Genomic DNA, 144,179 nt, shown 5'->3' on the forward strand with positions numbered 1-144,179 from the left:
AAGAAGATTATATTTATAAAATATGTTGCAATAACGGTTAACTAAATACAGGAAAAATTATCTGAAACTATAATATTTCTTATGACTAAAAAGAAATTACGATTAGTAATTCCAAAAACCAACGGGACAATAAAAATAGAGGTAAGAATAGTTTATTTACCACGTCCAATTTTAAAAAAATGCTCGTAAATATCACGGGCGATGTTTTTGAAACGAGCTATTTCGTACACCCAACTAGCACAATAGGAGCAACCTATATTATAGAGAAGAATATGCCACTTCATCTATTAAGTGAAGTATAAGCTTTATGACAACTTATTCGTGTGTCCTCTAGCCCCGGTCTTCCCTACTCGGTTTTGCCTTAATACGAGAAGAATAATAAACACGGCGGTTGTACATTTCGCCGTACAAAGTAAAGATCAAAATTAGTGCGATATACTCTCTAACACGTACAGAATGCAATGCTGCACTTACCGAATTTTTCTATACAGATGCTCTGTGTAGAAAGAGTCTACGACGGCTCGTTTTATTATTGCCCCGATATCGATTATCTGGTTCGAAAACTTTACACGTTTCCTTAAAAAAAATATCGTGTGCACGTGGGCATTAACACAATTAATAACACGATTTAACCAAGGATAGCAGCACCTGTCACGAAGAAATAGAAGTACCGGTCGACCAATAGGCTGCGTTCCTAGGTTGGCCTATGTATACTCTTTCTTTGATTTAATGAAAAATAAAAATAAGAAAAATGTGGTACCCGATTATATACTATACTTTTCCTTACAATTCTATCAAAAATTATATTGATCATTTTGGACCACAGCCTTCAACTAAAAAAAGATATCGTTATATTTTTGTAGTCGCAGATGCATTTTCAAAATTTGTGTGGCTATTCGGAATACGATCAACCAGATTAACAGAGGTTTTATATAAATTAAATACATTGGTTGTAAATTGGTATGTACATACAAAGTCTTGACATGTACAAACCTTTCGTCACCCTTAGGGAAAGTAAAGAAATAACAATTTGAGTTTTTGCTCGTAGTTTGACAGTCTCGAACACTGCGAATTTTATAACTTTTCTTTTATTCATTTTGGCGACACACTGATTTGCACTGATTAACGAATTTTTAATTTTTACGATACTAGTCGGTTGATATGATTGTGATTAATCCGATTGCTAAACGTAAATACCCACTATATTTCACCGAAAATTTGAGCGCTGTGGCGTCACACCAACTTTGCATTACCACATATACATAAATTCTCTGATTGGCACCATCGAAAATGGCGATACGCAAACCACAAAAAAGGGTTAAGTGACAGTACTAGTTATACTATGCCCTAACTATCGGCCAAATATGGACATGTGACCAATAGAGCAGCTAGCGCGCGCGATAACGTCGTGCACGACGCGCGATATCCAATAAGCGTGCAGCGATGAATAGAAAAGCTGTACGTTCTGCCGGAGCCCAACATAGAGGCAACTAGAAATCACTAAAATTCCCCATGCGGATGCATGTCATTGGTTAATCAATTTCCTTTGTAACTTAGTCGATAGCCAATAAAGAGAACATATAAATGTAATATATCGTTTTTTCGCTTTTTCTTTTTATTTAACACAACGATTAATGATAATAATTATACGCTATAAACCTTGCTTGATCAATAAGAAACTTATATACGGAAGCACATATCAAAGTATGTTGTAGTTATCGAGAACTAAGGTAACAAAGGTTCGGCCCGGTGAAACGCATACTCCCTCGTCTTCGCCAACCGAAGGTTGTGAGGGAGCAGTCGGGAGAAAAAGTCTTTATTATTAAAACAAAACGTTTTTATAATAAGAGGTTTTTAAACTATATATTTAACTATATTTAAGCTATATATTTTCCAATAAATTTTATTGGAAAAGAAACGTTCCATCGAACGCTTTTCGAATGGACATATTTATTCATGAGAAACGTTTCTAGAAATCGGTTATAAAACGTTTCGAAAAAACGCTTATAAAACATTTCTGAAACGTGTATGTGCTACCTGGGTAGCGATAAAATTGCCGACAAAGCTACGCCATTGATGCATGGCTTCCGATAGGTTGAAAATTTTGTCGCTATCGCTATCGCTATTGCCTCGCAAAAACTTGTACCTGTGTAAAAAACTTAATGTGGACACAGATTATATCATTATATTCATTATAATATACCAGATCTGTTGCTCTGTTGCGATATCAGATTGTTATACAAACTCATGAAGAGTCACACACTTTAGTTTAATTATCGGCCGCTTGGTGCCTTTCACCTTGTATCTTTGCGATTATTTAAGTTGTTTGCAAAATTTATGTTATACATTTATATTAGAATTTATAATATTTTAGTCGAAAATCTTGCAAATAATTGGATAACTTTATATCTTTAATATTAACTAAGTTTTATTATTTAGTTTAATTTTACTATTAGCTCCATTTCGGAAAAATAAAATTTACAAAAAGTTTCCTTAATTCTCGATAGCAGTTGTTTTGTAATGATTCTTATATAAGGATGGGGCATAGATGGATACTTTGGATCCTATAAGGTAGAACTCATGGTCCGATCTTGTACTCAAGATCGTTCTCGTCATACACTCGAAATGTTGTATGGTCATTTTACTTGCTGGGGATGGTAGTCTTAAGACTGTCCAGACATTCGGACGGTCTTGAGTATACGCTCGGACTGTGAATATTGTTTCTAAGGATCTGGTAATCTGATACTAGTCAGAAAAGTGTCATCTTTACCTTTACCTTTACCTGTATCTTATAAGACTAATAAAATCATATAATTCATCATTATATAATTAGGAAATTGTTTCTTCATTCGGTTTTTACTGCAATATGCATTATGTGAAACAAATAAAAACCGGTGATAATATTCAAAAGAAATCAAATATAGCATTGCGATTGAGGACAACCGTTGTTGAATCGATTACGTATCGATCACAATTGGATATAGATATTGGTAACAATTCTGTGTCGGTCCGACCATATTGTGTATTGATCATAATTGTATTTAATCTCGATCATCCTCAATTGCAATACTATACTCTGTACATATTACAGTAAAAATCGAGTGAAAAAGCAGTTTCCTTGTTCCATTTCCACTAGTTATATTCACCATTATTGTGTTCAATTAATATTATTATAGTAGTAATAGTTCTTAAATTCGGCTTTCCACGATCTCAGTTTCAATGGTAAGTCGGTGGTTTTACCCGACGTAAATTCAGCTTTCCACGATCTCAGTTTTAATAGTAAGTCGGTGATTTTACCCGACGGTTCACATACTAACTAATATACTCGATCACGTAATAATTTAAAAAGTCAGGTAATGGTTTAGGTTTAGGTGCTTGCAGCACCAGGGCTGGCTGAACTGGTAACGTTGACTACCATTTTTTTTTTACAAAAATTGTATTTTTTTATTTTTGCAATATATGACTACAGGATGATAGCAGATATTTGTTCTGATATCGCAACGGTTCCGGTATCCGGTATCCTGTGTCCGCATTAAACTCGTGTTTTGCCGATAGAGCCTCCCGATATAATCTGACAGCAGATTGTTGGCAAAAACCGAGTAAAATCTGTTCATTCTTTAAACATTTAAATGAAATACAGCATTAAAATTTTTAATGGTAGATTTTGTTCACTTTCTACGATCAAACTGCCATTACATTCTTTTAGCAAAATTTGAGTTGTTATATTTCTGCTGGCATTCTATCGGCAACATTTGCGGCAGATATTTTCAAAGTCTATTCTTGACATATTTGGGCCGGGCTATGTAGGAATAATGTTTATGAAATGAAAAATTCTGTTGAATTTTTGACGACAATCTGCTGTCAGATTATGACGGGCACACTCTTCCAGCACAATAAGGCATGAGTTTAATGCAGACAGAGATGATACCGGATCCGTTGCGATATCTGAACAAATATCTGCTATCAGCCTGTAGTCATATATTGCAGGCAGTTTGTTTATTACTGGGATAATATCGTTTGTTATAAGTTTTAAGTTTTAATCGCTGATTAAGAAGAAGGGTGCAATTGCGAAATTATTTTACAAAACTGCTCATATTTCTTTTTTCTTTTTCATTATTAAATTAACATATTTGAACCATTGAATCTTTTCTCATTATTGTTCTCGTCATTAAGTCAATGTATTCAAATAATTAAACAAATTTTTTTCTTTATATGATTGACTACAATTTCGATTTACGTGAAAAAAATTCTACGATCATATTTAAAAGAATGATAATACGCGCGGTTGTATATATCTTGCAGATACATCGGCATGCATCTATTATATTGAGCCTATATAACTTTACATTATGTTATTATTTCATTTAATAGTTTATCTATATAATTAATAGAATGCTAACAAGCTACATCAACATAATTCTATTAATAATTTCTTACCATAATTATAATACAAACTCAAACATTAAGTCACGTTACATTTATTGCCGTGATATCTTGATAGTTCTCAGTGTTCTCAGTACTACTTTCATTCTCTTATGATTTTATAAAACTATTTGTGGGGCTACTTAAAAATAATATTTCGGAATTGTTACATTATAGTTAATAGCCAGAACTATTTTCTTTCTCGCAATCAGTGCAAACTGTAAAGTAAGAGTCGCCCGAAAAGTTTTGCGTTTCGTTCGAAAGGCCGTCCCGTTCTAAAAATTCTACGCCAAGGCGTAGCGCGCGACCATGCGAAACATCGTCAGGGGTCGGCCTCGATGGACGATCGATATGATGGATCACCGTGGCCCTCGCAGACTCCCAGCGCGAGGAGAAGAGCTCGATCTCGGTTCTCCATTCTCGCGCATAAATCGAGCGCCGGGCCGCGGCCGATGGGGCTTTATTTCCGGTACTTAAGCCGAGCCGTCGGAAAGCCGTCGGATACAAAGCCAAAGCGCCATAACCACTTAAGGGAGCTTTTCGCCCACCGTGGGTGGTTCATAGCGGAATCGCGGAGTAAGCGGATTTGGCCGCTGTTATATCTTTATAAATGGAACTACTCGGGGGCTCCCGTCCGCGCGCGCGCCAGCGCGGACGTTCCATATCGCTCAGAGGATTTGCAAAATTACGCCTTTGTTGCCGGTCGCGCCGATCCCGACTGGAAAATCTCAAGAAAAATTGTCGTTGGTCTCTGAGCCGTCAGATTGACGCGGATCGCCTGGCGAGTAATGACACTCCGGTAATTGACACTTTACCGCAGAGTTGTGTGGTAAATTTCAAGATTACACCTATAATATAAATTATGTTTACACGAATCTTTTTCATAGATGATCAATGTGAATTAATATAAATTGATGATTGATTTTGGTAAATTGATTAATTTCTTTAAACTGTATATATTTTTGCAAATAATTCTACAAAAATAAAAAATAGTTTTAAACTAGATTAGATTAGATCCATTTTAGTTATATTTATTTGTTAACTATACAATGTGACATATATAAAAAATATAATTACTGTAATTATTTGGCTAGTGATTAATTACTTATTTTCAGTATTAAAAGAACTGTTTTTAATGCTTTTAATGCTGAAAATAAGTAATTATAATCACTAGCCAAATAATCGCACTATTAAACTTCTGTAAGGGATGATATTAATATAGAAACATTATTTTACAGGATATATTCTTATAGATGGCGATTAATAAACGATCATTTTTTTCTGTTATTTTATTTATGTAGAGAAAAGAATGTAATGATTTCTTGGCCGTGTTACGCAATGGCGATATCCCAGAATACTGATTTTCCGACTACGGAAATCTTCCTGGGAATATAACGTGTGCCTGCCGAGTGGCATTATCATGCACCGAGAATGTTTTCACAAGTTACGCACGTAATTTAGCTGTAGAGCTAACAATTTCGAACATAACTAATCTTCAATCCTTGTCAGTATTGATAAAATGACAAACAATTCTTTAATAAGGACACTAAACATGTATTTTTTTTAAAGAAGATTTAAGAATTAACAACAGTAGGTACGCTCGCTCGGCATTCGTAATCAAGCGTTCGCTGATAAATCATTTAGTGCCATCTACGAATTATTTGTTATATTTACGTATAAAATGTATGTATACACGCAGTTGACGCAGTGACACGCACTCACAGCACGCAGAGAATAACAGAGAACGCGAAAAAACACAGCTGTCTGTGTCATATGCCAGCTGTATGCACATTGCACGTCAAAGATACAATACATATTGCATTATGTTGGAAAAATCAGTATCGTCCAGTACGGACAATCAGTTATCCAAAGAAGATTATTTAATAATGAGAGCTAAGCAGGCACTACCGAGCGATATTTATGCCGCTAAATCTTGGCTAATTACCGCAAAATCATTATTTCCGCATAGCGCGAAAGTTCAGGTTAGTACCGGCTCGTCATTGTACATATACTTGATCTCTTTGCTTCTTTATTTTATATATTTACTTTATATTTTTTTCCTCTACTTTTTTTTATACGAAGTAATTTCCGAAGAGTATTGTCATAATTTTCAATAACTGGATTTGAATCAAGGTTTGTCTCTGTAATGATCATATAGGTACTGATTTCAATCTTTTCTGCTTTCAGTTTGAGGCATATCGTATCGAGAAATTGTCAAAAAATGTGAAAGAGGCAGCGAAATGCTTTAGCGAGATGTGAGTATCGATCACTATTGAAATTTATGTACATATAAGACTTTCTTTTAATCTTTTCTTAAACGTAAGCACAGATTCCAAAATTTTCCGGACGATCGCGATATATGGAAAGAGATAGAAACGATAACGACGTGTCTTCGCTTAGAACAGTGCGACAGCGAGGCTGAATTTTTGTGCCAGATGTTTCAACATATCCCGCAGGATCTACAACATAGGCTGCTCGTAATGACAGCGGATCATAGCGAAGACACGATGGAACATTGCAAATTATTGCTATTGCTACTGCGCAAGTTTCCTCAAACCATAGCGACTCATGGAGTATGTATCTTGAATTATGAATGAGAGGATGCTTTGATTTTTAGGCGATACTTATTTGCGTTATTGTTTTAGCCACGTTTGGTGGAAACTCTGTTAACTGCGGAGAAACACAGTCATCCAGGCCGAGCTGTGAATGGTTTCAGAAGATTATTGGCATGCGACGCATTGCCACTGCTTGGTGGTGCTGTAGTAGAATTGAATGCTCGTCTCAGCTTACGATTGTTATGTAAGGCTGTAGAATTTTATTTAGCGTACATACAGCAGCCACAAGACACGCAAATTCAAAATCCATGGGACAGACTTTTCCAAATCGTGGAGCTAATAGGCAAGAAATTAGGATGGGAATTGAGCAGTTTATTTGCTATGCCTTGGAATCGCGAAACATACAGCGATAGACTGCAACAGTATGCGATTGCACATAGCACTGGTCTGTGCGACGAGCCTATTGTCAGGCAATTATTGATGTGTACAATTGTAGTATTATTAAGAATACTGAACGAGCATAACGGTCTTATTTCTAATGAAGAGACAACGTATTGTCTTGTAGAAGCATTTGGGGAAGGAGTATATTCCTCGGCAGGTAAAATATTATGTTTATGATTATTTGGATAATTAAATTTTATACTTATATATCTTAAATTTCATGAACCAGAATCCAAATTGAAAAAGCGAAAGCGAGATGATAATGCTGGCGTAATAATAACCAGTGACAGCGATTACAATGGCAGTGGCCTAGCAGTGGCAGTAAAATTATGGGACTTGTTACACAGTAGTGACTATCTTCAAAGAGAGATAACCAAATTGAATCAACAATTACGGCTAGATAATTGGCTGAATCTTTTCTTAACGGATTTAGCAGTGTATAAAGGTTTACATCATGAAGTGTTGGCCAGATTAACAGAAGGGGGTAATTTAGCCTCTAATCTTCGGTCAGCCAGTACATGTTTCTTCTTGAAAGATTATAAGGTGCGCTGTGATTATATTTTCATTGAACCTTAATCAATTATATAGGGTGTCCCCTAGTATTTTCAATCTTTCTTTTTTGAAGCTATTAAATAATCTTTCTTCTAGAGTATGTTGGAATATATTATTCTGGTAGTAAACTCGTTACCCACTGCATCAGGCAAAGTATCTCACAATCTGACAGTTCCAAGCATGAGACATTTACATTATTTGACTCTCGCCCGTTTCCCTATTCTACAATATTGTTGCAGATTGCTTCTTTTAGCTATAAAGGTAATCATTCTTTTTTTTGGTCATAATATCCTATAATATTGGTAAATATATGATTGATTTGACTTCAGGAAAATTTTTCTTTGCCCGGAAACATTGGGGACTTGGCTATTGGACATGCATTGGTCCTTATGCAGATAGATTGGCCACAAGAAGCTAGTACTTTAACTACAGTGATAGAACGAATTCTCAATCGTGGAAATTTTTCTTATCCATTGTTCCAAGGGTATATAATATGTGTAGATATTTTAGAAGAATTAACGTATTTATGGACTGAACATGGCGGAGGGGTATCGCTGGACATAACATCAGGAACGGGGATTATTCAAAGTATATATAACTTTCTTTAATATAATACTTTACTTATAGAAATAAAAGAGATTACTACGTTTACGCAAGCGTTACTTCTGTAGTAACTTACGATATATCACACGTTTACGCGGAGTAAATTATCACAAGTTACTACAAAATCCCGTTTACGCGAAGGAATTATCGTAAGTTACTACGAAAGTAACGCTCGCGTAAACGTAGTATATGAGAATTATTCTAGATCGTCGCATTACAACCCGCGGTGCAGATAAAGGAGTACGCGAGGAATTGAAACAAGCCATGCGTCGACAAGCCGCACGGGATGGTATCGACCCTTTAGATGAATTGTTACAAAAATTTATCATTAACGAGCAAGGCGCCATTCTACATAGCTTGATCATCCAATAAATTTTAAGTCTCACTATACACAACAATATTTTTACATCAAATTTTTTGAAACAGTTTCCAACGCCCGTAACATAGTTTGTTCCTGAGTTTGATTTAACTCAATATAATCACGTGATACTTTATAAATTATTTATACAGATTTTATAAAGTATAATATACAATTTTATACAATTAAAGAACGTTTATTTTTATTTATTGCAAAATCCCATTTTACAGGTTAAATATATATATTGAACACAAAGACCACAATTTTTAAGATTTATAAAAAACAAATATTCAATTTTCTCATATAATAGATTTTAATATTATAATTATATATACATATGATTAAAACAAGATTTTTCTTAAGGCTCCCGGGTACTCGTCATTTCTGACGTCATCAAACAAAAAACAGAAGCGGCGAGTATCCAAAAGTCTTAACATTTTGCCTTTAAATCTTTTTATATGGACGTCTTCTGTAAATATCTTAATTTCTTACAAATATATATCTTTAATAATAGGATTAATAACTAAAAAAAGAATAATAAAATTACTCTTATAATTGATAATTAATAAAATATAATTTTCAAAGCAAAGTTTATGAAATTTGATTAACAAATAATGCGTAATTGATTATGGGTATAATTATATGCTACATTATTAATTACTCACTATCGAGATTATTATACAAAGTTAATATAACAAATAATTCTCTTGTTAAGGCTGTTTAGAATTATAAAAATTCATAATGAATATATAAACAATTTAGATTTTTGGGCATTCTATCTAATGTAAACGCTCAATTGAAGGGCACTTAGAAGTAATACTTTAATTCCAGGCATAAAGGAAGCTATTTGACTAAAATCTGGTCCTGACACTAATTGCGTATGTAAGTCTAATCCGCCTGTATAATTGCCATTTTGAATCATCTGTGATATCTGATGTAAGCCTTGCAAGGTATTCTGAGATAACTGAAAAAAGATAATTTGTTTCAGATGCACACAATGTACAATAACGTTACAACTGACTTACCTTATTCTCTCTAAGGCAATCGTATAACATTTCCAATTTCTTTGACACATCTTCTATCTTCCTTTTGATTTGCTAGAAAGAAAATACGAATACAAATGTCTTAAACAGTAAAAAAAAAACAAATTATATATATAAAATAATGTATTATGTAGATATTGTTACATATATAATATTTTTAAAATCAAGTATTTACCGGATTCTTCGCAGTTTCATAGCATTGATTTTTTAATTCATCTAATATTGTTTTTAAATGAATATGTTGCTCGGGTATAGGTGCTTTAGGTTTCTCAGGTTCCGCCACCCTCGCGGGCATTGCAGGTTGTAACGGTTCAATTGGTTTGTTAAATGGTACCGTATTCGACACACCTTGCCTGAATTGCGAATTATAAAGGGGAGGTTCTTGATAGAAATTGTCTTGAGGTAATGGCTAAAAAAAATATGTCAAAGTATAAATCATAAATGCATCCATACGAATGCGTATACAGAAATTAGATGTAAAGCTTACACTCGGTTCTGGTTGATTAGTTTGCAATGGATGCATTATTGGATTTTGTGGTTGATAATCTGTCTTCGGCTGGAAAAATATGAATAATTCATTTTTAGTAATGCATTCTTACTATAAACTTTTCAGCCACTTTGCAGTGGTGATTGATGACGCATTTATGGCACTATGGAAATAAATAAAAGCTTCCAGACAATAAAGCTCCACAAATTCACTTTGATATTTAAAGTGATGATAACATCAATCAAATGTATGAAAAGTTCTTTACGTTTATAAAATTTATGTCGTGTAAGATATATATAAATAATAATAATCTGCGTGATACCAGTTTCAAAATGTAAAGCAGTTTTTCTTTCGTATAACACGCATTATTAGTTCATATCACACAAATAAAAGATTACATCATAATCAGTTATATTAATTCTATTAAATATGGGAATGCAGAGGTAAACACTAATGATAATATATTATACAATTACACGAAACATTGTAGATATAGCATTCTCGACATATGAAACCGACTACCTTAACGTCTACACCCTTTGAATGTTTTGCCTTCCACTTCTTAGTACCAGAATGTTCCGCAGACATTTCGTTGTATAGTGCTAGTACTGGCTATATGATTTTATAACGAATATATACATATATCAGTATCTAAACGTAAGAGATTTATTCGATCGAAAGACAAGGAAATAACACGAATAGGAGCTATTAATAGGAACTAAACGTTGTAAACTCAAGATTATAATTTACCTGTGGTCTGGAACTTTTCGCAATGGGCGGATCGTTCCATCCAGACGATTGCGGCGGCATTTGATACGCATTTTCACTCCCGTATGTTTGCGTTTGAGAAGTAGGCTGCGATCTAATAGAATCGTACATTTGGGTCTGTGGCACATTTTGCAACGGCGACATTATGTTCGGCTGAAGCGGCTTGTACGGTTCCGGTTCTTTAGGAGTATTCATAAAACTTGGCGGTTGATTGGGATAGACGTTACCCGGCACAGGAACCTGAGGTTGATACGAATTTTGCTGAGGGTAGCCAGGAACAGGTGGGATTTGCTGAGAATTGTACGATGGATTTGACGATGGAAAATTGCTCTGACCATATGGCGGAGTGGATTGCACAGAAGGATCTATCAAATATTTCGTTCTCGATTGCGGTCCAACGCTGGATGGTCTTGAGCCACTCAAGTTAGAACTGGATGTCGGTGGAGGCGGAGGAAGAGGCTGAGCTGGGATTTGATTGTACGGGTGTGATGTAGAATATTGATCGTAAATTGTAGATTGCGCTTGAGGAAGGGGAGGAGGGGGCATTCCATACGGCTGAGATGGCTGAGACGGCTGAGATAACTGATTTGTAGGAGCTCCATAAGTTTGCTTTAGTGGAGTCGTGTTCCAATTCTGGACTGAAGGTGCTGTTTGCTGTAATGGCTGCTGCAGCAGACCTTGCGACACTCTTCGTGGCTGTTCATAATAGTAATTCTGAGCTGCAGGTTTTGTAACATGCCTCTGTTCTTGCATGTAACTTAAAGCTTTGCACAAACGATCTCGCAGCATCGAAATTCTTTGCTCTTGACTGTTCCCAAGATAATTCAAGGCAGCTTCTAGATCCCCTTCTGCCGCCAGCATCTCAGCGTACTGAGACAGCACAGTGGCAATTTTATCCTCTATCGGAACTTCTCTGATACCTTGATGGAGTTCCAAAGCTTTTTGCATTATTACGATCAGTTCTACCACTTCTTGAATATCAGCATCAGACACTTCAATTAATTTATTCAAATTGCCAGAGCAAATGTAACAAATTTGTGCTTGCTTTTTAAGAACGGGATTTTCACATAGCACCAAGCGATCACCAAGCATATCTGTTATACACAATTCATATTGTAAACGTGAAGACAGTAAATGATAATAACAAATTATTGTTGTAACAGTTTATTGTATTCTTACCACACAAGGCAGATCGCTCTTCTTGAGTAGTGGAATGTGTAAATATACCAACTAGTGCTTCCTTCCAACACTTTATATCGCTGTTCTTAATAACTTCAGCCCAATTTTCACTAACTAATGAATTGATGAGAGAATTTAATGCACTAGAGTGCTCCAAAAAGTATTTGTATTGGGTACGTGCTAGTAGATCAGGACCAGCAGCCATCGAAAGAATTATAGCGTCGGCGTACCTTTTGCTAGCAAAACACAAAGATACAGCGGCCTCAATATTTCCTAAGAGAATGGCTTGAGTGATAAGACCATCTTCATCTAAAAAAAAAAAAAAAAAAAAAAAATACAAACGTAAATCGTTTATAAATTTGTTTTGCCACAGTATTGATGTCATCAATATATGTGTTAATTACCATCAGAAGTATTTATGATGTAAGTACTATCTGCAGGCTTATTTGCCGGTACTTGTTTACTTTGCTCTTGTGCAATAGGATCAAAGACAGTACTACCGACCATAACATTACCATTTAATACCTGTCAAATAAAAAACACAATTAAAACTAAAATAGTTTGACAGCCAAAATATATTATAGCAAAAGTAGACGACATAAGCAAAAGCGCGATGTAAATCAGTCAAAACCTTACATTATTAAGATTAGAGACACCCTCTACAATATTATTTATATCATCCTGAGGCACAAACTGATTCAGCTTATTATTCATTGTCTCGGTATTGTAACCCAACAACTCCAATATACTCTTTGTCACATTTTCATCAAAGTAAGCACGTACACATCTCCAGATTTTCTTGGTATGTTCATCTGGAGACTTATCCATCTTTTCCGTACAAAAGTCACTGAATTGCTTAGTCTCCAGCGTTGCTTTTAGTTTGTTGGAACGTTGAATAAGACTGGGTTGTATAATTACTTGTGATATAATAACCTTTCTACTCGCTTTCTTGTTTGCTATATTCGGATCAGCAGGCTGATTTTCGAAAATCACTAATTTACCACCAAACTGAAAACGGTATTATTTTTATAAAATAATTTGTATTTTATTACAAAAGAGTATTTTCTGTTTAACAAATAGTTAATATAATATAAAGCAAAATTAAAAACTTACTCCAAATGATGCTCCAAATGGCCTTTTCAACCACTTAGGAGCTTTCGTTAATACTGCCGTCGTTCCTGTTTGTACTGTAGATTGGGTGAAAGGATCCACTCCTGGGAATGAATCCGCAATTTTGTTGGCTGTCTCTTGCTGTTGTCCACCTAATAAAGAATAGACAACAGCATGACCATCAAAACTACTGCCAACAATTAATCCTGGATTTCTTGGACACCAAGACACATCAAAGTTCCATTGAGCTGTTTGGGCTAACTCACAAATCACCTCACCATTCTGTCATTAAAAAATAATACTTAAAATTTCACTAATTTGTTGAAATGCGTAGTAGGAAACATTATGTACCAATGCATTTGAGTTGGGATTCCAACACAAGATTCTGTTATCTTTAGCACAACTCAAGAGTAAGTCAGCATCCTGTGGATTCCATGCGATTGAAAGAACGCCACGCTGATGACCTTGTAGAGTTTTTAAAGGCGATGTTGGAACTCTTACATCCCATAATTCAATGATAGGTGTTTGATCATCTTCAGATGCTAAACACAATTGCGTTCCAATATCTGGGTGCCACTGGGCAATTTTCCAGCGTACCTACATATAATTGAAACATACCAATTGAGATCTTTTCTAAACAGAGAAGTATTTTACCGCGTATTCTATCGCAGTATCAAAATGGAAAAAGTTGTACCCTTGTATTTGCATCTGTCAGTTTAAATATCGGCTTTTTTTCTTTCACATTCCATATAACGCAGCATTGGGAAAATGTGGAAGCAAGAATGTCTTTTAAATGTGCTGTAAAATGAAATAAGAATTATATTGATTATCAATAGATCAGATTTGTATAAATAATTAGTTTCGGCATGCAATTTCCTTGAGCATAATTTGATATAAAAACCTTGTTTGTTCCATGCAATATGCTGAACGTCTTCTGACTGCTGGCTTCGAGAAAGGGTTGTTGGCGTGTTTGTATTAATATCCCAAATAAAGATCTCGCTTTCCGTCGCGCCTGTAGCCAGCTGATTTTCTTCTCGAAAGGGATTAAAATCCAATGCCCTGACAGGACCGGCATGTCTGTGAGGACTGTTTATCAGGCAATTACTCTCCCTGGCCAATAACTTTGTAGCAGAATAGATCTTTATGGTCCCATCCTCACAACCACCGACAATTATGCCTGCTGGATTATTCCCATAGGATTCCCAGATGATTTTGTGAAATCTAGATTGACAAATGTCACTTGATTAGTCAGCCTGAGATATTAAATTTAATTTTACGCAAGTCACTGACCTATGATCGCTAGGCACACTGGCCTGAAGCTCCATCTCGTATCCTGGCTGCTGTAGATTCAGCGAGTACAAATCCAAACTGGCAGAAGTGCTGAAACTGGCGTCCAACTGCTGCGCCGCTGTCCCAGCAGCCAGCATGATGGGATGCTGAGCTGACGGGGACCATGCTACGTTCACTGTCTTCAGCAGTTCCTTGACTTTCATCTGTATACAAATGTCAGAAAGAAACTTGATGAAGCTCTTAATGTTCCATACATTTTGTGGGACGTCTTAACAAGTTATAAAGGAGAAGTTCATTCGTGAGTGACACAGTGGCACTGAAGCAGGAAGAGCCGAGCGACAGCAATTAATTGCACGTAAATGCAGTGTCAAAAAATACGGGCGACGTTACGGTGATCGCATCAGGGACTTGCGTCCGTCGTCGTTCGCGCGATACACGATCGTCGGGACGTTCGTCGAGATCGAACGAACGGCGTTCTCACCTTGGCTCGTAATTCGGGCGAGCGTAAACAGGGAAGTTCCTCGGGCAAAACGACAGACGGGGAGGTCCGGTGAACTCCGGCGAGATGCGACGACCCGTCAAGCTTCCAACGTGGCGTGCTGCACGCGAGCCCGTCGGCGGTGCCGCCCTCCGTCGGCACCGTCGGCGCATTACGTCCGCGTGCCCGTGTTTCCGCGCGTCGGCTGCTGCGAGCGGCGAATGGCGAATGGCGACATCCCTCGGCGTCGAACGTCGGGCGTCAGAGCACTCGTCTCCGCTAGTCCGCTACTGACACTACTGACGGGAGCTAGAGCATTCTTCGGGACACTGCGAGGTAATATTAGCAAGGTAATATTAGTATTGTTAGTTATTCGCTTTTCATGACGTTGCTGGCTAATAGAGCGTCCGTTTAAGTCCGCTTGTCTACCGTTTTTCAGCGTAAATTGCACTCGGTACGGGCGTTCTTTCTCTCGTTCCGAAGCTCTACGTTTATGGTATTGCATGATGCACTGACATTGCATCACCGGTTTCCACACTGCGTTGCGATAAATTGTTGATTGTCTCAAGATCGTCTCAACATCTACTTTCACTTAAAAGTGAGTTACAACTTAATTGACTATAAAGGGTTCAAGACAGTTGTACTTAATGCTGTTCTGCATGATATTGTGAGCAATTATTGTGGTATATTCTGCAATTTTTCTTTTGTTTGTTGTATAAATTTTCAAATTATTTGCTTTTGCATTTGTTTACACGCTGCAGAATTGATTTGACTCAAAAGCAATTATTGTATAAATGTATATCGCATTATATTATCTATTCTCAATGTTATAACATTAGCTCTTTGCTTTGTTTTTCCTTCTATACTAAATTTATCTAATAAATGTTCAGATAATAGATGTTCTTTGCAACTTGACTGTTTTACAGTAATATAATTATATTAATATAAAAAACTTATTATTTTTATTATATTAGTATAATAAAATAAAATAAATATATATTCAGTAATAAGTGAAACAGGACACGGTGTAATATACAATCAATTAGAGAAATCGCTATTTAAAGTCCGGGCTGGATCTTTTTTGGTAGCCTAATAATAATATTCTGTGAATTTTGTATATTTTTTCCAAACTCACTCAGTAAACTGCACGCTGATTTTTTGTTATTTTAAATATATATATATATATCCTTTGTTGTGCACACGGGGTCGAATAGACCCCAGCGTTTTTTCTAACGCGTTTTTCTAATACGTACAATACGTACAGATATTAAAAATTGAATTTTTTATACATTTTTTAGTGAAAAAAGTCCATTTTTCGGTTTCTTTAGTTAACATATCATTTATCATTCTTTTATGTTGCAAGATATTAATGAAACCTATTAGACCTAATTTGGAAGCTTTGAACAATAGCCAGCAATTCTGTTTGAGTCAAAATAACGAATTGTACGTCTGTAATAAGCAATTAAGTGACTGGGGTCTAATAGACCCCCTGTGCACAATACGTAATTTTGAAGAGGTGTTCACAACAAAGGATATATATATATATATATATATATATATATATATATATATATATATATATACTAATACAATGCAAACTTCAATTTGCTATGTAAATTTAATTGATATAAATATTATCGATATGAAAAATATATTGAATGAATGAAAATGTTGTTAGTTCTGAAAAGCAAAACAATAACAAACAATCTTTCTTCCAGAGTCCAGTTCAGAAATTCTTGGAATCTTCTTTTTTTGTCGCAATGACCCGACCTATACCGATCACGAAGAACTCGAGATAACAGAGGCCGGATCTGAGTGATAATTTCAGGCAGCTTGGTAAAATAAAATGAAGTGGAACGTCCCGAAACTGATCAGTGCTTGAACTGATCCTCTGCCAGTACGCGTCGAGGATATGACCAAGATTGATATTATGGATTAACGAGCAGCAGAATGTGGCCTAGATTAAGACGATCACGACGTCTTTCGACGATCGTTTTCTTGATCGTTGTATTTATAGGCACGTTTCTGATTTGGTCTAGGAGCAGGGAGAAAAGCGTCAATCTGCAAAATAACTTGGGGTATGAATTAACATAATTAATTCTTATTTAAACTGATTTAAGTACTGATTTAATTTAGAATACTTCTAACTGTTATAGATCACATGGAAACCAGAAAGATTACATTGATCATCGAGGAATTCATGTAGTAGTTGGTCATTACATAGGAGACTCAGTAGATTCCTTGAAAATGCCAAACATCACGAAAGGTAATAAATATAATTATATTCAAATCTGTTGAAATGTTAAAATCTGAATAGAAACAAATTTTTCTTTTAGATGTTATTAATCAAAATTTATTTAACCCCCTGCCGTTTGAAGGCAAAAATGGAGAACCTGTAGTAATACATCCAAAAGATTTTTACAAGATGCAGCAGTTGTACCAAATTAACCGATTTAATTTAATGGCTAGCGATAAAATACCACTAAATCGATCTCTACCCGATGTTAGGAAGAAAAAGTAAGAGTGCTTATCGTCTAATTTCTTTGTCAGATAAAGTTTTAATATAATTTAATTGTCTTAAAATGTCTTAAACAATTCTATTAAAAATATTTTACAGGTGTATTTCACGGTATGCAAACTTAGGTAATTTGCCAAAAACATCAATCATTATAGTATTTCACAATGAAGCTTGGAGTACACTATTACGGACAGTACATAGCGTCATCAATAGATCTCCGAGAGAACTGTTAGAAGAGATTATTCTTGTTGATGATAATAGTGAAAGAGGTAAGTGAATATAAAATTAATTACAAGATAATTTCAATTTTATCATATTTGTAACAAATTTATCTTCTCTCTACAATCTTGTCATTTATTGCTAGAATTCCTGAAAAATCCTTTGGATGATTACGTCAAAAACTTGAACGTCCCCACCAGAGTTTTGCGATCTAACGAACGGATAGGATTGATAAAAGCGAGAATTTTGGGTGCGGACGATGCTAAAGGTGAAGTTCTCACTTTTCTCGATGCTCACTGCGAATGTACGGTTGGTAGGTAAGCTCCATTATTTTACAATAACCTCTGGAACAGTCTTTTTGATGTTATACACAATGTTATTATTGGATATAATATTTGCAGGGTGGTTGGAGCCATTACTTGAAGTGGTTAGTAAAAATGCAACAAGAATAGTCGCTCCAGTAATTGATATAATAAACGATAATACCTTCAGTTATACAAGGTAATTATTCATTCTTATATTTACCATTGTGATAGTACATCTTGATAGAGAGTTTTTACGATTAAGACTTTGTTTTTGTTATTCACTTTCTAGTTAGTATTCTAAGAATTAGTAATTTCGTAGATCGTTTGAGCTTCACTGGGGTGCATTCAACTGGGACTTACACTTTCGCTGGCTAACTTTGAACGGTCGTCTATTGAAGGAAAGACGCGATAACATTGTTGAACCGTTCCGAACGCCCGCAATGGCAGGTGGGCTGTTTTCAATAAACAAAGATTACTTCTTTAAATTGGGCAGTTACGATGATCAGATGCGAATCTGGGGTGGCGAGAATTTGGAACTGTCGTTCCGAGCTTGGCAATGCGGAGGCAGTATCGAGATTGCCCCATGTTCCCATGTCGGGCATCTCTTTCGGAAATCTTCTCCTTACACTTTTCCGGGCGGCGTCGGAGATATCTTGTATGGCAATCTCGCCAGAGTCGCTTTGGTATGGATGGATCAATGGGCGGAGTTCTATTTCAAGTTCAATCCTGGTGAGATTATTATTAATTAAGGATGATACATTTTATCATCATTATGAATTTATTTTTCCATTCAGTTAGATCTTTAATTTCATGGACGAATAGATTCTTATACCTTGAATTTTATTAGAGGCGGCTAGATTAAGATATAAGCAGCAAATTCGTTCGAGACTAGCTTTACGCGAGAAACTGCAGTGTAAAAGTTTCGAGTGGTATTTGGAGAATGTGTGGCCGGAGCATTTCTTTCCTACGGATGATCGATTCTTCGGCAGGGTATTGTTGATTTTATTGTATAATGTAATAATATTTTTAATAGCATTCAATTAAAATGAGATTAGTCGGTTATAATTTTATTCATGTCAGATAGTGCATGCTGCAACAAAGAAATGCATTATGCGACCGACTGCGAAAGGTTCTTATGCACAACCTTCAGGAAACGCAGTTCTACACTCATGCATACCGCGGCCGATGCTCAGTCAGATGTTCGTGATGACCAAAAACGGAGTGATAATGACTGATGAAAGTGTATGTTTGGACGCACCGGAACGAGATATGCAGCAAAAGACGCCAAAAGTGAAAATAATGGCATGTAGCGGTCGTGAAAGGCAGAAATGGCAATATAATGAACAAGTACCGTATCTCTGATGAAGTATCAGCTGCGATAATGCTTCTTTTAACGACTTTTACAGTACCAATAATTATTTCTAGACGAAAGTATTTTTGCACGTGCCTTCCGAGATGTGTCTTCAGGCAACAACGGACGATGACACGCCTACAATAGCGGCTTGTACTAAGAATCTCGATCAACAATGGATCTTAGAACCAGTTCCTTGGAAATGATATTCACGATGTTATTAGCAACGAAGAAAAGAAAAGGCAATGCCTTCTGAGTAATCAGTCTATCAGTAACTAATGTATGTTTTTACTGCTATACCAACTTCACGGCAATTCTCATTGTCGCGGTATCATTTCAATGGAAAATTAATATTTTTTACTTTTATACTGACGAAATTAAATAGGACGTATATCTTTGTTCTATGACAAGACTTGAATTATTATGTAATAAAACATAATAGATACTATTTATCATCTGTATTACTTTTTCTCCATATCCTTCAATTATTATAATTATAATTTCCTGTAAACTTTCTCATTCTTTTAAATTTGCAACTTAATTTTGTTTATTATTCATTTTGATCTTGCTTCCCTTTTCTTTATTGCAATCTGTACTTTTATAAAATTGTATTCAGTATTTTACAACAGATAGTCCATATATTTAAAAAAGAGCACAAAAACATATTTTTTTTGCTTTGTGCGGTCTTTTCATCTTGGTAAATGGATCTCGTTTTGCAATCTAATGGATGAGATGACTGTGCTTGATCACGGTTAATAATCTGAACATGAATGGTCGTTTCGAGAATAAGAGTGCGTCGATGCCATAATTATCGTATATACATGTACGTGAGCATCGTTTTGCTATACGACTTCCTATCGACATTACCCTTCAAAGTAACGTCGTATCAACGCCAAGTTGGATAACTAGTTTTGAAGTGCCTTAAATAAATGCACGGGGACACGTTCCTTCGACCTATTTGGTATTGTCTTAAATAGGTAATCCTCCGCTGTCGCAATTCCGAAGAAGATACGTATTGTTAGTGATTCATTGCTAGTTAAGGCCCCGCCGACGAGTCATCTTTATTGTCATCGTTGTCAAGGCTGAATCGAAAATACTTCAGTTTTATGTCGTTCTATAATCTTGGAACATTAACGATAAACGTCATTTACAAGCTCCTTTTTGTTTTCCGTGAAATAGTTATTCTATGATATATTCCTCCTAGTATTATTCAAATATTTTTGACTTATATTCATACAAATTTTATTTTTAGATTTGCAAAAAAATTATTAAGACTGCAGGAATAATATATTTTAAAGTTTAAAGCATGATGCTTTCGACGAGAAAATTTCATACGTCATATATTTATCATGTACAAAAGAAATACGGATAAATACAGCAGATTTTCAAAAATATTCAACTTGTTAAACTCAACGATTATGCATGAATTCTACGTTAAATTTATCTACATATTTGACGTATTCACCGTCTTTATTTTAAACGTCCAATTTAATTAAAATACGTCGTTACAGTACAACATTCCTAATTAAAAGTAACGTTTCAAGGATCTCGGTTTCTTTCAACCCTGATCAGCTACAGTAGGCAAATACGTTTGCCGAAGGTTAACACATAATAATGTACAAAGTTTTCTCGGCAACATTTATTTTTTAAGATATTATTTCTGCATTTTTGATGACTTTTTTCGAGAATCTGCATTGCATAATAAAAACTTGGATTAATATGTATGCACGTTTTTAACAGAAATATTTTATACAATATTATTTCTGCTATCATAAAATTATATTCAAATGTAATTTTTCTGCTAAATTTTTTTAAATACTGATGTACCAATATATAAAACTACATTAAAAGACAAATATTGCAGCGTGTTATAGTCATTTGCACCGCATTACTTTGCCATATTATATAATTGCAATTATCTTAAAACATTTGTATATGAATATCACAAACGTGCATTGTCCATAACAATTGTGGATAAATTACCTGCCGAAATCTGAACTCTCAAGGTCGGTTGGCGAATTGATTGGAAAGGAAGAATGTTCGTTAAATCATGACGCGCGGTAGGAGATCTATCTCTGTCATATCATTTCGGCGTGATTTCGATCCAGACGATACGAGTTGCATCCGCGGGCTACTTGGCACAATTTACCGATATCTGGGTCAAAGTCACGTCCTCGGTGAGGCTGAGAAAGCACTTAGTCCGAAGCGCACTATTCCGTCCATGCCTTCGGATCTGATCACCTCCAGGCCAAGTTTGGTCGAGATGAGTGAGACTTTATTTATGGACTCGCGTTGTCTCCGAAACGAACAATTTTTTTTCCCGTCGACGAAGGTAATTGAAACACTACATACCATGCATCTTGCAATGTGCAAAACTCTAATTAAATCTACTTTTTAATTAGAAATAAATTTTGTACGTATATGTCTAATATTATTTACATGTTCTCCGGTAAAAATGCTCATAATATTTTATTAGGAATTATTTATATTTTATTATATTTTAAATTTATGAAAAATTCTGGAAAAAATCTTAATTTTCTTTAAATTTTGTAAATTTTTAAAAAAATTATAGAATAACAAATTTCAAAATATTTCAGAATTTATATATGTATATAAAAAATTCTAGAAAAGATGTAGACGAAAAGATGTTTTCAGCATTTTCGAAAAATGTTCCAATTCGTATAAAAAATCTAAAAAGTTATAAAATTTATGTGAAAGTTGTGAAAAATTGTAATAAATTTTTTCAGGGATATTATTTACTTAAGGTCAGTTGTTCAAATGTGCGCTTGTATTTTACTTCCTCTTATTATAACCGGGACTGTACGTGATTTTATAGAAGAAATCATGATTTTTTGTACTTGATGAAGGCTATTAATGCCGCGATTAACTCCAGATATATTCTCCAGATTTCTCTAAATATTCCTCTTATAATATATCGCGGACTCTGATTTTAATTTAAGTTGTAAATACTGTAGCACATGAATAAATGGATGTAGTTTAGGATTGTCAAAGATGTCTCATAATTTTCAAAATTCATCTTCAAGTCACGTCGTCAACTCGTCCACCGGCAGTGCAAGTGTTCCGGTTCTCACACACCTATGACCCTGGTCAAGTTTTTGTTTCTCACATTAATTTGCGGTTCTTCTTTTCAATGTGGGGAAAAGAGAACATAATTTTCTGAAAACGGGATCATTTTCGGTTGAACTCGCCATTAACCTCCTCGACGTATAGCTGTAAAAGAAGCTATAAAAAAAGAAGAAAGAGATGATTTTAAAAAGCATTTAAACGCGAGAGAAAGCGTCGCACCAGTTTACGCCGAAGCCTGGTCTCTAGTTTACAATGTTGTTTTGCGAAACGACCGTGTACATTAATGATATGTAGCAGTTAACAAAAATTCCAAGAGTAAATATCGTTGAAGAAAATTGAAGATTTATGATAGAAGGATTGATGCACATTGTCAATTTTTAGAATAGATAAACATATATATATATATATATATATATATATATATATATAAAGTATACACATAGTATACATAGTATAAAAATATAGAAAATAAATTATTTATACAATTTATTAATATATAATGTATAGTTGTACATTGTGTAAGAACAATTACAATAAATCATTTTCGTATACATTAATTGTTCTTTTAATAATGAAGTTACCTTGTTTCTCTGTTGAAAGCTTCGCAGAAAGGATTTGGTGGAGTAAATCTAAACACAAAGAAGTCTTCCTTATATATATATATTGAATCATTATATATATATTTTTTGCATCAAATATTACATATTGACATATATACAGTCATCATCGTGCTGCACACACAAAGGCGTGACTACGTAACTATGTCATATGGAAAATAGGAGTGACGAACAATTATAGGATTGTTCACGGACGTCATCTTTACTTGATCATCCCGTTCGATGAGCCAACACCATTGGAAAGGATTGAACACTTCAATGGTCATTCCGGAAAGCAATTTCAATTAGCAATTCAAACAAGAGTGCGAATTATGAACATAATTTGCTTCTTGATAGAGATCTTGATTTATATATAATTATTAAATAAATATATATTATAATATAAATAATTTCTTTTTAATATATATAAGATCATTATGTTGAGTTCTTAAGAACATTGATTAAAATGAGAATAATCGAAATGTTTATAATTAAAGCTGTTTGAAAAAACTTCAAGTTCAGAACAAATTTTCTTTTTTACATAAAAAACAACTTTTAGCTACAAGAACGAACCATTGAAATGTGAAGGCGTCGTTCATCTTTCACGCAACATACAGTTTGTTAAAAGAAAACATGTCTTCTTTGCAACAATAAAACAATACTACGATCGCTCATCTGATTGAAGCGCTTCGCGCCTTTTCCATGCTTTTCAATTTGACTATAGACATAAGGAGAATCTGTGGGATTGAACTGAGCTTGAAAACTTGTGTGTGTTGAGTATGTGTACGTGTATAATTTGTGTGTCCTTAAATACTACTTGTTCTAAAGGTAACGAGCGCTTTACAGCTTCCTCGGCACACGGCGCCGTTTCCGTGGCTAATAGTAAAAGTACGTATAACACGGTAACCTCGGTCAAATCACAATCGTGGTACGATTTATATTTATATTTGTATGTATATATATTATCTATATTCACATATATATATCTGTGTGTATATATATATATATATTTTTTGTGTCTATATACCTCATATAAAAATTAGAGATAATTCTTTACAGTTCTCTTAATACATACCGCGCGCGGTTGACTATATATAATTACAGGATGGTGGTACGAACACTCGTGCGAATCGGATCAACAATTCCATTAGAATTCAACGTAGCGACGATCAAGATCGCGGTAGGGCCCAAAGGTGTCTACAGACCAGACTTAAGTCGTAACTAAAATAAGGATCTAAGCCGGACTTAAATTAATCGAAGATGTTACGTCGTGATGGCATACGCTGCGAGATTAATTAACTTTAGTCCACGTGTCGCGAAATTTGCTCTCTTATATTTGTATTTAAACGTCCGTTTAAAGATGTCGTTTCTCGAATAGCGTTTACCGTCGAGATAACATCTAGACGCGTTGTCGAAGTGAGCGATCTTTCATGAAATGTGTAATAGCAGCGTAATATCAGCGACATGGGACGCGATCGTGGCGAAAATACCTAATTCTGTTGCAAAAAAGATTTCGGAGATAAGATACTCGAAAGTCCGATGCTCATTGCACTGATTGCACATCGCAGCGTTACTCTCACGGCTTTGTCTAACTAATTTTAAGATTGAGCCTCGAATACGAATTCTAACAGCTAGGTATATGTGTACATCGCTCTTATACGTGAAAAAAACGTTTGCATAGGCACAGTGCCGTACACATGCTACATATCCTTATCATTAATGTCGTTGTTACGATACGCACTTATACGTGTAGTCGTCGGAATTTATGATTCGCGACTGAAAGGTAACATAAGGCTCGCGTGCTGAGGAGCACCGCAGCTCACGCACGCTCGAACAAACGTTACAGTTTCCTAACGGCGACCAAGCGCGCTCTCCTCTACTCTCCTTCACTATTCTCTTTCTTTTTCTATGTGTGTGTGTGTTTTTTTCTTTATCTCTGCTTGCCGACTGTCGCAATTCGGTAGAGATCAGATGGCCGAGAGTGTCGCAAGTGGACATGAGTGACCGGTGAAATCACGCACGCGAACTGGAACGCGAAGCCCTCCGAGATGAGATCGAAAAGTGCGAGGCGTGTCTCGTCCCGTGAGTACCTGACGCAATTTAGTCGAGTAGACGCGGCGACGATAACGATGCGGGAGATGAAAGAGCTCGGGAATCGCTCGAGAATAAGTCCCCCGGTTAGATGGTGAACAAGGGAAGGATCTCCTGTGCAATCTTCACGCAAGCCGCGTCGCCTTTGACGAAACGTTCGAACGCTTCGTCAGAAGTTTTCTGGGGCTTGTTATTAAAATACTTGCTCCGAGATGTTAGGATACGTTTAAAATCCGAGATATAAGCTCTTGTACTACAGTTAAAAAATAACGATAAACGTAGTTAATCGTTGAAAGACTCTTAAGAAGCTTCATCAGCACCTTCTTATCACAAATTCTTTTTTCATGAAATGTGAATGACCGTAGTGTAGGATGCATGATTTATAGCTAAATTATTGTATTTATGTTAAATTATTATTGTTGTTAAATTACTATATTCGCCAGATGTGCGTAATTTAAAAGAAAATTTAAGATTACAAGAGAGTATCTCTTTGCGCGCCGATGACTACGGGATGCTGCGAGAAAACCGATTTCCAGGCCTCGAGGTTCTGATCGATAGGATCTCACATCTCTCTTTTTCTCTCTTTCTCTCCTTCACCCTGTCTCTCTTTCTCTCTCCCGTCAAGTCCCCTTTTCCTTCTCTCTTCCGCCTTCACGCGGAACGCGGACTGTTGAGACTCTCGCTCGGCGTGGCTCCTTTATTGCGTTTCACTTTCGCGATGAGCTTACCCGTTCGATCGGGGCGTGGCAAAAGTGTAACGCAAGAGAGGTCCGAGGCCATCGGCTGCGATCGTACGCGTGTGAAGGAGAGAAACAGGGCCCGTGTGCGCGCCAGGGCTTCACCCGAGATCTGCATTGTGCGAGCTTAGTCACCGCGCGTTCGCAAGGCCGCGTTACGAAACGCCAATAATAAGAGTAAAATGAGGAATTCGACGGTGGGATGGTGGTACGAGGGACGATACAAATATGATGAGAGTAGAAACTTGAGGGAGCGTAGAATTATCGGAAACTGGGTATGTGTAATATTGATCTTCTTCGGGAAAAAAGTGAAGATGTTAATCCTTAAATGCCACACCTCTCAAGAATCTCGTAAATGACATATGAGGGGTCTAAAAGACTCCAGCAGGAAAAATGTCTCCTTACTCATTGATTTTTTTATCTTTAGTTATGGAAATTTTTTTCAATGTTGTTCAAGGCTTAGAAAAGAGAATATAATGCTTATATTGTTAAAATTTCAATTTCAACATAGTATAAAAAATTAAGTAAACTGAGTACTGCTAAGTGTACAAACGGGTAGGTCAATCACTCAACTATCATCAATGGGAGCATGAGCTCCATTTTTGGCAAGAACATTTGAAAATATATCATTGTAAAGGGTCTGGGGTCCGTTGGACCCCGGGTGGCATTTAAAGGTTAAATATGTGCGTCCCTTTGATACCATTGTTAACAAATATACGTCAGAAAACAGATTGAGAATTCTTAAATCAGGTACAGGTACCAAAATCTGGAAATCGGAAAATAAAAGTAGGAAAATTAAATATAGAGAAAATAAATATTAAAAAGAAAAATTTTAAAAATATCGATTATTGAAGAATTTGAATTAAATTAATTGTGCTACGAAGCAGGCGAAGAAAGCATTAAATTATATTAGAAAACTTATTGGCAAGTATTCATAAATGGAATTTCAATTTTCCCCGTACAGCGTTCAATATATTTTCTGGTGTAAAAAATATTTATCTGCGAAATAACCATAATTTAAAATTGAAATTGCACCAAAATCTAATTTCAACGTCATCAGTGATTCCTCGACCTTTACCGTTCAGTGCGAGACGAGACTCACCCGCAAGATTGCTCCTATCTCGAAAGCACCCGCGTTGCGTAGATAATATCGTTTAGAAAGCGCAATAATTTTGATCCGGCGATATTAAATTTCCGTCGTCGGGGAGGACGGCGGCACTTTCCGCCGCGGCGATTCGAATAATAATCCGGTAAGATATCTATTAGATCCTTCCCCCTGCGAGCCGCGATGCAAAAGTAGATCGCTTCGGGGAAGCGCACCGTTAAAATGTTGCGGTTTACGAGTCATTGTCGGCCCTATCGCACGCCGGGATCTTTCCGCGCGTTTGCATCCGCACGTCGTATAGAAAGTGCGGGACCGTTTTTCGCCGAGCTCGCGCGATCAAGTGGGAAGGGCGTGGAAAAAATTCGCATCCAACAGATGCGAGATGCGCCGCGGGAGCACCTTGAGCTACTCCGTAGCTCACGTCATCCCCCCCCGCGCCAGAGAGCCCACGGGCTCTCATTACGATGTTACGAATCACTGATCGGGTTAATCAAGGTCGGATTTACGCGCACCACCTCCGCGCCACGCGCTTAGAAAGCGCTGATAAATTTGCACCCAATATCGTACCGGAAGCAACGATTAAAATCGCTTTACGGCGAGCGAACCCACGCGACGACTTACTCGCCGAGATTATCGCTGTAATCGGACGAGGTTTGCGATATAACGTCCTTAATTGATCTAAAGCAATTTATAAGGCAACCATTGAATTGCAATAAAAGATAAGCAAGAACTCCGAATAGAAGTAATGCGTCTAATATATTAATGCATTTCTCGCGCGCGTTGGTTGTTATATTTTCATTATTATTTACAAACATATACTTATTACAGATTTTTTTTGTATGATCTAGAGATTAAAATCAGTACGATAAATTAAAAATTTGGGATCGAAACGTTTCGATATTTGCACATTTTTGCGTTGATTTTTGCGTCATCGTGACTTCATAATAACGATCGATTGATTCTTGGGACGAATGGGGATCGGTGAAACAGCTCGGATAAACGATATATTATATCGGCATCACAGCTGCGCGTAGATGTGAGTCTCGCAATTAATCGGAGTCGCTCGAGATAACACTTTCAGTCACGAAACTGACGTGGTGTTTGTTTTCTGCTTCGATGGTGTCGGCACGATCTAGAAAGCGCAGTAAACTCGCGCCCGAGGAGTCGGGAAGCGATTAATTCGTTTTTAAGGCTCACCGGTCGGGATTTTCAACTGCGTTCCATAGAACTCGAGAAAACCGATGGCGCGCTTATAATAGTGGTATCGCGTGTCGCGGAATTATTTCAATGACGAGAGCAATTCGTAATTATAAATATTTCTCGGTTAATTCCACTCTACGACTTTAATAATCGGAATACTAGAAATAACATTTAAATGCGCATGATTCACACCAAAAATTTTCATAGAGCCAGTGAAACTGTGAAGCTTTAATACTAGAATTATCGATGATAAATGTATATGATTATTTCTACTACTTAATTATACTAAAGGATAAAGAGTGAAAACAAATTGATTAATTTAATCATTTATATATTGCAAAAAAAATTATGGAAAATGTAGGTACTGTTATAAATTTGAAAAGAAATTTATACAAATTAATTATTTTGACTTTAATATTTCTAGTATTAAATCTGCTCGCAGACTTACGTTTGGTATTCAGTAAGACTTGATTTTTAATAATTTAGCATACCAAAGAAATATCTCTTATTTAAGATATTCTATAGGATATATATTTTTAATTTTAGATTTGATGTGTAAGAGAAGAAGAAAGTAATAAAGCTAGAAAGTTAATCATAATGAAGTAGACAGCCTTTTTTCGTTAGAAAGATCTCGCAAAGATAATAGAATAGGAATAGGCAATTTTGATAAAGGAGCGCCACGTACTTAATGATGACTCTAAGACAGAATATATATCTATCTGTCACTCAAGCCGCAAGCCTTCTAATTTAGCAATATGATTTCGCGGAGGTTGCACGTTTAATCTTCCACAATCGTCCACACGCGGAGATCTTTGCGCGCACGATGATAATACACACGTAAGGTCCTGGTATTCACGCGAGGCATTCACGCACACAAGATCTCGTATTTTCTCTACGTGAAAGATACTGGACACGTGAGGTCCTTAAGATCTGCCCTCACACGAAGCTCTCGCGCATAAATCTACCTTGTGCACACGCAAGACGGATAGACGGTCATACCGTTCCCCTTACGCTTTAGCTTCCATTATGCCTTTGACCTCCCGCGTTACGCTCCTGCTACCAGGAATTGATTGGGTTAATCCCGAGGATCAACGGATCCGCACCTGCGGATACTACGGCGTTTGCGTATCGAGCGAATGCATTCGCTAGAAAGTGCCGATAAATTTGCACCTGACTCAAGGAGCGGAAGACGATTACATCGTTTTACCCAAGGTACGGTCTTCAGCGACCGTCCGCAGGAAACGAGGGGATATATCATCATCCCGTGTGGGATTGCCCGCGGTGGGATTTACCAGGCACTCCGCTCGTTTACTCGCTTCTTCTTGCCCGATCATCGCCGGCAGGAAGCACGCGGCTTTTCCACGCCGCAGAGATTCCGCGTATGCCACGCCGCGTCGGTTTCAGATCGGGTCCTCTTTCTTCACCGTAGACGTTTCCGCGGTTCGATGAGAACCTCGAGAGATATTTCGCACCGTTCGCCGTTCGTTGCCAAGAAGTGCCGGCCGGAATGATACCAGTTTACCGCCGTAAGTTTTTGCTCGGCCCCGCGAAACACGTTGCATATCGGCGCGGATATCGTTTCTCGACGTTAATCGCAAACAAAGCATCACGGTCGAACAAGCGGAGCAGAAATGCCTCGCTACATCCCGCTGTCATTTGCCCAACCGCGAGTAAAAAAAAACCGCCTAACGAGATGTGTCAGCAGCTATCCGCGTTAGTGCGATCTATCAGAGATGCGAGATCAGATATTATACGACGGTACTTCCCGTTAATTTCTTCCAGAGCTTTTAGATACTTAATGCGTAATAAACAAAACGATATCGCGGAAATTAATATCAATAAGTTGTCACTTGTCTTCTTATTTAATTTCCGAGCAACAAGATTAGGTAATTCAAAAAACCGCATAATACAGTATACCGATTACGATCTCAAACCGTGTATACGAGTACCGTGGAGTTCGTTAAGTTCGCGATGGAGAGGATCGCGTCGCTATTACGTTTTTCTGCCGACCTGATAATTATATATTAATGACTGCTGGTACGGATTTCTTTCCGCGGCGCGAATTGGTTTCAGAGACGAAGAAGTGTAGAGTCGTTCTCTTCCGCTTCTTCGGAGAAGCGACGTGTCGCGATCAGTCTTCATTCAGGTGTTTCGCGGAATTTCGATTGAAAAGTAAACGTAATTATCTCTTTGACAATTCTTGAAATAAACTTTAATTATATTCTTATTGGATCAATGACGATCATTATATGCGTTTCTGAATGTTCGAGTGATTTGTGTATCAAAGTGTATTCCAGCGAAGTGTATTTGTATTCCATTGAAAGAAGATTGAGAAACGTTGCGCTAGGTATTCGCGTTTCATTTCGCGGCGATAATTTCTGGCATATCTCCGCGACACGTCACCGGCTTCCCCGATTGAAAACTTAATGATCCGAGGTGCGCGCGGAGTGCGACGAACTTTCCGAGCTCTTCCGATTTCCCAACGCAGCAAGACCGATCGGCGCACGGAGATCCGCCCATCGATTTCTAAACACTATTTTATTATCCGGCTTCCTCAGCGGATCATTGGTCCCGACAATTCCGCGATCCGCAGATTACGCTCGAAGGCGCCCGAGTTGCCCGAGCGCTGAAATTCACTTTCTAGGTCGTAAAATCGAGTGATCACCCATCAGCGTTTTCTGCCGCAACAAATCGTCCCTTGTTCTTGAACTTTTTCTTCCATTAATTTTCTTCGTCTGCCCGGGGTTACGAATTCTTTCGACAAGCGTTCGATATTTGCGAATCTTGTGACACGTGACGTGATAATTTTTCAAAATTTAAGCTGAGATGTGCTCATCGGATTATGCAAATTTAGCAACGTATTTGGAAATTACGCCCAACGACACTACGCGAGAAACGAATATTTAACTGGACATTCTAGTATGCACATATTACTTAACTTTTCCTCTCACGTTTCTTGTAGCTACGTGACTTGTTCTTGATTTTTAATTTTACATTAGCAATAAAGATATTATTAAAAAGGCTTATCAGCCTATAGCGAAATTATTATTGCCATTGCAATTTTTGATATTTATCATATACATATAAATTTGTTGGTATTTGGAAGAACCGATACACACGTCGTTTATTCTATGATTAAATGGCCCGCAATTTCTTCGGATGATACTTCGCGTTGATCTCGAAATCGGACATCTGCAACTTCGAGCTGAACCCGTCGCGCGAAAGGAATGCGTCGTGAAAGGTAGAAAAGTGTAGGGACGATCGAAAGGATTGCAACGGCCTTAATTACAGTGCCAGCGCTTTTTTCCGTGCTATCCTTTCTTCTTTGCAAATTAGTCATGCATTATGCCGTTATAATTTGCGACGCGGCTTAACGTAATTTAAGAACAATGTCGTTTTTTTCACAGGAATTTTTTACCATTTGCGAGTAATATTGGCCGGCTGATGTAATTTATATTTTTTTCCCCAGTATTAATTAAAAACTTTGTATTATAGCGATTCAAACTTACGGTGATTAAAAGTGGCGATTAAATTCATCTATGACAATTCTCGTTAAGTAAGAATAAAAATATTGCGACAGCCTGTAAGCATAAATTAATTATGTCTTGTACACATCATTCTGTTGATGATTCTACAATTGTGCCTACGAAGAGAGTAGAATGAACAAAATGCTCCTTATCATTAATATTGAGCTTGTATGTGAGAAATATGAAAGAGAAGACACAAATATATTTAAGGTAAAATTTATGAAAGATCTAAATTTATTAAGTGTAATACCAAGTGCAACTTTCATCTCGTTTCACAAAAAAACATGAAAATTTAACATGTATAGTAATCTCTATACTTTAGGTTATATCACTTAGAATTGCAATTCTCCAATCAAATTAAAAAGATGGATGTAATAAAAATGAATAAAATTAAATATTAAATTTTTTACAGACCAAAAAACCCAAGAGATATATTTACATCTTCTCTTATAAAGTAAAAGTCTATATTAAATATAGACTTCATCTTTTCCATCTTCACAAATCGGTCCTATAGATTACGATCAACTCCGGCTATTTTTCTATGACTTTCCGGCTCACTCAAGCACGCGTTTAAGTCTAATATTCTAATATTGTACGATATTTAGTGTAGGTTAATTGTTTATCTAACTTTATTATTAAGGCTTTTTATATTGATTCGGTTGGATCGTATTCTTCAGGATTGAAGGACGATACATCCTAGTTAGGCACATGTTTCTTCAAGGCACCACGTTTTAATTTTTCTCTCACAGTGAATTGAATCTACGTATTAATCCTTCAGGTTAACATTCTGCGAATTCGTTTTAAAGTCCGTAATTATTAAAACCTAGAATAAAAAAACTGATTCGACTGTTGCTCGCTAGTTCGAGCAAGGAATTCGTCGCCGATCTTTAGGATTTATCTTTATCAATATCTATAGATCACTTTCTTTTTCTTCACAGATTCCGCCGGTTTACCTTTACGTTTCGGCTTATAGGAATTTCTACGAGGAAATGAAATAATTTATCTCATAATGTAGTTTCGAATTAATCTAAGATCACTGTAAATAATATAGTTCTTCGTAGCAATATCTTATGGAATTTTGTTAAAAGTTTAATTTTTTCAAGTCTTTCGCTCTTAGTCAATTCCGACGGTTCGAAATATCGAATTTTCTCTTATTCTCGAACTCTATCGCGCTTTGATGAACCGACGAAAACCTTTCTTAACTGGATTATCATGCTGATAATCGCGCCCCAGGACTCAGGTATTATTGCCGGGAGAGAGTGGCGGCGAGTTCACTTCCCTTTGTTCCTCCTGGACGCTCTCCGGCCTGCTGGCCGTACTGCTCGACCTCGAACTGAGATTGTCCCGGTCGCTGAAGTACGACGAGTCGCCTCGCTTTTCCTCCAGCTGCAGTTGCTGCTTGTCGTTTCTGAAGTCATCAGTTGCGTGACCTAGTAGACCAGGGAAGTACGGTATGCTCTGTCGTTGCGAGGTGATCTTTCCCATGAAGCTGCGGATCTCCTCGAAGTAGGAATCGTCGGCTCGCGGAAGTTGACCGTGATACCTCGATCTGACCTCATCCAGTATCGTCGGCCCATCCGCGTCGTGCTTCTTCAGATGACGATCCAGATTGGTTTGTTGGCCGAAGCATCTCTCGCAAAGCGGACACTTAAACGGCTTTTCCTTGTTGTGGATGTTTCTGACGTGACGCTGAAGGTTGCTGGAGATGCTGAAGCTCCTCTCGCAGTATTTGCACTTATACGGTTGCTCGCCGGTATGCGTCCTCAGGTGTCTCGTCAGGTTCGCCGATCTAGGGAAGACCTTACCGCAGAATTTGCAGGAGTATCTGTCCTTAGGCTTGAGACCCGCTTGCATGCTGATCGAATAGGGCGGCAAACTCGAGCTCTGTTGTTGCGGCTGTTGTTGCTGCTGCTGTTGCTGCTGTTGCGAGGGATGATTCTGTTGATGTTGGGATTGTTGACCAACGGCCGGACTGACAGCTCTCGCGGTCGGCTGCGACGAGGACGAGGAGGACGTGGATGACGAGGTCGAGGAGAATCTGTTAGGCGGCAGGGGTACCATTGTCGGTAGCGCTCTGACTTGGATCTTTGGCAGATCGGGCACTGGCGAGCTGTGATGATGTGACCTGTACATTGCTTCCAGAACGAGCGGGTGCATCGCGTGATGCTGTGGAAAGAGCACCGTGTGGTAGGGCAGACTACCACCGCCCAGGCTGTTCTGATTCAGCACCTCGATCTCGTTCTGATTCTCATCCCTGAGCCGCTCCTTCTTGTGATCGACACGAAGATCAAGCGGCTCGCAGTCGAGCTCGTCCTGATTATGCGGCTGGGGCGGTCGGGCCGCGGGACTCATGTGCGGCTGCTGCTGTTGCTGATTCGTCGGGCTCGACATGCCGCGGCCGTGACCGTGGCTGAGATCGTATGGCAGCTCCTCTACGTCCGGCACGCGGACGCTCAGAGGATAAATGCTAGCTTGCTTTGGGCTTATGTGGCCCGGCATCTTTCTCGGACTCGAGTCTTTCTCCCGCATGGCTGGAGGGTACTTCGGGTCGTGCAGCAACGTCGGGGGCAGGGTGATGCTACCGAGGTATCCGCTCATCACACTGCCTCTATCACTCGGCCTTGCTCCTGCTCTCCGCTTGCGGTAATCTGAAACGTGGAATGTATGGCACGTTTAATTAGCTAATAAATAATAAACTAAAAGGAATTAAATAAAAATAGTATAAAGACCCTCAAAATTAAAAATATAAATTGGAAGAGGCTGTAAAAGGGTCACACGCGGTTCTTAGTGCGTAGTATCAATATCACTGATTTATTGTTTAATTGTAGCATTGTTTAAATAAACCCTATTGTAACATCTTAATTACTTTTACAGATATGGATCTTTTAGTCTTATTATGTTTCTGTGAAATTTCCAATCAGTAAACTCACCATGTTGTAAAGGAGAATAGTTTTATTATTTTATACTTTTTAATATTATACCGCTGAAGATGGCTCAAATTGGAGCCGAAACGTACGGATAGATGTAATTGAACAAAATAAATCAGTGATATTGATACTACGCACTAAGAACCGCGTGTGACCCTTACAGCTTCTTCCAATTTATATTTTTAAAGAGAATTATATCTTTTACTTTTGGCTATTAAATTGAAAATATCTAGCCATATGGAGGAAGGTAATAATAGAAAATTGTTAAACATGTGAATCATAAAGCAATTTACACGTTAGAAATTACAAAACTTATTAACTTATTAACATTAAATATATTTTTTTGTAAGCGAAATTTTTAGAAATATTGAGAAACGTCCCATATCAATTTAGGTATTTGTATTTTTCATGGAAACCGAGGAGACAACGGCTTCTAATATGTTAATAGGGCGGCTACGTAAAAATTTAGAATAAGATTGCTTTATTGTACCAGCAGCTAGATAAACCGAAGACAATTCCGAAAAGGTAATTGTTCTCGCGCGCGTAAGTATTCGCGGAGTCATGCCTACTATGACTAATTAATAAAGAGCTTTAGCAAAGATAAATTATTTTCTTTTGTCTAGGCTTACACTTTATATATATTTGGAATATTATGTTAAAATATTAATCTCTTAAGTAATAGCAAAATTTGAAGTTGACAAGACAATAGCGAAAATGAAAAATATGTTGTTGAGCAACGCAGACGTGTGGTGTTAGATAAATTTTAAGGTCACGTCCGATTACAACACTCGAAACGTCAATCAAAAGTAATTGAATATACCAATCTGTGGCATCTCTAGATAGACACAACCGATTATTAGATATACGTATCGCGTAACATCGGCCGGTTGACAAGCGAGCCTCACCGCTTGTGTTTCATAAATCAAAAACTCATCGTGCCAGACTTTCTTTCTATCGCTCGTAATAGAACCAGATTACGTCGAGTCGAGAAGAATGGATAAGCGTTATAGGATCGCTAGGAAACGACGCTATTTGGAAACATTAGTGAAAGGATCTCCTTCTCTCTCTCCTTTCTCGACATCATCGTGAATCGTAGCGCGAAACAGGCAGGGAGAGACAGGGTAGAGAAAGAGAGAGTGAAAAAAGAGAGAAAGGCAAAGAGAGGGAACGCAACGGGACTCGATAAATCAAGGCATCAATCGCGTTGTGATAAATGTGTCTTCGGCCCGAGGCTACGTCGAAGATTTTAGAAGCCAAAGAAATCGATCTCCCGGGCAAATCGACCTGCTCGCATTTTTACCGTTCGACGTCAGACGTCGGGGATAGAAAAAGAAAATATAGATGAAGTAGGAACACCTGCCAGATATGTAAGATGTGTCTATCAGATTTTTACGATCCCGTATTATGGATCATTCAGTCGAGCCTTTCTCTCTGTCTCTCTCTTCCTCTCGTTTTATGCCCTGTTTCTAAATGCTTCACCGTTTCACTCTGGCACGTGCTTCGGACTCCGTAGCGCCCGCTAATTGACAGAATTTTATTAATGGATCGCGATCATACGCGCAGTTAATTTTGCTTGAATTTTTTCCGTCTCGCTCGTCAGCGAATAGGATACCGTAAGTTCTTCCGCGATGTAATGAAGTAACGATATCTGTAACAATTCGAAAGGTCTGTTTGAACAACTTGTCGGTTAAATATAAACATGCTGTCAATTAGTTCACGTCTTAAAGAAACATAAGGTAAATAAACCGAAGACAATTCCAAAAACGTAATTTTCGCACGCGTATCCGCGAAGCTATGCTTATGACCAATTAATAAGTTAATAACCAATTAATAACCAATTAATAACCAATTTAATAACGATAAATTCTTTTCTTTTGTCTCGGCCTACGCAAAAGAGAAACGATACAATAGGAAAGAAGAAATAGAAAATGTTTTGAATGTGTATAATCATGAATATTGATTGTTACATTTAAATTGCTAGAATACAGATATGAAATTTAAAATGTAAACATGATGGAGGAATTAATTCAACACATGTAATTTCATAAGTCATGAACGCAAGGAATATTTCACATTTTTTATCTTCCGTTTTACCATTCTGTCATGTTTATTTGCCAGCTGCAATAATTATCGACACGTTCCCGGCGTTCCCGCACGGAATATTCAGTTTCTGAAGAAAGAAAAATAATGTTTTTTGTTTGTCATATACTGCGGAGAGATCGCCGTGATAAGTCGATTCGTCGGCTGAAAGTGACGCAGCTATGTCGAGATCACTGCTTTCCGCGTGTTCTTGCAAGCATTGATGTCTCTATCCGCGCATGGCGAGAAGGCGAGTATATTTTATCTATAATCGCCACGTGCTACCGAGCTAAACGTAGAAACGCGAGAAGCTTTTATTAAGTATATCGCAAACATATCTCACCTTGACTATATACATATTTGTTGATTTTTCCAACAGTACAACAGAGAAATATAAAATATATAATTAAATCAAAGTTAAAAACAATTAAAAATCAAATTTAAGGAAATGTAAATCTAAAGAAGAAACTTTTTTCTCTGTGTATATGTAATGCATTATACGTACACAGAGTAAGTTTATGGGACAAATCAAATATATTTCTTAATAGTAGAAAATAGATAAACGCAAGTTATTATATTTCATTGTGTGAATATTTTTATACAATGTTGGATGAAGCATAATTAATCGGGTATTAAATGTGATATCGGATAACAATTTCAGCTCACTGACATAATCGGATAACTTTTCATCAGATGTCACTCGATTTCATCGGTTATTATATTTTGTCGAAATATTTTTTGATTGAATATAACGTATTGCATTGGATGTTAAGCTTGGTCAGATAAAATAGTTTTAAAGTTGCTGGCCATTTTTCTCAGTGCATGTTAAATTTACTCATGAGCTTTAAATATGCAAACACGATCTGGAAAATCTCTCACCGTCGCAGATATAAGCAATTAATATGCAATGATTTAATGGGCTCCATCACCGAGTCGTAAACATATCTATATATGTATCTCGATGGAGATCGCGATCGTTTAGCGATCGATGGCTCTGTCTGTGTACCGTTGCGCTTGGACTGATCCAGTTACAAACCAGAAACTCTAATCCGCTCTTCGGTTGTCCACTTCGGCGAAAGAGAAATCTGCTCGTTGTGCCATCAGCGCGGCCGAGAGGGCGAGGCGGAAAAAGAGCGGACAAGCGCAAAAATATCGCTCGTCCGACGATAATAGTGAAAAGCGTTAATTATGGGCGTTAAGAAGGATTCCTTGAGACTTGGGTTTCGAAGTCGAAAGTACGCGCGGCGCGACACCGATCGCGGCGGTCGATTTTTCTGTATTGTCGCTTGCTGTCGCCGTCGCTGCCTCGCGCGCAAGAAAGTGATAGTAGTAGAACGTGTGTGTTGTCCGGCGAGAGATGCGGTCGATTAAGCTCGATTTACATGTACTTTCCCTTGTTCCCCGTAATAATACTCCGCGAGGAGAAACTTTCGCGCGACTCGAGTGCGGACGCATCCTCGGGCGACGCCCTGTCGAATTTAAGAAGATGAGAACCTGGCGATCTGTGCTTGGATCGGGTTGTTTAAACTTTTTGGTAACATGTTATAGCGAAGGAATCGATATCATTTTTAAGCGATATCATTTTTAAGTGCATTGCTATATAATACTATATCAAAATATAGTACACTAGCTTGATACTAGTGTTTCACTACGGTATGAACTACTTTAAATGAAAAACCAAGTCGATATCTCATCAGATATTAAGGAATCCATGAAAATAATCCCTTAATTCTTAGTGGGTGCTTACGTCATGGAAGGAATATACTCCCCGAATTTCATGTTTCTAGGTTTAGAGGTTTGGGTTGAGCGTTGATGAGTCAGTCAGTCAGTCAGTCAGTCAATCAGGACATTTGTTTTTATGTACATAGAATATAAATAAATAAAGATAGATAGGTTAATTCGAAAATTCAAAGCTTGTAAATTGTTTTTATTTTAAAAAATTTTGTACATTTAGTTATTTGATATAAAAATCGAAGATTTATAATCTAAATATCAAATTTGACTTTTATTAAAAAATAGTACGCAATGGAATAATCCAGAAATAAAATATATTAAGTATCGATTCTAATACAACGAATTCTCCAATCGGCTTGATTAAATTTGTTTTAAAAATCTCGGATTTTTTTCTGCGCCGAGCGGAGTTTCTCCGAGCGGCCGAGAGTGAGTAATGTCCGCACGGGAAATGGTAGCCGGTTACGCGGAACGGGAGGAGAAATAAGAAGAGCGAAAGAAAGAGGAGCGCGGTTGGCGAGGACTGACGTCTGTTACGTGAATCAACCGGGACTGACGTTTCTCGAGATCTCCCGAGATGTTGGTAGCCGCGATCCAGTTTTCGGTTTCTAGAAAGTCGGGATGAGCCCGGGCGTGGTTTGTATCTCTTTCCCGCTCAGTCCGCTCACCCTGTCCTGCTCTTTCTCTCGCTACGTCGTCCTTGCTGGTATGATTTCTCTGCCGACATTCACCTACGTGTACGATAAGTGCTTCTCCAGGGCCGCATGCATCTTGATATTGCGCGATACTCTATTGAATACATCTCTCGATACGAATGCTCTTTATCATTTTATTATATGTATATAATACGGTTTTTCTATCTATCAGAATAAATGAGATTCGGGTAGAAATAATTTAAAAAAAGTTATATACAAATGTCATATTTTGTCTATAAATATTTAAATCTCTTCGGTTTTTTACATATGTTTTATATATAAGAATCTACACATACGCATATACAAACATAATCTTTAGCATAATTTATTGTAATATTCCCCGAGCCACGCTTATTTTTTTTATCAATTTATGATAAGTAGGTGCCGTCTCACAGTACCAATATAAGATCGGGCTTTTGCGAATCGCAGGCAGGTGACGATTATTTTCACTTTAATTAATTCCCGCGTGTGTAACATACCATAAACGATGGTCATGTAACGCATATTTATTCACTACTTGTTATCCAAAAGAGACATCCCTGGTCGCTTGTCGAGCACGAAGACGATTTTAATCGGCCGTTTTTTCTCGCGTGACGTAATTCCTCTTTCTTCGTTCGCAAAGAAAAAAAGAGAGCCGAGCGGGACCAAAAGAAGGAAGCGCCAATTTTCTTCGCGTGCATAATAGGCGGATCTTAATACACTTCGCGGCAGCGAAATCTTCATTGAATCACTCCCCTCCAACATCCTTAGATTACTGAAGTATTGTGCGATCTTAATTTCCGCGTTGCGATTTGTCGCTGGTTTTTTTCTTCTTTTCACAAATGCAATGTCCGCTTCAGTCACAACATTGTTAAATTACTTATAATTTGCAGGAACTTTAAATAATATTTAAATAATATTTTTATACTATTCAAATAACACTCACAAGTAATATTCCTCAGAATAATAAATAAATTTAATGAATGAGCGTGCCTTTCATGCTTTTCAAGATGTCTTTGAGAAAGATTCATATTTCGCACAAGCGCGCGATTTATTCACGCGCATGTGCTCGTAAGTACTTGCTTCGAAATTTACAGTGCGTTCAACGAATTCGTCACTCGTTATTCTACCGACATGAGTTGCTTGGTCGCGTTGTCGGATCCGCGCGCGAGATTTCAATCGGCCGTTTTTTTTCGGCTGACACAATTTCTCTCTGCAGTCTCTCTTCCGTCTACGCTCTAAGGATGTCGCAGAGGGGGAAGGGGGTGGAGTTAAGGAAGGGAAAAAAATAAGAGTATCATCGATCCACGCGGCCGCGTGTCCTTCCTCGCTCTCCACGCGTGGGACCCGCGTATGGGGCCCGCGATCGCTTCTACCGATAAGCCAACCAAGAAGTGCCGGTATTTAATTACGACGCGCGCCGCTTTAAACACAACCTTGTCGGAGATAAAGTGCGCCATACGTCGCTAAATTGATACATTGCGCGACGCGAAAATATTACTCGCCGTGTGCGACACAGTCACGAAATTTCTTGTGATAGTTTTGGGCGCATTTGAATATTCTCGTGACTCACCTGCCCCCCAAAAAATAAATATAATTTTTAAAACACTCTATAAATCATCTCGGATTCTAACTGCAACTAAGATGAATATGATGTATTGTGTATCATCGATCCTTCTCGGGGACGAGAGGGCAATCGGTATCACATCTCGTGACTTGGCCCTCGGCCCGCACGAGAAAAGGAATCGAAAACTTGTCTGAGAAGCAGTGAGATCACACCCCGCTCCGTCGCGCGGGGACTTACGCCCCCTTTTCTAAGTCGCGATATGATACCGGTTGCTTCGATCCCGAGATATGATTCACAAATATCAGAATTATACGATTTCCATCGGCGCAGTATTGAAATACAGTAAATATGAGTATCACAATTGAATTGTGACATTAGAGGATCCTATATATAGTGGCAGTAGTTACCAACATTTTTTTATTTCAAGAAATCTTTAAATTGGCTTTACAGAATGGCAAAATCCTTTTACAGAATTAAAGTACGTACAAAAAATCTACATCGCGACACACAATTTCATATCGAGAACAAAAAAAAAATTAAAAATTTTACTAATTTGGGCACATACAGCTGTCATCTGACGATAATAAAAAAAATACTGCAGTTTACGATGGCGCAGCAATCGAACAAAGACAGATGCCTCTCGTTAGACAAGGATAGATATAGACTCATATAGATATATAACCATCGATAGTATGGACTGCGCACAGTATAGAAAAATATGACCGGCGATTCACACCGATGGAAGAAAAGAGATAGCGACTGGTAGAGGTCAAGCTGTCTTTTTCTATCCAGTGCGTACAGACAAAGAGGGAACGAGGTAGAGGCAAGTCTACCGGACACTTTCTGAAGGCTTTCATATAGGGATCGCGTAGTCCATACCATACGTCGATGTATATAACATAGAAAACAAGATTAGAAATGTTGACATTACCGACGTCGAGGATATTCGGCTTTCGCTATAGGATCCCCTTAAATTTACCAAAACTCCCAAGCTCCCCAAGCTTGACGACCATCACAGGAAAGAGACTGAACATCTGAAGAAAAATGTTCACTGTTTGAAAAAGTAAGTTTTTTTCATAGTATTTATAAGTTTTAAATAGGGGCGGCAGTGTGGTCTAGTGGTAGAGCGCCAGACTCGTAATCTGAGGAACCAGGCTCGAGTCCACTAGAGCCATGGAATGTTTTTCCGAAAGCTGCACCCCTCCGTGCAAGATTGAGGCCCTTGTGCGGAGAAAACTGAGCTCCGTCTTTCGGAAAGAGACGTTAAGCCGTTGGTCCAAAGGGTTTTAGTGAGAGGAGAAGGATAGTATTGGTAGTAGATTGCGAACCCTACGGGGATATGCAATAAATTACGAAAAAAAATATAAGTTTTAAATATGTATACGTATGTTCGCGATCGAACCTAACCGTCAGAAAAACAAAGCTGTTTTTGCCTATCCCGACTCGCTCCTTTGTCTCAGAAAACTGTCGGTAATGAGAAAACTCATGGCAGTGGTATAAGTTGATGGCTTCGGAGGACATTCATTATTGACTCCAAACTCCCAAGCTCCCCAAGCTTGACGACCAATTTCAAATTTAATGTCTCCTCCGAAAGATAGCCCAGTTTCTCCGCACGAGCCCCACTCGTGCGGGGGGTGCAGTTTGGAATATAAAAATTCCTGTGATCAGGTGGACTCGAACCCGGTTCCTCGGAGTTACGAGTCTGGCGCTTTACCACAAGACCACACTGCCACCCAAGGAAGATACATAATTATTTTGATATTACAGTATTCTTGCAAACAAATGTTTTTCTGAATATGAACGCGGGCGCAGATTTTTTTAAAAAGTGCATAAATATCGGCATACATTTTTCAAAAACTTCAAGAATTCTATTCCAATTATATTTTTATTTATTTAAGTTTTTAAAAATATTAAAGCAAATGTATTGATATTTTTAATATTTTTCTGAAGATTTAAAAAAATGCTTCTGATTTTAATTAAATTAAATTAATTAAATTAATTAAATTTTTTCGAATTTTTATAAGGTTCTCTGAGTGATAGAAATTATATGTCTCTTATACGAGATAACACTGACATAAAAGAATATTCAATAACGATATATCGTAAAAAATATTTTAAATCGATAAATTAAAATATCACAATTTTTTTGATTTGAGTATTTTAATTGATAGACGAGGAAAGAGAGAGTTTTTTTATTTCATAAAACGTGTACTCAGAAGAAGAGTACACTTTAACCGCATGTTCCTCTTCTCATGAGAAGTCACAGAAGGGTGCAAGCGCGTTTCTTTCGCACTCGCTACTGGCGTTCATGTTACCGAGATTCTCTTGTCCAATTACCTTATTACTATATTACTAGAAATGCGTATATCGACTCTTTATAAGCTTGGGAAATACAGCGTGTAACGACGCGCGTAATGCGAAAAACTGTTCGGCTCCAAAGAAATGTATTCATTACGCTGAAAGAGAGCGAGGTACAAGCAAATAGTTTTCCTCCGCTCCATCCCGCGTCTGTCTCATTATCGTGTTAGTGGCGACGAGCGTTGCCCCTCTGGCTACATTATAAAGACCGGAGATATGACGTGGCGCGCGATCACGTAACGCGCAGAACGTCTTCTTCGTCGTAAAGAAAAATTGTTACTACGCGAAGTTTATCGGGCTCATTAGCCGCTATGATTCATCGGAACGTGTGCGCGACGCATCATTCAGCGTCTCTCGGTGAAAGGATGTAAACAAAGGATACAAAGGAGATACGCACGCGAATCGCGAACCATTTTACCGCTATTAAAGCCGAGAACAAATTGAGAATATCTTCCAGCGAATAATCGCAAAAACCACTCAGTAATTTTACGTAACCAATTTTAATTCTTAGAATATTTGTGGCGCTAACGTAAGAATCGTAAAATAAATCTATTATACATTACAACATAGAGTTTCAAAAATTGACTGAAATTTTTAGTATAAATTTGATATACAAATTTGAAGATATTTTTTATGATGTGTTTTAAACAGAAGAAAATGTTACCGACTCAGAAATATATACACGAAAGGACTATATTGTTAAAGGACTGTAGATGACTGTGACGACTTTAAAGAAGAATGTATCACTCTTTACGAAGATCAACCTGAATACTTTCAAAGGGAAGGCCACCGCTTCCGATGTCTTCGTTTTGAGTCCGCGGCCTGATTAATGCGTCCAACGAGTAACAGGTAGTAAATAATCCGCGAAGAGGGAACGGATGGTGAAAGGTCGCGATGTGCTTTCAAAGACGCCACGCATCGAAGTCGGTGCGTAGTGTTTCAGCTTTTAAACGTCGCTTTCTCAGTTCGGTTGGCAGTCGTCGGTCATTATTTATGGATCTCGCGCGCATGCTATAAAGCGCAGCGCGGCGCAGCGTGGCGCAGCACCGTGCCGCGCCGCGAGAATTAATTCGCCGACAACATTACGTCGAGAGGTACGCGCGCGTGCATCCGCCGATAATCCGACGATTATTATTTATGATTCCGCTTGGCATCGCGACGTAAAAGGCTGAATGCTGTCCCGGGTTGTACGCGGGAGCCGACATGTGCGGCGCCCACGCGCGTCCCCTCCTCTGGTTCGTTCCTTCATAGACATTATCGTAGCCGGTAGTCTTGCCAATAACGCGTGCAAACGTCGGCATTGTCATTCGGTATATGTCTGCCCATAAATACGCTCCTCCTTCGGTGACGATTTATCTCTCTCGGAGGATCCCGCATCACTCGCACCGCAGATCGAGACTCAACTTTTTGCACGCAATCGATCTTCCTTCGTATGGCGATCGTTTTTCTCGATCGAATCACTCAGAGGCGACTGTTTCGTCGAAAAGATATTTCTCTATACGATTTGCATGATATAACGCGATTTAAAAAATTTTTTTACGATTTGGACACAACTTGTTAAAAAACGCGCAATGGACAAAATATTCATAATTAACAGATTTATGATTTTACAATTATAACGATTTTGGTTTTATAACGGTTATAAACAGTCTGAAGATCTGCAGATTTATGGACTCAACAAATTGTACATGTGTCTATAGATCTGTGTAGTTATCATTTTTAATAAATTTTTACAAAATATATTAATAGATATTTTAATACAATGATTTTTTCAATATAGCTAGAAATTAAAGCAATAAATAATAAGATATAAGTGCACCTTTATCGCAATGACAAACACATTATTAATTTTAGTAATTGATCATTTACGATTGCACGTATACCCTCAAGCGTATTCTCCGATACAGTTAATAGAGTGCCATTTAATAGGCAGTTAAAAGTCTTGTATCTTTTTTATGTGTTCCGGTCTTGGCGAGATTTGTAGATGTTCCATCGTGTTAGAATGAATTATTTACGCGTTGTATTGCGGAGGATTCTTTTTCCTATGAAAGTAAATTAATGGCTCTTTAATTCACTAGCTGACGTTACGCGTAAACCGACAGTTGAGAGACAGCGCGAGATCGCAGTCAATCCGTGTAAATCGGTTCTAATCGCGCGGCCACTTCTTGGAAGTGGAAACCGGCAGGCTCGGGTCAGACACGTTTGGAAGTAACTTGCCTACTTTTACGCGAGGCATTTCACAGTATATATCCTCCAAACATTTCCATGTAACGCGAGTATTTTTCTTTTCCCACTCCACTTTTTGTCTCTCCGATGTTATCTCAATAGGAAATTAAAACCCACCTTTCCGAATCGATTAACGCGAAAACAATCTTCCTTAATTGAGGAGTCAAATGGCAGCTAAGCAATAAGATGATATTGTGACTTGTTGAAAAACATTTCGAATTTCATGGTTCATCACGTCTCCGCGGAGACTTCGCAACCGATCGCGATCATTAATCTTCGGGATCTGTCGTCTCATTTACTCGGAAGCGCGCTCGTGAAACGCATCAACGGTCTTATCGACTAAATAAGGCTATCTCTCTCGCTTCTTTGAGCTGAGACGGAAGAATTAAGATTCACTATAGATTGGTTATACTTTTATATACAGTCGGTGACTCTAATAGGATCAAAAATTGGTAAAATCAATCAAGTGATTATTATTGACACTGTCATTAAGAGTGTTACACATATCCTTCCTCGCGCTATTTTCGAGAAACGCCAAGACGTTCACGTTCGCGACGAATTGCGAGGTACATCGAAAGTTAGCCGGCAATTTATTATCATCTCGCAAAAACTGTCGGGAAATGTTGCGTAATCGGTATACAATTCCGTCACTGTTACATCGAGATCGGTTGTTTCAGAATTGAGCAACGTGACGGTGTTCGGATCTGCCCAAGCGAAACTAACTTCCACCTCGTAGTTTTTTTACTTGCTTTTCCGGCCCGGCGAACCCGACAATTGGCCGATAACGTTCGCGGGGGTAATGGGGGAAGCAAGAAAATCGATCGGCATTTCGGATTTGCCAACGATTTTAATGCGGAGATCGCGATCGCGCGGAAAGCAACTCTTCACCGGGGATTTTCTTTTTTATGGCGTATCCGCGGAATTTTAAATCGTTCAGATGCACGGACATATCTTGGCAAGACGCGCGGTTATACTGTTCGATAGTTTTCTCTATATGCGAGCACGCTGTGATTTAGTTAAATAGCGACTCGCACCGGACGTTTCCTTATGAAACCGAGGTGTAAAGCGAGCCGCTGCATGGAATCCCGATCCGCGCTCTCACCGTAAAACTAACAACCCCGTCGAATTCCGCGTAACTCATAAGTGAAGCCGATTATATAAAAAGAACGATCACGATGTTAATCCCTCCAATATTGCGCGAATCTTCAATAATTTTTACATGGTTATAGATTTTAAAGAGATTTAATTTGTTACTTTTATGGACCAGTTTCGAGATTAAAATTTGAAGTGGATATTTGTATATTGTATAAATAGAGAAAAATGTTTATGTGTTATGGCGAACGGAGGAAATAACTCGGCGTATCGTATTACGATTTTAAATCGCCTCCTCGAGATTTCAATAAACTCGTGCGCGCGTCTCGCTTTTGCTCATTTAATTTGTTGCTCTCGTTTCGTGTCTCGTCTTGATTTTATTGAGATTTCACTTCTCTCTCGACGCAGATGTCGATCCGGCAATCGGACGGAATTTGCAGGACACTAAAATTGAAAGTTCTTACACTCTTAACGTATTTATTTTCAATAATATTAATTATAACAGTTTCTATTATTTGGAGCAACTTTTCGTGAAATTTTTTGTGAGGAATAGAGACAATAATATTTATTTTTTTAATAAATGCAGTAATTTAACTGCTTTTATAAACCGCGAAATAGAAAGAAGAGTGAGAAATTTTAACAAGTAGTTACCATATTATCTTATATATAGAACTGTATTAAATGCAGCTACATCATAAAATATATTTTCTAGTATAAGTATTTTATTGTGTTCGTATATATTTGTACAAATTCTTATAAAGACGGATATGTAAATATTCAGGTGCTATGGATATCTGCCTCGTTTCGCTTATAACATAGTTTCACATTTGATAAAAAGCTGCACACGATAAAAGTCGACTGTGAAAGTATTAGTACAACCCGCGGCTACATATAAGAGCCAGGTGCAACATCAAGATTCGTCGCGAATAGTACACGAGCCTTTCTCATGAATTCCGCAGCGTCTTTCCACCGTGTTTGGCCTTTCGTCAGGAAATCGCGGATTAGGGTGAAGAAGTATGGAGGAAGGATGGCAAGGGGGGAGGGGCGAGGTCGGGGAGAAGAGGACGATGAAGGGTTCTGGCGTAACAGAGATATTAGACAATTGGTTCCGCCATTAAACACGATCATCATCAGGCATAATAATTTTCTCAGTTCTGTTAGCCACGCTGAAAATGGTTTCTACCCGCTGGCGGATATCCGAGTTTGCGAAACTGGCCGTTAGTGCAGCCGATGGAAAGCGAACGCAATGAGTACACAAAATCACTCGCTATTTCGTCCGCGACGACTCTCGTCGAGCATTTGCTGATTGGAGCTATTAACAGTTTCAGCAGCATTGGGTTTCTGTTATCAGAATAATACTCTTAGGAATTTATAGTTAATTTGACTCAGGTTTATTAAATCTTTATTTTGATATCCAGCTAGATTATTTCATAAAATCTCTCTCTCTCTCTCTCGCTCTCAAATTATAATCAGAATGTTTATTTAGAAAGACGCGATTAAATAAATTTTTGTACATTAAAGCGGAAAATTTATTTTTATAAAATCTTAGTAGTTCTTCTTGGATATTTAACTTTTTTGAGAAAATGTCAGATTTAAATTGCTAATGTTTATATCAACAAGTTTATATCGCATAATTGCAATATAATTCAAAGGTAAATTGTTCTGGAATTTTAACATATTGTATAATAATTTGTTGAAATTAAATTATTATTTTAGAAAAACATTTAAAGTTCTTTTTATTACGTTATTTTTCTACTACGTCCTTATAAAATTAATAATGTTTATCTTCTTATGTAACGTAAATATGCCAAATTGATGATAACAATTTTCGAAAACATATATAATTCACATCGATAGAGTGTTATACTGTTATTATACGGTAACGTAATATTAGCTTGCGCAAGGTTCGAATTTTGTTTTAAGCGTTTCACGAACCATCGATCCGGTTTGCAATTGAGAAAATAAAGTTTCATCTTTAACGAGCGATTGTGATTTAAAAGGAGTGAAATCGACCGCGAATAAGAAAACGAGAAGCACGACAGTATAGAAAATAAACGGGGAACGCCCGTGAGTGATGGCACATGGGGACCGAATGGACTGAACGTAATTTAATTGGACGCTCTAGAAAGTGTCTTCCTAATTAATCGATTAGCACATTATTAGTTCTTGTATCGGACGAGTGCGAATCAGGAAGCGGTCGCGTAATTAAACATTTAATTTAATATTGCTTCAGTACTGCCTTCCATAATGATTACTAATGAGAAAAGATCTTCTTAATTAACATAAACTCCCTTCGATGGTTTATGTATAGATTCATTAATATGTTCTCTCAGTTCGAGAAGCATATATATAGGATCATCCAAGTTTCATCAAAACATTGTGTTAATTTTTGAAGTTGTAATAAGACACAATAAATTAATAAAATAATAATAATAAATATAAAATAAATATATAATAATATAAATTTCTGTTATTCTCGCATCAAGAAATGTTATTTACAACGATTACTAAAAATTATTTTAACATTTATCAAATCCGAACACTTAACGTTTAAAATATACATTTTCTTACTACCTCGGTCGAAAGTACGTACTTTCGGCCCCGGTTCCACGGCAGAAAGTCTCATTTTTATGCCTTGGTTAAACTACATGGTCGCGTGCACTGGCACTCAATATATGACAAGATCCCTACCACAATATTACCATAAACCCAATTCACATCGCCCCAACCTCTACTTTTACTTTCACTCGTATAACCTAAAAATTTGTTTACAGTTAGTCAATGATAATGTTTATTAGTAAATTCTATTCAGAAAGTGATTGTGATTTGGCGCGCATGTAGTTTAACCAAGGCATAAAAATGAGACTTTCTGCCGAAATAAATAGTCATGTCTAAACATAAACACAATTCCTTTAATTAAAGTGTATTTATACCTTTATTTATAGATGCATTTGATTTGATGCCTGCCCCCGACCAGCAGCACTCGCTTCGCTCGTGCCGCAAATGTCGGGGCAGGCATCAATATCTTCAACACACACATGTCATTCTTCCGTACTTTCGACCAGGCAGCAAGAAAAATAGTATACACTACACGGGCAGAAAGTTTGAGAGCCCTGAACTGCGCGCCATCGTGCTCTCGGCTTCGCCTCGAGCACGATGGCGCGCAGTGCAGGAATCTCAAACTTTCTGCCCTTGTAGTGTAATATACTATTACGGTGGCGCGTATGCTTTCATTCGTTAAACTAAATATAAGCGAATTACTCTCGGTTTGTAATTAAATAATTATCGCGTTTTTAAATTACGCGAAATCGTTTCGTTGAAACGAGCAACATCGGTCGGGGTGCGCAACTTTTTGCTAGGCGTACAAGGAAAACCGAGGAATCTCCCTCCTCGATCGCTTGAAATCGCCAACAGGATTACACGGACTCTTCCATATTGCGCATAAATATATACAACGATCGGCCACGAAATCAGGAATAGATTTTCATGAATTTTCCTCTGGGGCCGGTTATTGCCCAGCCGTTGGCCTGATTCCCTTTCTTTAACCTCCCTTCCACTTCCACCTCCTTCCCTGATCTGTCTTCCGTCCTCTTCCGCGATCAGTACCGTTCCCTCTTGTCGTCCCCTTCGTCGTAACGCATCTATCTCGTCTCCTCTCCACGCTCGATCGTCTGCCGATCCGCCGATCTCGTTCACCGTACCGCCCAACTTCTACGCGGCATCTCCGACCGTTTCCTCATGAAATATTCACGCAGTACGACGAAATCATCGTTTGTTAGTCAACACCATCTCGTCGTCTTTCTTCTCCTCCTTCTCTTTCCTTCTCTCTGACGAGAGCGCGAGGACCTTACACTGTCGGGCATTGTCAGCCTCGTTGTTCGTGGCCCATTTCTTTCTGCGCTCCGGCGACCTTTTAGTTATCGTCACGTTTCTTTTCTCGCGATGCATTTGCGAGTAGAAAATACATTTTAGATATAAAAAAATGCATTTTTATATATTTTAAATCGAACATCTTGCAATTTATTGAAGAAATTTCAAGTTTCTCTTCAAGGTTTGTGAAAAAAAGGATTTTATGAAGAACGTAAAACTCCGAAAGAAAAACTGGCAAGGATATAAAAATAAATTTAAGCAATAATGAACAATGGCATAATCATGTTGTAATTATATATAATTAGGAACTTAGTGTATTAGTAAAACATTGATAAAACTGAGATTTAAGATTAAAGTTACTTAAAAGTTAGTTATAGTAAAATTTACTAAACTAAAGGTTTGTTTTTATACAAATTTATGTTTAATAACTAATTTCTACTTGAAAAAATTAACTTGTACTTGTCGTACTTAAAAGAATCTGGATTAGAGATATTCAATACGTTAAAATTATTATCAAATACATACTTGATATTATCAATACATACTTGATTAGCATTTATATTCGTATTTAGATTCGTACAAATCTACGATTTTTTTAAATAAAAAATTTAAATATAGAAAGATGCTGATTAAAATTTCTTCGTGCAAAACTAAAAGATAAATCTTGTTCTTGTATTAAAAGCAAAACGTATTTCCTGGTCATTATATTAATGCCATTGGCCATAATTTTTCGTAGAATTTGTCAAAAGTTGCCGTGATAGCAAGGTGCTCGATAGTAAAATATTACATGACACGCCTAGGTCTAATCAATGCCTAAATTACTAGTGCCCTTGCAACCTTGGAACGAAATGGTATTCGAATAGCATCACAAGGTCGCCGCCGCCTAATGATGCACGAAACGAAAATTGGTGAAAGGATGCGTGGGCTAACACAGCCTCTCTGAAGGGTGCCGTGACGTTCGCAAAGATTTTCTGCGCTTTTAATGAGCAGGTAGATCGTTAATAGACCGCATCGATCGTGAGAACATTTTCGTTTCCAGCCTGATAAATCGACGCTCTCGTAACGTCCACTACATTCCTATGTGCGTCGATAGATAGGCAAATGAAATGAGTTACAATATCTCAAGGTGGTAAATAAACTTTTACTTATATTTAAGACGATTGTCTTTCATATTCTCAGATTTGTATTTAACTGAAGTTTATCGTGTTCAACATAATGATTGTAAAAGATCACTAATGAGCAAGCGACCGAAATTGTAGCGTACACGATCATACCCTCTTCAATTTGTCAGATGACTGACCGTCTTAAGATGCTGGTTTCGATTTCAATTCATGATTATGTTCGCATGTAACAATGCGAAGGCAGAAGGCGGCTCGTCTCGCAATGACGAGCAAGAAGTAACAAGTGTGCGCAACCTTCAGCGATGATGGAGGGCTGATTAAGCAAATCAGAAACATGCGTACATGATGCGCACGCGATCGAATATGCTCTCCATTGTATGATTGAATTTTGGATTTTAATATTGATCTGTTTTAATTTTTATTTTTCCGCCAAAATTTACGCAATGCTTTCATTTAATTAGCTACTATAGCTTTAGATTATTTAATCTACAATTGTATATTTTTCTACCTTTTATATTTATTATAATTTTGGCTTTATATTCTTGTTGAATGAATTTTGTGTATCAATCTTTTATTAGAAAATGTAAATGCAATATATAAATATATTTGATTATTCATCCAAAGTGAAACTAACATCGTGTACGCATCGAATGAATTATTGCTCGATTACTGCAGCCTAATTATCGATAATTAAATGACTCATAAAATTCGGTCATAATCAGCAAATATAGTCGCAAATTGTCACCGAGCAATTAAATTAAATTAATTCTCGCATTAATTTTGGTACAAGTTGTATTCGTACTTTCCGCGCAATTTAATTGCACGAGATTGAATTATATATCACATTCGATGGTATTGCTAAATGTTTATTTAGTTGTATGATACGATTTAAGATGTTCGATTAAGCGAGATAGCAAGGCGAGGAGGCCGTGGTGAATCGCGAGATGAAATAAGAGGGTCAGCGTGTATGGGATAAGTGGTGGCGCGCATACATACGCGTTGAATAATAAAGCACGTAGGTACTGTCCGGCCCTTTTTTACATCTCCGTTTGCCACTTTACGCACCGCACGATGTTATCTCGTCGTTCTTACATCACGAATGTAGGCTGTGGCCTCAAATTTAAGCTTCCATCTCGAGGCGCTACAATTATCTTTCCATGCCGACAAGGTCACCGCATTGTCCACTCGAAGATGCAGTCGATGCAGCAGTTTTATCATGCCACAAGGCTAACGTCGCGGCGTCGCGTCCGTTCACTACAATTAAATAACGGACAATGCGTTTTTTGTAGTACTACAACGTATGTACCTCGCGTAAAATTGGATGAAAAATTCATCGCACAAAGTTGCGTGTTTTGTTTGTGCTTTCGTGAGTTAAGAAGATCGCCGGCACGGCTCGGCCTATAATTTGCATGTTTTTTTTTCGGCGAGAACGGCTAATTGATATGCAGTTTGCTTAAATGATGCACTTCGTCTTTTCGACGCAAGACATAAATCAAGGCCGAAATAAAAAAAATCACACGTTCGCAGTAATCTTCAACGATTGCCGCTTGGTCGTAAAAGCGTTAGCTTCGTGTTTTGGGCCGCCGCTGAAGGATCTTTCGGCGAGATGCAACGCGTGCTCGCAACGGATTCCCCGTGTTTTTGCATATCTTTCACGTCGAATCAGTTTGTAAATTTTCATTTTTGTCACGAGTGAACATTTAATTGCTAATTCGTAATTTGCAGAATCAACATTAATAGAGACAGAGGACTCGGCTCTATCTTGAATCTTTAGGAGCGTTTAAGAACCGTTACGCAGTCGACTAAACCGCCGGAGCTAAATGCCTTTTATGATCGATCTCTTATGAGGATTTTGGTGCAGTCTGATATTTTTAGCGGATTACGCGCATAATTTTCTTCATAAACTGGTTTGCATAACACACATATATTTATAATGTTTATTTTCCTGCGAGCGAGCACATCGTGAGATAACGTTAAATTTATCGACCCTATCGTTAGCTATTATTAATGAGATGCGGATACTATATGTATAAACGGCTTATCGTGATTGCTCATTACGGAAACGTATACTGTCATTCGATCGTGAATCATAAATTTCGTTTAACCGGAATTTTCTCGGTCCACGTGGATTGTTTGTAGTACGAGATAGAGTTTCTGGACGGCAATGAAATTTAACAATGGCATTGCGGTACTGCTCAAATTTAATTTAAAGGCAGCGAGTCCATTGTACGCGCGAGAATGTATAAATAGACTCGGCATGCGAGCCCACGCATCAGCTTTATGCCACCGAAGATCCCGTCCTCGTCGCGAAACGAATTTACATTTATAGCCATAGGTAAAAAGACGATTGAAGTTATTTCAATTTTCCCCTCTTAAACGACTTCTTACGTAAGTTCGTTCTTCAACGCTCATTTTGCATCACAAAGTGAATCTGTTTACGTCGTAAAAAAATTGCGCTCACTCCAATAATTTTTTTTGCCGACATGCAGTTGATTACTGTTAAAAACAATTTATCCTTTATCCTTATTAAATCAAATTATTATAATCTTTTTAGACTTGAAATATTTTGTTTAATTTTACAAAAGTGAAGAATTGTTTATAGTGAGTATATGCATATATGAACAATGGAGAAACTTTAAATTGAAGCCTTACCTCGAAAGAGGGCTTTGTCAAAAATATTGAAATATAATCAGCGATAAGAAGGTATTTTAAGAATAAAATTAACAGAGAATAAAAAAAGGATAAATTGTTTTTAACAGTAGTACTAATATATAAAGCTTCCATTAAATTTTCTTCTGGAATTCAAGAAGAAATAAATTAATTTATAAATATAAAATAAAAAATATCAGATTTTATGTAAATATTAAACTAGGAAAATATAAATGTAAAAAAAAATATAATTTAATTACGCACTAAATATCATCCTGCGATGTATGTGTGATAACTATTTAATATAAAGACAGTGTGTATATATATATCACTGCAGATTATGGAAGACACCGGTTGATAGAATCACCGCGGCAGAGAAGTTCTTAATGGCCGGTACTCGGTGACGGTAATGTCGTTCGAGGCCCGTTTTATTGCCGTTTGCGCCAGTCCAGGATCGAGGTGAGGACATTGTTCGAACGTCTGGGAATCTCTCATGATTGTCGTGCTCTCCGTAATAGCCGCGTATTCAAATACCGGCCTACCGCTTGTATACGTTTGCCCGGATTGTTGAGTAACGAAATGGAAAAAAAGGAAGTAGGATCCCGATGTCGTTCGCGTAATATCGCTTGACACTGCCATGTTCCGTTCGGTTTTGCAAGGATGGGATGGAATTGAAGAGAAAAACGGAGTCATTATACGTATGGCTTGTGTATTAAACCATATCTGACTCGATATCTCTGGCTCTATTCAACTCTACATTTAATTGCTTTTTCACACATAATGAGGTCACTTTTTCATACATAAAATAATATACGATTACGTAAATTGATGAAAACGAACGAAATTTTAGCGGTTTTATGCAAAATCCGATTTCAATTCTCGACGCGCTGACTATGAATGCGACTCTTATTATCACGATCTCTTATTATTAGTTGTAGCTCTGAATTTATTTTCCTCTGATCGATCTCGTATAAGTAGCCAATCTATTTCGCGGCGAGGGAAAGATCTACGTCCGGAAGATCTTACTCGTTATACTCGCGTAGATTTACCTCTTCAAATTTTCTGGCCGCGCAGTCGTACAAATTATCGTTATTCCCATAGGCGAAAGGAGGAGATCCAGCGCGTATTATTTACAATTACTTTCGTGCGATGCGCGATGTTCGCGCCCGTCGTAATTTGCGATTTATCGCGTACGGATAGTCATGGGTGCGTCGGCGCACGTACGAAGCCGATTCTAACAAATTGCCGATAGCGAGGCAGAGATGGATCGGACAACAGCACGAGCAACGGAGTAAGGGAGAGGAAAATAATGGGCCACGGGACAAGAGCGGCCTGCCGCTCTCGGCCGCATTGGTTTCACATAACTGTTAACGGCGTTGTCGGTCGGTCTATATCGAGATCGGCATCGCTCGGCGGCAACAAAAATCACCGCGTCCCGCACTCGACTTACCTGTTATCAATTAACTGTTAATGTACGTACGCTCGGTAGCGCGTCCATTGCGTGTGTTATCGACGCAAGCTGTGCGCTATGAATAATGCATCGCTGGTATATATCTCGTGTGCCACTTAGTCGAATATTCTGACTCGCGTCTTTATTCTCCGAGAGAGATTTTTGACGAGAGAGAAATAAAATTAAATCAACTTTGCGAAATCTGATTTTAGTTTTCATCGAGGAATATTCTTTTTTTTCTCCAATTGCGATATTCACAGCGACTACAATTTGTAAGAGCTTTAATTTGTAATAGCTATTTTTGGCACTTAATAATTAAATATCTCAGATATGTTTGTACAGAGGAGATTTCGTAACTAATGTGAATGTCGCGTGATTCGACATCCGCCACTTTTGCGTTTGCATTATGGTGGCTTTCGTTGTTTTGACCAGTTCAACGTAAACATATTTATCGGGGTCTCTCGTGTCTTGCGTATCGGATAATCTCACGTGTTCTCTATCCTTCGAATGGGCGCAGTCGCGCGCGCCTGGAGGCACGTAAATTTATGAACGAGGAAACGGCAGGGATGACGCAGGAACATAGCTTTTGCAACGTCTGCTTTCTTGGGCGGCAAAACGAACCGTTCGGTGATATAAGGACGAGCGTGGGCGATTCGCTCTTGCGCGGAATCGCAAGCGCAGCTTCAGAACTGGTCTCGAAACGAATTAGACGACCAACGCATTTTCGCGCGGAACCTTATGAAGAGCGCGAATTTATGGGCGTGACTTTGTGTCCCTTTTAATTGCGTTACGTAAGATTTTCTCGGTGTCAATCTGCAATGGTTACGCGTGTAAGAAAATATGCGAGCGTGATCCATAATTACAAGTATTTTAGTAAATTCTAGTGCTGTCAGTTACTATCTGAATTCATGGTTATTAATTAGCTACTAAAGTTGCGGGAAATAATCCAAAAGAATATCTAGATAATGTCCAAAAAATCTGTATATCTAAATCTTACAAAGTATAATATTGGTGATTAATTGATTTCTTAATAATTTTTATAAAAATATCGAGGCATGTACAAATATATGGTATAAGGCACTAAAAATAGTAAGAGATAAATATTTATGTATTAATGTATTCTATTAATTAATTTGAGTTATTATCATATTTTACTTTTGCAAAATGTGCACACTTGTCAGACGATAAACGTACGTCGACAAATTATCGGACAACTTCCGCGGTCATACTCGTGAGCGTTCAATTGTTTTCATTCAAATGAAAACCTCTCCGTGTCTTCGCCTATATTACTATTCAATATTCCTGTTCGCAGATTGCTGCGCACGCGACACCGTGTCTGCATTTCACAGGAACTCTGTAATTACCGGGAGCGAGGGACGCAGGCGCCAGGAGTACGAATCGAGATTTCGTCGACGACGTTGGACGCACGGCCGAGCCAACCGAGAAAAAACCGAGAGAGTTAACGTTTCGATTAGTGTTAGGATTTTTTTCAATATTTAGAATCCAAATACTGCGAACGTTGAAATTCCGTTTGTAAACTTTTAAAAACAGTTATAAATTAACGTGAAATGTTCATTTTACAATATTATCTAGAGAAGAAGACAGGAATACGAGATTCTGTTTTCAACTTATAAAACTATATTCATCAAATTAATTTTATAGATTGATTAAATGCTTTAAATTTTGCGAATTATAAATTTACGTAAACCATCGCACCATTTTAAATTTTTCCAAAAAATATTGTATGTTTTTCTATAACTTCTTCAATGGTTAATTATTGTGTTTATGTGTTATACTGCATTTATATTGTTTGAGTAGGAAATTGGAAGTTGCATGTTACTTGATGTTTGCTAAGTTCTATCTTATTTCACATTCAAACTGGTTTTTAAAGATTATTATTGACGCAATTTGGCATACGATTAGATTATCATGTCGGGAATATTAATAGAAATGGTTTATAAACGCTCTCGTTCTCCTCTGGAAAATACCGATCGCGCGTCACTCATAAATATTCAGAAGCAGCACTGCTCGGAATACCATAACAATACACCGCATCCTGGCGTCGTGACGACGAACGGGAAGAGAGAAAATCGTAAATCGCTTTACCTTATACGTCATGCCACGACCTTGAAGCCGAGGGTGACAGCGGTTCCTGTACTTCCGTTGACTCGCGGCACTTTTCCACCTTTGCTCATAAGGCAATCCGAACGAAAAAGAGAGATAAAAGGAATAAAAAAGGAAGAGAAGAGGAAAGGGAGAAAGTCAGACTACGCCGGGGGAGGGGTGGTGAAAGAAAGGGTGATGGATGTAGAGGAAACACACTTGTTTTACAACAACACACTATCTTCACACTCGTGATCACTCTCCCTCTTTCCCCTCGTGGAAGGGACCCTTCCACGTGCGCGAGACGTCGGCCCTTACGAGGATACGAGATACTGGAACGTCCGCACGAACATTCCGCCGAGCCGTACCGGATCGTTCCTCAACGATAATACATCCAGGATCCCAACCGGAAGCCTCTCGTTTCTTGCACCTCGTGGTACCGCAACCACGTGCTCGGATAACGGTTTCGATCGTTCCCGCTCCGGCGAATGTACGACGCGTGTCCCTTTTTTTAGTATATCACACACCGCACCAGACAGCCTTCCGTTTTCTCAGAGAGACAGTTCTCTCCTCTCTCTCTCTCCTTATTCTTTCTGACTAGAGTTCGTTCTGGTCTCGTGCTCCGATCAGACGCCAAAGGGCGACAATCGACCTTAATAACGGTTCCCTCGTGGTGATTGTTCTACAGGATGATCGATTCCTGTGGGATCACACTGTCAATCCTCGGTGCCGAGCCCGGATGTGTATCGAAACGCGCGAGTATCGTGTCGACAGGACAGTCGAGTCCTGACTGTTGATTTCTCTCACGGGAGGAGCGACGGAAGGAGCCAACCACGTTGCTCACCACCGTCCGGCGATCGTTTGGTACCCGTGCTCCGTTGTCCAGGTCCTCTCTCGAGGCGTGTGATATCTCCCTCCCCTCCCCCTTCCCCTCTCTCTATCTCTCTCTTTCCTTTGCGCCGCGGACGAGGCGGAATATCAGCGAGAAACCGTGAGCGCTCTCGGAGGAGATTCGTGAGACGCGACGAGAGCGGAGTGGTCCGTACGGTGGTGAGTAAGCCGTGTGCCGATGTGTGAAGCGGGCGATGCCGCGTACGAACGTCTTGCGCACACACCGTACAACCGCGACGTACACAAACACGCGAGTACGTACCGTCGTGGGTACCGTCGATTGGGCGGGGAGACTGAATCCGTAGGCTGCGGTACGGGTAGGTTAGTAAGTAGGTAGGTAGGTAGGTAGGTAGGTGAGCCACACACCGGGGAAACACACCGAAGAGACGTCCGCACACGCGGGGTAGGGTGGGAGGGGAAACCGCGCCGTTTGTGTGCGAGCGCGCGCGCGTGTATACGTATATTGAAGCGCCCGTTCCCTGTGTGTGTGAGAACGCACGCGGAGAAATATAGCGAAGGAGCTCCCCTGCGTGTTAACCGTGAGAGACGTCGGTAAGGTAAGTGCTCTCCTCTCTTTCAGCTCCGGAGTAGCACCACGCCGGCACGCGACCTGCCCTCCCCCTTCTCCTCCTTCTGCCCCCCTCCTTCTCCCTTCGCTCTCATTGTGTTCCTTTTCCTACTTCATCGGCGAAGGACGTCTCTCCCTCTAGCTAACGTTTCCTCCTAGCTAGGTTCCTCCGGCACTCTTCTGACTGTCCTTCCCACTCCCCGTGCGCCCCGATCTGGACCCCGAAGAGAGGAGGTGGATGGTGTTGGTGCACCACTCCCACCCGATGGTCACCGACACACCGGAATCCTCCCAGCCAGCCGACGTGCTCTCGCAGGAGCGAGAAGGAGAGAACGGGTAAAAAAGAGTAAGAAGAAGAGAGGGAGAGAGAGAGAGAGAGAGAGAGAGGTAGGCAGGAAGGAGGGATGGGACGAAGAGTATCGAACACAGTCACTATCTCTTCTCTATCGTTACTCGCGATGCAACCTCCCAGGCAACTAATTCACCTTTGCAACTGTATCGACACCCTACCGCTCCATCGCTCGCGAATATATTCGTTCTTTCGGTTGCCTCCTCTTTTTTTCTTCATCCGCATTCGTCTCGATAAAACTTGAGCGATTTATAATAAGATTAAAGGACAAAATACATACAGATACATACATACATACAAATATTTAATCATTTATATTTTTAGACAATTATAATTTTTAGCAATTGTTAGACAATTTCATATTTTGATATTTTCTTCACATGGTATTAAGAATACTCGAATCTCATATTCAGGCAATGTAAATTTTACATTGTATAAAAAAATGGATTAGTGTCGAGAATTTTTGTTGATGTGTGTGTGCTTAATTATCTCATTTGAGTATCCGTTAATTTTATTTAAATTTTGCTTGAGTGATATCAAAAGATTGTCTTTAAATTTTAATTCGTGATGTCACAACTAACAAATATCAGCGAATAATGATCTACCAGTGAAGTTATCTCTGTTAAGGTAGAATCGGCTCCGAATTTATGGCACTGTCTGTGGATAAAGGACATTCGATAGGCCTGAGACTCCTCTTGCATTGTATCGTTAGCTTCCAAGTATATTTCTTTGGTTTGATTACGCGTTTTACTTCGTTGTCCTGTCGTCGCGTTATCTATTGACTTCCTGCTCAGTCCGCTGCGTTTCGATTTTGGTATTGTCGGTATTTCCATTTCCATTGACGTAAGCTTACCATTAAAGATGGAAACCGTTTTTCATCGTTCATCATCGCAGTACTAGCGGTATTCCCGTTTCGTTCTTCACCTCCTGACGCTAATTCACTTCTGGAATTGTGTAGTAGTACCCCACCACGTGATACTTTGCTCCGGTACTCTCCAGTTTTCCACGATGACGATCTGGTTGTCCTAGGACCGGATCAGCTCGTTACCGTATCGTACCCTGCTTGGTTTAAATGCCTTCAACTCTTTCTCTTCGATCAGTGTCGTAACTCTGGAAGTCTTTGGTGAAATACCGAGATTGATAAAAAATAATGATTATTCCAAACTAATGCTATGATTAGAATTGACTCTGCACAGTAAAAATATTTAGAGATTAATATACAATATGTATGGTAAAAAGTTGCGATAAAAACTTTATAGCCCGAATAAAGTTATAAGGTATGATTAATAAATTATAATTTATAAAAGATGTTTCTTGACGGTTCGACCAGTTTATCGGTAGTAATCGCTGTATTATCCTATGTTTATGGAATTTTTTTGAAATTTTGTTTTAATCGCGCGATCGTGCAATTCTGTCATGAGAGCGCAGTAAATCAAGATTTTATGCAAATGAGAGTATTAATGACCTGATTAATCTTACTAAGTTATTCATCTTCGTTCCGTCATACTTCGGGGAAACATTTTTTACACATTTTTCATGCTATTTAGCTTCGTCATATTTGTCACAAAACTTTTCCTATAAAGCAAGATTTTTCTATTTAAAATAAAGAGTGGAAATGTTTTACTACAGATAAAAAAAAAGGTAAAACAATTACAATCTATAATTTTAATGTTATAATTTATTTTGAATTTTTTCGATTTTAATTTTACGAGGTTGATTTCTTGTCATTGATCACGGAATAGATTCTTGCTAATTGTGATGCTCGCGTTCTTCTAGAATTTTTCTTGAAATATACTTTCTCGATTTCTATAATATATAATTTAATCAGATTAACTCAGAGTAACTTTTCAAGCTTCTGCATTCACTCATTCTAGTCACTTCTATACATCATTGCTACGGCGTACTTGACGGCAACTTTATTCAAGTTGCAACTTTCTGGGTCAATCTCTAGTTAGCTTCTTAGCTTTAGGTTGCCCGAGAAACCAAGCACGGCGAGTAAATCGAGGAGGCCGGTGTATACGCCCCGAGACCTTAGATCATCGGATCCTCGTGGATCTCCACGCTCCGCCTTGTTGCGCAACTGTCGGTGATCTCGGGCACAACGGTCCTGACACAGTTACCTGGTCAGGGCGTTACGACGGGATTAAAAAGAACGAAGAGAGGGAAAAAAAGAAGAGGAAGAAGCGGAGAAACGTGAGCCGCTCTCGGAGAGCCTTCCCCGGTTTCACGGTTTGATGACTTTTTTTGCGACCTCTTGTTGCCGGACAAAAAGACGCTCTCTGATCCCTTGCCGCGGCTTTTCTCCGTTAAATGTCGTGCCGTTTCGTCGGCGATTCTCTCTCTCTCTCGCCGGCGACGTGTTGCAACCTGCACAAATTTTGGCCTTCAACTCGGCACGCGGCCGCCGTCATCATGTCGTTGATGACGTTAAAAGCCGGCCCCGCTCGCACAACGTCACAATGCTCGAATGTCGCTTTGAATGACCGCCGTTACAACGAATTGCACCGACAATGGATCTTCTTGCGATTTTGCATAGTCACAAAATCGCGCATAATGTAGCCGTACCTTCGTCGCATTCTCTCGTAAAAAAAAGAAAAAGGAGTAACCGATTTACCATTTATCAGAATCTTTTGTTGTGTCACGCGTATTGTATCGATTTTCTGCGTTCGAAATTTATTCGCGACGTTCATTCGCGCCCGGTTCGTTGCTCAACGAGGCCTCCGGAGAGAACCGGATGAACGACGGAGGTTCACCGTGTTGGTGTCACTTCAGGGTCGTCGATCGTGATATTTGAGGCTTATGGAGGCGGGTCGGAATTCGCGACCGCGTCGCGACGGATTCTCCTCCCCTCCCCTCTTGCTCCCCGTTGAGGCATTCTATTCTCATACGACGACACCTCTTCACCACAGGGTTGACGGCGTGCATGCACGCGGGCACGCACACCACGGCGCTCGCCGCGGAACCCATCATTAAACGCCTACGCGGACGAATATCGGCGAGGACGGCACGACATGATGTCGCTGATGGTGTCGTGCATGTCGCGATAAAGGCCGCGACAAACGCACGCGGAATAGCCGTCGCCCCAGTAAGAACGTCGTTGACAATGGCGTGCGCGCACCGGAAGCCTCGCTCACCGCCGCGCCAGTCGCGGTGAAAGTTAATCATCCTAAACGCTCTTATCCCGAGAGATTAGCCCCATCATCCGGGATCCACCGAGCGAGGATCGCTCCAGCGTCTCGTTACGTTACCAACCTGGGAGTGTTGTTACGTCGGAAATTTTCTATTTCTAGAAATATTTGTAAAAAGCGAACCTCGAGATGCGATACAATAAGGATTGAATAGAGCAGCACGAAAAATTACATTAAAAATTATATATTAGAAAAATAGTTGAAAAAATATCAGTATTTTATGTGTATTTTATCATTTAAATGCATTTTTAAAAAATAATTTTCACGTAAAACATATCGTGCAATAAACGTATAATACACGATCAAATCTAGAAATGAGCCCTGGGCACTAGGATAATTCTTGTAGCAGCAGATTTAAGGCTTTATTGTAGCGAGCAACTTAAATCTCGATGTGCTAATAGAGATATCGTAACGCCTTCTCGACTTTCATCGACTATGGGGCATCTCGACGGCCGCAAACTCGTCTTTATTGTCGATGCTCGAATCCTGTTCGAATCCTCGTCAGCTCGTTGTAATTTTCGTGCCAATTTACTTCCCGTGGGCGCAACGCTGTAACCGGCTTGCTTTAAATCTTACTTTAACGACGTTCCAGATAAGTTAAAAGTACAAAGATCTCACTTGGTTCGTCCGGGCATTGTTGGTGAAATCCTGCCACTTGCACAATTTTCGATCTAAATTCTACCGATGCTTCCAGGGAAATTACGAAAAGACGAGGGCGAAGAGAGAAGCTTTGTGCAAAATTCAATCGTAATATTATTAATGTTCGCAATAATATCTATACAAATCCTAAAGCTGAATATAATCTCGGTATATATTAATTATCAAAAGAATGCGTACAATGGACATCGTATGTTTTGTCTTTCTTTCTTTTTGCGCTATTCGTTATTCGTTATTGATACCAGGCTGCTTGCTTCCGCATTGCAGCAAAATATAATTTAATATTTTTAAATTCAATTTCTAATAAAATTCTTTCCTCGAGATATATCGTTTTTTGATGTGTAAAATCGTGTTTGCCGCAGTAAGGATACGCGAAACAGCGCATCTCTAAGCTGGCGAGCGCGAGGATTCGTCCGCGTGTGTTCGACGAGCAAGTGCATTTATTATGCACCGCGGTAAGATATTGACGCGGAAGGGGCGACGCGATTTCTGTTCTCTCTGGATTGGTCACCACACCGTCGCGTTTTCAGTGGGAGGAGCGCGTTGTGTACGAACGCTGCACGGCCGCGCGTAGAGCGAAAATGCATAATGCATGCCTACGTAACTGTCAGCGATACAGCGGGCGTCCGCGGGCGGCTTCGTTACACCTCTTCGCGTTACGCGGCACGCAATCACGCTTCTTTGTGCGATTCGCGCGCGCACGGATTGTACTTCTGGCGGCCGGATGATGAATCGAGGCATGTCCACCGATTCGATAAGGATCTCGGAACTGGACGGGAATGACCCGCAAAATGTTTACCGCATGCTTACTAACTATTTATTTCAAGACGACACTTTTGTGTTTCTTTCTTCTCTCTCTCTCTCTCTCTCTCTCTCTCTCTCTCTCTGCGAAAATAAATTTATAGAGCAAATCAGAAACGTTGCTTTGCCAATAAATAATTAACAATAAAGATGTTTTATTCGATCTAACTGGCCATCTTTATTAATTATAATCGTCACGACGTTTCGACTATTGCATTGGTTTAGATTTATAGACCATTAACATTTCGGCAGTTATCGAGCGTGTTTATGAATGTACATATATTTGAATAATATTAATGCGGGAACTGTGAGTTACAAAATACTTGATCGCGCGAAATAATTTGTGTACGTCGAACTTTGTGTATGATAATTACTATTCACGGAACGCTGTAATTCTCAATAAAACAATTAATGACAGATCCCTCTAAAGTGTTTCTATTTTAATTATCGTTACGCGATTATGTATTTTAAAAATCATTTACTAGAAATTCTGCCGAGAGCAGAAATCGAGCCCCTCTACTGCTGACCGTATGAGAACTCGGTTGAAATTTTTTTATCAAATCATGACAACCGCTAATAATCTCGGGACACGCGTTAACATCGCTCTAATATGGTAATATGGAATCTGACGAACAAGCACGAGTGAGATCCCGACTGGTGAATCATTAAAGAATGTTCACTGTTTCGCTGACGGACGTTTATTGCCAGGTGCGCGAGGATACTTTTGGACTTGTTATGAGCTCCGACTTTGAACGTTGCACTCTCGACAAAACGTCGACTACCACTCGCAGGAAGTACGTCGGACGGAATTCCATTGTTAATTTACATATAAAACGCATTGTCTTAGCCTACATAATGGGACAGGTCTTCGTCCTAGGTCTTCGTCCTAGAAGGTACGAAGAAATCTTCCCTCGTCATTACGGAATGACATTATCATGTCACTCATTCTCAGATGCTTCTAGAACGCCGACCAAAGTATAGTCGTCGTATTTTAATTACTTTGTATTCTTACATGAGATAAACTTGATTGTAAATTCATATATTGTGATCGGGGACGAATTGGACGTTTAATAAATAAATAAATATTTTTTTTTATTATTACGACGTCATTGCTATTGATTTGGATCATCAAGCATTTGCGAGCTGTGATTTGTCATTTAGATCACTCGATATCTTCGGCATACGATGGTCAGTCCGGAGGGATCCTTGGAAACCTCATGACGCAACTGGAGTTAGCTAGATACCTTCGGTATATTCACTCACCTCACGCACATCTAATCTGCCGATCATGTTTGGTAATTATTTTTTTCTTTCTCCCACTCTCCTCCTTTTCGCGATCATAAGTGGGTCGGCAGCAAATTCATTTTCCATTCTCTCTTAGATGTTTAAATAGAAAATAATAAATAAGTAGTCTAAATAGATATTGCGTTGATATGCTTAAATAATACATATCATTACGATATTGTACTTTAATAGAATAGCTTTTATATTTAATATTTAACTCTCATTAAATTTACAAACAACTAGCGGGCACTGATTGATCAATACGTCACATTAGCAATGTATAAAATAACAGATCGTTCTTTAGTTGACGTAATAGAAGAACAATTATGGAATAATTAACTCTAAATCGAATTTGCATGTCAAAGGATAATTTTGAAATAACCTTTTAAGTAAACGATAATTTTTTATGCTAATGAGCTAATGTTAAAATATTGATTACTATATGGAATATTTATATGTTTTTTTAATAAATGAAATAACATATGCCTATTTTTTATATCGTGTATTATCACAAAAGAAACATTTTTTTCTCAAATTATCTACCGTCTCGTGTAACCTATCCTTCATTTTAATCATAACTAGGCCAATGACCAGATTTCTCTCCTCATCGGAACTGTTCCTCCCTCTCTTTACTCGGCCTCCTCAATGATTTCGATCCTCCTCAATGATTACGAATCGACTGTAATTATTGCGATATCTAGTTTGCAGGCGATTCGGTATTTAGGATGACGTCAACTCTGGTAATGTCGATGTCGGTTTGCCGTTTTGATCGACTAATTTGTACCATGTACAAGCGTGCTCTATTTCCACTATACCGAATACCTATGAATTCTCTGTCAAAATAGAAATAAATAGAATTCTGAACGAGCAATAATTACGAATGTTTTTCTTTACAAAATATGCACTATTAAGTTTTTATAAAAATTGTTACAATTTTTTATTTTCTATAAAACTATCCCATCACTTATAGAGAAAAAATTGTCAAAAGAGAAGTTTACAATTTATCGTACTTAAATGTGTTAAATACGTTAAAAATATAATAATTGTTAAATAATACATGAACAATAATGCGAATATGATAGAGAGAAAGAAAGAAAGCTTTGTGTTAGAAACAAGGGGATTGAATTGTTTATTCACGTTTCACGACGTATATAAACGCGCGAATATAATTACCGCGTCCGTAATTATCCGCCAAATCACGTATTGTTTTTCTCATTGACGTATTGTGAACTCAACCCAACGGATCGTGGGCACGTGTATTGTTGACGGAGATGCTCGTGGATAATTGCCGCACTTTAGCAGGTTACACTCCCAAGCAAAGCGGAGTAATTATCTGATAATTTCCACACATTTCAGCATATATTTTTCCCAACGCACCTACCGTACGATCAACGTTCATCGATATCGGCGATATATTATGAAATATTGCTAATCAAAATCAAAACTTTGAAATAAATAATAGTATTTAAAAAATATTACAATATTATTAATCTATTTAACAAAAGGCTCATAAGATTAAAAATCAATCAAGAAAAAGGAGCGTCGAGCCGTAACAAGGTGTTAGTGTTAAAAATTCTGTATTAATTCAAATAATAATAATATAGAATTTTTAACACTAACACCTTTGTTACGGCTCCGACGCTCCTTTTTTCTTGATTGCAATTATTAATCTATCTTATCGTTACTTTAGATTTGATATCTTTCTGCATCTTGCAAGAGCTGAAAGACGCAAAAATATTCTCTAATATACATTCGACCACATAATTTCGTTCTACTACCGTGTGCTATTCAATATCATGATTATTTTAATCTTAACTATACAAATTGGTCTTCTTACCACGCACATACGCAGACGCGAAAATCGCGAATGTTTGCTGCCAACTCGGTCAGAGTCGTGAGTGCAAAGGGTTAATGCGCGAGCAGAGTCGAGCTTGGGGAGATCCCCATTTACAAAGATAGAGGCGGTAATTCGCGGCGTTTTGTTCCCGGTGATTATGCTCTTACACGCCCGCCGGAGCGCATCCGCGCCTTGCGCCGCGTGCATATATATACGAGTGCCCGCGCGCCCGGTCGCTCGCGTGAGCGCCGGTGTGTGTCTCGGGTTGCTTCATTCCATTCGCGATATTCCACATTCTTCCCACACGTGTAAGAACACATCGGTAGGTACACGGTGCCCGAGATGCCTGACGCTGATACGACCTGCTGGGTCGCGCCGCCGCTATACCGCGCCGCGCCATTTATGGGGGGGCCAAGAGAACATCGGAACCGTTTACGGGGCACACACCGGGATGCGTCCCACCGGGAGGTTCCTCTTCGTCGCGCTCGCCCGAGAAGCGAATCCTTGCCGCGTCACTGCCGCAACTTTCGGCGTAATGAAACAGTGTATACATTGTTACAGATATAAAATGTCTAAATTCTTTGACATAGAATCGAATTTCTATTTCATTTAAAATTGCAATATTTCCTTTTCGATGATTGAATTTCGTTATTAACTGTGCGCCGTAATTCGATATATACGTAGTGTAAAACGAGAACTTCCGTAAATCCTCACGAGAGCCTCTATATAAGTAAAGTATATATAGTAAGCTATATAAGGAAATTACAAAGGCCGCCGGCAAACTCTGAGAATATGCAGCGCGGGAGGGAAAGCCGTGTGCAAAGTCAAGGCAGAGATTTATCCTATATGAAGGTGTGCGCTCGCAGGAATTTTTGGGAAGGGCGAGGATCACGTTGCCAAGTATACAGCTGAATATACGTGCGAGCTGCGAATTTCGAGAATTCGCGGTCGTCTAACCGCAACGAGATACCTAGGTGATTGAAACGAGGGGTGGAGGAGAGGGGGAGGGAAGGCGCAGCACCGTCTATGGTGTTTCTCAATGGGCGGTAAATGCACCGACGGATAGTTGCAGGGGCCCGCGATGCGATTGTGGGAGGTGGGAGACACGTGAGATACGGTTTAACGTTCTCATAGTTCTGCATCTCCTTCTCCTCCTGTTCCACCGCGCGGCGTTCGTGGGCGTAAGGAAAGGGTTTTATCGTCATTTTAATGCACGACGGACGTACGCGAGCCGCATAATTAGCCTCGCCCCCGATTCGCAACTAAATCAAATTGAAATTATGATTGTAAATAGCTTCATTAGGACACGTGAGTAAAATCGAAACGGCGTTCCCATAAAATATGTCTCACGCACCGAGAATGAATGATCGCCGTTTTGTCCGGATCTTTCTGACGCTACGGTGTTAATACACGTCGATGATACACGCGGAATGATCAAGTCGTGCGTATTTTCATAATTATAACAACAATATCAATGTTAGATATTAGATATTAAAAGTGTTCTGCAGTCGGGTGTTAAAAATCAAGTTTAGTCTTTAATATAGTCTTTTAAGATAAAACTTAAAATTTATTTTCCTTTTCTCTTTCGCTTTTTATTACTATGTAACATTATAATCAGCAATTCTTAATCACGTATAGATAATATTATTTTTACGTTGAGACCGTTGCAAATTTGCATACAAATTGCCGAAGATAATTTGCAAAACGCGGAATAAAAGACAAAATCGCCAGACGATGTTTGTGCAAAGTCATGTCGCGGTAATAAGGCATATTCGTTACACTACATTAGCATTAGTGAGGTAAGTAACGCGTGATAGCAATAGCGACTGATTACCAATAGGGACGCCAATCGACGCTTGCTGCATGTAAAATATCTTCGCGACGAACGAACCATGAAAACGGCGAATGGTCGCGGAGATGCGCACAAAATTCTACACAGGGATAGTAAACTTGCCAGGGAATCCAGGTGTGCCAGTGCGAAAGTAGTGACCCATTATCGCACCTGCGGGGGAAGTCACCGACGAAGATCGTCTCAGTCGAGTAACTAAGAAATATTTCAAAAGACCTTAATAGGAGAAACGCGTCCATAAACAAGATTTTCACGCGAGCACGCGACAATTATTTTTGTTCTGAAATCATACAACACACACAAACATTGATACATGTATTACGACTTAGAAATGATCGACGTGCAACATTTGCAAAATGCAAGTAGTACATTCGTCAAGCAAGAAATTTACAAAACAATCCGATAAAACTCTTTCGCGAATTTATTTCGCGCTGCTAATCAATTATGGCATAATTGCATTTTGTAATATACTGGAAATGTAAGTACACAACTTTGCGTATTTTTTAAAATTAGTATCATCGGGTATAATAATTTTTCTCATATTGTATATCAATTAGTTCCAGCGATAGAATAGAAATTCCAATAATAAGTAGAAATTTAATTAACTGATAGGATCGTCAAAGTTCGTTAATGATTCTTTTTACGAGCTGAATCAATCTTTATGAAATTGCACGCGATGCTTTCGATGTCGACATTGCTTCATATCTCATCCCGTCACTTCATCAATGAAGCGCGTCTATCGTGTATCGGCATTACCCACGTATATAATCACAATCTCCGTCGACTTATTCACTTTCACTCGTTTCATTCACTCTCCGGCGCTCTATTCGGATATGTCTTCGAACGAAAGCCAGTGGCAATTCTCTGTCCACCGCTGATCATCTTTCCGCTTCAAAGAATCAATCCAATAATACCGTAAACTGCGCGCGGCACTTCCCTTTCCTGCGTAAATTTCTTAAGAAGAAATTAAGAGTAGAAAAAGAAAGTCACAGAGAGTTCTTCGAGGTACTCTAAGCAATTTGCTTTACAACCGTCACTTTTTTTATAAAGTGAGACACGATACTGTAAATTGTAATGGAATCTTCAACGTAATAAAAGCCACAAAATAGAAGAAATCTATAGAATTAATCCGTGCCAAAGTGCACAATCATTTTTGTCAAAATTTTTAAAGAAACAGATCGTCATGGCATTCAGAATTCATGGATTTTAGGCCACGGTTTTACAGCAGTCCAAATTTCAAGCAAGAAGAAGAAACAAAAAAAGAAGAAAAATAATGAGCGCTCCACTTTTACTCCGCTCTTCGTGAGTCCCATCGCCTATCCGCGCGGCGTTTTTCCACGGATAGCCGACGGCGAGCCGTCGCTAATCACGCGTACGCGTGTGCAGCGTGCTCGCTCACGGACGGGAGTGCACGCGTGCGTTTCGCGCGCGAGTCTCTTTCAACGGGCGCAGCGTGAGCAACGGGAGCGGAGCGCGCCGCTCGTCAGAGTGGGGTTCACAGACGTCGGGCCGCGCCGCGCCGGTGGAAGTTTAACTCTTCGGTTTTACTTTCTAAGATCTTTTCCCTCCCCGCGCGCCCGCGCCACGCCTCTCTTCCTGGATACTCGCGATACTGTCGTACGTTCCGACGAGAACGTACACCTACTCTCGCGAGGGCAGACTGCAAAAATCGCTTCTCCCTTCCCCGCCCGTACCCTCGTACCCGGCATCCTTTCACGAAATTCGTTCTGCTCCTTTTTTCCTTTCGCGGCAGACGAAGCCGGACGCTCGGTCGACGACAGGCGAGAGATAGGTTTCTGCCTTTTTGCTCATTGTCAGCGACGTCGCGGTTTACGAATCTCTACGAGTTTTTATTATCCCCACGTCATATTTGCAGCCTTTGCGTCGCAATGTAGAATAAATTTTAGTTCCAAGGACAATAACAAGCGTATTATATAAATAACTTTGCAAGAAAGTGATCGTGCAATTTTTGTTTGTTCCGTATCGCTAGCAGATATTTCTCTCGTCTGTCGATATCCTGCACAATTTCGCGTTGTGAGATCCTTTAAAATGTCATTTTTATTCAGTCTCATCTTTTGCTGGGAGATCTTTTCGAAATTTTATTTTAAATGATAAAGCGATATATCGGAAACCGTGGTTTGGTCCCTCTTCGCGCGTCTCGCTGCGACGATGCGCGATGCAGCGACCGCTGTTTTCCTTTCGACGTCACTTTAAATTCGTTCACGCGCACGTACGCGAGGCTCCACGCGTGCAACGGCTTACGGTGCGCGGAGTAGACCACGCCAGGGTGGGGTCCTCTCGCATCCGACTTGGCGTTTTCAGTTTCACTTTCTAAGTCGTCGTTTCCCCGTCGTTCCTCTCTCCCACTTGAGGCCACCTTGCGGGAGCGATCTGGGCTCCGGAGTAGTCAGCCACCCCACGCCCTGCTATTCGCTCGACGCCGCTCGCGGATGCAAGGATCGAGAGAGAGATCCACGGCTGTTCCCTCGATCGAGCGGCTCGATCGACGCGATCGTTCCCGTTACGCGAGAAATACGTAGATTCGAGGATCGTATCTCCGAATTAATCTATATTTTTATGAACTCCGCGCTTTTTCTTTATTTAGCTAACGAGGGTGATCCTCTTCCTCGAATTTACTAATAGCAATAGAGGTTTTTATTCTATACAACAGTACAAAATTTTTTTACCGTTTTATCATTATAACTTGAAACAATAAATCTGAAATTAAGTTATATATAATTTTCTAGCCTATAGAGAAGAGTTAATTTTCTTTAAAGATAACTTGTTTGGGATTATTTAAGCTCCTTAAATATCATTTGGGATCATCTGTGCTCCTTAAATATCATTTACACTTTACTTAAATATATTATCATACTTATATGATAATAAATTGAAAGTAATTTATGTAAATTGTTTAATAATACATTTGTTGAACAAAAGATAAAGATTTACGTCACGAGATTTATTGCCAAATTACATACTTAACGTTTCTTTCGTGACAACGTCTTATTTAACGACAAAGTACCGTTTTCGTGTACTAATTTTCGGCTTGCGTTGCTCTCACGATGACGGCGAGTGTGGGTGCGAAATGTGAAATCGTTCGCCAGAAGCTCTCGAGGTGTCCGGACTCGAGGGCGCCGGATTCGAAGTTATTATCTGTGCGAGGGCCGAGTGTTTTCTCGGAGAGATTTATTCCTGAATTCGTTGGTGAATTTAATTGGACCGGGGCCGCAAGGGCGGCATTGCCGCGATCCTCGTTGTGGTTTTCGAGACTTTCTTCGTACTCGACGCAGCAAGGAGCGAAACTGAATTTTACGAAATAGATTTACTTTATAGCACACTAGCACAGCGATTTTTTTAACAGACAAAAGCATATAACTATATTTTTCTGTGTATTAGTGCGTAGACTTGATTTAACCCTAAGTTTGAATTTCTACAGGGTTTTATCATAGTTTCTTTGTACAATAAATCTCGCGGAATTAACTGCGAGAAAGTCGTTGCTGCATACGCGTTTGGTAATGGCGATAAATTAAGGTTTGGCGGCGAATAAGGACGGTGTTAATTGTTGCTGTCGTTGTTATCGGCACTTCTCCAACGACAAAAATGCAATGTCGACGCGCCGTACACGGTGCAGCCCACAACGCTTGTGGGTTGTAATTATAATTAATCGTACATGCTTTCATTTTGCTCGTGCGAACGATGGTACGCGCGAAAAATCTTAACGAGCTACCGGCGAACGTTTTAGTTAACTGTGAGCCCGGGAGATTTAATTATCATTCGGCAGCGCGTGCGTAAAATAATGCGCAAGGACTTATATGTCGTGTCGTGTATACAGCCGAAAGCACGCGTTTTTTAATAAAAACAAAACGGTTATTCAAATAAATGACAAAAACGAATTGTGCACAATGAGTAATGCGATAATTGATTAACTATAATACTTTTATAAATACGAGATTGAACTATAAAAAACTGATAGATTCACGATACGGTTAAGTGTCTGTTAAGTGTAACAAGGAACAGTTAGTTATAGGCATCTCAGTTTATTTTTCATCTACTTCACGGAAAGCAGGTTCGGCAGATGAACTTTTATACAATGACAGCTGAAAAGTGCAGGTCAGAAACAGGTTCTTTTAAACCGGAAATGCGTCTCTATTAAGCGATCTTGCGGATCGGTTAATTTCCTGCGCTTCAATTAAACCGCTTACCCGCGCAGAAACTTTATGTTGGAAAACAAAATGCAAATCCGACGAGCGCCAGTGCGTATGCCTGGCGAGAGCGTAAACGCGGACAGTATATTAGCAATTAAATGTGACGTCGGGATTGGACACGTAACGCGTTCAAGTCCTTTTAAATTCGCCGCCGTGTCCGAAGTGGAATTCGGTATTTTGATCCAAACACAGTAACTCAAAACAAATTGATCTAAAGCACCGTGAAAGCCGCAAATCCGGTTTACCGTTATCATTACACGTCCGTTCGGTCTCTATACATCCCTCGGCGACCCGCGGACCGAAATTCGCCACGACAAAAAGTTTCGTTTTCTTGCGTCGCGATTAAAGCATTTCACAGGCGTTTCGTATTAATCGCGTCCGGCCGTAGCCAGCGGTAGATTTCTGAAATCATCCGCTTCCTTTTTCCCGTCACAGTTTAATCAACAGTTTCCTCAGTCGCATAATGGACGCGCGCCGGATAAAACAAGCTGAGAAAAGAGAGAAAGAGGGACATCCCTCTGGCGCTCCTTCCATAATCGGACGTTTCACTGAAGCGCGGAAGACAAATGAAATATATAACGGCGAATTAGATTAAATTCGCCACAGTGTTTATAAATCGCAAGAATCTAAATAAAATTCTGCGTTAAATAATAATCATATCTTAATTTCGTTTTTTGATGAAACATATATTATGCATGCGTATGGGCATATTGCCTAAACTCTCATATAATTTATAGTATATTTTGTATATGGCAGATTTGTTTTGTACATTTTGTATCAATAGTTTGATTCAAAGGCACGCTCGACACGGAGAATTGGAGGCCACATCTTATACGGTTGCGAGTACCATGAAGAGCCTCAACCTCTGTGCCGAATTCCCGGAGAGGGCGAAGCGTGAGAACACCTCTCTCTTCCTCCACATCGTGCGTTTCTCTCGGCGTTTTTGTCGGTTTATCTTCGATCCGCCTGCATCCTTCTGGCAAATAGCTTCTTGAAACTCGACCTCGTTAGAGGTCGTTTTTTCACTTCCGTTGTAATCTCCTAGAAAAAATTTGCCTTATACTTAGACAAATATGGGATAAAAGGAAAATACACAAGTTGTGAAGGATGTCTATATGACTGCAAAGTTCTTTGTTAAGATAATATTCAGAAAGCAGAGAAGTAAGAGAGAAAAAAAGCTTTTTAGTAAATTTATATATTTATACTTAATGGATTAGATAATTTATCTTATTTTGTGAGAATGATTTTATCACATTTGACCCATTGAATCTAAAAAATTTAATTTTTTACTATAAATATAATAGTATCAAGTTAAATCAGTTTATTCAGTTAATCCGATCTTGAAAATTACGGTTTTTTTACTTCTTTCGCGCAGTCGAATAATCTGGCTATATTGTGAGGTTTGAAGAGTAATTATATAGTTTAAACCTGAAGAAATATAATGCTTAGTAGTGACAAAAAACATTACACATCAATATGTTAAAAGTTCTATCATCCGCATCTCTAAAATGTATATATTTTATTACAACATTGTAATAAATTTCATTAAATTTCTTGCTTTATGAATTAGTTTAATTATTAAATGTACAAAATCTAAATGCGTTAAGCTAAGAGAATTTAATGTAATAAGAGAAAAAGATTAATGTATAAAGAAAATATACAATTTATATAAAAAAATTATAAAAGAAATAAATAATGTATGAGGAATCAAATATAAAAAAAATAATATCAAAATTAACGTAACATTATTTTTAGAATAATTTTTATCTCTAATACATTCAGTTAACACGAAGCGATAGTAGCATCTATAGTTAACTGTAGAGGTGGCGACCTTGAAATAGCGGGTTGTCATAGGTAGACAGGTTGAAGATACGGAAGAAGCGGAGGCAAGAAGCAGTTGGTTAAGATTGATTAAAGCATACCAGGTAAGTCGACCTCAAGACATGCGTTATAACAGATCGAATAGCCTTAGCAAAAAAGAAATTTCATCGAAAATTAAGAGGTGAAAGATAATGGAGATTCAAAAGCAGGTGAAATTGATTGTGATTCATTTTATGATGTTCTTTTATTAATTTCATGTTTATGTTATGGGTTATTAATCAATAACTATGAAAAATGAACAATTAACGGTTTTAGGATCAAATTACACGATTGTATATTGTTATATGTATATTATAATCGATTTCAGAAATATTTTGATTTTATTCTAGAACTCTTGAGTCGTTTTATTTGAGTTACAATAACTGTGTTTTAAATAACTTGTTATTATTTAACAGAGCTATAATGACTCTAATATATATATATATATATATATATATATATATATATAATTTAATTATTCTTTATTACTTCAATATCGTATAATTTCGTTTGTTGCAAATTTTACGCATAACTGCGCATGGCGAGGTTTCAGTTGAGCATGGTTGGAAGTCCTCACCTTGGAATAATAGGTGGTCGCATTTGGTCAGGCTGAAGATGCGGAAGGAGCTCATGCAAGAAGTAGCCCGTTATGGTCGATTAGGGCGATTAAGGTTGGAAGACCTTAAAGGCCAGTCGGTGACAATTCGTTGGCGAGACCGTCTTGTCGTGCACAATGTCAACACCAAGCGATTGGTCGTGTCGAGCTAACACCTGGCGACTGATGATGCATAGAACCTAACCGGGCATTTCCTGCATTAGTATATCATTTACATCCCCGCGTGCGCGCGTATCTCTGCCATGCTCATTATCTACCTACGTGCACCCCGATGCTTGTTGAGTGACCGGCGTCACTGCATCTGGATACAGGCACTTGACCATAATACGATCAGGAACGGATTGGCTAAACTCTAATAAGTTATTGTGAAAAATTTGTCACTTGAAAAAGTGAGAGACAGTTTTTGTATTTTCTTAAAATAAATTTTCTTCACAAGACCCTTTCACAAGTTTCGTTTTATGTATAGCAATTGATATGTACATCGATCATCGCAAATGTCATAAATTATAGATTTTTGTATTAAAGAAATATGATTTCTTTAAAAAACAAGTAATTTAATATTAACAACAATAAATATTAAATATTACAAAGAGTAATTTAATAACGTTATAATATCTAATACTTAAATATCTCTATATATTCTATATATTTACATTTTGAAATAATATCTGTATTTATAATACCTTCACATGTAAATTTGATATTATAATGGTCAATGTAACTTCTGTCTCATTGGCATACAAAAATTTTCTCGGTCTGCCCCTAAATGTGAACACGACTTCCACAGATGAAAGTTCTCGTCATCACTTGCACATAAATGTGGTTTTTAAACAAGAAATTTTAAGCAAGAAATTTTCCATCCTCTCGCGAACTTGCTTTCTTGAAAGATGGTAATTTCCGGACACAAATAAAGCGCATCAAAGCGTTTCCGTTTTGCGTCGATGTAATTTGACTAAACATAAGATCGAAAAGGCGGGTTTGTTATCATAGTTAATTATGTAGAATACAATGAAAGCATACACTTCCGCGTACTTTCTTTTAATTAAAGGATTCTTCTCGGAATCGCTTTTTTTCTCGTCGCGAAGTTTAGAATTTGCGCGAATTTTAGTTTACATTTTTATCACACATTTAACACTAAATTGTTTGCTTGGTTTTGTTAAATAAAAGCGGAGATATTATCTTATTTGCAATTTATTAAAAAACGCTGAATTCACGGTATTAATGTTTACAATCTCCAATGTTGCGTTTTAGTAAATCAACAGTAATGACTATAAAAAATCAGTGTCACTTGTTTAAAAGATTCTAATACGGTTTAATACAAGTTTATATTGTCGACTTTGTTAATCCCAGGATGTTTGAATATTGTTCGCTGAGTAAATATTCTACTCGGGTATTATATTATGTAGTAGTTCTTTAAGCAAATTGCTATTTTGCTAAATGATATTAAGTGTCTCTGGTGGGACAAAAAACTAGGAAAGAGAAATTTTCGAGCGGACCTTGTCCGTGGCTAGGGAAAAATGTGTCACCGTTTCGTCGAGCAGAATCTCAGGACCTTTATGAATTCAGGGCGATTCTTCCTCGAGTTTATGTCGAGTTAATGAGCGTGACTAAAGAATGGGTTCCACGCGTGACTGTCTCTTGAATTCTGCGACGACACGAAATTGAAGACTCGCGTCGCGGTTGTAGATAACAGAAAATAAACTGACTGTTTACGAATGAATTCAACGAGGCTAAAGCTCCGACCTTTGCGGTCGGTTGTGCATATTCCGTCTTGTGTCACTTTCTATGTCAACGCAAAAGCGGTTTGCCCATAAATTATTTTATTTAAGTGTTAATTATAAAATCGTTGAAGCTCCATAAATTCAACGTTCTATTTTTATGAATTTATGATGTAAATCCTGTAGAATTTTTTAAACAATTCGAGATTATAATGATTGTTTTATCATCATTTGTAATTAAACGTTAAAATTATATCTCAGAATTAATCGTTCAAGAATATAAAAAGATTTATTTTTTGGGACAACAATACAATGCTCGGTGATCTTAGGCTTTAGTACGGTATTCGGAGACTCTATCGGACAATGATCGGAACATGAGATTGCGGAACATTAAGAGAGAACGCGTCAACGGTGAGCAAGCAGATAACACGGTTAACAGTGAGTGCAATTAGATGGGAATGCCTGGAAAGCCAATGAAGGTGCGTTTAGAAAAATCAAGGAAGATTAGGTGCATGCTCCCTCCGCGATTCATCGCACAGGCAGTGATTTATAGTTAATTGATCGCGAACAGGGACAAATAATAATTTCTCGACACTTAAAATTGATAATATTTTTAAGGATCTCCAGAAGAATACAATTATAAAATAAAGACTATAATTAAGAAGATGATTATTAACGAGAATTTTTCTTTTTTCTTTTTTTTATATAATTTTAAAGAGTTTGAAAGAATAATTTATAATATCGATATATAATTCACTTAGTTTTTTATTTATTTTATATTATACCATACTTTTTACCTAATGTTTGATTTCTTAATTTACTCTTTATAATATGCATAGATTCAGAAATATTTTTATGTCGACAGTTGAGACTAAACTTTATTCGAAATTTGAGTAATTCCTAAATTAATTTCCAGAACCGTTCCTGGCATTGATGCTCTCTTGGAGTCCTTCCTAGCTCTGGAGAAGAAAGGAAAGAAAGATCAAAGGAGGACAAATTGCTCATCCGTTTAATTCGAGGAGTCGGCCGCTTCGTTAGACCATCGGACGTGGCTGCAGCGGCGTGGCTTTCACCCATTCCTCATAAAATCCGAAACGCGCATCTCCGTAGGTATTCTCATTTCGAGGTAATTCTGCAGCGTGCTTGGATGCCACGCACGGTGCATATTTACTGACCTGGAAAATAATTCAGGACATAAAGAAAAAAATCTAGGAATTCTACATAAATTTATGCTTCGTATTATTCAATTTCCTGATAAGAATTTGCGATTATCTTCTAGTTGAGCTATTCTGTTAATTTTTTCCTAATTATTATATATACATTTAATCTGTAATTCTTTTAATATTGTGTGTGTACTTCATATAAAACCTAACACAACCAGAATATCAAAAACTTATGAAAACGTGAAATGCAATCATAAAAAAGAAGATTGCAGAATATTGATTATATTTGTTAATAATTATTATTAAGGAAAAGTTTAATTAAATTCTTAGCCCTTTTAGCCCTTTAAAAGAAATGGCTTAAAATTAGACACATAATATTATGTACTTTAACATAAATTTTGTAGGTAATATAAATCTTGTGTGAGAAATAAAATGATAAATATAATTACCAAAATATTTAAATATTAAACTAGTAAAATATTATAAAATACAAGATTTATCACAAAATTTATTTGCAAAATAATCGTATTAAATTGTCATTCAAAATATTAGATATGCAATATTATACAGATAATAAATCAAAATTTACAGTGACAGCGCATTCTGAATGAATTGTCGGGTACTAGTGTGTCTCCAACAGACAGTAACAATTAATATACCAAATTCAAATTTATTTAAAAAGAACTTATTTTTCTAATAATAATTTTGTAATGATAGTCGATATAATTATTTTAAGAGTAAAACATGATTATAAAAAGTGGAACGGCCATGTAAAAATGCAAGGGAGATGAATCCTTCGAGATAGCGTTTGCTACGTATCTGGCATAACCTGTTTCGGACGTGCATTTAAATTTACCTTAATTACCGGCTTCCCCTCGTTATAAAGTTGTACGGTATTTATCGTACGCCCCACATTTTCGCGAACCTGAGAATTTCATCAAACGGTCCGGCCGGCGTAATCCGCCGGCGCGGCGTGGCTTTCACTCGTTCTTCGCAAAATCTTCCCGTACAACTCGTCCGCTCGAGTTCTCCGGAGATTGTTTCAAGTGAAGATTGAAACCAAATGTAATGAAAAGAATATGTTTTGAGTAGTATCAAATAATAAATGATAAATTTAATTAAAATTTAATTTAATTTAAAAAGAAATTTATAACAGCGTTAGCAAAAATATAAGAAAATTGCAATTCTAATTTTCTTTAAAATCATAAAATGTATCTATAAAAGTACAATGCAACGAAGCTAATAACGATGCTAACAACGAATATTCGTAGCATTGTTAGCGGCAATGAGCATCCGTGGTATCGAAATGTAAATTGGTATGATTAAGAGCTCGTCTTGAAAGGAACAGCCGGACAATTCTCGATTTCCGTCGCCGGCGAAGAGGAAAGGCGAATCTCAGCTATAGCGGCGTAATGGATTCGTACAGGTGACGTGTCGTTGCCACCGAAAGGCGGTGGCGACGGCGACTCTCGTTAAAAACGTTTCTGGAGCACGCGATTCCCGGTGGCGATTGTTGCCCAACGTGCTATCGTGAACCGTGACTTTAGGACCCTTCTCTCTCTCTCCTTCTTTCTCTGTTCCTCTTTCTCTGCGTCACCTTTCCCTTCCTTCCTTATCTCCCGGCACCTTCTCCACTCTTACTCCTAACGCAAACTGACGCAGTTAGATTGGCAGCAAAACCGATCGAGCCTGTCCATCTCAATATTTTGCACAAGAATATTGCTGCTTGACAGTGGAGCGCTCACAATAAAATCAGTAATTATGGGTGATGAACATGCGTGATCTTCTTTTGCGTGAAACAGGATTTGCACGTTGTATGCGATAAACGTTCTCTCTATTAAATTGACTTAATCTAATATTTCTGAGAAATAGACATACTATAAACTACCGTGAGAATGATCGTATTGCGCGAAAACGATCTTGATGTTGTTTGACGCATATCTTGCAAGTGCAGATTCCACGCGCACCTCTCTCGAGAGCTTATCAATTAGCCGTTATTAGCGGTAGTTGTTAATACTCGATATGGAGTCAGATAAGCATCGTTTATAGCAAATTATTAATTATAGCGACTGCCGCGATGCCGCGGTGATTTCGCCGTTTAGTTTGCTCCTGCAAGGCATCTCCTGTCAACTCATGATAATAATCTCGTTCGTAGAAATGTAAGAACGCGAAAAAAATCAAGACGCGTGAGAAAATATTCGAAGTGGAATAGACCTGTTAACGGTGGTCCATGATAACGGGATGACTAATTGAAACTTCGCGACAATATATACACACAATCGGTCAATATTATTACATATCCTATGTTAGGAATGGGATCAAGTTCAATATGTACTTAAAAAAATCCGAGACAAATCCAATAATCAAGTTTCATTTCCTTGGATTCGAGTAATATTCATAAGAAACAATATTTTATACGTTTGTACTTGCGAAGTAATCGAATCCCGATTATAGTTAGTTTCGAATTTTAGAATAAATGCCTGTAGGATTCGAAATGTACTTATAAGCAGTTTCTATCGTAAAGAATCGAATCATTCACAAGTAGTATTTAAATATGTTATCATAATATATAAATTATAATGTAAAATTGTAACAACGAAATATTCGTGTATATACACACACACACACACACATTATGTTTCAAACATTAAATTTCTAGTAAAGTACTCATAAAAAATTCGAAAATATTTGATTCAGGTTCGAGTCTATTTGGAAGTAACACTCCTGTTTTTCAATGTACTCATAGAGGATTCGAACATACTTGTAAGATACTTAATCTTATAACTAATATATATACTAATGTATAAACATGTATATTAGTGGGTTGGTCAATTAGTTTATCGAATACCGTGAGCAGCGGAGCAGAATTTATCATGCACTGATCGGTTTCGGTCCGTAACTCGTTATGTCGTTATAAACCTCATCGCGGCTGATAAGCCATAATAAGGTACTCCCGATAAGTCTCATGAAATACTAACTGCCAAGTAAAAGAGTGTGCTAATGTATTTTTACGTTAATTACTCAATATTCCCGTAACACGAGCCAATTATCCTCGGAGTTCCGAAGCGCAATTGACACATCGTTCGTTTATGGAAACGTCGAGGCTGCACCGCGAGATTAAGCAACATGCAAATAAGCCCAATCTACGCTATAAAACGTCTAATTTACGTATCCTTGCTCCAATGCAAGGATACCGCGAGAATACATTCACGATGTGTGTTCTCGTAATCGATAATGTTTCCCTGCTTAATGATCGAATGCAAACTATAACCACAGTTTCAATCGATTTGGATGAATTTGTCTATTAAGTTATCATCTGCGTCTTGGCAGATAATACCGCGGTAAGTTAATAAGAATGGATATTGTCGGACAATGTTTCGCTAAACCGAGTTTGTTTGACGTCAGACGATCGACATTTCGCGAAAGCAAATATGAATCGAGCACGTGTTATATCCGAGTTGGAGCCAAGTCGAAACCTGGCCATTTCCCGATGACGTGTTACGCGGTAAGTACCAAAGGTCGTACAATTTTATCGGGGAATCTCGTGCTATTACTCGAATCCTTTTACGAACTCTTACCGGACTCGCGAAACAGTCGCGCAAATCGGGCAACCCTGGTATAACACATGTTCGTCTTATCGGCGGCGGGCACGAGTGCATACGGAAACGTGGCGCAACGAAATAACGAGTTCTAATTGCGAAAGCAGATCTGCAGGCCGGCCGGTCGCGCAAGAAGAAAAAAGCACCGAGTGAGAGAGGAGGAGAGAAAAAGAGGGAGGGAGATAGAGAGGGATAGCGATTGCTGAGAGAAGAGAAAAAAATGAAAGAACGAGAAGGTGCACCCGGCACCTGATTCATTTGAGTAGATAGCAATCTATGACGCAGATACGCGCGAGCGGGTCTCCTTTAAAAATCGTTCTTCCACGCCCGGGGAATTTCACCCTTTCGAGAGGCACCGCGCGCGCGAAGCGAGATTAAAAAAGATCTCTCGCGCGCGGTGGCGTGACGTTGCAAACTGCAATAGTCAACGTCGGTCCGCACCTCGCCGTCGGGTGTCAACTCGAAGGTTTCGCCGATTAAAGATCGCAAAAACTGGCGCCGTTACCCGACCCGATTGATTAATTGCGCTGGCACTGATGTATGTACGATTAATTGGAATATCATGTTGGTGGCTTGTTTCCTGCGCGCTCGCAAAGCGCGCTGCGGCAATTTTCTCCACAAGAAGTAGGATAAATCGATGTTTGTATTGCAAACTGAAAAAAAATCCCTATCTTTCTTTCTCTTACAAAAATCGAATTTCAGAAATCACTTGTATGTTAGATAGAATTAGCGTTCGAAATCGGTGTAGCTCGTTAGATCCTTACCATTGTGCACTGCAAAGATTCTCACTTTATATATTCTGCTCACCGCGATATGTCGCTGAAATTTTTGAAATTAGCAATAACTAGTATATTATTTATTTATTTAACTTACTTAATTTATTATTATTATTAGTATATTATTTAGTACATTATTCTTCTAATCTTTTAATATACTATTAAGTAGCAAAAAAGCTAGAGCATTACTGATAGAATATCCATTCGGCCGGACCCGCGCGCTGTACAAGCTTCTTTCCACACTTATAGACTTTAGGGGATTTGCACTCGGCGGGATCTGTGCAATCGCGCTGCCGGGCGTAAGTATCTCTTACGTGGCACTACAATTACGCCCGGATTGAAGACCATCCGCTAATTCCGCTGGTAGGCAGAGGTCATTTGCAACATGATGACTTCCTCCGCTTCAAGAGATCACGGCTCTCCCTCGCCTCCATTACACGAGAAACGAGTAATCCGATTAACGGCTTTCTCTCTCTCTTTCTTTCTTTCTCTCTGTGTCTGCCCGATCGGTGCCTTCCGTGAAAAGGGTTTTCCTCACAGTAATTTTTGTTAATTATGTTACGCGGATAATTCCACAAGTACGTAACCGCGTCCACATTAATATCCGGTGTTTACGTTTACGGTCGTTTAATTCGAGAGAAGAAAAAAAAGAGACGCGCCTTTTCCCAGGATCGCGTCCCGTCGATCCCGTCGCTTGATACTACGAACTTAGGAGAATTCGAGGCCCCCAAGACCCTACGACGAAGTACTGTGCAATTTTCATGCTGCGCTTTGTATCGTATATTCTCATTAATATTAATGCTATACTTCAACTATATATATATACACCGTGAAACTCGATATATGTATATTATTTTGATGATTTGAGAGCAATCGTCGCTACATGATACGTTAATTGCAGTAATGATAAGTGGCGTGATTTCATATGTTAATACCTCGGTGCAGAAAGGTACAGCGTGATGTACAAGTCACTATCTCTGTCGGGAATATCTGACGTTTCCATAAACGCGAGTGAATTCCTTAACGCTCTACACGCGGTCCTAACAGCAGGTCGCAGGGAAATCTAGTAACGAAATAACGAGTTCTGTTTGCGAAACCAGAACTCACGCCTGATGCAAAAAGAAGGGAAAAAAGGGAGCAACAGTGGCGGCCGATCGCCGTATGCGTGTACTAATACCGTGGCAAAAAGGCGCTACGATCCAGCTTTAGCGCGGCTCTAAAGTGACGGATAAGCGTATCGAAGCCATTTATATTTGCTGCAATCGGCAAATTAATGTTGTCAGACCGGTTGACTCCCGCGATATCAATTAGTTTCTACGCTTCGAAGACATTGCGCCTTACACATTTGATCGGTATACATTTACGTGTTTCTATAATTAATATAAGGGCATTTGATTTAAAGGACGTCTTGCGTGCGAGGCAGTGTAATAATATGTAACAAGTTAATCTCTAAGAGATACATGTTTATAATAACAACGATAGCTGCGGAAATAGCTGTTCATACAACTAATTGTAAGCTATTCATTACTACAAAATCTTTTCCCGATTCTTCCTTAAAAGAAATGCGTGGCGTGCTTTGCTTATTAATATTCACACCTGTAAAATTTTAAAGAGCGTACACATCGCATTATTTTATATGAATGTAAAATAATTGGCAAAGACTCGATTGCGTCTCATTCAACGTGGAATTGCCGTATAAAACAATTGGATTTTATTGGAGAATTTCGCAACTTTTCTCTCGGAAATGTATAAAGCGATCCGTACAACTTTGTTGTATACTTTAAAACGCGCATAAAAACAAATTAATATTTATCGGCGTGTACGTATACATCACATATGCATGCAGATACGCGCGAGTGTGCCCGTGCATGGCCGCCATTAGTTTGCGTTGCCGGCGCGCGACAGGGTAATTGATAATTATCGATATAGCGCCGGGTGGAAGCGAATTCAAGCCGCGCGCTCGTTTTCTCTCCATCCGACGTAGGAATTCTCTCCGTTCAACGTACGGTGCGCGCAGTCGACCAGTTCCCGTGGCGTGGCGCAAATCAGCTTTTTCGCGACCCGCTTCGTCGCAGCGGCGACACTCCGGCAAGCGAGTCGGCCGCTTAAGAGCGGTACATTAAATGCATCCGAGAACGGGTACGAGCGCGAAAATATATATATCGTTGCGGTAACAAGCGGTCGTTACCGTATTTCTGCGGGCTACCGAAGTCCTGATAACTAGCAGAGATCTTTTTTCCTCTCCCGCCGTTCGCGACGCAAGCCGCTCGCTCGGTTACACGGGTCACCCGGTATATTGCGAAATGGAGAAAACAATTGTGTCGTTAAGGAAACATTTAATCGTCTCGTGCGTTTGATTGCTTTCTCACGCCTTCACGCTTCATCCAGTACTATTTCTTTTTAAAGTTAAAGCTGCTAAATTCTCTTGTCCTTACAATAAGCATTTTGTGTCCTGATTAAATATCGTTTTAATCCTAACAACGTTAATATCCTACACAGTTTCTAATATGAAGTTACCTTCGCGAGACTAAGGTAATGTACCTCTGCGAGGCGATATCTCGTATTTCTACTCTTGTTCTCCGCGTTTCCGTCGTAGGTGCAATCGATGCGACTACATTACGATAGATCGCGATGCACACGTACATACACGGGATTGTTACACTCGGACGTGTGTATGCACGCGCGTGTCCGTGTGCAAAGCTGGTCGTACAGCCGGAATTGCGAAAGCGCCAGGACGCACATCTATTAATACCGGGTTATCTTTGTTAGTGTGGGTGTTATCAGGGCAGGGCGTGTCGCCAGCCTAGCGAACCGGCAGTCAGCAACGTGACTGTCTGCTGCTAGTCAGGATCCGCTTCGTTCTCCTTTTCGCGTTCCCTGCATCTTCGACCTCTTACTTCTATCTCTTGCTCCTTCACCATTTTCCTAGTTTTTTTCTTGCGATTTTTTTCATGCTATCCATTCAATCTTGAATGCTTTGTTTCATCGTGGATCGATGATAAGCATTTCGATTATTCTGATAATTTCATTAATATAGATTTCATATTTAGATGATATGTATCAAACTCGAATTACATAGTTTTCATTCTCTTTTCTAATTTATGAAATGTGTGTCCGAAAAATAAGATGTTTATTATATTGATTTGAGATAATTGAATAATTAAAGTTACTCGTTTACAGTGCGCGTAAGTTATGCAATGCAATATACTTCCACATGTAAAATTGCAAATATCTGAAATCTTTCTTTTGTTACATGATTATTCAATTTTCTTGCTCGCCGCAAATTCTCGCTGTATATACTTCAGGTTCGTCAAGATTGTTTTAAAGTTCGATATCCGGAGTAGTGAGTCACGGTCTGGCAGGAGAAAATATTGCGTAAAATTCTTGCGGGAAGTTTCCTCGAAATCTAAAGCGTTTTCCACGAGATCGCGTCATACGCCACATTCCTCCCGCTATTGCCTCAGTACACACATACTTATATTCGATGTGCACATACACCGAGAGCGTATCGGGACTACAATATGAATCGAGTCTATTTACATACAATCTCTCTCGCGCATCTTGTCGTTACCACATCTGTCCTTTGTGGGAGAAAATTTCGCGCGTTATTAACTGTACGATGGCGACGTAATATTACAATAACAAAGAAGGTGACGCGGGTCCCTCTCTGTTTTCTTAGATTTCTTCTCGGTCACAAACACATTTCGCTGATTGTCTCCCCTCTGACGAAGAACTTCGCGGCGAAGAAATGAAGTTGTGCGTATATAGCGAGAATGCAGCGATAAGAGAGTTTCTCGAAGCCAAAGATCAGCCGCATTCGGTACCGTGGCTGCATGGTACCGAAAACGCCTCGTAAAGTTGCACGCGTGGTCCTCTCGTGATTCACGAGTGGCCGTCCCTTTGCCCCGTGAGAACACATCGCACGCGTGAGATAGGCGTACACGGCCGATGTACATACGAGCGAGCGAAGAGATTTCACGGTGAAACGGTACACGCACAACGACGGCAGATAACCGGATAACCGGGCGTTATGTAACGCGTGAATATAATTATGCAGATCGGCGTGCCGCGAACGTGTCTCTTTTAACATTTACCTTTAGCCCGGCCCATCGCGATACTTAAGGACGGGTCACGCATGCCGGTTCCAGCCGGTTTTCTAGGCGACAAACACGACGCCAGTGACGGCGACTGCTTTTCCACGGTGTGAGAAGTGTACCGCCGTAATAGGAGGAACGGTATTATCCGTATTTAAGATCGTCATTACCTGGACTTCTGCCGGTAGCAGTTTGACTCTTGAAACGTGTGAATTGCTCGCTCGAGCGATCCCGCGGCGCGTACATCCCCGTTCCGGCAAACCTGATTATAATCGTTAACCAGCGATTCGTTTGAATTATTGGGCTTTATAGCAGATTTACGATATTAAATGTAGATGATTCTCGATTTTTCTCATACGAAACACTCTGCTGTAAAGAACAGGAAACACATGAGGACATCTAAGTAAGTTATTTGTGTCATGTTACATATCGATATCAAACGATATGTACATGTTTAAATACGTAGATTAAAATCCTTTGAGGTACTTTCTCGACATACGTGACCTTAACGTCGACGTGACGGCTACACGTACGTTGTACATGAACCGTATTTTATACTGATGTAATGTCCTCTTCGAGTACAATGTCCTAGCAAGCGCTTAGAAAGTTTACGCTACGATTCTTGAATGAAGGCTCGCAAAGAATACCGTAAGATTAATTTTAATTTTTATGTGTAGTACTGTTTAAAAAAGAGTAGCCAAATTATTATAATTAAAGTCTATATACATTTTTATTTATATTAAAGAAAATGGAAGCATTGGAACCACTAATAATCATTACATTTTTTAAATATTTCTAGCTAAACTGAACTGTAATAAATCGTACGATTAAATATAAATATTCCTTTATTTACTATGATATTTTGAAAAAAAACTTGTAGCTTTTTGTCATTTCTAATACTTTTGCGCATTTTATTTAAAAAATAATTATTTATCTAAAAGTCTATCTGAAGTTGATAACAGAAATGAAATGTTATCAAATATATACACATACATACGCATACACATTTCATAAAGAAATTAATTAAATTAAGTAATACTCTTATCAGAAACATAGATAAAGTAGGAAAAAATAATATTTAAATATCGATCTCATTTCTGTGATTTGTTACTTGGTGCCAACAAGAACTACTTACACGCTTGGAAAGGAAATTGAATTTCAAACAAGTAGGAAAGAACTGCGTTACTGGTTGAATCAACAAGAAAAACGTGTAAAAGCGATAAAAACACGCGCAATATGATCGGTGATTTTCGTTACCATCATCATCTTGCTCCGCTGTGTTCAGTCGTACGTACATCGATTATTCTCTACGTTTATTGCCGTCTAAATTGATGACGATTCACCTTTTCCATTAGAACTAATAGGGAAAAAAGCTCGGTCGGTTTTCTACGGAAGACTCGAACCGTAATAAGATTTCGTCGAAGGCGCACGCTACCGTATGCAAGCGTATATGCGTGCGTTCATATGTGTCCACGTCGATCGGCCGTACGTATCGGAATGTATTGTGCACCCATAATACACGGGTATTCTCCGCAGGAGCCAATTAAAACGGACTCTCTAGTCCGATCGGAACCGGTCTGCTCTCGGACACGTTTTACACCGCGCTCTCCGCCAGATTAACGAAGGAAACGACGATTATTAATGAAGCACCGTCGCCCCCGTATACCTTATTAACGAGGAGCGTATATGCGTATTTTTTGTTATTGACGTTTATGCGGAGCACGTCATAGTTAACGAATGATCGAAGTTCGATGGCGACCACCGTGGACGAATCGATGTTCCGCTTCTGCACGTCTCAATTAAGACGCTATTATGTGGATACCGTGTATCGTAAATAATATTTCAAGAACGAGATTAATCGTCGAAGAAGACACATTAATACGCACGTCATCGATATTTTTATCGCGAAGTTTATTAATGTAAATTTTTCAACTGACTTTAACCGATTGATCGAAATCCGAACGCAATAAAAAATTAGATCTATTGTTAGAGATTCGAAGAGGAAGCCTTGTGCTCTGTTTCACATATACCGCTGATGTTTTTGCCACATTCCACATTCATTTCGTTCATCTCTTGCCTGGCTTCGTCGAATATCAGTCAGGTCGGTTTTCTTGTCGCCGAAAGGGACGTTTTACGATACTTTCGTGTCCGGTTTCTGGATTGAAAATCACTTCTTCGATCCTTGCTTTTTGCCGCAAGGGAAACCTCGCAAGTATCGTCGATAAAGATGCGTCTATACGTGTGCCGACAATAAATTTTCTTATTAAGAGAGAAAAGCTTGCGTCACGGAAATTTCGCTGACGAATAATAAACAAGTTTGTGATTAATCTATACGATGATAAATGCACACCAACACTTTTAACTATAAATATTGATTAATTGTGAACAAAATGTTACAAAAATACGTTTGGGATAAACTTTACGCAATCCTTTATATTACTTCCATTTTTAAAAAGAAAAAATTGTTTATGAGTTTCACGGTTAGTAACGTGTAATTATGGTTAATAACGAGCAATTGTCAATTAACGCGTTATATGGTAATGAAGCATAGAATAGAATAGAGAACAACGAAGAAGTATCGCGAAACTCCATATCGAAATGAGTTCCGTATCGCGTATCTAAATTACCGCATAAACTTCACGTAATGGCACTTTACTTTACAAAAAAAATCCAGACGATCCTTTTGCATAACTTTTCAATCTTTAAAAACAAACATTTTAATGATTAGATTAAATTAAAATTCTTTTCTATAAAAAAAAGAAGTTAATTAAATAGATAAAAGATAAAGTATCGCCATTTGTTTGAATTCTATAAAGTTCACAATCAGATCGCACGAGAACTCTCCAATCGTTTATAGATAAGGTCGGTCTTCTTATTTTTTTCAAGTAATAAGTCCAATTTTTCGCAACGAATATCTCTCAAAGTTTACGCGATATTATAGTCGAGGACCACCCCGTAGAATTTACCGTTACTCCCCGACGTCGATGCGTCCAGGTACTTCTCGGATTCTCTTTGAATCTTTTTCCGCGTTCTGTCGGTTGCGTTTACGAAAGATTCCCTACGGCCGCCACGTAAGAGACCGAGTGACTTTGCGCGCGAGAGGACGAGCAAGCCGTGCCGCACGCCGGCCGGCCGGGGATGTTGCCGATACGGTGACGACTCGTGATTGCCCCAAGAAGGGAAAGGTGTGGCACGGCGCAGTCATGTTGCTGATTTATAAGGCTAAATTCCTTTGCTGCTCCGCGCGCGCAATACCTCTGCGGCGGGGTCGCCGCGCAGGCAATATAACCGCCTACACCTACAGCCCTAACGCGCGCGATTCGGTTCTAACGTTAAACTAAATTTATCGCCATTTTACCGTCCTTCGCCCCCTCGGCCTTCCTCAACACGCTCTCGCGCGTATACTCTCCCCGATTCCCGTGAGAGCCACTCTCGCTCTCGCTCTCCCTCCCCTTCACTCCTCTCCCTCTCACTCTCTCTCTCTTTCTCTCTATATTCTCCTCTTGCGACGAGCATTAACGAAAGAGAGCACCTACCGTCTGCGATAAATTGGCTGAGTAGGGGTACGCCTCACTCATCTCTTTCGCACTATTTACGGTTGGTTATCACACGCGTTTTACCGTTAATTCTCTCTGTACGATAAAAACCCATACAGCACAGATTGTTGCAGAAAGCTTCCAGAAAGGTTTAAAACCTTTCTGGAAGCTTTCTGCAAGGTTTGAAACCTTTCTGGAAGCTTTCTGCAACAATCTGTGCTGTATGGGAAAACATTCGATCTTTTAAACGTGAGGACGAGCTGTTTCGCCATTTAAAACACATTTACAATTTTGCTCATGTTAATTACTTCACTTATACATCCTCGTATACTTATATCTTATCCCCGCAGCAAAGAGACAAGTTACAAACTTTTTGAACATTTATGTACGAGATGTATCTTAATCTTACCGTTACTAATTTTCCTGAAAAACTTGAAAACGTATAGCTGAATTAACAAGTTAAATTCCCGTTTTGAATTCTAATTGTTTTAGTTCCTACAAACTTACGACTTAATCGTAAAAGCTCGTTAACGGTTTATCGATTATCGGATGATAGCGGATAGACGCGTTACGCGACGTGTGCCGGCGCGGAAAATGTTGAAATTAATTTAATTGCCGGCGATATTGAGCGACATTAAAGCCACAAGTAAATAATGATAATTGTACGGTACAACCTGATATTATCTTCCTACACCGATGTCGCTGTTAGATCCGGCATTGGGCAAGCTGCGCGCCGTCTGTTTACGCGCTTATCACGGTCTATTTATACCACTCCGTAATTAAATAGACGATCGCATCGGCAGATAATGGATCGCCGCAATCATAACTATACATCGTGAAACGCGTGCACCGCGCGGCTGCGTTATATTGTACTTTCAGTTCGACCCCGACGCGCTCAGATAGACTCGAGAATTCTTTGATCGGAGCACGCGCGCATAAAAGCATTTCCTTTGTGTGCTCCGTTACTCCGTTGTTAGTTTAAACCGTGTCGGCTCTTTCAGAGTCGTTATTTGCACGTCGATCTAATTCCTTTCGCACGCCGGGAAGACGTTCTCGAAGCGACAATGCATTCGTCCTTTCGCGTCGCGTGTGTTAGCGACGTTACAATCTCGCTTGTCGGCGTTTTAGAGGACGGCGATCAGCTATTAACGCCATTTACGCAGGATATAATGTATACGTTCGGAATCGGGGTTTGTAAAGCTTATTATATCATCGTTGAACGCTTACAACCAAGTTTCTCTCCTGTTAGTGCAATCCTTTCAGCGCATTCAATGCATATTCATCCCTGGTAAGAATATCATACGTCATGCAACAAAAACGTGTATTTTATTCTGAGGAAGGATTTATTTCCGATCCTTCGAACGTGAATTATGCACGGATAGACGTTTGCATATCGGTACAGGAACACATGGCTGGTTTAATGCGCGTTTAACGCTCGCGCGCGCGCGCCACCCACGCATCCTCATTAAACCTATGTATTATTTCGGAATAATCTCCGTGGCGTAGAGAGCAGAGCTGTGGCCTTGGCGCCTCGCCGATTGACGTTTAGCAAAATAATGAATAGGTAGCAACGATCTCGCGGATTTATCGGTCCGTTCCTCGTGAATAAGCCCGGCCTATGCGCAGCCTCTTTCTCCTTTCTTCCTCTCTGTTCTCCCTGCTTCCCTTCATCGTACGAGACCTCCGCGAGTAACTGGGGCGGAGTTGCAGTTGCATCATCGCGCCACAATGCTCGCTGCCTCTCTCTCTCTCTCTCTCTCTCTCTCTCTCCGTCCTCTTTTCTCTTCCTCTATTCCGGTGCTATTCTCTCTCTATCTCTCTTCTTCTTTCTCTATCCATCTGTACGAAGCCGGGGAGATGCCCGAGATGCTGGGATTTATCTGCGTCGGATCACGCGAGATCGGTGACGAGATCCCTCGCGGCATACATGTTCGTGTCATTGTGACACGTTTCTCCGCTGGGAAATCGCGCGATCACGCCGCGTTCGTATAGCTTCGCGTCGCGATTGTCGAAAGAGACGACGCACGAAATTTAACCAGGCGGAGATTTCGAAAGCGCGTGACGGAGCCTCGTTGAAGCGAACGTTAACTCCTTTTTTACCACTAAGAAAGTACGGTAAAAAAATTTATCAACCATTCTGTGCCAATAAATACGATTTTTCTATTGGCACAATGCGGTTGATAAAAAAAAAACGTGTTTTTCTAGTAGATTACAATGAGGATCGTTGGGTAAGCGATCACAAGCAATAACAGTTACAAAACAAGATACAAAACGCTTCAGTATGCAATTGAGGGAGTTGAAAACGTACGTAAAGAACCGTAAGCGATTCCTCGACGCTGATTTCTTCGAGAAGCTTAAAAGTCGACGCTATCGGACGCTACGGGAATGTGTCGGCGCTTTTTTGCGGGGACACGAATTACGCAACGTTGATTATCGCGATTTCCCCTTTTCAGTTATACGGACTCATCGTGTCCTCGGACCCGCCGTCGCCGTTGCCGTTGGTACCTTGGTACCACACCGCGATGACCTTAATGTTCGCCCCGTCATTACGTCACGAGAAATAATGCCGAGACGGATAATACTCTTGCCCGGGTCTCTCGGTGCGCGCGGCATGGCCCATGCAGCTGATGACAGTCCGATTATTCGGAGTCCATTAAAGTTCGACCTAATTACGGAACGTGATCGGACGAGACGGCGACGGCGACGATGACGACGACGGTTGCCGGCGAACATGCAGAGAAAGAACAACAGCAACGTAGTAGATCCACCTACACGCTAGTAACCGTCGTCCCGGGGCACTGTGTGACGACACCTCTCCTACGTGGTACCATGGCACCACGCCTTTCTAAGCCCAGGGGCATCTGCGCGCGGATTAGATTCTGGATCGCTCGGAGGCTAGGCAGACCGTACGAATGGATCGCCTTACTCTGAGGCGAATATTCTGCCGGATCGCGAGTAGTGAAACGCTCGCCGCTATTTATAGAAATTCTAGGAAATTCGAAGTGTTAAACGTACATGTGCACGTGCACTTACTGTATTTAAAAAAATCCACTAAAATAAATAAAAAAAATCCGCTAAATTCCACTGTATTATTTATGCTAATTTTGTTCAAAAAGTTTACGCAAATAATTCTTTTTAATCTTGCGATAATGTGATGTAAATGTTGTAAAATGACTTATTATATATAATTTGTAAATATATTACACATTATTGAAAAAAATGGCACTCAATGTTAGCGCGCTAATGATCTGTTAATATTATTTTAGCGTATTGTCTTTGCAAAACCTTATTAACAATGCGTCTAAATTACTATTGAGCGCTAGCCGCTAAGAATAGAAATATATCGAGCTCTCGTGCAACGCCACGTGCTCGCTTGCACGCGCCGGATGCAACGGCGGGATCCGAGAGAACGCGCGTTTTGCCCAGGCTTATTGGCTGATTTATTCATTAACGATTGAATCGCGCTATCATTTAGGAGAGGCCAAATCACAGATCGCGGGCACGAATGGTAGCGATGACTTTCCCGGTTTTTGCCGGTCTATCGATCGTGCCGGTTCCACTCGCTCCGGTAATAGGCATTCACTCCGCGGTGGGGCACGGAGTTGCAGTTGCAGTTGCAGTTGCAGCACGCGGAGCGATTTTCTACGTGGAAACTGCACGATCCAATCGGGAGTGACCCCGGCGACCCCCGTCGCCGTGGTCATCGCATGACTAGATCCTCCTCGTTCTCCATCTCCTTTTATAATCCAATTAATATTAACCAGCGGTAGACTCGTTTCTCCTGAGAGTAAAACACTGGAACGTTCGTATTCAGTGCCGTGAAAAATTTCGTGCGCGATCTTACTATTAACTTTTAATTACGATAGTAGGTACTACGATCGATGATTTTTTTTACACAACTATGAAATGGAGCAAATATTTCAATTTTTTTAATTTAAAAGTAATATTTTGAATTTTTTTGATATTTTTAATGCTGTTGCTACTTTTATATAAGAAAATAAAGAGAAAAATATATATAACTCAAAAATATATTTACTAACTTTAAAAACAAATGCTTTATTTTAAAGAAATGGCGTATAAATAAAAATATATATTAAAAATGTTGCAAATGAAAACGTACTATAAATTTTCACGTCTAAAGCGTTTTTCTATTAATAAAATACTCATTATATTAATATACCACAAAGAATTTACAATAATTAAAATACCCATCGTGATTTTAAAGAAATAGCGAGCGGCAATGATATTTATGTACATCGATCTACGAATACGTCGATTAATTAATTAGAATAGATGTTTACAGCATCGAAGTGTTTGCTCGGGTTATCTCCGTATCGGTGCACGATTCTCGCAACCCCTTTGCTCGTTTGTCCCCAGCCGCGGGCACTCTCTTACGTTACGGCGCGATATTTCAAAATGTTTATCGGCGCGGTATCCTGTAGTTCTTCCTCGTTAAGTTATAATTTCGTGGCGTTTGTGTCTACCGCTGAAAGTTCTTGAAATATCGCGGTCCACCTCTTCCGTGCGGCGGTCTATTGCGCAATGCTCGTTGCGGAGATCGTTTGCCGATTAGCGGCGTAGTTTCGCGTTGCCGATGGCTCTCCTCCGTGCCCGCTACGATTGTTTAGATCGGAGGACGCCGCGGGTCTCGATCGATTCCGCCGTGATATCGTGCATGCTAAAAATAAATCGGCTATTGCAATCTTGCTCGCCCCTCCTCCGTCGTCGCCACTGGAGATCTCATCTTTTCCTCGATTCTCGTGCGTATTTTTCTTATCTATTAGCACGTCAAAATTTTTTTTCTATTTTACATCGATTTCGTCTTTTTCATTCATATCTTGTTCTTTTCCACTTATTATTTCAGCATCCTCGCTAAATTCGATGTCGATACATATCTTTTAAAAATATATAATGTAGCAATTAATTCTATTAATATCTGAAGTACATCGAAGTGCCTACATGAATTCCTACGTGCACGTTGATGTTACGGTATATTGAAAGATAGACGTATTTACGCGTAATTGCTCTGACTCGACACGACTTTCGTCGTGATCATCATGATATAGGAGAAACGTCATCGTCGCGATATCAAGGTCACTGAAACCTGCTCCGGTTTCCGTGAAGCTTCGCCATGATGGCCTTCTATAAATGAGCCCTGTCAACGATGGCAGTGCTGTTTTAATTTCGTTCGTCTTCTGCCTTCCTCCTCCACCTCGCCCACTCTCGTTGCCGTCTGGCTCCTACCTTCTTCCTCTTTCAGAACCGTCGCCGTCGTCGGAGTTATCCCGGTAGCTTGTCATTACGCGGTTATTTACAAAGTGCACACGAGCGTGGCAAAAGACATCTGCATCTGCTTGATTAAACCGGTTGTCTTTTTTTTTCTCTCGCTCTCTTCCCGGTGTTCTCTAGATCTTGAGGTTGATTCGTCCGAGAGTTTCCTGTTTTCCAAGTAAAAACAACTGTCGCAGCCGCACCGCGTTACGTCCCGATCATGATGACGGAGGCGTGACAAAATAATCCATAGATTACTCAAGTTTACGTAAAATTAACATGCGATTAAAAGAATTTTTTACCTCATATTTTACTATTTTTTGAATAATCAAAAGGGATATTTTATATTTTAATATTGTTACGCGCTCCGTCCGCTCTACGAGTCGCGCGCACTCGCGAACGCGTCCGCGTACTTCCGGGATCGCGGAAATAACCACACTCGTTATAGAAATATGAACGCAGGTTTATTCAGGCTCAAAACGAGCCCACAAGTAACGGGTGTCTCGGCATGGGCGCAACAATATTTTCAATTTTTTTAATTTAATACATTATGCAAGCTGTTTGTAATCAAAGAAATAGAATGTATGAGAAATGGATCTAAAGAAATTTTATATGCACTGTTTATAAAAAGACAATGGGTGTGCCAGTTGTTTCTTTAAAAGGCTCGCCCGCTGGAGGGTTAATCCATTCAGTTTAATAGTTTCGGCCCGCCGTAGATGGCAACGGATGGGAGGATCGTAGATTCGACAGCTTTCCGTTATATCGCGACGATGCAGTGAGCGTGTTGCGCAGTCAGGAATTGATTTGGCGTCGCATTTTTATAAGACTATATTATGAGGCATGGGTATGCGTACTCGGAGTTTGCGAACAGGACATGCAAATGTATGATAGCGATGTGAACAACGCTGCAACGCTTTCTACTTCTTCGGGACGAGATGATTGATCCGGACAAGTTTTGTTTTTGCATCAATTTTGTTACGTGACACAAAAAGATAGTGCGCTAGATGCCCAATTGCCCAGATCTTCTGCAGTGTTCGTGCGTTTTAAAAGGCTGTCGATGTGAAATCAATTTAACATATTTTTTGTCTACGTTCATATTGGACTTGCTGTTTCGTAATCAATTAACTGTCGTGCATTATATGATTGTAATCTAAAAGAATATATTTCATATTTTTGACAATAGATATATACTTGAATTGTTTGATGTAAACTAAAATTCTCGTCGCTAGAACTGAATCTGTAACTTAGTTTGTGATTACATTACAAGCTATTATGGATAGATAGTAACGTATATGTGTGTGTGTGCATAAGTTTCTATCAAAATAAGTTGGAAAGTTATTCCGATACGCGGAAAATTATTTAAGATTCCGCGTAGAAAAGTTCCTCTTATTTTCGTGTGAAAACAAGAAAGAGTCGATTTGTATTAGTTCAAATCTGGATCTCGACTGACCCATCTTTTGCTCCAAATTTTACAAACAGTGTCCGCTAGATCCTGAAACCAGTGTTGAAATTCCTACGCGCGATTTCCAAATCGTCGGCCGACCGCGTGTTTCTTTCAGAAACGAGTTCTGGCAAGATGTAATTAGTTTTAATACGATAAGCAAGCGGAAGTGTTTGGTAGTCTTGCTTTCTCTCGTAAACGCTACAGGAACATTAGGTAGAGCTAATGAATCAATACTTTGTATGAAAATACAATAAATATCTATAAATATCCTAATTCTTTTTTACAAATACAAATTTCACTTTCATATATGCCAATCCTATCGATAAAATTCTTTTACATAGCCGCTTCTTATTACAAATACATTTTTTCCGTAATTTTTATCAAAGGAGAAAGTTTAAGGGAAAACGGGTAAAAATTATTTCGTATTTATATTTTTAAACATCCATCCAATTGATGAATTAATCGTAAGGAGGTAACTGACAGCAGACAATTTCGTGAGCTACTGGAGATTGATAAATACACAGCAGACTTCTCCTTAAGTGGAAACGTAACGGAATCACTGTCGACAGGGGGGCCCGTAACTCTTCGTCACCAGAAAAAAATAATAAGCCAAAGTGTAGCACTTGAATATATACTCAAGCACAGCACATCGCGCAAGTATTATTTGGAATAAAGGTGTTATGAGAAATAATTAAATTATGTTTATAAAAATATATATTATATAATTTACATTCACGTTAATAACATTATTTAAAAAATGTGTTTGACTTACGCATAACACACTTCAATATATTAAAAGTATAGTAAAAAATTAAATAATTTTTTTATAACATATTTTACTTAATTGAATTAATAGCACATATATCAATTAATTAACATGTAAATTTGATGAAATGTAGTTTGGATTCTTTTTATCTGGCTATTTCCGGTTTGGAAACTTTTATCAAGAAGTTTCATTGTGCGTCTTAAACGGCTATTACATTTTGTTTGTAAAACAATTGCGATAACGAGTCGTTCAGTGGCAGTGTTTTAATATCGAGCATCTCTTTCTCTCGTCATCGTGCCAAGAATGCGTATAGAGAGCGCGTACCAAGAGAGTCGATGTCGATCGTTATCGGGTTCCTTCTCCCGGAGCCGAGCATGTCCTTAGGATGGCCTTTCTTATCGCGATAACTCTCGAGGACATCGACTCTCGTTGAGCAACGCAGTCGCGGCTCCACCCACTCTCATCCGTGATCGACCGCGGTATCTCCGGTATCGTCGCCTACAGCGACGAAGGAGATCCCACTCGATCGATCGATCGCTTGATCTGCCGATCGTTCCGTTTGATCCGCGGCAATCGATCGCGGTGACATGTGTGAGGACACGTAATAATACTACAAGATTGACTACTACCGGGTAGGAAAAGCAAAAACCCACATATCCTGTAATCATATAGCCTGTTTATTTAGTGCTAGCCATACGTTGTTTTACTCTCAGTTTAAAATAAAGTTATAAAAGAAAGTTGCAAACTAATACGTGTATTTATCGCATATTTTACATTTATTTCTAAACTGATTTTGAACTCTTTCTAAACTCAAGTGTCAAAACATATTGATAATTTTTAAGATATTAAAATTTTCAAAATATTATTATATTAAGAATGCTAAACAAATAATAAAACTTTATAAAGATAAAATAATGTTCGATTAAATTCCGCATTACAGAAGAATTAGCATCAAATTAATTTAAATAATTCTTCTACGTCGATCGCCACTCAAAATGTCATATTTATACACAGACAAAAAGATAAGTAAAATCGGAGATATTAAATGCAAATATAAATGTTGGCCTTAAGGATGCCTTTATTTAGTGGATCGACAGGATCCACTTGATGGATTTCGCTTGATTTATTGATCCAAAGCGATTCACGGCGGAACTACTTATTCATTCATAACACAAACAATCTGCGATTGCACGCGCAATACCTATTGCATCGAATGATCGTGAGTGAATAGTGAACGTCCGTTTTTGGCAGAAGTTCGAGGCAAAGAGGCATCTAATCTATTTCGGGCAGATATAGTGCGTGCTGGTATACCAGTGGTGTACTTACGTGTGATGGGAGATTATGAATATAGGTATGCGTAATTTATACGTGCCTGACGAATGAACAATAAATCAATATCTATTTTAACGGCTGCCTTTTGGGATGAGGTATGAATATATCTGCTTTTTACGAGTGGGCGGCGCATTATTAGGATCATCCTACCGAATATTATATTAAGGAGAATTTGGTTTTCTGTAGCGATGCGATGCATGCGGTTGATTGATAGCTCGTTTGATCATTAAGGAACGCTGAGTTTGTCCAATATAATCGTCTAAAAGATCTCTCTGAAATATTGTAAAAAATAAAAGTATATATTAGATTACTTTCGACTGATATGCCATCGCTGTAGACTGCGGGATGTGTTTTGGGATTGGTAAATTTTGAAGAGATCATCACTGATTAATCATTGACAACAAAATTACGAAATACGACGCGCGCTTGAAGTTACAAATGCAGATTGCCGAAATGATTGCTACACGACGATACTTCGTGTATCAATGGAGAATAATGTGTGGGCTCACGATATAAGATAGACATATTAGAAAGATTTGATACTTAACTAACGAATTATTGAAATGTCAAATGTGTTGATTCTGGTGGGCATTAAGGATGGCATTTTAGAATGTCGCAATGTCGTGATGATCTACCACATTTACATATTACGACATCAAAATATTATCTGAAGAAAAATCGAATCAATAAAATATACAGTAAAATTTAACAATAGACGGTTAAAATCGCTGTAATGTATACGAAATAATGAGAAATATTCTGAATATATATTTAAAATAAAGTAAATGGTAAACGTAAAATAATCTAGAAAGCGGAACTTCGACATTAGATTACTGCAAAAAAATGTAATTAATTTTTAACTAATTGCGGTTTTCGCAATGTCGACTGATTCTCCTAAGAAAGAATTATAATATTATCTATATTATTATCTACATTTATTCTTTTAAGTTATATTAGCTGCCTATTTTTAAATCTGATGAACATTTCTTTGTTATCCATCATCCACAATAGATTTTCTCTTACTGAAAAAGGATCTTATTGAACATTATAATTTCGTAACAACCCTGCTACGCGTGTATACTTATTTCACAAAACTGATGGAGCGCGTGATAAAGAGAACGTACACGAAACAACGAGAAACATTCGCGCGGAGTTATTAATATCGATGAAGTTGATAACCCGATCGGTGGTCATCGCGAACCCTACTCCTACGGTGGGTAAATGCAGCGTGGAAGAGCGATACGATTTTTGTAGAGTCGCTCCCTGCTAACGGGTTAAACGGGACGTATGGCTGTATTATGCTATCGATACGGAGTACACCTTGGGAACGTGTCCTCTTCGCCTTTCAGTACGATCCTCAGCGGGGTACGCGAACATCAGGTGACTTCTGCTTCTGCATTGAGAAACCGCGGAGGCTGACTCATCAGTGTGCGCGCAATTATTTATTTCGTAACAGAATTACGAACTGGGAGAACATCCCTTTGTTACATTCGTCTGTTACACTTAACGCAAGTCAATTTGAAATAGTCTATATTCTTACCGCGTAATAACAATGTCTTATAATTATTTAAAATTAATAATTATGTAAAATTAATAATCATCATACATATTATCGTTATAAATTAACGATAAATTATATTTGTTGCAAAAGAAAAACAAAATGACAAAATAGCGCATTGTAGGTAAAATTAACAAATCGATCCTGCTAGATCTTAACGTAACAAGAAAATATGTAATACAAAAATATAAAAATTATATTTTTAATACAATAATATAAAAGAAGACACATTTCCAAGATAATCTAGCACCTTTCTCGCGTAATAAACGATATGCTTATTACTCAAAAATTCAAACTCCGATGTATCCTAATATAGCATATAATTTCTCCGCGTTTCAAGCGTTTTCCGAGCCGCGGGAATTTCCTCAGGATCAATACGTTCTCTCTCACTTTCCGTCGACTCCGGCGCCTTATATGAATGAAGGAATCCATTAAATCATTAAGAAAAAATTACTTCGCACAAGAATGCCTGGTACACGCGAGTGCGCACACGCGCGCGCGCGAGAGAGGGAGAGAGAGCGAGCGCCGGATTCTGCGAACGGAGAGAACGGCTCGGCCCGAAGAAGTCCGCGCTCGAGTTCGCGGAGGATGGCCTCTTGCACGTGTGTCTGGTACACGTGCATATGTGTATGTACATCGCGCACGTGTGTATGCCACGTGTGTACATACACACGGGCCGGGCCGCAACCGCGAGCTGTCGGTGTGTGCGTGCACGTGTGTGCGCGGGTGAGCGCCGCGCGAGCGTGTTCGTGCGCGCGTGCTGAGGGGCCAGTCGCCCTTGCCGAGGAGCCCGAGGCACGGGCGTGGGCCTTTCACTCCTGCCATCCGCATCGTTCCTTAACCATCGAGCCTACGGGAGGTGCGCACGTGTGTGTATTGGTGGGATACATCTGTGTGCGCGGTTATGGCAAGCTACAATCGCTCTCCTGGACCGCGCTCACTTCACTACGATCGCCCGGCGCGGTGGCACTCGAGTTCGCTCCGGCTTTTCCGCGATTCGTCCCGGAGCTGGATTCCTCTGGGCGAAAATTTCGAACAGACGCTGTTTGTCTCTTATATTTTACGATCGCAATTAGAGATGATTTAAACAAAGAGACATGGTTTTATGTCTTTTTTATTTCTGTCTGTAAAAGACAGCATTAGTACGATATATTACTAAAAACATAAAAACCTAGAAATGTTAGAAACACTAGTAAAAATTTGTTTATATAAAACACCAATTTTTCGAAGAAAAGTTATTGTCGACGATACCGCTGTTCTAATAATTAGTTATGCTTCTCTGCTCGCTCCTTATAACTCATTAATGAATGAGGATTTATTTCTGACATTCCGAAAGTAATAGAGTTATTTGGCGTAAGCATGCCTATAAACAACATAATATATGGAGTATTCATTACTATGTCAATAAAAGGAATTTAAGCAATATTTGAATTGTATAAAGTAAGATTTATGCGACAAATATATAGAAAATTAAAATAATTTATACTAAAATTATTTTCATATGCGCCAATAAAATATATTTTTATTTGAATTCTTTTGAAAATTGCTGATTAATTTATTTAAATAATTTTAATATTTAATAAATATAAAAATATTTTATATATAAATTATGTAATCACTATCGTACTACAATGTACTCTACATTATTGTTTTAACAATATATATATATTTTTTCTTTTTTTAAATTGTATGGATATATAGTATCTTTGTTACAAAGGATTTGGGTTGTCATTATAATCCTTTTCGACTGCTAGTTTCTTCTGTAGGTATACACATTTTTAATTGACTGTTCAGATGCCAATGTCAATCAAGTTTTTGAGCTAGCGACTAACTACTGTCACATGTAAAAGAGAAGATACGTTTAAAGTGTTTCAATCAACTCTCGACAGTTGGATTAATATTTTTTTGGTAAAATATTATTTTGGTTATACATCAAATGAGGTATATTTTATTAATGGCTGAATCGTCAATTATTATTAGTATTCCGTTAACGGTATTTTGTTAATGGCTGAATTGCTAATTACTAATCTATGTATTTGTCTTCACGAAAAATTATTTTCTATTATAATCGAGACGCAATGATTAAAACCAGACATGCTACTTTACTACACCCCACTGTGCGTATAGCAACATACGCTATTAATCAATCGAAATGCGCAAAGACTCCTTCATTTAAATACAACTTTCACATAATATGAATATATATATACATCTGATATATCCTATACGTAATACGAGATAAAATCGATGTGTATCGTATATGAAAAAAAATGTGCGTTGAAATATTTGTGACATGTATTGCGGCAGATTCAATCTATTGGCGCAAAAGGCTATAATTAAATTAATAAAAACCCAGGGAATTTAACATTACTATTAATTTGTACGATCCTTAAATTGTGATTTTTATTCGGCACTTAAATTGATTTCTATCTCAACTGCTCCATTAGCGGTAAAAAACGTATCTTTCTCTCTTTCTTGCCCGAAGCAACGTACGCCGTAAAAATAGACGCCGGTCGGAGATCGAGATAGGACTTGACCAGGTACTTAATTACGCTCGATGTTACCGCCGTGTATTATTGTCGTCGCTATTTATCGATTTTACCTGGGCAAGCATGAAGCCCCGTTTTGCGTAGCCACTGACATGCGAACGGCCGATTCAAATGCCGGCCGATCATTGCGCACCCATTATGTTACACCGCGGCGTATCGGTAACGGCCGGTGGTACAACACTCTCGGTATTGCTTATTAACTTTGTTTGTCAGCGTCAGTAAAGCCGGAGCGAGCATGTTTGCCCTGTATATTGAAGGACTAACGGTTGCGGCTCGCGCTTTAGCCAATGACGACGTAGGACCGGTTGCATAAGCAAAGTCGTGCTACCCGCGGATAATCGGCTAAATCCGATCGCATCCGTTGTGCAGCTAAACGCGTTCTCGTTGAACCACAAAGCCGCGCATTGAGTCGCGCCTCGATGTCCCCCGTAATTCTATTTTTTTCACTCATTACCAGAAGATGGTTGATGCACACACGAGAAGTAACGATTATTAAAGAACGATCTTATACGTTTTGAAATTGGAAGGTTGTTGAATAAATGATTAAATAAATTAAATTTTTATGAGATGTTCAGTTACAGTGTGCGTTTATGCTTCTGCATGAAAATATTTATTTATTTTATAAGAATTTCTATCGACGGAGAAGAGAAATGTAATGTTTCACGCTTCCTCCACGTTTTAATAACCGCAAGGTTGTTTCCCAGCGCTCGTCCCGGGATTTTGGAAGGGTTGACAAGTTAATAAGCGATCGTGTACGCGATCGTCTCAAGGACCCGTCGCTGTCTTTTTTCTCGGTCGGTCGAACCGAAGCTGACTTTTCCATCGACTGGAAGGCCGACCACACCGCGATGCAGCGCCGATGTGAAATGAAAAGGAGAGAATCCCTTCAAGGCAATGTGTGCTTGTCCCTCAAGCCGTAAAGACGTTATTCTCGTAAAACGAATTTGACAAAAAATTCATAAAGTCGGCGAAAGAAAGACCATTTCGCGTTATAATTATTATATACGAGGCCTACTTCAGACCGGCCACTTGACAAGCATCGCTTGACAAGCTTTAATAAACGCGCACGAATTCATCGTTCGATGAACCGTGACAAATATCTCGAGATAGTAGCATCTTTGCTGTAAGGCGATAACTTCTTTCTTTATTAACATAAGATTAAGGAGAGACAGAGAAGAAGAAAGATCATGATGCGGCATTGGTTCCTAATACATCACGGTTTTTATATTAAACCGTTCTACATTTCGATTTAGCTGATATTTCAACTGCCAATATCAAGATTGAGTATCGATATATCGAATAGTCGTAGCAAAAAATGCATAAGAATTATTCGCATTGTTGCGCGCAATTATCATCTCAATTCTTTATGGCGTATAATTCTAGTATTTAAAAAAATATTATTATTGTATATAATTTTACATAATTTTGTCGAGATGTTTGTAGTATAAAAATATTGTTATGAAATATTTGTGTGTCTACAGACATTTTATGAATATAAAGATATGAAAATTATGTAATGCAATTCTTGTGCGAATCGAAAATTACGCTTTCCCAATATGTCCATCTCTATGCGAGCATGTTCATCAAGGACTCGTCTATAACAAGAGCCCAAGAAACATGAGTCGTCGGAAAGAAGAACGTTCGCCGAATCGATGGACAGAAAAAGAAGCGAGAGACGGTAAATATCTTCAAGGTGATGTATTTACGTTGCACGCAGCTGCTTTCAAACGATCGCGATGACGTATAGTAGCAAAACATCAATCATTAACGATAACAATTGGGTGGATTTTGTGTCTTTATATCGAGATGCACAAATGGTTCTTTTGCGTGCCTGGATTTACCCGCTTGACGAAAGAATCATGCAACCTTCTTAATGCATTGCTCTTCCTGTCTTATACCGATGTACATATATCGTATTAATGAAATAAAAGGTAAAATATAAAGCTCCAAATCCAGATGTAAGGATGTAACCACAGCTTATTGAGCTTATATAATAAATTCAGAGGAAAATCCTTTCAGCAATGTCGCATTTATTTCATTAGAAACATAAATGTTTCTAATCTGTACACAGACACATTTGCTCTTCGAAAAAAGAAGTTTTCGTTAGCAAAATTCAAGTTTAAAGCGATTATATTCCCCATCCGGACATCAGTTTAATTACATATTTACATCGATTTTTATCTCGTAATAGCGGTCGTGATCAGGTAATACGCTTCGATTTAGCGAAAGTACAATCGCCGATTTAATTACATGACTGGAGAGAGGTTTTGTTTTTTTATGCGAAGAAAAAAAAGGGGAGATAAGTTATTGTTCGGGATCGGCTCGTAAAGAAGTTTGGCGGCGCGCCCCGGTTCTCGTACGCAGCGATTACGAAACGAAGCGAAGCGAAGCGGCGTGGCCCCGACGAAAACGACCGCGTCTCGGGGTCTCGGACTGCACTGCACATCGCGATGCAACGTGCGCGCCGCGAGGAGGAGACGCCCGTGCATTATCCCTGCAATTACGGAGGAGTCGTACGTGCCCGTCCCGATTACCGTGAAACACAGCGTGCAACAAGTGTACGGCCGATCGGTGGGACGTCAATCAAAAGTCGAAAGCCATTAATTGGCGTGGACGTGCACGCACGTTGTCGGGTCGAAAGCGTGAGACACGTATCTTCCTCGCGCGGGAGAGGAGGACCGAGGAGGCTACCTCCTGTTTTTCGAGGCGCGCACGAGGAGACCCAGATCCGAAGAGCGCCGTTTGCCTCGAGAGTGCGTTTGTGCGTTTTCTTTCCTTTCTTATTTTATCGCTCGTTTTTTTTCTGCAAGGTGCCGCGAGATCGAAAGCGCACGATCTGGAACGCGGCGGGATGTACGGGCGAAACTCGTGTTAATAACGATGACTCGTAGCAAAAAAACGGCCGGTGTGTATTAAGCACAAATTGATGATAATAAGCGCAAGTACGATTGATACGCGAAAGATGCCGAGATCACCTCTCTATTGCGCAATATATATACCTATATGTATATAATTACAAGAAAAATATTTCGGAATTACAAAAATGTCATAATTACTTTCATCCGTAATTTTGCGATGCGTTATTCTTTAGCCTCGATTATTATATGACTTGACTCTAACAGATACTTAAAGTCAAATTGAGTAGGTATAATATATTATGTTTCTTTGTAATTATGTAAATTAATTTAAGATTGCTACACTCTAATAATAATTTATACATGCTATATATACATATGTTAATTAATATATTTATATTATTCAAAGACACATATTTTTTACCTAAAAACATGATTTTACAAACTTATTATATTATATAAAAATATACCGTGTTTCGTTTATGAATTTATTTTTATCAAACGAACCAGGTAGCTTCCTAAAGAACTTTCATTTCGGACAAAGTAAGCACCATCGCTCAAACGTGAGAGACATGAGAACGAGAGAACGTTAATTTCTCCGGTTTCGAAAAGGCAGGGCGCCGCGCCGGTGCAGTGGCCGGAACGAGTGATTCTGAGACACCCACGTGGCCGGAGGCGCGTTATATCTCGGCGCGGCGCGGCGCGCTAAATCATCACGCTGATGAATGCGAGATCTATCTCGCCGCGTTTTCCCTATAAATTTTCAGGGGCACGATGCACGCGCGAGACAAGAGAGCCCGCGCACGCATCGGGCACGCACGTGGGCGAGAGAACTACGGTGCGCAACGATAACGGATATGGATATTGCGGCCCTTTAGAGAGCTGGCCATCGCGGCGCATCGCGCGGAGGAAGCGCAATGGTCGGGGCCCCGTACCGGGCGAACACGCCCGGCTGTTGCTCCTCGGGTTTATCGAGAGTAATACTTCGCGGAATATCTCCGCCACCCAAGTTTCGTATTTCATCGTCGTGGAATAACACGACCCGGGATTATTATCCGTGAACTCGTCGTTAGCCTCAGTTTGTACAGCGTGCCCCACGGGCTTTTTGTATTTCGTTTCGTCTACGAACCGTTTGGCCAGTTTACAACCGAGTTTTCGTTAATTAAAATATTGAATTTAACTGAAAGCGATAAATCTCGTGTTGAACAATGTAGGTAGTAGTTTAAAAGAATAACAAATATTATAATAAATCTCATTTCTTCTGATTTTAAGCTGTTACTTTACTTTAATACAATTTTAATTTTACATAAAATATATAGCTAACATTGTATTTTAAGAACAAGGAAAATAGCATCGAATTAAATTTTATAAAAAAGAAACTGATTCTTTCTTGGGAAAAAATTTCTTCCTGTCATTTAAACGTTCTATATAATATATTTCTTCAGAGGAATTTTTCATGTTAAGAATAAAGAATTGTTGTGGAAGGTTAAAGGTTGACGAATACAAGATACAGTTTTACTTTCGTGTTTCGTTATTACGGATTAATGATATAGTATTATTGTTGGACACGAAATCGCCGGTACCGTTTGTCGCGCAATCAAAATATCCTTAACGTAGGCTTATATGAGCATTGTTAGTGGAATATCTCTTTCGTCAGGCGGAAATGATTTTTATCGTGAAAAGAATGCCTGGTTCATAAACTTTAAGTATTCTGACGAGCGGTTAATATTGCGACATATAGTTGTTTCAACGAGAACGCCCCGCTGTTGTTATTACGAGAAAACGGAACGTCGACGACCACGTAAAGATCTGCGTGAAGTAATTTATTCTTATTTAATTACGGCACTTAGGTATGTGCAAAATAGTGGAAATTCATCCCGCGAGTAACACGGTAGTTCGGATATTTTCAGGGAATAATTTCCTTAACGAAAGCTGTTAATTATCATGTAAGACGCGCCTCGAAAATGCCTTTCAGATCCGTATGTGGGTTAATACTGGGTTAATACGGTGTGATGATCGAACCGATATTAAACCGTCGCGCTCGCAAAGTCCGTACGCAATTATTTCTTAACGATCGAGGCATACCGTGCTCGTCTGCTGTGGATTTTTAATCGAAATCCATGCACATATGGGCGCGCTTATAATTATACACTCTTCTTTAGACGATTAACACGTCGTCAATCATGTATCTCTTTCTGGCTTTGTTTTTTTAGTATTTTTAGCAAGTGCATTCCTTAGAACGGTTTTTCCTGTGATTGTTCATAAATTTTTACTTTTTTTTATCATAAAATTTTTATCTCATAGAGCTTAGTTCTTGAACATAAATTATCCTTCTCTCTTTATCGTTGCGCATTATTGGAAACTATTAAATAGATTAGAAAAAAACTTGTATGTTCGACAGATCTATTGAGATTACTCTTGCATGAGATTTGATAGAATTATTGAGACCTATATTACGACAGCGTAGGATTACTCAAAACGTTTTTCTCTCTGGCTTCGATTTTATATCCTCGCTTTCCTCGGCACTCGATCACCTGCCATAAAACTGATGTCTATATCGCACCTGAATTTCATAGTGCGTTTCTACATTCAGAAAGTGCCTTTCGTAAAATCATACTTCTCGCTCTATCGAAATAGATATAATAAAAATACTTTTATAGTGTTAACACAATTTTTAAATTTTTGATATAATTAATGGTCTTCTGATTTATCCCGAGTGAGTTTAAATTTTTCCACGTAAAACCTATGCGTAAAATTTTATACGTTAGGAAAAAATTCTGGAAATTCAAAAAATAAAGATCTGAAGATAAGGATACTTCGCATCACTAGGTATACAAAAATTATGTGTGTGATAATAATTTTATTATTTTATTCACGATCGATCAATATTCTTTGATAGAATTATCAATCTCTCAAGTATATTTCTAAACAAATTTTAACTTAAAAAAGTTTTAATAAAAGTTCCGAAAAATCATTAAAGCTTATTTAGTCTTGTTTTATCGTCTTGAAAGCTATTCATGAAGAATTATCATTTTTTAAATTTATTTAATTATTAAGTAATTTAAAATGTAATTTAATTGTTGAACATTGGTAAGATTTGACTACTGTTATATTTCAAATATGTATGTTTAGAGGACAAGTACTAGCTGGTTACATATATCCAGCTATAAAAAAAAAGTAATATAGTGAATGCTGTGTACGCAAGAAACGATAGAGAAACTAGAGAATTAATATCTATGATAGAAGATAAGATAAAGTTTAATTTTGCTATTAGGGGATTTTTACGCGCGTTGAAGAATGCGCGCCACATTCGCCATAAGATATCTTCACTGAATTTGACTCACGCAGGGTGTGTTCATAGATTTATTTCTTCGCGCCGCGCCGCTCCGCGCGGTTATTACCGTGTCTCTCGGCATGCCTGCGATAGGTACCTCCGGCAGCAAATAAATACAGTCGGGATGTGGTAATAGATAAAAGATCGGTTGGAAAATCGAACGACGTGCGTTTCAGCGAATCGGCGTTCCTCAATGTAACAAAGTGGAGAGCGCGTGATTGCACACAGTTTACGGCGTTACGTCGACGGCACGTTTTACATTTACGCATTACCGGCGCATTATACACCGGCGTGACACGCCAAACGACTTACGAAGTATTCGTTCGAGTCTCGGCGGTCGAATCGCTATAGAAAATGTCAAACGCGCTCGTGATTCACGGTAAAGCAATAAATAATTAATTTGCGCCGGAACATTTTTGTACGAGCTGCTTAAGAGCGGCGGTGTTTCTCGGTAAGTGGCAAAACAAATTGTTTTCGCACCACAGTTTCTGTACACTGGTATGCGATTCGAGTGCTAATTTACGGCGTGACTTAAATTGATTAATCTCGTTGTTGCAGGAATTATAATTAGTCGGTGATCCTCACGATACGAAGTTCAAATAAATACTTGAGAAGTAGACTTTGTAAAGATTTTGCAGACTCGGAATCTAGAAATGCGAAACCGTTCGCGTGACTCATTATGTGGCGCGACTTAAATTAATTAATCTCACTGTTGGGTGAATTTGTCGGCGGTCCTCACGGTAAAGTGAATTTACTCACGGAAGTTGATATAAAAATTTTTCTGAGAGATACATGAGGAGTAGAGACTTCGTAGACTTCGGTGGAAAAGTCTGAAACGTGAAACCGTTCGTGCGTCGCGAGTGTCGCGACCCGCGACTCATTATGCGCGACTTGGTGCGACTTCGTGCGTCGGTGTCGTCGCATGCACACGCATTGCACGCAGACGTGTTCGCGCGACATCAATAGCGCATACCTGTGTAAGCAGGGTGTATTGTCTTATAGAAATAGCGCAAACGCTCGATTATGCTTTTAGGAGTATATACAGCGATATATATAGTTTACGGCGTCGACTTTCCGTATTGTTCTCAACAAAACGAACCGCGCCGACGTTGAATCAATAATCGGCGCGCCATTCGTGGTCTCCGGCCTTTGTTCGCGGGTTACTAAATTGTTGTCTGAGCCCCAATAGAGATTTGAGCGTTGCGCCCGACCGACCGTCGAATGTGTCCGCGCGATATGGCTGTTTCCGTTGGTTTACGCGTGCACACATTTCGCGTTAATAATACTTATTAAGTTGTCGGAACGGAGGAATGAAACACCGTACTCGCATCTCTGGTGAGATTTAATTCGATATCTTGAGCAGCCCCGGGAAACGTCAGGAAAATATCACGTGGAAAACTTTGATATTACTCGGAATATCTTCAAGTATAAGAAAAGAGCGACATGATACATGTATACAGACACCTATTTCGAAGAAAATTTAATTCGATTTTTATGAAATAAAATTTTACAACATAATTTATTACTAACACAAAATACGTACATACATGTATTTTGCATTAGTAATAATTTATATATAAACTATAATTATGAAAAATATAAAATTTAACATTTTTACAAGGCGACGTTAGTAAATTATCAACATACGCATTGTAATAATTTCATTTAATTATCCAAGAAATTATGCTTTTTATGAAAAGCGATTACGTGTTGGCAAAGTCATGAATTACATCACGCACGAGTGTAACAATTGTTAAGTAAAAATCTTCTGCTACCATACTAAAGGCGATCGTGACTGAGCCGAGTCTCAGAACATATGTTAGGAAATGCAAAATAACGCGGTCGAATCTATCACGGAGATAAAGCATCGGTGGTAACGTATTTGAAATAAATAAGTAGACATACCGGGAGTTTGCAAAACGGATCCCCGTCGACGTGCCCCGAACGAATAATCAGTTAATTCTCCCGCCGATATCCAACAGGCATCATTATTACGATCGTGTAAGCGTTGCATTGTGTGCCGTGTCGTTACAAGGCGTGGCACTTTGCGCACCAAGGAAGCACTGATACGCCGGCGGTGATAGCGTGGCACACGAGAGCCGGTGTGTGCCTTTCGACTTCCAGGACGCTATCGCGGCCAGAGCGCTCGTGCTATCCTGGGTACCGGGACACGGAAACACCGGTGTGTGTGTACTTTCAGGATTAGTGGCAGCCAGCTGCACCGCATTTGCTTCGCGTGACGTATTGCTCATTTCAGATTTTTCCTCTTCCAGCAGAGATCAAGAAGCAAACGTATATGGATCGTTCTGTATCAAATCGCACAAGTTTTGGAGCAAATTATCGGAGTTTAATATCCGTTGGCAATCACATTTTTACACCTGTCTAAAATTGGCGCGTCGATACAAGAAACGAGAAGGCAAAGATAAGGATCGGCAAAGGATTATAAAAATTGAATGACGTTATTTTCCCCGCTCATTTATTATGCATATCGATTCATTATCGCTATCGTATTTATAACTGTATATCCACAGCGCGGATACATACTGGTCACAGAAAACAAAATGTCACCCGCGTATAATCTTCCTTTGAGTACCTATACCAATCCACTAATATACGTCTATCTAATACACATCGGACAGACTCGATTTTTAACGAGCGCGCTTTTCTCATTGGAAGCGAGTCACACGCGTCTGCAAGACGAAGGATGCCTCCCTCCCCCCATCTAACAGGCCTTTAATCCTGTTCTCCGCCCGGATACTGGTTCGTCCATCCTCGTTATCTCTAACTGTATTTCTAAAATAAACGCGCCGCAATATCGCGCCGACCCGCCATGCAAGTCCGTCCGTCTCACACCCTCTTCTGAGCCGCTTTTTCCGACCGATTCTCGGAGACGCTTCGCGGTCGACCTCTCGCGAAATCGCGACTGTCGTAAACGACGGAGGAGCGTTTCGTAAACGCCGTTCTTTGACATATCCCGAGCCGATGGAGTTCGGCGCGGCGCGGCGCGTTGCGATCAGCGCCCCGCGTTCCGATTCTCACGTATAGATCTTCGCACACAACTCGATCCTTTGGCTTTGTCGAAGGATCATGCGCATGTGAGTCAAGTCGTGGCCGAAGCCGGAGAATCTTTCTTTGTCAGGGTTTCCCATAGCGTCCTCCTCGCTTTCGAATGTTCGATCCGCGACGTCGCTTGTCGCGGCCGCTCTTACAAGGAGTTCGTTATGTGGAAAAAGCGACTTGGTCGCGCCGGCTGACGTGAGTCCGCGTAACTCCGGACAATTCGCGTCTTATTATTTTCAGCGATTTTTTTTTTAGCGAAATGTTCCCATCCTTGTCAATAGTTATCCCCGTAAAGCGCAACTTTTTTTAATAAATTTGTTTCTTATATTATTTCTCTAAATTGTATAAGAAAAATAAACAATTTCTCTAAATAATAATCTATATATAAAGTATATAATATATATAATAATATATATAAAGTATCCTTTCTAATTCTCTCTATATCTGTTGTATATTTCGCTCGTATCAATCTTCTTTGCTTACTTCTTAATTACTGCATCACGTTCTTTGCATATTCTCATCTTTACTTTTTCTATCCTTTCATATCACAATAGAGATATACAATATAATAACATCGCTTATACATCTTAATCGACAGGAATTATTTTCTAGGGGAGGGACGCGTTTTCTCTTTTAATGATTTATTTACACTGCGTGTATTAATAAGTATGTGTTACGCCTCCGCACGGTCGAATAGACCAGAGGTTGAGGCCGATGAGTTATACTCACGCGATACGCGCGGGGCTCGCGTCTCATTTACTTATCCTAACGGGCATTGATAAACGCTGTCGCGTCTTCTCTTTGGCGCCCTAGTTCTCACGCGTGTAACGCCGCGCCGCAACCGCGGCGCGCCGTTGTGGGATTCTATCTGAAAACTATATCTATAGAAACGCGCGACTTCGTCGCCGGCGAAGCGAGAGCTCAGGAATTCGCGCTTCTCGCATAAGCGAGCGAAATAATTATTCGCGCCGCGGTGGGAAAATTATTCCAGCGGATCGATCACACCGGAAATGCGCGTGAAAAAAAAGACGCGCGATTCGCGATAGCCTCGCCGGACTCGTTTGTACCGCACGATATATCGATTAATCCTTTCACTGCCAATATTTTCTTTTTTTTTACGGTAAAAAAAAACCGCGGGTATCGCGCGCTGAATCGCGGCCGATCACTTTAAAGAACACCGGAAGCTCCGGTCTCCTTTGATCGCGATCGAATCACGTGTTCACGTGCTTGATTCTTCTTTTTTCGATCCGATCCTCCGCAGATTTCGCGATGAGTCAAATTGGGGGAGAAAGAATTAACGGTCTACTCCGTAAAGATGGAAATATTACGACAAAGTGAATCATATTGCAATTTTTCTTAAAAGCCACGAACCTTTCTTTAGATCTTCGAGATATTCATGACTTGAGCGCACTACTGTGTGTGCAATGCTTAATAGATAAATCAGCTTTAAGTAGAGTGTTCCGGCGAGTAATGTCAGACCGAGTAAATCGCGAAGTCAGTCCGTCGAAATAGGTCTTTAACTTCGAAATCGATCACGTATTCTCGGCAGCGAGCGCAAGAAAGATCGATTCACGATCGAGCGCCGGCGCGGCACGACGTCGACGCATGGAGTGGCGACTGGCGCGGGGTAGCGTCGGAGATATTGCGCATCGTTCCCTGAGAATCGATCAGTGATTAGAATGGGACCGCAGCTCCATTCGGGTATCACTAACACTGAGTGGGCGTAATTTTATGTAATAAAAAGTCAGCAAAGGAATAACTCACCGGCCGATGCGCAGCAGCGGAGTTGTACACTGCGTTGATCTGTAACATAGAAATATTTCTACATTGAAGCAAAACATATCCCAGATAATCAATACTTGAAGTAAATAATTACGCGCTCGTTAAATTTTTAAAACGTTATTTTAATAAATATTTCTGATTTTAAAATATTAATGCAAGAAATATTCGCGGCTGCCGCAAGCGGCTACATATTTCCACGTTGACTCGTTCGCATAATTAATCCGCGAAAAATCGTGCAAGTAATATCACGACCGTACGAATAAGAGAGAGACGCGATGTTCGCGACGTAATATTTCTTCTCGCATATACCGGAGATTGAAATTGCTCCGACGAAATTGCACCAAAGTTAAACTTGGAAAGTGGCGGAATCCGCCACATCAGAACAGCAAAATAATAAACAAATGGCAATTACCTCACGGTTGCTCCGCCGTTGCCCGATGCCTCCTAGGCCTCCTCCTCCTCTCCTCAGTCCTCCACTCCTCCCCCGATGTCGCATCTCTGTCGGCGCACTCACTCACTCGTTCACTTGACTCGTACATGAGGGAAAATATCGTCACTTATGATCGCGCGACACTTTCGACACTTTGCACGCGGCACTCCCGGTATTATAATCTCGCGACACGACGCGTAATTAATTACACGGCGACGGAAGAATTGCGGTGGAAAAGCTACGAACGAAGCTGTACGATCCGCTCGACGTCCGTCGATGTCCCGCAACCCCCGCAGGTAGACGCTAACATGGCGGAGATAATTTAATGAATCGCGCGGCCAACTTCACTCGCCACCTAGAAGCAAGTGAAGCAACCGTCGCGAGGACACTACACTTGCTGCTTGTCAAGTGATTTATTTAGTTAACCGCAATTAAATTATCGATTTATGAACACTGTCTATCTCACGATCGCCAAATATCAAAACACGATAAAATACGAGGTTAAACGTAAGACGTTAAGACTGTGATCTGTGATTGCTAATTAAACACGTCGCGGCGTTACTCGATTTAGGATTCGCTCGTATCTTTCATCCGTGTTCCGAAAACGACGACAAATTCACTCCGAAGCCACGACGCGAGAGGCGAGCCAAGTTGACGGCTGAGAAAAGCGAAGTTCGAAAGAATAATGTAATTTAAAGTCAGTATTATCGAACACGATATATCTCGGTATCGGTATCGCGAAGAGTACATGTATTAAATACACATTCGATATCACATATCACACATATATCACATAAGTACATATATAACAGTTTTCCGTAATCCGAAAACGGAGTCCGCGACGATACGTACGTTACTCCGCGCAACGATCTACGATCCGAGAGTCAGTAAATTCCAAGACGAGGTCGCGTGACGCGGGCGCCGCGCCGCGACTTTGCTGTAAACATGATGGAGTGGGGGTAGAGTGACTAGCACGGTGCGCGTCTCGGTGTGTCTAGTTACTTTACTCCCGCTCTATCCCCATTATTCGTGTTGCCGCGACGCTCGCGACCCCGTCGTTGCTCTCGGATCGCGTTGCGGAGTAACATACGAATCGCCGAGCAGCCGGTGTTTCAGATTGCACATTACAGAAAACTGATACATCGAATGATTATAGCTAATACATGTGCTTCGCGGAAATTCTTCGGACACGAGGTATAATACGCGATCGATAATACTGACTTGTCAGAACGCAGCCGACGGTCCAATGAGGAAAATTTGTTTTCGAAAAAGAAATTCTTTCATTGTACCATCGCTTGCGTTCCAAAAAACGCGCGGGCATGACCGCTCTCATCTTTCTCTCTGCTTCGACATACGACTGAATGTAGACCGGCCCTAATCGATCTCGCTTTCCTCAACCGTCAACTTGATTCGCCGCTCGCGTCTCGCGGCGTGTCATGCGGCTTCGGCATTGTCGTTTTCGGAACACGGATAAAGAATACGAGCGGACGAATCGGAGTAATGCCGCGACGTGTTTAATTAGCGTCATTAGCGATCACAGATCGCAGTCTCTATTAACGTCGTACGTATTTAACTTTGTATTTAATCATGTTTCGATATTTGGCGATCGTGGGAGATAGACACGAATGCGTATGTTCATAAATCGATGATTTAATTGCACTTAACCAAAATCGCTTAACAAGAGTGACAAAGCAGCAAGTGTAGCGTCCTCGCGACGGTACGAGAGTGGCGAGTGAAGTTGGCCGCGCGATTTACGGAATTATCTCCGCCATGTTAGCATCTACCTGCGGACATCGACGGGCGTCGAGCGGATCGTATAGCTTCGTTCGTAGCTTTTCCGCCGCAATTCTTCCGTCGCCGTGTAATTAAGTACGCGCCGCGTCGCGAGATTAATACCGGGAGTGCCGTGCAAAGTGTCGAAAGTGTCGCGCGATCATAAGTAACGATATTTTTACGCATGAACGAGTCAAGTGAACGAGTGAGTGAGTGCGCCGACGGAGATGCGACATCGGTGGAGGACCGAGGAGAGGAGGAGGGGGCCTAGGAGGCATCGGGCGACAACGGAGCAACCGTAGGGTGAGTGATTATTTATTTGTTATTTTACTGTCCTGTGGCGTGGCGGATTCCGCCGTCACTTTCTCGAGCGCGACTTGATTCCTATTACGTGACACTCATTACTCGTTCGAGATTTAACTCCGATGCAATTTCGCCGGAGACGCCGGAGTTCGATCTCCGACGTTTGCGAGATCGAAATCGAAAGATATTACGTCGCGAACGTCGCATCTCTCTCTCTTATTCGCACGGTCGTAGTATTATTTGCACGATTTTTCGCGAATTAATAATACAAACGAGTTAATGCGGAAATATGCAGCCGCTTGCGGCGACCGCGATTGTATATTTCTTGCATTAGCATTTTAAAATCAGATATTGGACGCTGTTTTAATGTAAAAATATTTCTATACGTTACAGATCACAACGCAGTGTTACAACTCCGCTGTTGCGCATCGGCCGGTGAGTTATTTTCTGAAGCATTATATACTGGAGCTGATCCCTCATCTCCGATTGATTTCTCATTCGAGCACATTTTTTGAAGACACGCCGGCCTCGATATCTCGCGAATTCTTGTCTGGATGAATGTTGCGATTGCCGTCGGTTGTCATAATCGCGCTTATAATTTCACGTTTACAATGTATCCGACCAAATGACCCTTAGTAATTACTAAGGGTTAATAGTTTGGATGCGATCGTTTTCATCGAGTCCGAGCAGGTATTCGTAAAGATGAAAAAGAAGTTATGAAATAAATGAAATTTGATATTCCTTCTCCGATGCAGCGCTGTATCGATAGGTTTTTTTCTTTTTATTCTGCGAGAGTGCAATATCTGACGTTTATCGAATCGCGTTTAATGATCATTAGAGAGCGATCGGGAGAAAGAAGAAACGATATTGCCGCGAGAAAGAAGTCGATTAAAGCGCGCATTTCGAAAAAAAATTGATATAATTATAATACCGATCTTATAATATAATTCTGAATATAAAAAAATTCTAAAAATTTATTTCTTAAAATAATAATGACAAAAGGATGCTAGATCTTGTGGACATGAGTATATTTTTCGTATCTGTCTAAATAAATTTTGACAATTATATTAAAGTTTTATTTATAAGTGTATTTAAATTTTAGTTGCTCAAATTGCTTTCTCTCATGATTGATAGATAGCAGCGTGTTAGATTTATTTAATTTATCTGATGCGATCTTTAATTAAAAATTGGAGAAAATAAAATCTTGATATTAGAGTCGGATAAATTAATCCTTCAATCTTTTGAAATTGGCCGTGGCGAGTGTTCCACAGTGGAACGGTGGTCACGCGACATTCACCCGAGGAAAAAGGAAGGCACGAAGAGCTCTCGGGATGGGTTTCTCTCTTTGGTGGTGAATTTCTCTTGCCGGTTGCTACCGGCTTATCTTGAGGCCGTCACGAAGAGCCGGTTGACTCAATGTTGCGACGTTTTTTAACATCTCGAGCAATCACTTTTGAAAACTTCGAAGAAGATTGGAAGAAACACTTCGTTAAATATTACAGATCTGTTTCTATATGTATGTGTCGGTCGTGATGAGTTATTGCAATCTTATCGCGACATTTTATAAAAACAACCTGTAAATATCATTTCATTTCAATTTATGAGCGTTTATAGAACGTATAATATCCATAAATTACGAAGCGTCCATGCCTTGCTTTTCTTATTACTGCCAAGAATGTCCGAAAGAAAAAAAGCGGCGAGCGTATAATACAACCTTGCGAAATATGCAAGTGTTCTCGGATGATACCTTCGCGAAGCATCGAGACGTTTAGCGCGAGGGGTACGAGAGGAAGGGAGAGGAATGCGAATAGCGAGGGGGCGAGGGAGATTAAAAGAGGGAGAGACTTTGTCGGTTGGCAAAGTCGAGGCTGCCGAGCCACGACTTGACATCGCTGACCCATGGCGTTTCACGATACATGAAGAGGTCGCCGAGGAACGCCGAGATCGCTACTTGAACGAGCGTACCGCCCGTTAAGTAGGCGGCACGAACGATCCCGACGGATTAATCGCGGAAAGTGTGAAGCGACCTGAAGCGCACGGTAGGTCTACCCGGCAGCGAACCGTTGCTAATTCGCAACCGAGGAGGCCGCGGAGCCGCCGTGAACGCCGACACTGTGCGAATTTAAGATTCCTCGCGGCGTATTACACAGGCCGCCGCCTGAAAAGGTATCCATCAGTGGTGCAAGCTTGTACTTGGGGCAATTTACGGCGAATCTTCTCGGCATAAATTCAACGCGAAGCTTGATTACCGGACCCAGCACCGTGACAGAGAATTTCAACCGTTTAGCCGAGATAAAAAGATATATTCCGAATCAGGAATGGGATGCGAGCATTGTTGTATTAATTTAGAGATCCTTATCTTTTGAGCGTTAATTTCTATGAACATTAGCCACGGACATATATTATATTGCTACATGGAGAGAAAGCTCATCTCTTAATCTCCTTTATTTTGTACTCGTTCTTGAATCCTTAATAACGATGAATATATACAGCATTTAATTACTCCGTTATTCGATCTGCGTTATACAATGTAGTTATTGACAGGTATACCTGTTCAGATAAGTAATGGATAGGCGTGCGGAGTAATCTAAGATATTGCAAAGTACGGAACGGCTTGAATAATCTAGCAACTTTGCCGGTGAAACGCATCCAGGCGTTGCTAATTTCAGCGTATATGCAACGATGTATCGGAATGATACCCGATTCTCGTCAGAGGGAACGAAAGTGCAGCGGCTGCAGCGGCCGCGCGTCGGGCTTTGCTCTCGGCAGCATGGCAATCGCCGATCCGATTACATATTCATATTTTTAGCGTGCAACTATTTTCGCAGAGTCGCAATTAACGCAGGGTTGAGAAAATTAGAGTACCGTTGGAAAATCAATGTCTGCGAGACGTGCTTAGCAAATTGCCGTACGCACGCTGCAATTTATTCTGTTTTGCAAAACCTACAAAGTACAGTCATCTCGTCATTTACGGCTCGGCGGTGATCTGTACAGATTAACGTTACAAAATGAGTACCGAATAATTAAAACGGCCTGTAAGCTTTTTTATAAACCTCTTGACCCGACGAAGAAACTTGCTGCATAAATCATTACATTCATTACGCGTCAAACCAAAAACTTGTAACGGACGTACGTTTTTTGTGACATACTTTTTAACATAATATTTTAAAATATAATTTAATATTTAAAGTCAATGATACATAAGTTCGTCAGTTATATTCTACAGCGCTTTTTTCTATTATCACTGTAATCGGACGCGCCTCGATTTGCAGTCTCTTTAATACCGTTTATTTATATTTAATTCTCCCGTCGCGAAAGGGAACGGAGTGACACGAAAGCACAACTGATTGAAGCAATATGAAGAAATTCGGCGAACCGGAACGAATCCGGAACGTCAGAGTAGTAGAGCGTTCTTGCTTCTTGCGAGCACCTTCACCTGGAAGAGTGGACATCCTTGAAGACCTCTCTCCCTCCCGGCTTTTTTCATCGTGTCAATTATCCTGTAGCGGATATTCTCGCGGCTCGAATTAATCTCCACTCGAATTAATTCCTGATTCCGGAGCGCGAGCGAGCTACTCACACGTTTACGTCACGATGTAAAATCACGCGCTCGTGGTTCACCCCGTGCAACGGAAACGTGCACGTGAATTTTAGCGATTAGATCGTGACCGCTTACCGAGGGATCGTCATGCCGGAGAAGAGCAGTTATTAATTATGCTTGTCGGATGAGGGTCAATATCGTTTATCGGCGAACTTAATCATCACTCAAAGCGTGCCCGCTGACAGCTCGTTTGTGATCGTGAAACTTAAATGCGCGCGGCGCAAGGCATTTAAAAACTAGCGGAGCGAAATTGCCCGGCCCGACCGATTTCGCCGTCGCCGTTCTGAAGTAACGGAAAGAGGCTACGGGTCCAAGGTACAGGGAGGATAAACGTTTGCGGGTCAAACATGACCTCGTGAGCCCCGCGTATTCCCCGCGGTCACTCCTGTTTCTACACGTGTTTGCACAAAATTATTATCGCGTCAGTGGACGGCGTCGTAAGAAAATATTTTTCGAATACAGTCTCCCGGCGTGGCTGTACTCCCGTCATTGTTGTTGCACACGTTTTGCGCACGGTCGAAGCTGCGGTTACAGTTGCCGAAATCTCTTCGAAAACATTCCTCGCACCTCTCGTTTCTTTCGTTTTTACTCTCAACCAGTTTAAAGGAGGCGCTCGAGACGTCGACGCCACGTTGCGACGGTTAAAACGACGAACACGAGTGACTCTCCGCTGACCTCCTTTGTAATCTTCATTCGAGGCTTCATTAATTTCGCCTTAATCCGATCGCAAACAGATCGGATCTTCTCGCAACATAACTCGCTTTTACTCGGCGCATGAAAATATATTTATTACAGCTACTCAAAATATTCGATAATTTAGCCTCTTCCGGTAATCGGTGAATGCAATTAGTCAGAGAAAGCGCCGATATCTTCAATCAGACTTTCGCAGAACCATCCATAATGGAGATTACTTGATATTTTCCGTTATCCAATACGTGATGTTACAACGTAAATATTACAAACATAATGATGAAATAAACGATCCTGACGTGCGAGTAAATTATGTTCTTTAACATCGGATATTTTTCGTGAATTAATGTTCTGCGGACAAAACTTGTCGCCAGGTACACCGTTTATATATCTGTATCAGAGAAAAATATTGGAAATATAAAAGCAACGCGTGAAGGCAATACCGTGTCTTGCATAATATGCATACGGAAAGGAAGCAATAAAACGTTATATTTTATTACATATTAGTTTGCGCTTACGCACCAAGTAAAGAATATATTCCGGCAACGATAATATATTTTTATTTTTCTTCGCAAATATACTTTATTATCCGCATTATTAGTTACATAGTTTTGATTTTGTTAAATCTTTAAATTCATCGTCACATGTATTTCTACTAATTAATATGCAGACTGAGAATCACACGACAAACACGTGGAAAGACATAATAAACGGTAGTCAGCGGTTTCTCTTCATAGTGCACATTTTGTAGCCTCGAAACATTTCGGTGAGTAATATACCTACCTTCAAGTAACAGCAATTAATTTTATTTTGGCGGTCAGATGTCACTTAGAATAGACACCTGCTGACCGAGGTGACTTTCGAATCAATTTTGATTAATATCATTTTATTGCCAGCTCGCTTCCATCTTAATTTTACTGTCACGAAAAGTGATGGGCCGAAGGACTTCGGCGACGGCGGCGGCGTGCGTTTATTCCGCCGCGCTGCCCAAGTTAGTTTGTTTTGTCATTGCAGCCGCAACAACCGATTAACATTTAAATTCGGTAGAAATTATCACGTCCGTCACAGAGCCGGGCGGGCGTGTCGGAAATTCAAGGCGACCCGACGATCTGTAAACCGTGACATGAGTTGCGTGCTCGTTGGGAAACGAGTCGGTGAAATATATTAGGCTATCGATGCCTCAAGGGCAACGACGAGCAGCTCGTAAATCATCCGGGTCCGTCGGCCGAGTTTCTTTCCCCGGGTGGAGCTTTGCGTTCGTAATTGGTTACGAACTAACTCGATTCGTTCAGCTGTCAGTGAATCCGCCGGGTATTGATTTCTCCGACGGGAATCCGTAGGCGATATTATTCGGAAGAGCTAGCCGGCGAGAAATTAATAACAATTATGCTACGCGGATATCAAAAGAAACAAACTACACGGCGCGATTGATCCGCGATGATTCCAATCGCGGATTATTAAATCATACGTTTGGCCGACTATATCGGAGCCCGGCGTGATTCCAACACTGATTATTGCGCAATTGCGTAATTATCTGCGATTAAATTGCCCGCACGCTTCGGAAGGAGGGAATTTCTTTCGTCAGCTGTGAGAAAGTAAATCGGAAAAGGATAATTAGTAAAGTGATGATATATGAAGGAAGGAATAATTTTATAGAAGCAAACATATATAATTTTGATGTCTTTTTATTTTCTTACAACTGAAATATTATTTCGGGAAAGCCTCGTACTGGAGAAAGTATATTATAAGATATCATGTATTGTTATTTGCGGTTAAACACAAATTTAATTAATAAATTTTAATTATTTTTTCCCTTATTTTACGGTTAATCTAAAAGTAAGATTATTACGATATTATGTCGGAATTACAAAGCTATACCACTTTGCAACATCTTGTGTATGCGCGTTACGCGGTTATAAATCCATGCTCCAGATTTCTTGCAAGACAGCGAACGCCGTCTTAAATTGTAGCTAAATAATCGGTATGCATCACGCATGCATGATTCATACAATTACGCGTGTTTTAACACGCGCGAGAGGGTTAATGTTCTCCGGTCTTTGACGGTATAATCGCGATATAATTTTTACACGCTACACTCGCCTCCCGCCATCCTCGGGCCGGACCTCGGCCTTACTGGCCGAGTCCTTTTTCCAGCCGTTGCGCTGGTCCTGCACAACCGACGAGACCGGTAACCGCTCTGCTATACTCCTTTCGAGAAAACCTGCAACGCCCGCGTACGTGCGTTTATGCCAAGGAGAGAACCGCGATAAGCGTCGACAAGCCGCGATGCAATTACGCGATACGCGATCGGGTGCGCGGACACCGGTGTGCGTCGATAGTTTTTGCAATGTGCTCGATCATAATCGGTCGACTTATCGAACCCTCCCTCCGTAGAATTAGTTCGTCAGCGCAACGCTTGGGTAACGCATAATCAGCGAGAATAAACAGGCAAATATCATCTGGCGGCTTACAGCCAGACACACCAGTCCTTTCTCTAACGCTTTTCAAATGTCTCGAGAGCGTGAACTGGATTTTTACGTGACTGAACATCAGAATTAAACGAATAAAAGATAAGACTGTAAAATCACTATAATTATTTTTGCGATATTCATATCGTTAAATTTTTCCTCTTGAATCTTTATTTTTCTAAAAGTACTGCGTCACAAGCACGCGTATCAAAGTTTATTGCGATAGTTCTTGATGACTCGCGTACTATGGGAAGTGCATACTTTTTGCGTCTTGTAGAATTCTTTACGGACTCGCCTATATCGCAGCAAAGCTGCATTTCCACGGTCGTTCGCACGCATTATGTATAAAGCGGCAAATCAATTTTCTGAGGTTGCGTGATATATCTGCGAGCAGTGTCTTTCAAAGTTAATAGAAAAGAAGCTTGAATTATATACGTATGCTCGGAGACGACCGGAAACTTACTCATTCGTCGGTCTCATTATGCGATGATTGTATGGCGTGGTACGTACGAGGGTCAGAGTTACGCACCTCGGCACTTTCGTAATCCGTTTTATAATGCAACTGTCCGCGGACACTCGACGTATACACGGGAGCATTAATGCCGTCCGATCCGCACATTCAACGGCGAGATTTCTCTGTAATATTCAAGAAACGTATCTTTTCGCTCACGCTACAATATGTAAATTTCGCGAAAGAACGGAAAGGATCCTTTTCGCGTATCGAACAGCAATTAATGCTATAATGATCATATTCAATCGCGTCAAATTACGTGCATGAGAAAAAAATAGATTTGCCTTTCAGTAGCGTTTCCTGGAAACGCTCGGCGATTCCCAAGAATTTTGCACAATCTTTAATAACCGACCTTAGAATTTACACAGACCATTTTTTTTTAACACTTTGACTGCTGTGCACACATCTGAGTGACGCATGACTTTCCATCACTCTTTCTTGCATGACGGTTTTATTTATCGGGAAAAATAATTTTGTTATACGTATTTCAGACATTAAAAAACAATGAAGAAATAAAACAATATATATATTGATGAAAATTAAAATAATACAATAATATATTGGATGTATTAAAAATAGAACAATTCATTTTTTATTTATCTTATATCTGTTTCAATCACAAAACGATTTAATATTTCGGTTTGTGATGGTTTTATTTATTTTATCTGAAATTATATCATTAAATATATAATAAATACATAATAATATAAATAACATATAATATATTTTATTTATTTTCTTGTATAGTTTATTTTGTAATCTGACTCTGCACACTTTTTAAACAGCTTTTATATTTGGTTATTTGCTTGGACATCTCGCTGGTTGATGAACGGTAGACATAATCTAAGGCAGTAGATGTACCCCCCCCCCCGTAACCTATTCGAACACTACGAACAATACATGTGGATCACTGTAAGCCCCGGCTAAGACAAGATCCCTGCTACTACCGCTTGTGTATAATCGCGAGAACATATTTCATCTCTGAAGAATACGTAAAGAAAGTTCCCGGGAGGACTTTGGGCCAAGCATCCGCGCCGCGCGCGTAACGCGATACATCAACGATCGAATTAGAAGCGCGAAGGAAAAAAAAGAAGGTAGAACAAAGAGGCGCGGTGTAATTACAGAGCGAAACGCGTGGACGCCCGCGGGGCTGGCTTCTCCGTACGACTTCACGCACGGTCGTAAACTATTTATGAGCGCGTCCGTCGTTGGCACGTATAGTCCTGATAATTATGAGCCGCGGGGACGACGAAAGGATCCGTGAAGTATCCGGCTTGATGGATTAGGCCGATTCGCGGAACCGTGTCGAGCGCAGCGCGCGACGACAGAACAGCCGGTGATCGACGAATCGTTGCTCGGACGCACGCGGAGATCGATTAGCGTGGATCGATGGAGTACGATTGAAACGCGGTATGGTAATCGATCGTGTGTGCAAGCCCGATTTATAACCTTTTTCATACATAATAAGGAAGAAATATACACCGCTGGATAATGGACTCTTGAATATGTGGGCGTAAAACGACGCGGAAGAAAGTTAAAGAGAAACAGTGTTACATAACGATAATCAGATGTTCTGTAGTGTTAGCCAAATTTGATAGGCTTCCTTCAATTTTTTTATAACGCAGAAATTTTACAACACCATAAGTCTTCTTTTTTCCATTAACGACTTCAGTCACGACCAAGCCATCATTTTAAAATTGGTGTTTTAATCTATTTACGTAAAATATGTTTTATATATATAAATAATTTATTTTTTATTGTTAATATTATATACATATATATAGTTTCTTAATTATCTTTTAGCTGAGAGAGTATTTTATACTCGTTTCAGGTCAATATTTATTCAAGAAAAGCTCATTTGAAATTTGATTGTAATTTTTGTATAGGACCGTACAAATTTTATAGAATTACAAATCTTCACTTCTCCATTGATGACTTTACAATTACGATCAAGCGTTATTTTAAATTTATATTTTAATCTATTCACATAAAATGTATTTTAAATTATTTATTTTCCATTGTTAGTATTATTTATTTAGTTCCTCAGTTGTCTTATCTGAGAGAGAATGCTTTATATACCTGTTTCAGGTCAATATTGATTCGATAAAAGCTCATTTATGCTTCGTAGAAGATGGGTGCCTTCAGGAATTATCTACATAACATGTATCATTCTTCCAAGCGATTGATTTGCCATCGATGCCTCGTGTATCGTTCCCGCGTTAGGTATCGATCGCAAAGCAGCATCTATCGGAGTCACGCTCTGACCCATCACCACTCGCGGGCGGTGATTTATTGCGAAAACGCCGCGAGAGCATCTCGTGGATCGATAGGCCGAGATCGGCGAAGATCGACTCGTCGATGCCGAGTCGTTGAAGCGGTTTTAACCGAGTTCGAGCGGCGCTAACGGGTTAATCGGCGAGAAACGAAAATCAAGCCGGTGAGCGGCTTTATGAACATTATGAATATTAATAAAACGAAGGGATTTATATGTAGGATAAGATACGCCCACGTGGGTCGATCATTGACCGTCGACTCGCACGCCAAGGATGAAATTAACAGCGCCGACGTGTTGTAGGTTTTACCTTATTGTGCTCACGGGGTTTTATTGTTAGTAGATGTTTCATCGTTGCATCAGTCAAAGTGACCTATATGCTCAAAAGTGCAGAAATATGTTCATAACTGTAAATCACACATATTATACTAGGGAGATTCTAAGAGGTCTTAAAGTTCCGGAGGGCAATGAAATAAAAGATCACAGAAAAATAAATGAACATGTATCGTATATACATACAACAGTCTACATTTGTACAGTATGATGAGAAATTTTCATTGAAAATGTGAGAAGAATAAAGATAATTTAAATAACTTCTTAAACGAAACTACACATTTCAAATAACTTCGATTGGTTAGTTTGATTGTATATTTGTGATTGTTTTTAAAAATACTGGAATAAACTTATTTAAATATCTGAATTAATTTAAAGTTAAATTGTTTGCATAAATGCCCTTTTGTGTTATAATTTAATATTAGCATTGCATTTATTCTAATGTTTTAATGCATATAGATATCTTAAATACAAATCTTATACAAATGCGAATTTATTTCTCTAAAATTGAAAGTAATTTTCTCAAGAAAGGGATATCTTGTATAAAATGCCGAAGTGCTACGATATGTTACTATCTGTTATCCAACTTGGCGGAATGATACATCGCCGACCGCTGGTTCTCTTCCGGCGATGGAGAGAAAAAAAAACGTTTCGCGTAATAAATTATTCGAGATATAGTTCCATTATCGCGATGTTTTACGGTCGTTTTCGCGGATGGTAACTTACGTATTGGAGACGAGACGAGGTTGAACCGAGCGGATCTCGGGAGATAAATCGCAGGAAACGCGTGCTGACCGCGCAGAGACGAGCGAAATTAATTGCGATGTTTCAGGCCCGGATTTTTGCGAGTGAATAAAAAATACCTGCGCGCGCGATGTATTATTCGCGATACATCAGGTCAGTTATCATGATACTTATCCACTTTTTACGAGGCTAATGCGAATCACGAGAGCCGGTACGCCGTGATGAACGTAACAAGCCCTGGGCGAACGTCGGAAGCTCGAGAGATGTAATTAATTCTTTCGGAATACATCTTGCTTATCATTTTTCGAATGTAGTCCGTAGAAATCTACGATACGCCTGTATTTTGTAATTGTCACGGAAACACTGTGACAAAAGTATTGCTAAGAAGATATCGTAAATATTGCAAGATCGATACGAAATGTCATATTGTCACAAATAATATTATAAACGTGTTTGCTTTAAAAGATCCATATAATATAGAGAATCTTCTCGAAGTAACATCGAGTCATGCAACATCGATTTCGGACGATTAATCACTTCTTGTTTTTCAATTCGGCGGTCGTCATTAACGCAGTGATGATTCCGAGTTCCTTAAATGGTTAATCCAATAAAGCTGCATTCGCGGGAGTCCCTTTGTCCGTGGCAAGACGAAGGATCGACGGTTAAAAGTTAAAAGCGTCTGAATGGATGTAAATTGGGACGAGCGCGAAATCTCGGCCGCGGAGGGAGTCCCGAGGTATGTCGGTACGGTGAGATGTGTCTCTTCACCTCTTCATCTTCTGTGCTTCATCTTATTGAGCGCGTCCGCGTCAGGCATATCCGTGAAAAGCGGCGTTTCTCCACGCTGTCCGCGAGAGTTATACAATTTGGCTGACGTAGACGAATTGCCTCGTTGCCTCGGACCGGGCCAGACTTTGCAACCGTTTCTACTGTCCGAAATTTAAATCAAACTGGACACCCACGTTTCTCCTTTCGCAAACTTCCACTTGTTTTTTTTGCATATAAGATTCATTAAACCTTTCCTTCGGTACTCTCTGCCGATCGATTTTATAACTCAACGCAACGTCGGAAAATATAAAATTGTCTTCTAACATACTTTTTATTGTAATAACGATATTGTAACGTAAGTGAAATTTATTCGACTAATTCCAAATTTTATTTAAATGCTCTTTTGTATCATTGCTAAAGTATAGAATATAAAATATACAAGTTAAAAAAGGTTAAGATTTAAAAATTACATTGTTATTTACGTTGTAATCTAATATGACAATTTAATTCCTTTGTATATACGTATAATTCTTTATACAGAGCCCAAAGTAAAAAATTTTAACAAATATAAAAGAAAATTTGAGTTTAAATATTTGCTGGCATTCTTATATATACAGAATAGTATTATAATCGATGTTCTGTCATATTAAAATTCGTTATTGCGATAAAAGACATAATTAATGTGCCACTGTTTACTGTAAATTACTATAATGCTTCGAAAGACAAAATAACTTTCGACAGTTACAAATCACTATTAATATCTTGTAGACGTCAATAAATAGTTAATAAATCACAATGCTTATCTCATTGTTTCTTATAATATATGTAAGAGTTCCAACACATCGCGCGTTGCCTTCTTAATACCACATGGTAATTTAACATACTGTATTTTAAGTGGCATTTTCTACGGGGTAAACATGTAAAGAACATTATAAAGAACGTTTACACTATAAAGAGCGATCATTGATGCTTAATTCGACGAGACAAAAATGCGGCGGTATATTATTGAGAGAAAATATACAGCCTGCCGATGTAATCTCTTTCCCAACTGTATGCGCTCGTTAACAGAAAAACAGCGGTCGTGGTGAGATTTACGTACGGATTTCGAGCTAACGAAGCGTCGTTCTTTAAGCATGTCGTAACCCTTGAAAATCGTAAGTTGTTCCTTACGGGCAAAAGGATAAATCACAGATGCAGGTTTAACAATAATGGAATTTAAAAGAATTGTAATTGAAAATTTCGTAATAAATTCGCTTATATGTAAAGACATTATTACCTCTTAATATTTGCAAAAAAATTTTGACCATTTATTTGTTATTGTACGTGAATTTATAAGATGTATATATCTATAAATGATAATAGTGAATATGCTCAGTTTTATTTCACGTAAATTTGGATTAATTTGTTTCAACATAATTAATACATACAACTCATTTATTGTGTACTTCATTTTATTGACTTTAAATCATAAATCCGTTACGAAATCCGGTTCTTATTCATATCGCATTATATCATAATTTCGACAGAATACAAGTCAGTTCAATAACAATGATTCCTGGGCATTTATTTGTAATAACATTTGTATAAATACATGCCATGGGGGGGGGCATGGCGATGGTGTACGGCGCGTTAATGGTTTATTCGCGGTAATACCACAAAAGCATTGCATACTGTGAGATCGGCATGTCGATCGTGTTTGATCGGCCCGACCAAGGTCGATCATGATCTGCACCCGTGAAATATTATTCTATTGTACCGACTTTTTTTCCGGCATCCTTCGATCTCCCCGTATACATGACTTACGCACGTACGCAACAGGATATCGAAGGCGATTACAAAAGGCGAGAAGCAAGTATCGTTAAATTGTGATTGTGCAAAAGCGCGATTACAAAAACGATTCGGTTCAGCGCAACGCTTTCAGCAAGCTGCACTGTAGAGCGTGAGATGACTATGCAATAAAAAAGATGACAGAACAATCTGCGGTTTAATGAGAAACCGAGGAATTCTTAGGTTCTTATCGCGTTATCATCGCACTTTTATCAGGATGTCGTGCATTGTAGTTTATCCAAAATTAAATGTCGCAATCTTATATAGCGTGCCTTTATCAGATCCTTCCGGTTGTTTTATGGATCAGTTAGCAGCGAACGTATCATCGTAGAGTAATGCATCTATTTCAGGCGGTTAATTCGCCGCGTTAGCGATGCACCAATATCGAGAGGAAGCATAATTCTTCACTTCCTACATGCGGATCAGCTCTCCCGGTGGGAGAAAGAGAGAAAGAGAGAGAGAGAGAGAGAGAGAGAGAGAGAGAGAGAGAGAGAGAGAGAGAGAGAGAGAGTGAGAGAAAGAGAGAGACTTCGGCGAAACGGTCTGCACGCGAGAAGTTGTCAACCCGTTGTACGGAGCGCACACGGCACGCATGCACGTACGATGCGGTCGGCGTGTGCAGGGGTGTGCGATACGTGCGCCGCGGCGCCGGTGGTTTGACATCCGCTATACATTCACTATTGCACAAGCGATAGATAGGCCTCCTTGCACCGGTATCGCTCTGTCCCGCACGGAGCGAATTCTTCGTTGTTGCGGACTCTGCACACGCCTTGGTACACACCCTCGCGAGTAGGTGAACACCGACTCTCCGCATCTCCTACCATCGTCGTCGTCTTCCTCTCGCTTGGCCGAAACCCGCCGCGAGAGAAAGAGAGAGACAGGGACGGAGTGCAGGGAGAGAGGTCCATTTTTATTCTTTTCCTTGTGTGCTCGGAGAGGTTCAGCGACGTGTGCTCAAGCCGGCACACGGAGGTGCCAGGATTTACGCAAGACGGAATTTATTCATGCTACAAAATTCTGTTATGCTATTAGATTAGCACTGGCATTCTTGCTAGCTGCTGCGTGATTATATCGACTGCACAGGAAAGAGAAGAAGAAATGTGTTGCAAGAAGTGGAAAAGATATAATGAAACTTTTCAACTTTATACATTCAACAAATCATATTTTGTGCGTATTGTTAGGAAGATGTTTAGTCGCAAGTTTACGTAGAGAATGTGCTACAAAAGTGTCAAAAATACGAATATCACTTTACAATAAAAACAAATTATAGATCATGTTATTTTATAATAGATATTAAATCTTCTTTAATTTTCTTGTTTCTGGGTAACAGACAAAGAGATGCACTGAGAAAAAGAATTTATTAATCTCAAAAAATATTTAGTCCGATACGAACAACTAAATATATTTTAGGTAGTTTAACTAAACATTAGTTAAATTAATTAATTCTTGATTAAAAAATTTTAAAGGTTGACATGAGTGCATTATATATTTTTTAGTGCAACTTAATAATTGTTGAAACAACTAATGTTTAGTTAACTAATTAACATGTTTAGTTGTTCCTATCAAACTAAATATTTTTTGAGATTAACAAATTTTTTTTTCAGTATAAAAATTAATTTTTTATATAAAGCACACAGTAACGAAAAAGTAGAACGTCGAATTTGCAATGTTTTATTTCATCATGATGAGCCTGGAAACATTTTGAGATCTCATAATAAATACTAAAGAGATGTCAATATATCGCGGCGTTCATTAACATATCGCAATCCGCATCAATTTGTTCAGCATGTCAGTTCTGTTCACCGTACGGTAGTTTTCTAATCGCCGATATCTATCAGAGCAAGGGAAAAGAAAGAATAGAAGAAACCGCAGGGAACGGAATGAGGACACACGATGGGACGAAAAGTCCATTAGTCGTTGCGATGTTGCGACGTCCATCAAATTAAACACGGCTAATTAATGATTTCTCTAACATGCTGCGAAAGACGATCGCTCGCTGTGGTGATCGGAATTTATCATCTGCCGCTCTATTCTTGTAAAAAAAGAAAATAGAGTTGATTGTAGGGCCAGTATAATGTTTGGCAGGGTGTCTCATTAAGATTGGAATTATTCTATCGGAAAGAGGTAATTAAGTATTTAATGACAAATTTGCAAATGAGATGTGATACAATTGATTATACATAAATTACTGATTTGAGTTCTTAAAATTTTATATCTTAAAACTTACTTTGTGTTCAAAGAAGATAACATTTCCTCTATTTTTCTATTCTGACCTACTCAATACTTTTTAAAACTGTTCATTAAAATTTGTGGATTAATGTGGATTGTAACGTATCAATTACAAATATTAAATTTATATATATTTCTTATGTATCTTGCTAGCAAATAATTTTGTCCCCTTGTGATATATTTAGCAGAGTTACCTAAAAGTTATGCGCGTTATATATTAGTCGTAGCACTTTTTATAAATTGCACGATCCATAGTATACTTCATATAGATGTTTTAAGAATTTTTAAAAGCAAAAAAATGTTAACTTTCTTGAAATATTTAATATATAATATATACAAATATTCAAATTATTTTTGAAAACGTTAATTATATCTTTCGATTTCTTTCGACTTCTCACGGATATGACCACAGCAACAATAAAAATGTGTCTTGTGTTTCAGATATTCATAATTGTCGTAATAACAGGATTTCTCAGATGATATATTGTAATGGCCTATAAGCATACGCGAAGTCTGTATATGAGAAATAGGCACGTCGAAGACGGCACGCGTCATATGACGATGAGATCGGGTAGCGTAATTTGTAATTAGCGAATACGATTGTGGCACGATGGAAAATCTATAATTGAGATTCCGCGATGCAAATGAATTTACGATTATGAGTTATTTTCTGTGATCTTCCAATTTACATCAAACACTTTGGAATTTTTCTTCACTCGTGCTTGGAATACATATCACGATAATGATATAGATCAAATGAAGTAATTTACACGTGAAATACCTAATGTATGCTCTTAGCGTATTTGCATATCTTTAAATATTTACTGACAATGAGTATTCTTATATACTTCCTATATTATTTCCTAATTATTGTTACATTAAGAACAATTAACATAAATTCTTTAATTATCTTCACTTATTAATTAAAATTATAAACGTATCGTGAACAAGCAATCTTACATTTAAGGAAATGGTTGGTTCAAGACCGACAGTAGCTTATTGCAGTTGCCAGAAGTGAAAATCTCTTTTGCGACGAAACGGGAGCGATCATCCCGCTCGTAAAACATATCTCGCCGACATTTTGCGTTTTTTCAACGCAGTTTTACTTTGATACAACGTCGCAATTACGCGGAACGAGAATCGAGACTTTATTTTCTTGCACTTCGTCGTGTCGACGGCTAATTGCATACGAGAACGACGATCATTTTCCGCGCTCGGGATCTCTTCTGCGCGGTATTTTACGGCACTTTCTTTTCCTGCACGGGAATTTCATGGACCAGGCGATAAATTCAACACTGCGCATTTTCTCGGTCTGTTTTCCGGAAACCCATCGTTAACTCTGTTAATTGGTTAGAGATGTTGAAGATGCATCTGACGTTATAATATATATATATATATATATATACCAAAACAAAACATAAAAACACATATTTATATGAAAAATTAGAAATTTGAAGCAAAAGAATAATATGCTGACATAAAAATGGATCAATAAAATTTTCAAATATCGTCCTAGACAAAATCTTTTGCTATTTTTTGATATTTTATTTTTTATATTAATCTGAGCTTAAATTTTGGCATTGTATATGTAAATAAATAGAATTTCACACTTTATTTATATATTAATTGTATATGTTAATTGCACCAAATTATAATTGCATAAATTATGCACCAGTTTTAAATATAATGCAGTTTCCTAGTAGTCGTGACAAATTATACCAATTTCCGAAGAATTAATGCGACAAGCATTAACAAATTGGCATCAGACATTAAGAGTTAAATCGTTCGAAATGTTTGACTTGATTTACATTGTCGATTAAGTTTCAATGTCTGTAATGTCTTCACAAAGTTGAAAGCCTTCATTCTTAAACGGAGTAATCGTCCCGTTAACTTTTCTCGCGCGTTATTTGTTAATGCCACATAAGCACGGCAACGAATGCGACTCCAGGGATGCATGAGATTACGTTGTTGGCAGATTTTGTGGTCGAGCTCAGTCATTAAGGGACGCCGTATAATTTCTAATGTCGGCGAGATGCACAATATTACATGAAGAGAAGTCATTTAGCGCGCGCCGGGGCGCACATAAAACGTGGCGAATGTACGTCGTGGCGAATACGGCACTATGTAACACGATATCCACCATACATCGTGAGGAAATCAGATCTCAGACATGAGGAAGCAGAAGATAGCAGGTTCGATGTGCACTGCCCCATTGTTCAGCGAAAATTCGCTTAAATGTTAAAAATTATTCCGACTGTTTTGACTCTGCAACATGATTTTTTTATAGTTTTCTAACATAAAGGTGATAATAAAATAATAAAACAAAAGTGACAACAAACAAAATAATTTGTAATCTTCATAAAATTAAAAAAGTAACGAATGAAACCAAGAAGTTAATATAATAGTATAAAACACACACATACACATACATCCTGTAAAAAGATATTTAGATTTTCTATACGCTTAATCTCGTATATGTGCTAATTTATTTTCAATTAGAGGTGTTACTCTATTAATAAAAGGACCCCGCAACGGTCATGAGGGGTTTTGGCTCCCAGTCAAATTTGACAATAATGTAAGATAATGTAGTTCATAACATGCTGATAAAAAGTGTCCATAGGCACCAAGCCCAAAAATGGACAGTTTCCGAGATATAAGGCATTAAAGAGTGGAAAAATGAGGGTTTCAGGTTTCAGTTAATGGCAGTTTGCAACAGGCTGAATGCCATGCTTTCACTAAAACATTTATTTGATTGCTGGATGAATTATACTTATGCACAGTATGCGTGTTCACATAGTCAAGTCAATAATCAAACCATACGTAATATAATGTCATTGCATCGAATGACATGTATGCAACATATATTGCAAGCAAGAATCATTTACTTATTTAATGTTAATTTTTGCAATGTATGAAAAGTACAATATAATACTACTAAACCGACTTGTGAATTACAGTTATAATTATAATTATAATTATAATTTGCAATGTGGCAAACTGCCACTGAAACCTGAAACCCTCATTTTTCCACTCTTTAATGCCTTATATCTCGGAAACTGTCCATTTTTGGGCTTGGTGCCTATGGACACTTTTTATCAGCTGTTATGAACTACATTATCTTACATTATTGTCAAATTTGACTGGGAGCCAAAACCCCCCATGACCGTTGCGGGGTCCTTTACGAAATATAAATATATTAAGTAGCGAGATGACGGATCACGAGCGGTAATATTTCACGCGGCGTATCTCCGATTAGATCGTCGTGTCAATGCTGTAATTGAATTTCCGTACGACAAGTCTTGATTCAGGTGACTCGTCATTAATCTATTTGTGACGTTTATACGTGAGATCGTATGTGAGGGTAATAGATAATATAATAGAAGCTCGTGGAGGCTGCCAATTTTTTTCTTTTTCTTTTTTCTATGGCTCATTATATAGTTATCTCGAAAACCTGATCTTCGTTACAATCGTGATCCTCCCATATGTGGTGCCGCATGTCGAACTCGTGATCATGGTTTCTGGGTTATTGCCCAATTATCCGTTTATCTGGCTGGTCTAATGATCCGATACTAATCATCTCTGTGCGGTACGTACTTCTTTCGCCGCGCATTGTGTCGAGCTTGTTCGCTTAATTAAAAAATCTCGCGGATGGCACATTTTCTTATTCTCCCTATTACCGCTGCCCATCGCGGCTTCGTTCTTCCGCTTTCTATTGCTTTCACTGAAGGAATTGCTCGCGGTTGGGCGTAGTCATTAAAAAAGTAATATTTCATTAAAAACGTATCGGCTTAGGGCTTAGGTATCAAGGAATTTGGAAATAGTGTTGTGAGCCGGAAGTAATAGCGGTTAGTAACGACGATCGGTTAGAAACAGCGAGCGGTTAGCAACACCGAAGGCATGGCAAGATTCGGTAATCGAAATACGATTCTTTAGATGGCATTCCGGAACATCACCTGAGGTTGCGCAGCCATTGACCGTGCAACCCGACCCCGGAAAGATAATATCGGTTAGTATAACGACGATCGGTTAGAAACAGCGAGCGGTTAGCAATACCGAAGGCAAGATTCGGCAATCGAAATACGTGTCGGATTTACGTATTCCTTAAGTGGTATTCTGGAACATCACCTGAGGTTGTGCGGCCACTGACCGTGCAACCCGACCCCGGAAAGATACGCGATAGAAGGACCGCCGTTTCGATAAGCAAACAGTCTAGACCGAAACGCGTACCGCGACTCGTGCGTGTGTTACTCGCTATTATACCTATTTGCAAGTATAAAGGTACTTGAAATTACATTTTAGCTCTCAAGATTTTGTTTCATTTGGAAGTCGTATATTTCTTTTACCCTCTCGTGTTTCAAATCATCTCAAAAGATATTTTGAAGAGCGCAATATTCGTAGACGTGTACGCGGTGAGCGACGAGATGTTGATGTAGAGGCGTGTCGGCGGGTGTGCTGGTGAGGTGAACTCTCGAGGTCCGATCTACAAGAACCGCAATGCAAGGGAGTGTAACGGCTTCAAGGACGAGCGTGCATACGCGCCGGCTCTCCCAGGAAACTGCTAACCGACATCCGCGAGGACACACGCGTGTGCATCTGGCTCGCTCGGCTGGGCCGCGCCGCAAAAACCAGTTGCCGCCGGCGCGGTCTGAATCGAAGAAGTGTATGTGAGGGAGAGGGGGGAAGAAGGGGAGATCCTCGCGAAGGATGGAGGACCGTGGATCATGCTGCCCACGGGGCGGAGGGAGGACGCGGTTAACGAAGGTACGTTCCTGACCTGAAAAGCGCACTTCCTCCTTTTCGTCTCTTTAACGTTGCGGCGCTGCACGGCTCGGCGGCGACTCGTTCCGCAAATAATACGATATTATGCGTTTACGGGTGATTTATGGGGCGCTTATGATACGTTACGTTATTTTTCTGTGGTGCGATGCTATAATAGAGATATTTCGTTGCGTAAATCCGACACGTGAGTCTTGCGCAATGTCGCTTCTCGCCGCTGCGCGAATATCGCTCCCGATAATATATATCGTAATCGAGTTTCTTAATATCGTCGGTAACAGTCGTCGTAACGACGCGAATAATAAAAAGTAATAACGTCCGTTATCGAGTTGTTAAAGATAATTAAGAATCCTGTAACTGTGCCGCGAATGTCGAAAAATGCGTTATCCCGCAATTGGATACAATTACAATGCACAATATTTCGAGACGCGAAAATTCCGCAGCGTAATTTATTGGAAGCGCAATACCGGAAGAAGTTACGAACGGTTATTTTCTCAACTTTCCTCGCAGTTTTTATTGCTCTACTGTAAGCGACGGCGTTTGGCAAAGACGATCGTTAACGTAATCGTTTCGTTCTGCACCAACGATGCGACGAACGATCGACAGTAACTCGAAAAGATGCTACTAAATTTCAATGTGGTTATTCGACAATCAAGTAACATTTGTCGATGTGATGATCATCAAATGGCAAGGCGTCATTAAATAGTTAAGTAATGGCATATACCACTCGCCGTAATATAAACGTAAATTGACAATTAAACGACTGGGAACTTTCAACTAGTATCGATTGATTAACGCGGCAACATCCGATTCAGCATAATAATGACCACGTCCATTATGTTCTCACTTTATACAAGCTGTATATTATATTTAATAGCCGTGGTCTTTGTTATAAATCCCACTATGCTGAGAAACAATTCATTGATGCAACGAGGTCGGCAAGCGTTTTCTGCGTTTTACGTTTTCCGTTGAGGCGTATTTAAATCAATGGCGTAGTTGCCTATTTTCTACAAAACTAATTCGCGATTTTTGGAAATTTAATTCAATCAAATTTAATCTATTACAAAATAGAACATCTGATACATCTAAAAATTTCTATCAGATATAAATAAGCTCCATGAAATAAACAACGGAATAAAATTTTCATAAGCAATTGGAATATTATTTAACAATTGCAGTTTGATAAAAATAGTGATTTATTTGACATTGATGCGATATCGCGAGATCTTTCTCATGCACATATTAAATGTTTAAATCGTTCAATAAGAATCTTATTTTTTTTGAATTTTCTATTTTAATTTGACAGGCAATATGAGAATTTAGTGGATACATACCGAGAGCGCGCCATTGCACTTTAACACGCAGCAAAGCCGACGACTGCAGGTAATTTCGTTTTTACGAGCGATCGGTTTCACGATCCTTGAGCGTGCTTAAAGCGGCAAAGGAGAAACGACGTAAGAGGTGTTCCTCCTCCGGACGCGATCGGAAACGTCGAATGATCTTTGGTGGCACTGAAGGCGGACGGTTGGATTACGACGGCAGCGATCGTCAACGTCAGCATTTTCACTTATGGCAAGGGCATTATTAATGACTCATATTTATTGCGTATAATATTTGTACATATTAAATAAATATATAGTAGATTTATTTCGGAACTTATTTTATAGAAAAGTCGACTATATTTTGAGTAATACATATTGTAAAAAAAAAAAAATTTATATTTTAATATATTAAAATATATTTTAATATATTAATTTTTTTTTTAAATTACATGTACGCAATTAATTATAATTATAATGAATTATAATTATAAGTCTAATAATTACAACTTTATTATACTACTATAGTATATAATTATAGTTTTTTTTTAAGAATTCAGTACTTTATGATAAGTGTTACTACATTATTAGTAATGTAATAGTAACTTGATATGGAATGCTGTGTATACATTAGCGCAAAATATCGCTGTTACTGTTACACTGTTTTTCTTCCTGTCACGTGCAAACAGTTACACCATCTTGTGAACAATAATATTGAGCTCGGCTCTGTCTTTTTGCGATTTTAGAAATCGAGCTTAAGGACACTCGATCGAGGATGAAAACGATTTGTATAGTAGAACGCAGATATGCGTTTCCGCAATGAAGACAATGTAATCTGTTTCAAAATATCCGAAAAGAAATCAACACTTCTCACACTGTACTAGATAGTATATTTTTCTCGGAATATTCTATAAAAAACAGACTGTTTCGCGACTAACGCATTGCTTTTAAAAGCAATAAAATTTATATAAAAAAATATTTTGACATATTATAACCCTATTCTTTAAAATTTCACATATGGAAAATATATAATTATAATTGTTGGACTGTAAAGTAAATTACGACAATATCTCTTTATTTTATGAGTCATATTAAACTTCATTAACTTCTCGCAGCTGCATGTAAGCATATATAGCAGCATTTTTTCACATTTATAATCAATTATTGAATTCAACGTACATATCAACTGATTTTTTTAATTACTATATTTTTTATACGAAATGACATCGTTTAATATCGATATTAAGAGATGTCTCCCGATTGTGATTTCATCGCGAGGTTACGAACATTTGACTGCGGTCGGCCGGTATTCTTCCCGGCCATTAAGATTACCAGGTCAGATCGGATTCCGTTGCAAATGATAATTGAGTCTTCGTGAACACTCCAATTACTTCTTTTTGCTGGCGTCGTCAAAACATCTCAGGATGTCGCGGCCTCTCGATGCGGCGTTAACGATAATGTAAATCGCGCTCTGTCGCGCCGGGAAAAGTAATGACCGCGGTGATCGGCTATCAAGCGGTCAATTCCCCGGTCAATTGTTTCCTGCTGCTTCGTATTTCAAAGCGAGGAACTTATGACCGATGTGCACCTAACAAATGTTGCCGGACCGATTCGCCAATAGTTTCGCCAGCGCGCGAACTCGTGCGGAGAAAATCGAAGACGAAGTCGCTGCCGGGCAGACGATAGCGATCTAGAGAGGAGAACTATGAGGAAGATCGAAAAATTGGAGAAAAAAATTACGTGAAACGCGAAGAATGCGATCTCTATATTTGGACGTGCTATACATTTTGAAGTATCAATAAAAAACATCCTTAATATTCGCAAGCAACATGTAAAAAAAATTGCTCTACATCGACGAGATATTTCGTCGCGCGAGTATCTGGAAGTCTGAAAATATTACTGGATGCAATATGAATCGAATGCTTCACTTTGCAAACTATCGTGATTTCGATATTGCAACACGACGAAGTAGCAAAATCTACGTCATGGCGGATGTATTTTCTTTTTCGAATGCGTCGATCACGTCGGTGTTGCACGACCCCGTTTTACTTGACTGAATAAACCGTAAATACCACGCGGTGTATAACACTAGCAAATTAAGAGTGCGCGGCGTATAAAAATTTAGTCACGCAGAGAAAATGTTGACAATGGCGTTGATCTGCGATTGACAGACTAGGAAGCGAAGGATATGTTTTTACACTGACTCCTTGTCGTGAGGAATGATTTTCACGCGTCTTTCTGTGGACATATAATATACACAATGTGTATAATATACACACAGAGCAAGCTGTTTTTGCTTACAGCTTTTTAAGTTTCAATATTGATATGAGTTGTTAATTTAAATCGTTGAACGACTGTTGATCTAAGTTATCAGAGATCTAAGTCGTTAAAGAACATTAATCTAAATCGTATTATATTTAAATCATTAAATTAAATAGAAATTTTATTAAAATGAGGATTATACAAAAATATTTAAAACGTTACAACTATTTAAACTAGATATTCTAATTAAATGAGAATGTCTTTTGCATAATAATTATTATGCTTAAAATTTTCTAAAGAGAGAATGTAGTTCTTTATCTACATATACTTTTTATATTTACTTTTTATTATATAAAAAATATATATGTATGCGAATAAGAAATTAAAATATGATAATATAGATATAACGAAGTAACTCGATATATTAGTATCTACGTACATCACTGTCCAAAGAATCGGTTGTTCATCAATCGCTACGTCGGCGTCGTCGAGCCACTTGCATACGAAGACCGAAGCGATACGTTCCGCGATACTTGTTATCGCCGCTGGATTACCGGATTATGTACTACACGGCCGACGAAAGAAAGCTTTCCTGGTAGATTCGCCGACCAATGTCGACGTGCCGTTGATAGCGTGGCCAAGATGTTGTGTCAACGATTACCACGAACGAAAGCGTCTCGCTTCGATAGAGAGGGAGAGGAAGCGTCGTGAAGAGCACGGGACGGAGGACAGGAAGGGAAAAGGGAAAGGACCTCGATCGATGTAAGAAACGCGAGGCGAGTAATATATACCGACGCCAATAAAGGATCGATAACGACATAAATCGAGATATACGGATGGCTACACGGGCGGTGCTTGTACGGCGGAGGATCCAACATGAGCGGCCGCTTATTATGTGCCTGAAGAACGGACCGCGGCCCGGGCAGGGTCGTATCATGGGTGGTCCGTCTGTATGCTAATCCGCATCCTCGCGCACGCCAGGACGGGAAATCACGCTTTACCGAAAGTTCAACTTTGTTTTAAACCGGCTCTTCGCTCCGCTCCGGGGCGAAGCAAGCACGCGCGCGTGCGAGAAAGTCGGATCGCTTGTAATTCATATCGGGCGTCAGCGCTTTGTGCATCGCGTCGTGACGAATTAGATTGTATCTGCATATCTCTGCGTATTATCGGAGTCTGTTGTCGGGATTGATATCGTCGCGGAGTGCAGAAGAAGCTCGTTTCGTGAACATAATTCACTCACCGTTTCGCAGAAACGTTGTCGAAATTTTTACGAGAAGTCATATTTCTTTCTTTCTTTCTGCTCTTCGGCATCCAATTTCGTGATAAGTAACGAAAGATTAACGTTTATAAACTGATTGTATTATATTTAAATTACATTGATCGAGAATGTAAACGGTTGGTGATTAACATTTTTCAAGGAGGAAATTTTGAAGCAAGTATATTAGATCGACATCACTCGCGATTGTCGGTTAATATTCGACTTTCTTTTACCGCGAAGCAGCTGATGGACGACGAAATACTAGTTTTCACGGAAACAATCGGAATCTTTATGCCTCGCTTTCACAATATCTTGTTTTTCTGCATGCGCTCGCGCCATTTCCGTCGCAATTTCCGTCTCATGCTATCCGCGTCAATTTCAAGGGGGCGATAATTTAAAACGGCGCAGATCGGTAGCCGGCTGGTATCGTTCACGTCTTTTAGAGCAACTTCTAAGAGCGGCAGATCGGCTCTCTCGCATCGGCGTTTCCTGAACGCGTTTGCCTCGCCGCTCTTACGTAAGGTAGGCGTTTAAATGCAAATTCCAGCGCGATGGCAGAGAGACGGCCGAGAGTTTCCAGCTAGAGAAGCGGCCGATCGCTTTACCCCAGAAGCGATGGAAAAGAATGTCGCCCCGTAGCTCTAACGCGCGGTTTCGAAAGGCGCTCCGTCGACTCGCGCGCGCGAACCTCCCGTACGGTCATGCAAGTTATCCGAGAAAAATACATCCGGCTTGGAATTTTTCGTCAGCGCGACCGATCATTTTATTCGCGAACATATCATAGCGTTAGATCAGATTATAACACTCTGCTGAACTAAGGAAAATATCTAAAGCTTGAGAAACGTAGGAATAATATTATGACAAGGTTATAACAACACGAGCGAAGCAACTTACAACGCGACGGAATAAGTGTTGCTTTAGCAAGTGGGATAAACTCATGATGTTGTAGCCAAAAATGAATTATAAGACAGTTAACAGAGTTTTTTTGTAAGAGATACAACGATTAATTATCATAAGCAAAAAAGCAGCATACGGGAAAACAAATGAGACAGGACATTCGTTGTTGCTCTCATTTTAATAAATTATTTGTAAACAATAGAACTTTTATGCGCATATTATGCTGGATATTTTTAGTTAACAGTGTACATAAAAAAATATTTAATTTATTATTATGTCCGAATTTCTTATTTTCAGTCAAAGAGATTTATTTCACTTTTGTGGATAAGTATTTAATTCGTACTTTAATTACAAACCAATTTCTCACGACCAATCGAATCCTAACAGCGACCTTAATCTGACCCATTAGAAAGATGATCTGTAATTACTCTTGGCTCTCACACATGTAGACTGACACGTTGTACACGCTTGCGTGATTCATCGTCCGTTAGTGTACATCGGACTTAATGATAGCGCTATGCGATGTTTCCAAAGGTGGAGGTCGTAGGTGAGAAACGATTTAATTAAATCGTCGGCTCGCTCGTGTCATCGTCGAGTTCGAACGTGGGCAAAACAAAAGGACTGCTCGTCGGAACGCGGAAGAGATGTCGAGGCATCGTAATATTATATATCTCATCGCGAGATAAGGTCATTGCTCGAACATTGTACGCGTAACTCGTAGAACAGGATAACAATATCCGAGACATTGCGACTAATCTTTTAAGATTACACAATTTTATTTCTGTACAAGATTTAAAAAATCTTATCGCCCTATTTTTGTCATTGACAAATTTTTTTTAAAAGTTCAGCAAATTGACATTTTATTAGCGAAAATTTGAACGTACAACATCTTTTCCTTATAACT

General features: G+C 39.2%; 4 protein-coding genes across 10 annotated transcripts; 2 read left to right on the plus strand and 2 right to left on the minus strand.

Annotated features, from left to right (window-relative positions):
* Positions 1-6,096: 6,096 nt before the first annotated feature.
* Ints10 (integrator complex subunit 10) lies at positions 6,097-9,124 on the plus strand. 2 transcript variants are annotated; one of them, XM_071772317.1, is made up of 8 exons: positions 6,097-6,404; positions 6,610-6,677; positions 6,752-6,995; positions 7,068-7,575; positions 7,648-7,961; positions 8,067-8,231; positions 8,300-8,558; positions 8,806-9,124. In XM_071772317.1, exons 1-8 carry the CDS (start codon positions 6,207-6,209, stop codon positions 8,943-8,945), a joined length of 1,896 nt encoding a protein of 631 aa, XP_071628418.1. In that variant the 5' UTR covers positions 6,097-6,206; the 3' UTR covers positions 8,946-9,124. The 2 variants fall into 2 exon arrangements, with proteins under 2 accessions (XP_071628418.1, XP_071628417.1); XM_071772316.1 differs by having other exon boundaries at positions 6,098-6,404; positions 8,779-9,124.
* Sec31 (secretory 31) lies at positions 9,107-15,438 on the minus strand. 2 transcript variants are annotated; one of them, XM_071772313.1, is made up of 15 exons: positions 15,290-15,438; positions 14,809-15,011; positions 14,420-14,739; positions 14,213-14,316; positions 13,870-14,115; positions 13,522-13,800; positions 13,045-13,416; positions 12,813-12,933; positions 12,409-12,717; positions 11,212-12,323; positions 10,984-11,073; positions 10,462-10,530; positions 10,150-10,383; positions 9,957-10,028; positions 9,107-9,895 (listed from the first exon to the last, which is right to left on the minus strand). In XM_071772313.1, exons 2-15 carry the CDS (start codon positions 15,009-15,011, stop codon positions 9,707-9,709), a joined length of 3,720 nt encoding a protein of 1,239 aa, XP_071628414.1. In that variant the 5' UTR covers positions 15,290-15,438; the 3' UTR covers positions 9,107-9,706. The 2 variants fall into 2 exon arrangements, with proteins under 2 accessions (XP_071628414.1, XP_071628415.1); XM_071772314.1 differs by lacking the exon at positions 10,984-11,073 and having other exon boundaries at positions 15,290-15,437.
* A 55-nt stretch (positions 15,439-15,493) lies between these two features.
* Positions 15,494-20,129, plus strand: LOC139809427 (polypeptide N-acetylgalactosaminyltransferase 1). Of its 4 annotated transcripts, none has more exons than XM_071772319.1 (12): positions 15,494-15,622; positions 15,726-15,884; positions 17,005-17,364; positions 17,443-17,552; positions 17,623-17,803; positions 17,904-18,073; positions 18,169-18,336; positions 18,425-18,524; positions 18,648-19,057; positions 19,176-19,318; positions 19,409-19,675; positions 19,754-20,129. In XM_071772319.1, exons 3-12 carry the CDS (start codon positions 17,237-17,239, stop codon positions 19,883-19,885), a joined length of 1,809 nt encoding a protein of 602 aa, XP_071628420.1. In that variant the 5' UTR covers positions 15,494-15,622; positions 15,726-15,884; positions 17,005-17,236; the 3' UTR covers positions 19,886-20,129. The 4 variants fall into 4 exon arrangements, with proteins under 4 accessions (XP_071628420.1, XP_071628419.1, XP_071628422.1 ...); XM_071772318.1 differs by having other exon boundaries at positions 15,498-15,636; XM_071772321.1 differs by lacking the exon at positions 15,726-15,884 and having other exon boundaries at positions 15,505-15,622.
* A 3,283-nt stretch (positions 20,130-23,412) lies between these two features.
* Positions 23,413-115,425, minus strand: LOC139809607 (uncharacterized). 2 transcript variants are annotated; one of them, XM_071772613.1, is made up of 3 exons: positions 115,227-115,425; positions 114,797-114,835; positions 23,413-34,670 (listed from the first exon to the last, which is right to left on the minus strand). In XM_071772613.1, the coding sequence occupies exon 3, from the start codon at positions 34,618-34,620 to the stop codon at positions 33,259-33,261; it is 1,362 nt and encodes a 453-aa protein (XP_071628714.1). In that variant the 5' UTR covers positions 34,621-34,670; positions 114,797-114,835; positions 115,227-115,425; the 3' UTR covers positions 23,413-33,258. The 2 variants fall into 2 exon arrangements, with proteins under 2 accessions (XP_071628714.1, XP_071628715.1); XM_071772614.1 differs by lacking the exons at positions 114,797-114,835; positions 115,227-115,425 and adding an exon at positions 57,873-58,784.
* Between the last annotated feature and the right edge of the window lie 28,754 nt (positions 115,426-144,179).

The sequence above is a fragment of the Temnothorax longispinosus genome, chromosome 3, assembly GCF_030848805.1.
Source record: "Temnothorax longispinosus isolate EJ_2023e chromosome 3, Tlon_JGU_v1, whole genome shotgun sequence".
Taxonomy (NCBI): Eukaryota; Metazoa; Arthropoda; class Insecta; order Hymenoptera; family Formicidae; genus Temnothorax; species Temnothorax longispinosus.

Coding starts and splice junctions, on each gene's coding strand:
- Sec31 (XM_071772313.1), bottom strand. CDS start 15,011: ATGAAAGTCAAGGAACTGCTGAAGACAGTGAACGTAGCATGGTCCCCG. Junction 13,417..13,521: donor CATTTGGAGCATCATTTGGA/GTAAGTTTTTAA, acceptor TACCGTTTTCAG/TTTGGTGGTAAATTAGTGAT. Junction 10,531..10,983: donor CAAAGGGTGTAGACGTTAAG/GTAGTCGGTTTC, acceptor ATATTTTTCCAG/CCGAAGACAGATTATCAACC.
- LOC139809427 (XM_071772319.1), top strand. CDS start 17,237: ATGTGGCCTAGATTAAGACGATCACGACGTCTTTCGACGATCGTTTTC. Junction 18,337..18,424: donor TCACTGCGAATGTACGGTTG/GTAGGTAAGCTC, acceptor TAATATTTGCAG/GGTGGTTGGAGCCATTACTT. Junction 18,525..18,647: donor AATACCTTCAGTTATACAAG/GTAATTATTCAT, acceptor GTAATTTCGTAG/ATCGTTTGAGCTTCACTGGG.
- LOC139809607 (XM_071772613.1), bottom strand. CDS start 34,620: ATGAGCGGATACCTCGGTAGCATCACCCTGCCCCCGACGTTGCTGCAC.
- Ints10 (XM_071772316.1), top strand. CDS start 6,207: ATGCACATTGCACGTCAAAGATACAATACATATTGCATTATGTTGGAA. Junction 6,678..6,751: donor GCGAAATGCTTTAGCGAGAT/GTGAGTATCGAT, acceptor ACGTAAGCACAG/ATTCCAAAATTTTCCGGACG. Junction 8,232..8,299: donor TGCTTCTTTTAGCTATAAAG/GTAATCATTCTT, acceptor ATTTGACTTCAG/GAAAATTTTTCTTTGCCCGG.